Source organism: Pelecanus crispus, chromosome Z, assembly GCF_030463565.1.
Source record: "Pelecanus crispus isolate bPelCri1 chromosome Z, bPelCri1.pri, whole genome shotgun sequence".
Lineage (NCBI taxonomy): Eukaryota > Metazoa > Chordata > Aves > Pelecaniformes > Pelecanidae > Pelecanus > Pelecanus crispus.
This window is the reverse complement of record NC_134676.1, coordinates 71,833,777-71,977,955: the sequence shown is the minus strand read 5'-3', so window position 1 is coordinate 71,977,955 and position 144,179 is coordinate 71,833,777.

Genomic DNA, 144,179 nt, shown 5'->3' with positions numbered 1-144,179 from the left:
TCTAAAAATAACCCTGCCACTCCCAAATATTTGGTATAGAAACAGTAAAACCAGTGTCTTTGATCTACCTGACCTTCCTGTTCCTACTGTTATCTTCTCCTGGTCTCAACCCTCTGTACTATTTTACTGCCTTTGACAGTCATTCATATAGGCAGCAGAAAGTGCTTGTCCTATCAAGGCAGCTGCAGGGATAGCAATTTCACATTTGAAACAGAATTATTAATTTTCATTTATTATTTCCTGATATCAATATTAATATTTCTTAATTTTGCATTTGATTTTTTTTTTCTCTCAGAAAACAAATTAAGATAGCATAATGGGATTATGTGAAAAAGATTGGAGAACTCTCTTTTCCTCCTGCCTCTTGGTAGATCATCACATCTGATTGATCACAGTATGAAGATTTATGCAAGAATGACTTTCCTAAATGAGATGTGCAGGAGAGCTAGGTTTTCATGATTCTAGTTACATGAGGTAAATTAGTGCCAAGGCAGGTCAATGAACTCATAATTGGCTCAAATTAACACTACTATTAGCTGTGAAATTCTTTATCAGCAACTGAGTGACACTCACAAGAGTGAAGAATTCTACTTTATCTTTGAAAACATCAAAACAAAAGAAAATAAGTATTTCTAATCTAACCAGATGCAAGCTCAGATGTACACTATAAACAAAGGATAATACCAATCACAACAGTGGCAACTGGATTAAGCAAACTAAGAGTACTTTCATAGAAACACAGATAATTTCATTAAAAAGTCATTCCTGTTTCCAACAGGAAACAGACCATAATTATTAGTTTAGTAATGCACTGATGACTGTAATTTTGCTGTTCTTTGAGTATTCTAGATTGCAAATGTACATGCACTCAGGAGGACATTCTCTAAAACCATATGTATACCATTGCCTAATACTATATGAGCGGTCTTTTTAACTACCGCAAAAATGTTTGAAATGTTGTACAGATATGAACTATATCTCACAATAAATGTAAAGATATTGAAATATATGCCACAGAAGGTATCAAAACTAAAGCAAAAGAGACAACTCAGGAATCCCAATTTCCAAAAATAATGACTTCTTATCTCTCAGAAAAATGTCCCATTGTTATCATGAGTTGATAGATAAAGAAGAGTGAGAAAATAGAAACGTAACACCTAGTGCTAGTTCAGTAACATTTTCAGTGTTATTTCATCTTATTTCATATACCAGAGTTCTGAACTGTTATGAGTTAACAGCGTTTTTCAAACATTTCCACAACGACTTTTTTCTGCTTCCAATGCCTTTCTTCCATTTTTGCTGTTTGTTTTTATAAAACGTTCCTTACTCCATGGATAAACCCCAGAAAGCTTCCATTCTTTCAATCTTAATTGTTTATTTATATGTAAATTATTTGAGGAGTGAACAAAATGTTAATGGCCCTGCTGGTACTTTAGTGCATAACACACTGTTTCATAAGTTTTATGTTATAGCCAACTTCCATCAATGTTTGTCACATGGAAAAATCTGCCACTAGATAAATTAAACTTATGCATCAAAATATATCAAGTGTCCAAACTAATTGCATTTATTTACTGGATGTGTTGGCCAGTTTATTTTTACATGTTTTGCAAAGTACTTTAAAAATGTTTATATTTTAATTAAGTGATTTTGCATTTTTAACTGGTATAATAGCTAAAGATAAAGCAGGAAAAGGAAAAGAAGAAAAGGAAGAAGAAGAAGGGAAGGAAAAGATTTTATGGCTTTCTAAGTATGAATTCCTCTTCCTGAGGTGGAGCCACATTTAGAATGGTTCTGAGGTAAAATTCAGGTTGTACAAGGATGAAAAACAAAGCAAGCTTAATGATAAATAACTAGAAAAATCCTAATTCAATGGAATGGCCACACTTTATTGCTCAAGATGAAGGCCCTAATCACTGTGCCTTTAACACATGATACTTATTAATTTCTGAACAAAGCATTCCAATAGAACCACAGATTCACTTTTCATTAGCATACAGTGTACCTCAAAACCAAAAAAAAAAACCAAACAAACCCCAGAAGACATTTCATATTATACAGAAGAAAAACATTGGTTAGAAAAGAGAAACTCTCACAAGAATTTTTTAATTACAGTTACAAGAGATACAAACTCAGGGAAAGAAAACTAAAGTTTGCAGCTACATATCTGAAAACTGTCCTTTCAAAAAGGTGTCAGATGGCTTAATTATTTTTTGTTTTTTTTTCCTTATTGGTTACTAACCTTTGCTGGAATTAAGCCCCTCCTCTAAAAAACCCCAGAGCACATCCCCCACCCCAAAAAATCCCAACCAAAAAAAAAAAAAAGAACCAAAACAGCAAAGAATGAATTGAAACCTTGTGCTCAAGATATATTCTCAAATTGCTCAAACTACATCCAACACAACATTATGGATCTGGGTTCTAGCAAGGCAAAGATAACATCATGGGCCACTGATGCTTATCACGAGGAGAAAGGGCACAAATTGGCCAGACATTGCAAATAGAAAGACTAGTCATCTGAAACAACTTTGTAATCTTCAGCTTTTATCATCAATGAAAGGTTGCAGAAGCAAAATGAAGCCAGTTCCCAAAGTTAATTGTGTTGAGCGTGCAGTATAGAGTCGAATCTGTAGAAAGTAAAGGAAAAAAAATGCAATTCCCCAAAGTAGATGTAAAGCTGTAATTTTGAACTATTTCCTTGACTGACAAGTTTTTCATTTACCAGGAGTTTCATTTTTGCTGAAACAAAAACACAGGTAAATGTATGATAATAGCAAAGAACAAAAGGCTTTATGTTAATTTGTAAACTACTACACACACATATGAAGAGTTTCCTTCAGTTACATATCTACAATGCTAAAAAAATTTATATTTGAAAATTGGAACTAAATTTACATCTTTAAAATGTGTATTTCTATAATAAATTTCCTAGGCATGCAAATAATGAAAAAATCAGCTTGACAGCAAAAGTCAACTCTATTCAATAAACCTACATAAAATGTTTCCAGCATGTCTTTTTAACATTGTAGAATAATTCTTTACATTTTATTTTTATTTATTTATTTTATTTATGAGAGAGCTACTAGATTGCACTTAATTCATAGAAGATTTAAAGAGGAAGCACCAAGAATACTAGAAAAAAAAAGATTTATCCAAAATTTATACTGTCATTATCATAGAAAAGGGGCTTCTTTCACCATGTCCTCACTTGGGGTAGTTATTCTGTGACTGTACATATGTGTAGGTTCCTATCTATCTCTTCTACCTCCATTTATGGAGTCCTAAGCTTTGAGGAAAATCTTTTATTAGTCACTTCTGTGTAAGAGTTTTCTTTTGAAGTAGCACCAGTAAATGGAATATAATATAGATGACAAAATATTCTAATTCTTTTTCTGTTTGATGTCGTCTCCTTTGGTACGTCACAAATCTACCAAAGCTTTGTATCATTATAGATTTTAGTAACATCAGATTCAATGAAAGCATTAAAAAGGGTCATTTTTAATAACCACTCCCCTGACAACTGTTAACCTTCCTGCATCCTGACAAATTCCCTTTCATTTTAACCCATTGTAAACTCTCACTTTACAGTTCTCAAACTAAGAGCTACAGAATAATTTTTTGTGGGACCACTGGAAGGCAATTTCATCTGCTGTATTAACTTTGACTAAGAATTCAGTTACCTTTTTTTGAAGAACATCACCTTTTTCTGTTGTGACTTGATTTACACAAAATCTAGATTTGTTTTTGCCCACTTTCTCTTTTCTCCACCTATGTAATTACTTTTGTCTTTTAACATCCATCTTACAACTTTCCAGAATCCTATGTCAAATTAAGATTGTTGTGGTCACCTTGACTATCATTTTTCCAATAAAGGCACTACGTACATTGTATAAGCACATAACTCCTGCACTTCCTTTCCCCTTGAATTTAGAGCTTCACCTTTTGTATTGGACTAACTGTTTTATGTGACTTTTATCATGAAATAACACAATGTGGATCTCTAACTGATTCTTGACCATATCACAGATTGTAATAGCAAACATGGAAGCTGCTGTAATGTGTTATCATGCTAAGTAGGCCAGATACTATATGAGTTTTCATTATGATACCACTTACATAAACCTTCTTAAACATACAAAACATAAATCCACAAAACTGGGAAGAGGATGTAAATAAAATCTCTTCCCAAAGAAACAACAACAACAAAAAAAAGAGTTGTGGCATCTTTAGCTCTGCACAATGCATTTGAAACTGATTCCATGATTCTATGATCTGTAAAAAAGAAAAAGGCAGTGGTTGCTGAGGAAGAAAGACATCTGCACCTCTTCCAGATCCAGAAGCATTCGGTTCACAGAGTGAAAGGGATTGTGTCACCAATCATTAGAAGTCAGGACAAATTAGAAGGAGAAGGCAAGATGAACAACTGATTTCTTAATTCTGAATACCTTTTGAGTTTTATATAAACAACAGAAAAATAGACTGCCAGTCAGGCAGATAGACAAATATATCCAGATAGAGTTATTACTCAGGAGACCACCAGTTCTGTTCGGGACATGGTGCAGTAGTTCTGATGCGTGACATCATGGGCAAGCCAGACTCTGTCAGATGGTCAGAGAAAACAATCGCTGCTCCACTAAGCAAGACTAACTTTACATTTGTAATCAATGAGGCAAAGTGGAGTCTTCAGAAGTGGTTTTCTGTACTGAAAGTCCAACAGCAGCTGGAGTGAATAAAACAAATTCCTCCAGTTTGGTTAAAAGGACTGCAGTGTGTGCTCACCAGGACCATTCCATGACATGACCCGCAGCAAAGCAGGTGGGATGACCAGATTCACTTAAAAAAGCACTCTTGATCCAAACTGGGCATTAGGCCATTGCTTAGATTACGTGAAGGATGTTGTTGATTCTATTCCTTTGCCCAAGAGATACTTTTCAGACAAGCACTCCAGCAGAATTGTGATTGCATCTGTATTTTTATAAACATAAGACACACATTATTGTGTCTTTTCATAGAGTACTTAGTGTCAGATCTTAAATGCCATATTAAGAAGTTATACATTACATATATAAAGTAGGATTGTAATAGTGATGCTACATGATGAGATACTATATCCACAAATAAAGGGAATATGATCTTTCAGTTGTATACCCAGGATGTATTTGCAGTCTTTGCTATCAGTCATCATTACATGATTCATCCATTCCCACTGTAGTTTGCCAGAATACAAAGCAGCTTATTCACATCAGATGTCAATAACCATGTGGTTTCAACTGGATTAATGCTAAACAGACATAAGGCACATTATTTGGTCTTGGAAACCAGCTTATGCAGGGAAATAAAGGAGAAGATAGCTCATGATATGACTATAAGAAAACTGCCATTTCCTTATCCAAATATTAATTCTCATGAAGAATGCCCCTTACTTCACATAATTATTTAAGTAATTTAAATTCCAAGTTTAAAATTTCCAAGTTTTTATTTCTAGTCCAGGCCCTATTTATCTGCTTTTTCCCTAAAGAGCTTGAATTCGGTGTTAAATCTTCCAGTTTGACGAAATTCTGTTAAAAAAAAAAAAAAAGAAAAAAGGAAGAATAGAATATTACGGAGGAAGATGAAATTCTTTGAGGACCAAAATATGAATGCAGTACTATTTCATTCAGTCTTCTGTTCTACTACTTGCAATCTTCTCTCAGAGCTGGAAAATTACAGGTTTGGTTAATTTCTTTGGAACAGAGATCACAGATAACAGTTTGGTGGGAGATGCTGTTTACTTTCTCTGTAACAAAGCTTTAGAAGTTTATATTTAATATTTACTGAAAGAACTGTATTTTGGAGTATTTCAGAATGAAGAGAACTATGAGGAAAGGAAGCTGTGCTATTTCTCTCTTTTGGCTACTTTATGGTAAATATATGGTATTTAAGATACAGTGAAATTGTTCTGCATTATTCAATAAAAAAACTTTGTATCACTCTTTTTTTTTTTTGCATAGAAAAAATGACCATTTTCTCCATATAATACACTAACTGAAACTTCTTTCCCCGCTATCTCATTACCACTCTTTGATATTGTTGTGGTTTAGCCCCAGCCAGCAACTAAGCACCACGCAGCCGCTCGCTCACTCCCCCTACCCCGATGGGATGGGGGAGAGAATCGGAGCAGTAAGAGTGAGAAACACTCCTGACTTGAGATAAGAACAGTTTAATAATTGAAATAAAGTAAAATAGTAGTAATAATAATAACAATATAATAATGATAATAATAATAATGATACACGAAGCAAGTGATGCACAATGCAATTGCTCACCACCTGCCAACCGATACCCAGACAGTTCCCAAGCAGCAATCGCTGCCCCTCGGCCAACCCCCCCCCAGTTTCTATACTGAGCATGACGTCAGATGGTATGGAATAGCCCTTTGGTCAGTTTGGATCAACTATTCTGGCTGTGCCCCCTCCCAGTTTCTTGTGCACCTGGCAGAGCATGGGAAGCTGAAAAGTCCTTGACTAGCATAAGCAGTACTTAGCAGCAACTAAAACATCAGCGTGTTATCAACATTCTTCTCCTACTAAATCCAAAACACAGCACTGTGCCTGCTGCTAGGAAGAAAATCAACTCTATCCCAGCCAAAACCAGGACAGATATTTAAAATTACATTTTAGCTTTCTGCTTAAACAAACAGATGGTAAATCTGATAATCTGAACGGTACTTGCTGCTTTTGTGAAACAGATTTACAGAGTACAATCTATGTAAATCTGTGCAGCTTGTCTTCTCAGGTCCCGTTCCGTAACTATATAACATAGTGACTTTGTAATCACACCTGTGTAATTTTAGCAAGTATTTTAACCTATTGGTTACATTGGTAATTTGAAGAAAATTCATTAATACCATCAGCATATTCTTTGTTAAAATTTGAAACGGGTACATTTGAAATGGGACAAGAAATCCAATTTAAAATGTAAGGTTTCTTTGTACTCAAATAATTCTGAGACTATACTGCTGGGCAACTAATGATTCCATTTATCTGTTGTAAACATCTACTCCCTAACTCCATAATAACCTCATAATGATGTGTATGCTAGGCTTATATGGACACACATTAAATTTTGTGATGGCATATTTCTCTAAAGCTTGTTGAACAACAGAAGTCTTGAGCGCTGGTGTTTTAGCAGCTCATGACAATGAGTCCCACAGCTTCACCATCCAAAATGAGTGAGCCACAAGATGTTACTAAACAGGACCAATAATTACAATAAATATTTTTCTAAATGATTTCAGTTTTAACCTAAAAGATTACTAGCAATCCAAGTAATATGTGACATCCTGAAAATTTCTGCATGTTAACACGATGGAAACATTAGTACAAAGATAAGGAAACCATAACTAATGACTAATTGAAATATTACTAAATTAAGTATAGGGGCAAATGAAGAAAGAGGAGGATTTTACACTTAATTTACAATACAGACCTCTTCTGGGAACTGTGAGTAGTCATACAACAAGGTAAATCAGAGAAACATGATGAAAGGTACTAATACCCAGCCTGAAACCTACGTGTGTGTTCCACTTTCAAATCACACATATTTACTTAAAGCAAGCCTCACTGCACATGGTCCCTTAATACCAAACTCCTTCAAGTAACAATGATTTAGTGCTTGTAATTACATGTGTTCATTAAAAGAGACATTTGAAATAAGCAACTGTTTACAGCTTGTGTTGCTTCAGTTCCAATGCAAGAAAATAAGTTGAATTTCTTTTCACTCTCCCCGCCCCGACTGCTGCCAATTCATTTTGCATTTACCAGGACATCAATTTCAAATACCACAAGTAGATATAAAAAGAAGTTGTCACTCACCATACACTTCCCAATAACTCTGTACTGTCCAATTTCCACCTTTAAAGGTTTCTTTTATACCTGCAAAGAGATATAGGTCATGTACTGATAGATGAAAAGAAGCAACATGTTTGCTTCCCACTTAGTCATAGATGGAATTAATATTGATTTCTATGTTCTTTTACAAAGTGTCAAAGATTAGAGGAAAGCTTTTGAAACAGAAGGCTGGCCCTACTAAATGAATGACTAAGCATACCTCAAATGTGTGTTTTGTACAGTTATCACAGTTACTGGTAAATATTTATTGTTGAAAGTTTCTTTCTTATATAATTTTATAACTACCATCATCATGCTGTAATGATTTTGTCATTACTAAGTTGGATAAATTATAAAAAAAGAATTTTCAATTTTATTTTACAATGAAAAACTCAGTAGAATCTGCAGGTAAGTATTCCCTATTCCCTCAATTCCAGAAGAGCTGAGCATCCAAGGAGAAACCAAGAAAGGAATGGAAGGAAAAGGTAAAATGATAAAAAAGATTAGTTATTGAGCTGTTTCCTCCTTAATTACTGAGTTTTGATTTTTATGATACCTTACTACCGCATTGCTTTGTATATGAAGGTTGTTGCTGATACACCTCCTAATGATTTCATCTAAGTAATTAGGGAAAATAAATAGATTGCACTTTAATTAAAACAACTTTTTCAGTAGTCTTCACCTTACAATTATTTCATGATGATTTATTCCATGAAGAAGTGTTGAATTTTTTTCTTTTAGCAGACTAATTTAAATGCTTTCCTTTCAAATATTTGCAAATACCAAATAGCTTTGAACAAGGTGTTTCATGCAACTCAAAAACCTGTGAGTAGCTGGAAACTACAAATCTTAAAACAAATGTTCACAATTTTTTTGTAGAGTAGAAGAGCAAACACACACAAACACATATATATATATCAGTCAAAAAAAGCTGAAAAATCCACCGATTAATTTCTCTGATTTTGTAGGTAGGTATAGCAATTTCTCTATGATGCCCTGTGAAATTAAATGTCTGAATAGGTGGAAACAGAAAAGAAAAGAACAAAAACAAAAGGTATTTGGGTCAGTGTTTGCTCTACCCAATAGCAATCTGGCTGTTATGTACAGCCAGTTTGCTATGATGCCTGACAGTACCAGTTAGTGAGGAAAAAAAGAGGTAGTCCTCAGGGGATGCTGCATTTCAGTTGAAATGGCTTCAAGTTAGTTTGGCAATTGTTTTGTCATGAATCACAACTAGTAAGTGTCAAGTTATGCTAAACATTCTTCCATATCTAGCATCTGATTTTTATATTTCTTTTCCAGTACTAAATGCTTAGGCCAGAAGGTGCATGAGTCACGTTAATGAAAAACTAGGTTTTTTAGTTTGTGTGATGTGTGATGTTTTTGACTGTGGCATCTGCTAAAAAGTAGTCAGATGTGATATGACTGTATGTAAAAGACCAAACTTCACTTTTAGCTGACAACATATTAGGCATCAGAAGATCTTGTTCTGTAATAAAATCACTGGGTCTTTTCAGAGTAGCTGAAGATGCAGTATTGGTTCTGCTGGCAGAAGTGCTGCAGACATCAGAAATGGGTGGGTGTTACAATCGATTTGGATGAGAGGAGGGTCCCCTTGCATTCTAACTGACCTCAGATGAGTCTGGGGGGCTAGGGATGGCTAGACCAACCTCTCATTTTAGGTTTGAACCCATCAAGTGAGATTAAGACACAAGCGAGGTCAGGTGTTGTAAGTCCACCTGTTTATTAACCACTCGGAGAAGAGAGAAAAATAGCGATAGAGAAAGAAGGAAAACAAGAGAGGAAAATTAGGCAAGAGTTTGGCATAGAAAAGCACAAAGAGTCACCACCATGGATCCGTGGCATCCTGGGGGTCCGTGCTTCTGGGGTCTTCGGTGGCGGGTGAATCACACTAGGGTCTTTGGTCGCAGGTGATCGCATGGGGATTTGGGGTGGGGGTCTTTTAGAGGCTGCATGCCTGAGATAACAACTTCATGCTTGCTCAGAACTCCCTTGTGTCCTGCTTGCCCAGGGTGATGGCACATAGCCCGCATCTCCAAGCCCCCCTATGCCTGGGGTCTCACACACCGACCACGTGCACATGCCCACAGCCGATCATCTGCTTCAAGCAAGCTGTTACCAGGGCCTCGCTGGCGTCCTTGTGACCGTGCGAGCAGGCAACACCCCACACACTTTCCTGCAAGGTCCTGCTAGCTTCATGTGGGCAAGCCGTGAGACAAATGTCCAGCCATTTTGTCCCTCACAGTAGGTTTATCCAGAAACTCCACATAAAGATGAGAAAGGGTCCCCTCTCTGAACACACAGTCCACACTTTTTCAGGAGAGACAATCACATGGTTGTGCCTCAAGTATTTTTGGACAGCATTTTTATATATCCAGTGAGTTAAAAGTGGTATAAATGTTGGACTTCATGCAGAAATATTTCATATTCATGCTTTCAACCTTATTAAAAATGACTGGATGTTGCATGGCAGCCTTCACAGTGTTTACTTAGAGCAAAGAATTCTGTAGAGTAGTTTCAAAAAACCTGTGCCATGACAAACTCTTCTACATCACTACTGCCAGTCTACCCTTATACTACTGATGGTTTGTGTGCTTTATTTTTAGCCACTATGGAAGTAGGAGACATAATACTCTATCCTTACTAGTATGTCCTCTGTGTTGATCAATAAAAATCTCTTGTACTCTTGCTCATCAGAAGACAAAAGAAGAAATAGGAGGCAGTCCATGAAACTATCAGTCAGAGAAAACACTGATAAGTATGTTTTCTCATAATGCATAAATACACTGTAAAACTAATTGTCATACAATGCCATGGAAACCAAAAGTATATAAGGATGTCAGAAAAGAGATTAGGCAAGTTCATGAAGGAAAGAATTATTAGACACAACAGCCTCATGAAGTTGGAGGGAGTGAGTCACTAAACTTTAGGTTGCCAAAAACAGGTAGGGGATGGCAAAGGCAAAATCACTCTATACACACCCCAATTTTTATAATTTTTCTCTAAATATTCATTGCTACCTACTACCAGAAACAGAGCAGATGAACATCTGATCTCATTCAGTATAGCTTATATTTACACTCTTAGGCTTTTTCACAGGAGTAATCCTAACATATCACAGCTAACTGATGATCCCCTTCTCCAGACATCCTTGAAAAAAAGCCTCTCCTGTTAACCTTTCCAAACATCTTTCTACAAAAATATTTGGTAGATTTCTGTTTCTGCCTGAACTGTAAAACCAAACAGAAAACCTGTTATCTCTACAGGGATGATTACACTGGTTTCTGTAACTCAGATAAATGCTAGATTATCACAGCAAAATTACACCGAAATACTGGCTCATTACTCCTTGCATTTATATGGCACTGATGAGCATCATTTTGTCTTTCCAGTTCTATCCGCCACAAAGGTTAATGATCAGAGGCATCACTTCAGATCAAGAGGATATTCTTACTAATGCTGACCATGAAAAACAGTAGAACTCTTCAAAAGTTCTAGTCACCGTCATACGGATGATGAAAAATTAACTGGAAATAGAACATACTGGAAAGCAGAGATACCAGTTGTGAAGTTACAGACAAGTCAGAAGAAGTCAGAGATTATTTCCTTTATGAATACTTAATGAATAAATGCATTTTGCCATAATTTCTTTGGAGTTTATCTGCAAGGTAATGCCTAAGTATAACATATATTTTTACCCTGGTTTATTTCACCTGAAACACAAATTACTCTTTCTATCTAGGGTGCTCAAGCAATCTCATATTACATTGTCATAAATAGTTTCCAAACTTTACCTTAAGAACAAGCCTGTTCATATAAAATTTCATGACTTGCAGAAGAAAAAATGTACATGCCAGATAAATATTTAACACATTTTGTTTATGTTGCAGCTTTGAATTTAAAGAGCTGTGTCCAGTAATATTTAGTGCATGAGATATAGACCCTTGTAATAGCTTTCTCATCTTGCATTGAAAAGCTGAGTATTTCAAGGATTTGCAAGCACATTGCTCAAAAAGTCTGGAATACTGAACATAGCCCAAAGAGGTGTGAAAATTCTTCTTTTATCATGCTCTTTTAATACACAGAAAAACTGTGTATTTGTTTTGGAAAATAACAGTTTTTGCTGGAAATTCTTGCACTAGAGAGATGTAGTTGGTTGGTTCCCATGGGAACAAACTGTGTTGCTCTCCTAGATAAGCAACTGTAAAAAGTTTAAAAGGGTGGGAGAGGGGGGACGGGGAATGAATGGTGATCAAAGTTCTAATTCCTTTGCATTAATATCTTTAAAGAATCAGAGATAAATAAACAGAAACTTACTTAGGAAACAAATATCCGTGTCACATTTCAGTTAATAATTTATTTTCAATTCTTTTTATTTTCTTGTTTCTACAAGATCTTGTGTTTCTACAGCCAGGGAGTGCACAGAACAGTATCAATAGTGAAACCACATGTGTCAGAAAGGGAAGTAAGAGACTTTTTCCACTTGAAGTATTTTTAAGATATTTTGATAAATTAATAAAGTACATAAATAATAAAAGCAAAAATTATTTAATTAGATTGTCAATTTTCTTGAAATATGAACCTATACATATACAAAATATGTAAGAATTACTTTTCTTTGCAAACTGCATTTATAAAACTCTCAGATTAATTTGTTTGTAGGGAATGAGTCAAAATGCTCCACAGAAATCACACCTGTTCTTTGAAAAAGTTCTTCTGTTTATGGCTTTCATTTCTAAGGAGTGGGAGAAAACATTCAAATACTGTATTCTGTGGTGTTCTCGAACTACGTGCCTTCTTGACACATTTGTGACAAGTAAAATGGAGTGAACTGAAGTCATGGTTTTGTAAAGCCATTAATTCATCATGAGGTACTGCCACCCTCTCCCTCACAGTTGCTTGCTCATGCTCCAAGATAGAATCTCTTTCACCTCCACTAAGGATTTATGTGACTGCGTAATGAAACAAGTCAGGGAAATGCAGTCAAAAATTCCCTTTTTGAAGTTCTGTTCAGCATATTGTCCTCAGACTCATTGAGTCCTAAGTTAGTGACTATGCAACACAGCTTGGCACACAGGTTCATCTCCACAGCCCTTGGTTCCACCACCATTTTTAAAATGGTTACCAATACAATGGAGCTAAAACATTCTAGTTAGTTCCAGACAATTCAACATGAAGCAAGAGCAAAAAGTTACATCTTGGGAAGCTCAGGTTGAACATTAGAAAAGATGTTTTCATTATGAAGATTGTACAGTGCAATGAGACAGCCAAAGAAGTTATGACACCCTTGAGAAGTTTTCAAGTGTCAGTTGTATAAATTCATGGCTGACTTAAAACAGTATTGGTAATAGCAGTTGGGATTGAAGAGGTGGGCTAGATGACCTCCTGGAGTCCTTTTCAACCAACATTCCTATGATTCGTTGATTCTGTGTGTAGGGTAATTTTTTCCACAAATTTTACTTGGTATATCTTAGCCTTTTGCAGACAGCTGGTGTGGAAATTCAACAGTTAAAAAACCCTCAGTTTTTTAGAAAGTGATAGTAAATTGCCCAGTTCCTGAAAATCACTTATGTAGTAATTTTTTTTTTTTTTGCATAAAATAATATGTTTATATACACATTAATATAACATCAGTGCTAAGGATCGTAATATGAAGGGCATTACATCAAAGACCGGTAATCTTGACCCCATGTTTGGAATATCACTAAGACAAAAATCACTCTTAAATTTACAGAGCATGGAACTGTAAAACAGACAATTAAATTGCTACAAAGAAAATAAAAATAAACTCATTATTACATTCATAAAGTCCTCACTCAACTTCTAAATGACAGGCCTCATCATCTAGTTTCTGTGTTGTTTTTTTTTTTTCTTTAACATGTAACTGTAATTTAGACTTCAATTTGTATACAATTTCTCAATCACCTAGAATTTTCCCTCTGATCTCAAAGTTAAAAATATTCTTTCCACTGCTCTTCTTTAAAACTTTGCACCGTCTCCATATAAAAAGGGTATGACTGCTATGTAGATAGAGTATACATGAGCAAAGGACTACACTGCAAAAATGTTTCAGTCTGAAGCCTATTTGTATAGCTGCACTATACAATGTTTGATTTTTTGTTGCTCTCCTCTGCTGCTGCCTTGCCTTTTCTGACAGCAACTTCAGTTTTCTTTATAGGTCCCTTTACCTAACTCACAGCATAATGATTTAAACATAAGTTATTTAAAAATGAAAATTAGTTCTTTTATCATTCAAAAGTAATCTCAGTAGAGACATACGGTGAACTATGTTAAATTAAATAGGATAACATCTTTTGAACCTTTCAGAAAGATATTTGTGTTTTCTGTGCACATACATGCCCTCTCTAGCTGCCCCTGGAAAAGCGGAACAAAAAATACGAATCCTCCAACTTTACTCAAAGACAGTTAATAAAGAGTTTTAAAAAATGAGACTACAGATTGTTTTTAAAAAGGGAAGAGAGAAACCAAGCTACTACCAGTTGGAACACCTCAACTCTTGGGAAAAAAAAAAAGAAATAAAATATTTACCTGTATTCATTAAAGAATAAAATAACTATTCAATGAAGTGAAAAGTTTAAACTGGAAGATGTAATTTCTCATGGTTGTAAACCTACATCTGAATCACATGAATAAGTGCCCCCAATAATGTTCCAGAGTTTCAATTCAATTAAAGATAGCAGATATGGAAGCAACTGACAAGATTTCTTTACAGTCACCCAGATGAAAATATTTCTATTTTTAAGTAACTTTGACAGTGATAGTAAAACAAATCCTTACTGAGTAATGTATTTGTAAGAGCTTCTTGATTTAAACAGAATTTAGAATTTAGATGATTGTCAAGTTTCTTGATCAATTTTCTTTTACATTTTATCGTCAGATGTATCACTCTGATATAAAGCAGGTAGTTCAGTAGGTAGCACAGGTTTGAAAGCAAATCCTGTGCCTCCTTATTCACACAGAAGGGCTTGTGTGAGTTTTTTCTTCTAAATCTTTGTACAATTTTTGTTTGATCTCCTAATCATTATCACCAGGGCATGGAAAGTGTTTTTTGTTAGTCTTCAAAATGTGCTAAGTATGCATATAAAAATAACATGAGACAAATACAGAAGAAAATAATACAAAGCCAAATGAATGAGAAGGAACACAATGCAAATCTCTAACAAAGGCTTTAAAGGACCACAATTATCCTTTAATAGGTGGTCAGTTACCCCCATAGGTATTATTATGTTGATTTGACTATATTAGAATAGGGCTTCTAACTTACTATAGCTGTCATTACCAATTATCAGTTTCATAGTAAGAACTATTCCTAGTTATTTGCACATTATTATTTATCTGACTAGTTGCGAACCTCATCAAAAGCCCAGTGCAGCTGATTCAGATTTGGGGGGACTTTAACACAGACCCACTGTTAAATTCAACATTTTTGTCATGTTAATGTTTTGTCTTCAAAACCTAATTTAACTACTATTAGTAGTTTCTAACAATTTCTGCAAAGCAGTTCTGAAAGGCACCTGGGAATAACACTGCACACAGACTCTGACACTTTGCTCTGGTTGTCTTAGGTGGAAAGTGTATAAAGCTTGCTTTCATTTTATAGTTTCTCAGTTGTGTTTCTAATACCGTGTACAAGTCAGATACAAAAGAAACACTCCCTCAGAAATGAGACAGCTGTTCAACTCAAGTTCATCTTTTATATAGGAGACAGTATGTGAATGTGTGGGCTGCCAATTGACTTTCCAAATGCAATAAATAAATATGAGCTCACATCAGAGTAATTTGGTCCATAAGTATAATACAAAGAAAAGCATGAGTTCACTGACCAGCGAAGAACCTCTTCTTTTCCAAGAATAATCCAACTTGTCTGCACTTGGCTCCAGAATTGCCTGCTTAAGATGTAGCACCAGTGGTATAGCAGGGAGGGGGAAAAGTAAAGGGAAAACCAAGCAAACAAAACATGCAATGGGTAATTAAGGAAAGGGCGGGGGGGGACACACCATCCTTCACTAAATATCAGAAATATAGTTAAAATACAAATTTCTAGATATATCTGTATAAAATAGTGGTAAAACACCCTGCAGGTCATGACTTCTTTATATCATCAGTGTTACCAGTTCATCTGCAGAAACATGGTAGTTTCAAAGTTGAAAACAGAAGACTAATAGTCTTTTGACATTCTGTATTGCCTGATGACCATAAAAGCACAAACAAATAACCTCTAGCAAACATACATGTGTGATATGCATACATGATTGTTTAATCTATATTAAGGCACAGGTTCAGATAGCTCATTAGCATCCATTTCTCCTGATATTTGCTTACTCTCCTAAAGTCTTTTGCAACACAGGATGAGTTTAATTCACTTCCAGAGAATATTTTAGAAGCAGTCAGGGTGTTACAAAGTGACATGTGGAAGCAAAATAGTTAATGCCTTCCTGGTTAAAAAAACATTTGCAGCTTATGGTCTTACCAGTTAGCATGATTCAATTAACAAATAAATGGATTCTTTCTAATAAAGGAATGGAGTCTGGAGCCTTCTTATCTGAAGGATTTGAATTGCTGTTGTTATTTACCATATCCTACTGTCTAAAAGAGTTTGGTGAAGAACTGATTGTGCACCCTAAATTTATATAAACACTATAAGTGCCCCATTTGTGCAGAGCTCACATCAGCAGAGGCTGTCATGCTGCTGCTTTGTGATGTCTCCTATAGCTATTGGAATAAACTGCTCCTGTTCTCATCTGATCTAAGTTATATTCTGGTTACTCCCATGAAAGACACAATATAACAGACTGCTTTCTATATTTCCACAGGAAAGTCAAGGATGCAATGCTTCAGCATAAAATAAAACAAAACAGAAAAATAACCCATAAATAGATTTGCAAAAATAGATTAGTATAACCATGAAGTTTTGGAGAGATTCACCCTGAAACTTTATCTTTATTTGCCTCTCTCATATTTTCTTTTTTTTTTAAGTAGTTGGTTTTGCTGATCCAAAATTTGTCCTTTGGCTGGTCAAAGGTTTGTATTTTAAGGTTTCATATGAGTCATACGTAATCATTTTGAAAATTAGTTTTTTCTTTATACAGTGAGAATCAAGTGAGAAGTAACAAGTTGCATCTCCCTTATTCACAAAGAGTTGTCATCCTTTGTACTTGCCAAATTTACCTTAATGTCACCATCTTCCTGAAGTTCTACATTCTCTGCAAATGTAGGGTCTGCAACAGTCTGCAAAGGAAATATAACAAGGTCCATTATAGCTGGCTTGTAGTTTGACATTCTGCCTTTACTTTCCCTTTTATTCAACAATTAATAGAACTTTGCAAGTTACCACAAATCTCAACTTTTCCTGTAGACTACTTCAATTATCATGCCAATATTACTAAGCTCTCCCTGTCAGATGCTGGTGTGGAACCTTTGGTGCAGGAGGCAAACCATAAACCCCATGCACCTTCCTTCCCAAGAGCTAAAATCCACGCAAAAGTCCCATGAAATGTCAACAGCTTTCTGAAGGGCACAGATCTCATCACTCAGTGGGGAAGGATGTGAAATAACAAAATAGTTTTCTTGGGAATCAGAACGTCTACGGACACGTCAGTCTGGTGTTATATCAAGCCTACCAGGACCCTATTTGACATAGGCTGGTTCTCTGTGTTGTGTTTTATGTACCACATGGATGAATTAATTCAGGTTGGTGCTGCATCGGTAATCTGCCTGGTGTTCCACAACACGGCAAATGTAGTCCCTAAATAATCTGACTGGAAGCCAAAGCAGACTTCTAACTTATCCACTCTTGCATGGGTCTTATATGGGCTTTTCTATATAGACTGTGGTTGGGACATCCAGTTAACACAGCATAAACTAATTAATTTAAATTATTTAAAGTCAGTTAAGAAGCTATTTAAGTATTACAGATTTGACAGTGTGGGGGAAAAAGTCATAGACATCGTCGACAGACAAAGGTATGTGATCCCAACACAGGCAGCTTAGGTCTCATCATCTTTCTGTATCAGATACCTATCCTGAAGACTGAAGTTGCCTTATTACCATAGTCATGGCTAACATATTCCCTACTGCTACCAGGTACATTTACACCTGGATCAGATCACCACCTTCTTACTGATGCTCATGAAGACCAAGTGCAAGGAATCACTGTGTTGTGCTCACCATAACATTTTACTCACTTTTTTGCAGGTATTCAGATGATCGCAGAAAATAAAAGGTACAAATTTTTTGTTCTGATTTTGCTGACAAACAGTCTAGAAGAAGAAGTGACTTTCCCTCTCCACAGTATAGTAGATTCAGAAATTACCATTTTCTGAACATGGAAATACCTAATCTATTTGTCAAGTACATTTGTATATAATGATATTCAACTGAAAAACCTTAAGTTTATACAGTCAACACAATATCAGATGTTCTAGCCAAAGGGAATTTTCATAGGATATACCACGGACAGATTGATGTAATACATTCTTTTAAATAATTTCACATGCCCACATTCTACAGAGAAATTTTTTAAGGTAAAAGATTTTTAAAAATTATTAACTAAAGAAAAAAGTACTTTTTTCCCTACTATTCTGTTTTTCCACTTGTTGTGGTTTAGCCCCAGCCAGCAACTAAGCACCACGCAGCTGCTCACTCAATCCCCTTACCCCAATAGGATGGGGGAGAGAATCAGAGGAGTAAGAGTGAGAAACACTCCTGGGTTCAGGTAAGAACAGTTTAATAATTGAAATAAAGTTAAATGGTCATGATAATAATAACAATAGAATAATGATAATAATAATAATATACAAAGCAAGTGATGCACAATGCAACTGCTCACCACCCACCGACCGATACCCAGACAGTTCCCGAGCAGCAATCGCTGCCCCCCGGCCAACCCCCCCCCAGTTTATATACTGAGCATGACGTCAGATGGTATGGAATAGCCCTTTGGTCAGTTTGGATCAACTATTCTGGCTGTGCCCCCTCCCAGTTTCTTGTGCACCTGGCAGAGCATGGGAAGCTGAAAAGTCCTTGACTAGCATAAGCAGTACTTAGCAACAACTAAAACATCAGTGTATTATCAACATTCTTCTCATCCTAAATCCAAAACACAGCACTATGCCCACTACTACAAAGAAAATCAACCCTATTCCAGCCAAAACCAGGACACCATTCTGAAGTATATCTTTTCTCACACACAGAGTCTGCACTGTGCATTCTCTGCTATTACATCTTCCTGAGACACTGTCCATTATTCACATTAAGATACAATTTCATCAGAATTTTTTAATAGCTGTAGCACAGTGCAAGTACTCATAAAACTAAGGATGCCATTAATGTATGTCCTTAGGATTACACACTGTATTATGCAGTCCTGAACTACTGTATTAATGTGTTTTAACCTGTGGTGGTATTAGTCTAGAGAGGAATGTTAACATTTCACATGAAGGATGGTATATTGACTTTTACAAAAGATGGACTGTGATATTTGTTAGCAGTTCTGCTGCAAATGGCCTCAGCTCAACTACAGACCACCCTCTTCTACATCTGTAAGCCTTTCCAAGATGTACTGTAGCAGAAGTTTGCAAGTGTTTTTACATTGCAACTATCTCCTTAAAAGGGATTTCTTTTCAAGAGCCATCATTTCTCCTCCACAGTTCTCTGACTTCCAGTTCTGACTTCAGCTTCACTAACAATAAGAATAGGTTCCAAATAATTTAATTGAAAATATTCATCAAAGTTTTGAAAAAAAAAAGAAGATACTAAGTAATTTTCAAGAAGCAGTCTGGAAAATTAGTAAAAGAAGACTAAATGAGTGGAAGATATCATTGCAATAAAAAAAAATACATACCTCACCTGCTCATTTTTAAGCATATGCATACATAGGGATGTGCACACAAACAATATGTGCTGAAAAACATGAAACAGATATTTTGAGGGACTCAGTTTACCACATCTGTGTTTGGAGTTCCCTTTGAAATCACCTGAATATTCTTGTGGGCTAATCTTAAACCTGTAATATGTACTGTATTAAAACTGGAGTCACTTCCCAGTGTCCTGAGTCAAAGACTTTGAAATAAGTGAATGTTTTAGGTTTGAGTAAGTAACCTTGAAAAAAACCCCAACCTTTCATGTTGTAACATGCAACTTACAACATTCATGTTGTAAGTTAACACAGACCCCACAGCAATCTGCTACCCAGAGAGAGTTTCATAATAAATTTACACTTCGTTGTAGTCTCAGAGTAATTTGAACTAATTTTCTTAGTATGTTTAGAACTTTTTTATTCTTCCCTTAATCATGTTTTATGAACTATGCATTCTAACTTCTGCTTCTAACAGGACATGACTCATGCTATTAAGAAATACTAAAAAAGGTTCTATTTGTTTTACTTATTTCTTCCAGGAAGACACAAAGCACTATATTCAAACTGAATTTAGAACCTCCTGAAAAAATAAATTAAGCACAATATTTGGTAGCTAGAAAAAATCTTTTCTGCAACAAGTCAAATGATCAGTAATACTACCTGAACATGTGAGATTTAAAATATAGATGCTCCAAAAAGAATGCACTGCAAAGGCCTATAGAAATAATGGAAAACATATTTTCTCAGTTTCCACAGGTGTATTTTTTTCTTGTTCTTTTTTTTTCACATAGTGCCTTTCACCCTCCAAGTAAAGATTTCAGTACCATGATGACCAAAAAGAATTCAAACCAATTTAATGAAATACCATCTATGGATGTGTTACAAGTTTACAGAAAACACACAAGTATAACACCATGTAAAATTTCTCAGATACATGGGATTACTGATATTTCTATGCAATCCTAGCAGGAAAGTTTGTAGAGGTCAGAAGGGACCTCTTAGCTATGTAGGCTTTTCTTCAGACTGTAGAACTTCAGCCATCCATTTCTACATGAAGTTCAATGACATATATGCTACCCAATTCTGATCTAACGCATTAATTTGTGTTTAAAGGCTTCAGATGACACAAAATTAGGCATCAGTATGGGTAGTTATTTCAGACTAGTTCATCTAAACTACTGGAATCACTAATTCCACATATTTTCAACTTTTATGTCAGGTAAGTACAAAAAAAATAAGTCCTTTGAACCATATGTCTAAGCAGGGCAAGAACAGCTTTGCCAGCCTGGTGAGGCCTTTAAATTGGTTTCTCAGGAGACAGCAGCCCAAGTCAGAGGAGAAGTGGAGATACTGGGGACACTGAGGAAGTGTCCAGACTGAGGAAGCTCTTGCACTTCTTTGTGAAAGGGGTATCACTGGGAGTCCACTTCAAATGCTTGTGCATAAGCTCACGCAGAGTAGAAAACAAAGTGGAAGAATCAGTTTGCTGTTGCATTTGCAGGTGCAGTTTTTTTGGAATTGCAGCGATTCAGTGGGATTGCTCACATGACTGGAGTTCTGCTGGTGATGTACAAATGCTTTTCAGATAAGAAAGGCCAGGAAGGAAAGAAGGGACTTGAATTCATGAAGCTTTCCCTTGAAAGAGGTGACAAGCCAGTCAAGAGCTTGTGGGAAAGTGTCACAAAACAGGTGTCTGTTACAGACCACTTGATTGTTGAGAGAAAGAAATGAAGCATTCTTTAGACAGCTGGAAGAAACCTCATGATCTTATGTCCTGCCTTGTAGTTATGGGAATTCTGACTGCTTGAAGCCTCCTGGAACAGCATAAGGCTAACTGCAAGCAGTCCAGGAAGTCTGTGGATGTGTTGGAGATAATTTCTTGACATAAGTGATCAAAGAGCCAGATGGTTTGCTGCTTGACAGAGAAGGAAGAAGTGGCTGATGATGTGAATGTCTAGGGTAGCCTCAGCAGCAGTGACCATGAGACTGCAGAGTTTAAGATCCCATGGGAAATGAGCAAAGAAAACAGCAAAATCTCAGTTGAGGATGTCAGAAGAGGAGATTTCTTCTTGCTGAGGAATTTGGTTTGCAGCTTCTCACAAAAGTTTGCCTTGTATGACAAAATGGCACAGGGTAGCTGGTCATCTTCACAGACAGGCTCCTCAAACCACACATATGGAAAGTTGAGCACTCATGGCAGGGGCTGCCATGGATAAACTGTACTGTGCAAAGATTTACACAGAGGTGCAAAGAACAATGCGCTAATATCACATGAATGCACAAATATCACTTGAGTTTACAGGGCTGGAGTTAGGAAAGCCAAAGCACAACGGGAGCTGAAAGTAATGAGGGATGTGAAGAGCAATGAGAAAGACTTCTGTAAGTACATTAGCAGAAAACAAAAAGCTGAGGAAAATGGACAATGCTGCTTAGTGGGGTGGGAGACCTTGTGACCAAGCATACAGAAAATGCTAAAATAATTTGTGGGTTTATTCCAGTTTCTCTTGGTGAAGACTGCCCTCTGGCCTTCCAGGTCCCTGAGCCCAGTGACAGGTTCTGTGGTAGTGTCATGGGTGAGACTGAGAACAGCCCAGCCTGTAGTAAATCCAGATGCTGGGGTCTATTTAAGCACTGATGAGAATTGAGCTTGTACCTCACCTGATGATCCCCCAACTCACTTTCGCTGTCCCCAGCACAACAGTTGCAAGGCCCTGTCTGCCCGTCCCCTCAGCGATGTCACTGCTGGCACAGGAAGGCTGGGCAGGAAATCATGGGGTTCGCGGTGTGCAGCTGCCCGCAGACACCACCTCAAGTGTCAGCAGCCACCATTTTTGCTCAGTCCAGGTGTTATCAAAATTCACCACCAGTTCATACTGGTTGTAGCTAGTAAGCAGCAGGCTTCTACTTTGAGACTTCAAACTGAATTTCAGATACTCAGTGCCCATCCTCCTCACCCTCAATTATCCGCCACCTCTCACTGTTCACAGTTTAAAACTATTTCTCACCTTTGACAGCTAGCAAAGCATTATCCAGAGTACAGGAAGGTTGAGATAGGGACCACATAATTAAAATCATGGAATCATAGAATAGTTTGGGTTGGGAGGGACCTTTAGAGTTCATCTGGCCCAACCCCCCTGCACTGAGCAGGGACAGCTTCAACTAGATCAGGTTGCTTAGAGCCCCGTCCAACCTGACCTTGAATGTTTCTAGGGATGGGGCCTCCACTGCCTCTCTGGGCAACCTGTTCTGGTGCTTCACCACCCTTATTGTAAAAAACTTATTTCTTATATCTAATCTAAATCTACCCTCTTTCAGTTTAAAACTTATCCCTTGTCCTATCGCAAGAGGCCCTGTTAAAAAGTTTGTTCCTATCTTTCTTACAAGCCCCCTTTAACTACTGAAAGGCTGCAACAAGGTCTCCCCAGAGCCTTGCCTTCTCTTTTTCAGAAATGAACAACCCCAACTCTCTCAGCCTGGCCTCATAGGAGAAGTGTTCTATCCCTCCGAACATTTCTGTCGCCCTCCTCTGGACCCATTCCAGAAGTTCCATGTCCTTCTTGTGCTGAGGGCCCCAGAGCTGGATGCAGTGCTCCAGGTGAGCTCTGACCAGAGCAGAGTAGAGGGGCAGAATCACCTCCCTCGACCTGCTGGCCACGCTTCTTTTGATGCAGCCCAGGATAAGGTTGGCATTCTGGGCTGCGAGCGCATATTGCCAGGTCATGTCCAGTTTTTCATCCACCACATCATCATGATGAAACGTATTTACTGTTCATTCTGAACTCTTCTTGCCAATGCCCCATACATACATTATGACTAATAACCCATTACTTAGAATTACAACTGAAATAGAAGAGTAAATGGAAAATTTTAAATTCGGAAGCAAAAGATAATTTTAAACAGTAGCTTTGTTGAAATGATATTTCTTAATTGATGGTTTCCTAACTATGTATATTTTACTTTTTTCTTTTTTTTTTTCCAACATTGTAAGAAAATACATTTTTTCCAGGTTCTTTTTTTTTCCCAAAAAAGGCCCGTTCAGGACTAACCATAAAAAATTTTACTCTCCTTATTAAGACTTTTATATGTCAACCTATATCAAAGGCTGACAAAAAAAAAAAACAAAACAAAAACCCCAAACCACCAAAAAAATTCCAAACCAACCAAACAAAAACCATGTTTCATCTGAGAACACGGTATGACCTGAATAAATAGAAAACTTCTGTGTGTTATTTTAGTAGGTTCTAAAATTATATAATGAAGAAAGCATCAGAGAGTAGTTGGTAATGAGGATGCCTCTACTGACTTATTACATAAATGTATAGAACATAAGCCATGTCCAAAACCAAGCAAAAATCAAAATAACTGCTTCATTTCACAGTCTGTCTCAATATGTATTTATTTATAACAAGCTCATGTTCTTATCACAAACACAGCTATTGTCTAGATAGCTGGCACAAATAATACCAAAGTGAAACTTCAACAACAGATACTTATTTCTGAAAGGTTTTGCAGAAGAAGATTTTCCTTTTTACTCACCAAACTTACAGCAGATTGGAATCTGAGATCAGCTGCAATTTTCAGACAAAAAGGAAGAAAATCATGGAAGTCTTCTCCCTGACACTCACTTGCCCTTCTTTATCCAAAGATTTTTGAAGTGAAGTATGTCTCAAAGTGAGTCACACAAACTATGAGGGAACCTGGAACAGGCTCTTGGGAAGGATGGTGTTGCTTTGTCTCTTAAGTAAACAGTTGCAATGGCAAACAAATAGCGGTAATTTTTAGACAGATTTTTTATCCTTACATGTAACCACAACTTTCAACTGCCCTTTAGATTTTCAGCCTGTACTATGTCACCCAAAGGGCACCACATACAATTTTCATATCTTACTGAGGATGATTATTTCCTTCACACAGCTTTATTTCATGCACATAGATTAGGATGCTTGTCATTCAGAATGGCTGGAATATATTTTTTTCCTGCTAGAAAATGGTCATGAATCAAAACTGCACAGAATTAACAGCTCTCTAAACATCTGTAGAAATGTATGGTACTTCTGTGGAACCAAACACAGTCAATGCTCTTTTATAATTGCTCCCAAAGTAAAAGTTTGTCAGAGTAAAGCTCCCATTAACTAAAATGAGAGAAAATAAATCATTCCTAGTTCTCTTTTCTTCTGTGAAAATATTTTAAAAACCCGTATTATTTAATGATATTTATTTTAGCAATATCTATTTCTCTTCCAAACTGAAAAGCTGCTTACCTCTGAAATAACTTATGTTTAAGCAGTGTGGTTCTTCCTGTTCAGTGAATAAGCTTTATAAAGGTTTAACTGCTGTTTAGTACTTTATTTCTTGCATCATCCATGTGAGCTAGTACAAAGATAGTTGCACTTTTACAACTGAGGTCCCAAATTACAAAGGTCTGCTTTTTTTCAGCCATCCATGATATATTTGACAATTGTTCTCTCATCACCAGACTTAAGTAAGCTCAGTGTTTAACTTTCAGTATTTTCTCTGGTTCCCCTACAATTATTTAGCACCTTCCTTAAATTGGAAAGCCCAAAACTTTGTGCATTACATTAGCTTAAACCACAGCAATAGTAAAAGGTGAAAAAATAGCTTGCTATGTCTTAGAGACAGTATTCATCCCTATAAATCCCTAAGTGCAACCAGCTGCTCTGCAACAGTGTATCACCTCTGATTCAGACTGTGATTATGTTTTGTTTAAATCCCTTAGATACTCTCTGTGAAATGGCTATTACCAACTTTTTCCCCATCCTATGTCTGTGTTCACTTAAGTAACTAGCACTTTGTAATTTGACAATGGTTGGAGCCTGAAACTTTGCCTAGGCTTGTAAGCTTCTGCAGTATAGCTTGATCTGTGAATTTAATAAACAGTTTGCATTCCATCTTTCAGAGTACTAATGAAAAATATTGAATATCAGTACTCACTACACATTTCTGTTTTGATTATGAACCACTGATAATTTATCTCTGCAAACAGGATTCTAGCCAGTGTTATCCATAATGTATTCTGCAGTGTGCTCTCCAAGGTCATCTGTCAGAATGTAAAGTCTGAATCTATTAAAACCCTGACAAGAAGTCAAGATATCACATCTACTGCTGCTCCCCTACCCACAAAGCATGTTACCTTGTCACAGAAAGAAATCAGACTCATCTCATACAATGTGTTCTTTGCAGCACCATGTTACCTGTCATTCTTCATTTTCCCACCCTTATTGGATGCATTTCAACATGTTTTTATTTGCAGATTAGCAAATAAGTTCCAGCATCATTCTGGGAACTGGAATTAGGAAGACAAGCCTACAGTTTCCCAGTTCCTCGTTTTCACAGATACTTTTATCTTTCACTGTTTTGTTGATATTTACTCTTCTAACCATGACTCTCAATAATGACCACTGAAGTTTTGAAGCTTATGTTTCGCTAGCTATGTGTGAGTTATGACAACCCAGATACAGATTTATCTGTGATAAAGGGAAAGATAGAAATAGTTTGTAGCCATATAACTCTCTTCCTCTCACAAAATTCAGACTAGCACTGTAGATGGGCTGCCTTCTCTCCAATGTTTTCTGTTATTGGAGAATGGAGGTGGGGAATTGAAAAAAAGAGCTGAATAAAAGCCTTCAGAGAAAAAAAAAAATGTACATTTTCACTGCAAACCCACTGAGAATTTTATAACAATATTTTATGAAAATATTTCTCTGAACTGAAAAGCCATTTTGTCTTGGTAAAATCATTGAATGAAAATGTCAACCAAAAAAAGACAGGGAAACAATGAGTAAAATGAAACATCATCAAGCATCTCTACAGGAAGGATGAGGAGAATCTTTTTAGCAAGGCCTGTTGTGACAGGAAAAGGAATAATGGATTTAAACCAAAGAAGAATAGATTTAGACTACACATAGGAAAGAAATTTTTTACAATGAGGGTGGTCAAGCACTGGAACGAGTTGCCCAGAGAGGTGGTAGAGGCCCCATCCCTAGAAACATTCCAGGTCAGGTTGGATGGGGCTCTGAGCAATCTGATGTAGTTAAAGCTGTCCCTGCTCACTGCAGGGGGGTTGGGCTAGATGACCTCTAAAGGTCCCTTCCAACCCAAAGCATTCTATGATTCTATGGTCTCTCATCTTTATACTTACAGTGACCTGAAAAAGAGAAATCCAGTGACTTGCCAAAGGTTGTTTCACATCACTGACAGACATTACTGCTACTGGATCATTCTGCCTCATAGAGAGGTGGATATGATTTCTAGCGCTCAGTTACCTTATGCAAAGTACATCAATCAAAACCAATAAATATTTACGTGCAAGCTTAAGTCCTTTTAAAGATTTCCTATGTAAGGTCTATTTTAAAACTTTGAAAAGAGCAGTTAAAAAGGAAATGTTCTTAGCAACTCAAACACTTACTTTGAAGTACCAAGAACCTGATTAATTTTCTTCCAACTATTGCTGAATAGTTAGTAAAAGAAAAAGATCTTTACAGGATTTCTCTACTGCTGCTATGAGCTTGTGCAATTTTCTTCATTCACTCTTAGTAGAGCAGCATAGAATGAATGACCTGCTTTGCTTGTCTTCTCAAGACATGAAATGAAATTTAAACAATGAAAAAAAGAACTCTTTCTTGATAAGGAAAACATACAGAAAACATTTGTCATGATTCATATTTAGTATCCTGCCTAATTTCAGAAGGTACTGCAATTAAAAGTGCATTAATGGAAATGATTTCTAATTCATGGTATGAGCCTAACAGAGCATAACAACTGTTAGAATTTATAGACAATAGTTAACTGTCAGAAGATAACATTCTCTTCAATGAGATAAGCTTTGCAATATCAAAACTGAAGTTAGATGAATGTAAAACAGCTTCCAAATATTACTGAAGCAACTAAACTTTTATGACTTTAATTCTGGGGCATATAATTGTAAAATAACACAGAAAAAACCCAGGAGTTACACATGACATGGAAAATGCCCTTTATTGGTTACCCATTGCAATGGCAAATTGATAAATGAAGTTTTGAAGTACTTTAAATAATGGATATAGATCCCTCTTCTTTAAACCAGCCTTTGTGTTAAAAATAAAAAAAAAGTACAAAAAAGTGAACTACCCTAGAGAGGTGGAAGTTGAAATGAATAAGGCGGGTAAACTTGAACCTGGGAACATGCCTGTGGAGGGAGACATACAGATGACAAAATGGACTTGTATAGGAGTGTAGCAGAAAAGTCAGGATGAAGAGCTGAAAGACTATGCTAGCATAAGAGAAAGGTTGTCCTGGTTTCAGCTGGGATAGAGTTAATTTTCTTCCTAGCAGCAGGCATAGTGCCGTGTTTTGGATTTAGTAGGAGAAGAATGTTGATAACACACTGATGTTTTAGTTGTTGCTAAGTACTGCTTATGCTAGTCAAGGACTTTTCAGCTTCCCATGCTCTGCCAGTTACACAAGAAACTGGGAGGGGGCACAGCCAGAAGAGTTGATCCAAAGTGACCAAAGGGCTATTCCATACCATATGACATCATGCTCAGTATAGAAGCTGGGGGTGGGGGGTGGGGGGTGTTGGCCAGGGAGCAATGATCGCTGCTCGGGAACTGTCTGGGTATCAGTCAGCAGGTGGTGAGCAATTGCATTGTGCATCACTTGCTTTGTATACTATTATTGTTATTATCGTTATTATATTGTTATTATTATAATTAATATTCTACTTTATTTCAATTATTAAACTGTTCTTATCTGAACCCAAGAGTGTGTCTCACTCTTATTCTTCTGATTCTCTCCCATCGGGGTAAAGGGAGTGAGTGCGTGGCTGCGTGGTGCTTAGTTGCTGGCTGGGCCTAAACCGCGACAGAGGTAGATATCAAACTCCTCTGGATTTTTTTTCCCAAAACCAAAGAACTAGCACAGTAGTCTTCTAAACAGGGGTTACAAAGGAAAAACAAACAAAATCCCAATAGGATTACCATAAGGTGTCACAAACTCACAAAACTGCAAGTATCACATTACTGTCTGTGTATAGAGCTTCCTACTTGTATACTAAAACTCTTGAAGAGAAACTTTGGACAAAGACAATGACCATCCTACAGCCTCAGATAAAGATACAGAACTCTTCAAACTAGCTGTAAACAAGTATATTATTATTACTCTGTGTTCATGAAGAGCACCTTGTCTTGAGGTGCAAGAGAGAAAATGAATGGAGAAAGCAAAGGAGGTGAGTTAGACTGGAAGGACACACTCGGTTTCGTGTTCTACTTCATTCCAAAGAGAGCAATGTATCCCTCACACTTCACATGTGTGGCCTGTGAGAGGGATCAATATCAATATGAAAGCAAATGTTTCATACGCTCCAGAACAGAAGGATTTATTCAACAGAAACTTTAAAAGGAATCCGTATTATAAGGATTCTATTGCAGGTCTCAGAAATAATGAGTGAAGTCCCTAGTTATAATGAAATATATTTGGAAGGAAAAGGGGTTCCAGGATAATACAAGTGTTGTTACGCTTTATAGGTTTTAACCATGAGACTTGATACAAACCATGGTCCTCAAAGGAGAGATTCACAGGGTGTGTTCCTCTCCACCAGTCCTGCACAGTATAGACACATCCTCTGAGTTTATAAGAGCAGGGGTATTGATGGTTATATACCCTGCCTGTTCAAGGTACTCTCCAACTCCTTCCTTGTCAGCATTGCAGAGAAACAAATTAATAGTCATAAGACTGACACTCAGTTTCATATTCAAATTTACCCCAGTTATTTGGTGTTGGAAGAGTTTATGGACCAGCCAACAGTTTAACTAGATCTGAGCTTACAACTGAGCTGCTTATCTGCCTTCATTGACTTTTTAAATAAACAATTATGAATGATAATTACACAGGAATTTAAAAATAAGCATCTTCACAATATTTCATTAATATTTATTTTAGTATTTACCAAAAAAACCCTTCTGCATTTAGCTAACAACTAAAAAGTTGCTTGTGAACTTCTGAATCTTATTGATACAACATCCATTTAAATAGTTGTAGAATAAAGATCACCAGGAAAACTATGAAAATATTCACTACAAGAGACTTTTTGAGACACAATTCCTTCCTTGCTTCTATATCTTTGGTTTTTGCTTTTCTCTTTCCCCTCCATTTGCACATACACACATTTTCCTCCCCTACTTAATTAAGCAATGCAGTAAGTACAGCTTATGCTGCAGCCAATAATTAGTAAAAAAACCAGTAACTGGCCAGTCTTTTGGGGTGTAACAAGAAAGAAATATTAAAAAAAGAAAAAACTACATATATTACTACAATTTGTAAAAAGCAATAATGAAAAAGGAAAATGTAAACCAAACAAACTGGCCTGTAAAAAGAAATCACAGATATCCTCATTTATGGTTGTTTGAACAAAGTTGCTGACTAGCAATGCTCAAAGTGAGACTAGAATCAGATTCTGACTGCTGTGAAAAAGGCAACTTCAGCAAAGGATCATGCAGCATTTTTTCCCAGACAGTCCTTCTAGGCAAAAGAGAACAATGGCTGAGAGTGGATTAAGGTTTCACAAAAGTACATCATTTACATTCAGGAATGTTTCTGATCTCACACTTCTTCTGCCATGTTACCTCTAGGGCTTTGGTTCAGGAGGAGGACCCATAGTGAGATCAAAACATATTTTCCCACATGGGGCAAATTGCTACTGAAATAAAACAAAAAACACCTCTTAGTTATAAAAGCCATCCTTGTTCCCTTATAGACAAATGAAATACAGATAAAGAAAAGCATAACATAAAGTGTATTTTAGATCCGTGGATGATAATTTAAAAAGCCATACTTACGCTAAATGGCAGGTTTTATACAAGCTTTAACATTTACGCAATGGTCTTATTAAATGTATCATTACTTAAAGCTGTTGTGCCAACAAGAGAATTAATATTGTATTTGCCTACTCTGTTGATATACAGACAAAAGCTGGACATGATTTGGGTAACAGATTAGTACAGAGTTATCTTGCAAAGGATATTCTCAATTTGCAAAACAGTCAAGATATCACAAGTGTATCTTTCTGTCTAAATGAAGAACATGATTCTGAAAAGTAGCTCATACATATAAGCAAGCATCCTGTGGTCAGTGACTCAGACTTTGTGATTTAAAAATCAGATACAGTAATGAAGAAGAATCACATGACCAACATTTCATAATCAGTACCGTGTTGTTATTACTGACTTGGTGTACTAGCAACCAAGCATATTCTATAGAAACAACATTGACAGTTCAGAGCTTTTAAGCTAATGACTTTCAGGTATATCCTATAATGAGTAGATAATAAGCAGCACCCAGCAAGCAAGAGACCTCATTTTTAAAACACTCCAGCACTAACCCATGAAAAATCCAAAACTAATTACATATTAATAAGTAAAGACAAGAAGTTTATTGTCATCCAGTGGGTAGTAGGTCCATGCACCTCCTTGATGAAGTATGTTCAGGATGCAAAATGTTCATGTGTTCAAAAGAAGACTGAACACATGTTTAGAAATGACTGTTAAGTCATTAAGAGTTACTAAACTGAGCTAGGAACAGTTGAACTTGGAGGAAGTATCATATGTGCTTGTATTGTTTTTACTCATCTGTAGATGCCTGACTATGTGTACTATTTCACATCTCCCCTCAACACCTCCCAGAAATGCAAATATTCCCTCCTTCCACAAATCCTGCAGTTGAGATTAAGCCTGGTAAAAGCACCTTCCCAGATGTGAAGTATCTACCTTACCAAGGAGATACACAATTTCTGTGTAAAATAAGGCTATAATTTCAAGGCAGGATTTGGACACAAGTTGGAAGAATGAGGACCACTTCATATATGTGAGACAAGACTTCTGACAAACATGCCAGAGAAGACCCCAAACGCAGTCCTGCACAAGTGATGCAACCAGGATTCCTGTATTTAAGGAAATTCCAGAGATCAGCATACTTAGAAAGTGAGGATTGAACATTACTAGGGAAAACTACAATCCTGATCTTGGAGTGCCCCTTCACAGCTGAAGGCAGGACACAGGACAAGAGAGATCCTTAGTCTGAACTCACTCAGAGGTCCCATTCTTTAACAGCACGCTATTACACCAAGCACAGAATTGTGAAGATGCAAGATTGTAGGTACATAAACAAGTATATAAGAAAGAACATCAGGCAAATGTGGTTGGTTGACCCTGGCTGGCTGCCAGGTGCCCGCCAAAGCCTCTCTACCACTCCCCTTGTCAACTGGCCAGGGGAGAGAAAATAAAAGAAAAAGCTCATGGGTCAAGATAAGGACAGGGAGATATCACTCACTAATTACCATCATAAGCAAAACAGACTTGACTTTGGGAAATTAGTTTAATTTATGACCAGTCAAATCAGAGTAGGGTAATGAGAAATAAAACTAAATATTAAAACACCTTCTGCACACACCTCCCTTCTTCCCGGGCTCAACCTCCTTCCTAATTTTCTCTACCTCCTCTCCCCAGGTGGTGCAGGTGGACAGGGAATGGGGATTGCAGTCAGTTCATCACAGGTTCTCTCTGCCACTCCTTCCTCCTCAGAGGGAGGGCACCTCACACTCTTCTTCTCCAGCATGGGGTCTCACCCACAGGAGACGGTCCTCCACAAACTTCTTCAACATGGGTCTTTCCTGCAGACTGCAGATCTTCATGAACTGCTCCAGCATGGGTCCCTTCCACAGGGTGCAGTCCTTCACGAAGAGGCTACTCCAGCATGGGTCCCCCATGGGGTCACAAGTCCTGCCAACAGACCTGTTCTAGCATAGGCTTCTCTCCACAGGGGCACAGGTCCTACCAGGACCCTGTTCCAGCTTGGGCTTCCCACGGGGTCATAGCCTCCTTCAGGCACATCCACCTGTTCCCACATGGGGTCCTCCCTGGGCTGCAGGTGGATATCTGCTCCACCCTGGACCTCCACAGGCTGCAGGGGGGCAGCCTGCCTCACCATGGTCTTCACCAGGGGTTTTAGGGGAATCTCTGCTCCTGCATCTGGAGCATCTCATTCTGCTCCTTCTTTACTGACCTTGGTGTCTGCAGAGTCGTTCCTCTCACATATTCTCACTCCTCACTCCAGCTGCAGGTTCTGTTCTGTTGTTCATTCCCCCTCCCCCCCGCCTTCTTAAACATATCACAGGCACTACCGTCATCGCTGATGGGCTTGACCTTGGCCAGTGGCAGGTGTGTCTTGGAGTCAGCTGTCACTGGCTTTATTGGTCATAGGGGAAGCTTCTAGCAGCTTCTCACAGAAGCCATCCCTGTAGCCCTCCCACTCCCAAAACCTTGCCACGCAACCCAATACAGCAAAACAATGAGCTTAGAGTTTCTGAACCTAAGGACTTTGATTCAAAACAATAATACTACTACTACTGGGGGCAGTAGCAGCTTCTTCCACTAATCTGTGTTCTCTGTAACTACTACAGCTATTAACTGTAAGGTATTAGCATCTTCTTCCATTATTTTCAGTGTTCTTTTATAAGGACCACCAATTACTGTCCTTCTTTCTGTAGGAAAAGCAGGGCTTATGAAAGAGGCAGAAAGACTTACTCCTCTTTTTCTCTGTATACTTCTGAAAAATATACACTCTTCTATGCAAAGAGCTTCAAGGGCTCCTTCAAAGAAAAGGAATCAACATTAGAAAGCTCTCTAACATCTGCAGCGGTCCATGGACTGCAGTATCAGAAATGTAGCCCTGCAGTCTTTTACAGGGGATCTCACTGCAAGCCTTAGTCAAGGAGGCTCTGAAACAATATTTAAGACTTCTAGCTGCAGATAGACCCCAGAAGCGAAAGTGAGAACTTCCCCATACATGTATGTGTAACGTATAAAAATTGAACTAAACTTGTGACATAGAAGTGGAATAAATTTTATTGGCCTACTTTCTCACCTCATATAATATATAAAACTGTGTATTAGAAGTATATGTCTTAGTAGCTAAAGTTTTTAAAACATAGCCAGTCTTCTCCGGTGGAACAGTACTTACACTACAGAACACAGTAACTGCTCTTAGCCCTACTCAAACTTACACTACAGTACAATTTCTGACTGATCATGTATTATCCCAAATCATAGTACTGCAGCATGCAAAAAAAACACATCAGATGTGAAATGGTCTGTCAGAGAGCTCTTTCTGTTAAAAAATGTATTTCTTTACGAGATTAGTTTTGCTTTTAAACATCATCCTTCTCTTAAATTTGTCTCTCTGCAAATGTTAAATTTCACGATAGTAATTCTGTCATCTTGAAAAAGACAGCTGAAAAGCAGGGCCAGTTCAGATCTTATAAAAAAATTCCATAGAAAGCAATTTTTATCAAAAAAAGAAACATTAGAGAATTACCTAGAGGAAGTAACTGATCCTCTGAGCTGATCATGGACTAAACTTAAACAGGTAAAAAAATCCTTCCATTTTGGCAGAGAAAGTAACATAACCAGTATTTAAACAACAGATGAAGTATTCCTTGATGCTTTTCATATGAACACAAGGTCTTTTACTTTCACTTTGGAAAGCTTGAACTAAATCTGTGATGCAAAAAGAGAGAGCAAGAGAGATGTGTGATTACAAAGGTGCAAGCAGAGAGTTATACTGAAATTACTACACCAGCAATAGCCCTGCAGCAGGAAGAAATGTTGCAATGCATTTGCAGACAATTATTCTTTAAATATATACATCAAACACAGCAAGAGCAATTTGTTTGCAAAGACAAGGTACTGAAGCATAAGGAAAACTTCTTAGACTTGGCATCAATACATGATTTCACAGCCTTCCAGCAGAATGTAAAAGGCACAGGACAGGGACATCATTCCAAACCCATAATGAATTTTCTTGTTGCTTATGCCCACAGTTAACTGAAAACTACAGAAGTACAAGGATTTTGTAAAAGCTTCCAGTAACCTTCCTTGTCTCTTTCTGATGTGGAAGGTTACTTTTACAATGAGATAATCAGGTCTCCTAGAACAAACATAATTTTACAGTCCCTGTAAAGTTATAAGCTATGCATCTATCCACTGAATCCTAAACCTCTTAATCCTTTTACTCATCAGTCTCTTGCTGATACAAATTTAAATAAAAAAAAATTAATTTCCTTGTAAGTTCCCTGCTTTGAGCTTCTTCAGCAGCACACTAAAACTCAAGGGGATCAGCAGAGCATTCCCTGAGCATGTCTTGGTCTCACCCCTGTCTCGGTTCAAGCAGGCAGAGGCAAGAAGGAGTATGCCCAGCTTTCCACCACTCCACAGCTAGCAAGTGTACTTTGGAGGAAAACTGTTAATTAGCAGAGACCCCCAGGTGACAGCAGTCTGTGCCAAAGAATTGTGGAAGTGTGAGGAGCTCCCTCACAGGTTGCTTTTATCTTTTTTTTCTGTCCACAGGCTGAGTCTTGGCAAAACAGAGTTTGGGCAATGAAGTTTCACAAACAGCTGAATATTTCTAGAAGTTCCTCAGTTTTAGCAATCAATGACAGGAAGCAAAGAAAATGAGTAAATTGGGACACAAGTAGCTCTAGATAATACATTGAACACAAAGTAGCGCAGGAGTTATAGTGTTTATTTTGACTCAAAACACTCCTTTTCAATTCTTTCATACCCTTTATACATGTGAATCTACATGACCATAGGATGGTCTCTTTTTGCAGGTCAACTTTCTTTACTAAAGGGAGCATATAACTACCTTGGCTCATGGAAATATTTATTGTCAGGTTTCTGCTGTAACGGTGGCCATACAGTACAGTATGAAGGTTAAAATAAATATAAAACTAAACTAGGATTTCACAAGTAACAGAAGCTTTACACTGAAATACTGCTGTGAACTAAACAACAGCATAAAGACAATAAAAACAGTTGTTTTAGCAAACACAATCAAGTTGTAATTATTTAGTACACCACTGAAGGTTAAGTTAACTTTTTATGCTTAATTAGGAGAAACTTTGCCAGCTTTAGGTTAAATCAAATGGATTTTCACAAATATGTCTGTAGCACACAAAATATTTTGTGTTTTAAATATATTCCTTAACAGTAGCCTCCTTAGTGTAACAAACCCTTAACATTTGCTAATTTACTCACTGCAGTGCTCCCTATCATATAGAACAGGGAAAGAGAGGCATGTTGCGGAACTAATAGGAGAAGAATGAAGGAGCATTAAAAAGTAATTGGCAGTATGTTTTATGCTAGAAAAATACAATTTACCAAAAGATGTTATTTTAGTTTATAATACATCACTGGAATTAACTGTCTCTTTCGCAATAATAAACATAAGACAGAGCTAACAAAGTGTTTACCAGATATGTAGGAAAAACTCAGCAAAGAATTCTGCTTGTAAAAATTTTTATATTAGAGGAACACATAGGTGGTTTTTGAAACTTGGAGACCTGTTTCCCTAAAATATGGCAAATGAGATATGCCTGTCCTCATTGAATGTGTGAGGACTACTTATTAACTCTAAGGCAAACACAACTACTTCTCAGGCAAATGCAGTTACTGAAGTTGTGAATAAGATAGTCATTAAAAGAAAAAAAGTTCTTCTTTCCTTGCAGTTGATTAGATTTTATGTTGTTTTGTTAAAAGGAGGCAATAAGACAGTTGAACAATGACATTTCTCCCAATTTGCCCATGTAAGCATGTCCTTTTGTAGACATTTGTGGTCATATGTCCTGACTTTTTGTTTTACAATACGTGTGCTTAAGTGCCAATGTAACGAACAGTATGAGTAACTATGCAGACAAAACTAGTATTCAACTATAATGACATTCTGACATTTTGTCAAAGATTCAAGTGATTTGAGATAGATTTATCTTGTTCAATAGGACAATTTTCAATCCCTTTTACAGTTGTGGAAATCTTCCCATAATATATCATAATACAATGTGTGCTGACTGTCAAAGCTCAGATAGCTGTGACATGTATGTGCTTTCCTCAGAATACTTGTGAAATCAAATCTTCCTCCTAAATTTGGCCATTTATTATAAACCAACAGTAAGAGAGTAAACTCTCTTTTTCTCTCTCTCATTTTCACTCAGGCAAGTTCTTCTGCCATCTAAGACAAATAACTGGAGCTATTGCTTGGTCATGTGCTGTGTTTATAGTTCTCATAGTCTCCTGAATGGTGGGGAAGTGAGCATTTAACCATCTCAGGCAGCCAAAGCATTGTCTCATGGGCAATTTCCTTGTTGTCACAAAAGATTCACTATGGTTCAAAAGAAAGGAGAAAGCTGTGTTCTGCTTACATGTGAAAAAAACGTATCTGTCTCCATTGGGAGAGCTTTTGAGTTTGAAATGTCCTGAGCTTCCTGCATCAGAGGGGTGTCCAGGATGCCAGAACAGAACAGCTGAAGGCACAGTTTCATCCTCAGCAATTTTCATTGCTGATGCAAGCAGATGCCCACCAAGCTTACAAGTTTGTTTAGGGTCTTGCCCTGAGGTGCCTAATACTTTTCAAGCATGATCTAGATACTTAACACAGGAAGCTGATTTTCACTCCCAGCATCAGATCCATTTGCATATAAATTTCTCCTATACAGAATGATGTTTCAAAATTAGAGAAAATTTTTGCCTTCTACAGGAGTACAAACCTTTCTTTGGTGGGACAATACAGCTCCTGGTTAAAAACCAGGAAGGTCTTCTTTCCAGTCCCTATGGATATGTACCCAGTAAGTCCACTGAAGAATGTAAATCATCTAGCAAAACTTAAATATTCCTTGGTAGTTTTGCAGCATTCTTTCATTAGCAAAAAATTAAGTGGAAAAGATGTGGGGTTGTAGAAATGTGTGGGTTTTTTCTGTGTTATTATTTGTAACCTGATAACAAGATGTCTCTTTTCTTCTTCATCCAACTTTATGAAATATCATATTCTGCTTATTCACATTCTAAATATGGAAGAAGGTCATGGTACTAACATCTCTGGAGCTCCTTAGCTTTTACTCATAGATGAAGAAAAATAACATATCCTTTTATATATTTATATGAGCATGCAAAAAAGGGGTAGAGGGAATACAATGCCTTATGATTTAACAATCACAATATATCTGCTGAACTGAATATACTTGTTTTCCCTAACAGTAATACAAACACAAACCAATGAAGTTGATCCTGAATTAGGGTTATGTTACTGAAGAACAATGGTGACTGAAATAACATTTAATTTGCATCTGTACTCGTACATTGAATGTCAAGGGATGCTTTGCTATGTACTTTTTAAAAGATAAAGCTGTTTGCATGTGCATACGTTTCAAAGACACAAGTCTTGAAAAATGTAGGTCTATATGATAAGCATCAAAAGAAGGGGGTAGCCAGTGTCATAGAAAAAATAGAAAGACTCAAGCTAACACATACATAAACCTAGCATCTCCCACAATGTTTGGATTTTTTTTTTGAGGCTTTCATTGGTTTTGGTTTTAGAGTGAATGAGCAGTTGCTGAGGTTCAAATCCTATATATCATCCAAGAGAATGATACTAAAGCAAGTTCTTTAATAAATTTCTTTCCCAAAGTAGGATTTTTCTCCAGATTTTCCTTCTTAAAACATCTGCACAAATGTACTGTTGTCATTAGGACAGGACCTTAGAAACCCAACTTCAGGCTGTCTACTCTGAAGGTTTCAAACCAGAATGGATGATTCAGACCACTTCTCACTACGGTAAGTTAGTGAAGTTCATTGAGTTTTGTAGGTATAAAACAGCAGGAACAGAAGAAGTCCCAACATTTCTTAATTGGGATATTAATAATTTGTCTCTTTTCTCTTCTGTACTGACTCCCTTTTTTGTCTGTTGCTCATTTGACAGGTGTCAGAAAACACTCACCCACACTGTTCATCACACATCTTATCTTTCAGTCCAACACTGATAAAATCATTCTATGCCAAACATCAACCTAACTGGCCATTTTTAATAAAATTCCAGTTGTGTGTATATGTGTGATATTTTTTTTTAAAAAGAATTATTACAGACATTTTCACTCTACTACAAGGTTTATATCAGAAAGAGTTATTGATTTATTGATTTACTGTCAATGTATCCAATCCCATGTTGACAGTTTCTGTAAACACTTTCTTCCCTTTCTAACATGCCCAACCTGGAAATAATGAGCAATCCACATCATCCTCAAGGCACTTTTGAGCTGAAGTAGGATACAATAATATCTGGGTGGACAACTTACAATATTGAGCTCTCTTTATTGCTAGGGGTCTTCTTTTATATACTACACACTCTATGGCCTGTTCCTGAAGTTCTCTTCAACCAACCGTTTCATTATTCACAGATGAGAGGACAGCTCTGGGTCCATTCTTTCTATGCCTATCTAAATCAATATGGTTAACATGACATGCTAAAATTACACTTGGACTGCCTTTGGTCCCTTTCAAACTTCAATAAATAAAATCTTCTAAAAGTTCAAAACTAGACAAAAAAAGGCCATTGAAATTCAAGCTGAAACTTCCTGAAGGCCTCAAGTAATTCTAGAGGCCCAAAATCACCAAAATAAGTCAAGACCCATACACAGGCTCTTTTAGGGAGATTTTATTGTTACAGTTAAGTGAGTGGGATTATAGCTGAAAATGTATGCAAGCAGTTATTTAGCCTAGATGGCTAATGCTACTTAAGAATTCCAGTGCCAAATTTATTCAGTCTTTAATTGCACTCCATTGACAGATAAAAGGCAAAAAAATCCCCCTTCCCTTTTGCTTCTTCTATCCTTCACTCCTATCACTCCTTCTTCCTGACCCACCTACGCCAGAAAATTTGCAAGAGTATTTGTAAAAGATGCAAAAAGAATAGATCTCTTTAGATTCCTAACAAGCTTTACCAAGTTCCTTATTATTTTTGAAACTTAGGAATGCTAAGCACCTAATTTACGAATATACTTAATGAAAGATCTATGAGTGCCTAAACATCTTTTGAACAACTGACACTAAGCTACCTTTGAAAAGACAAAAATAGTCTTAATAGGTCTTAAAAAAAAAAAGTTATGCTTCACTTATTATTAGCCCATTAATTAGCTGTTTATTATGATTGAGCTGTCAGAAATTAAAGATATTCAATCTAATTAACGAATTTGAAACCAATGGGAACCTTCATATAACTTATGTGGATCAGCTTAATGTGTTTAAAATTCTTTAAAACATCATCATATATGGCTGCATAGCTGTGTGCAACCATTTAATTTTGTTTACACAGTGTAAACTAAAGCCTTTGAAAAATAATTGGGGAAGAGAGAATTAGGTGAGTTCCAGCTGATTACTTCAGGATGGGTCTTAAATTCTCTGTCTTTCTTATCTTAAAATAACAAAAAAAACTTTCTTTTTTCCCCTTCCCTTCCCTTCCCTTCCCTTCCCTTCCCTTCCCTTCCCTTCCCTTCCCTTCCCTTCCCTTCCCTTCCCTTCCCTTCCCTTCCCTTCCCTTCCCTTCCCTTCCCTTCCCTTCCCTTCCCTTCCCTTCCCTTCCCTTCCCTTCCCTTCCCTTCCCTTCCCTTCCCTTCCCTTCCCTTCCCTTCCCTTCCCTTCCCTTCCCTTCCCTTCCCTTCCCTTCCCTTCCCTGTCTTTTAACTTTCTTTTCCTTTTCTTGATCCTTTTCTACCCCCCACCCCCAGTTCTGTTGTGGTCAGAATTGCAAAAGCTTGAACACTTAGAGATTTGGGTTTTTTTACTAAACTGGCTTAGGTATCTGCAAAAATTCTTGATCAGCTTTGAGTCATGTATCTATGTAAGCCAGCATTTCGATATATTCACAATAGCTAAAGCCCAGAAAAACCTTGTGAAACCTGTGGTAATTGTGGTTTTCTTTCAGTAATTCTAAGTGGGGATGAGGAAGTAGAAAAGACTATACTATAATTCTGAAGTATGTCTGTTTTCTCATGTTAACTTTCATAGCACTGTATGGTCATATAACATAAATCATTAGGAGAAAGAAGAAAATCAGAAACATGAATTTTTCAGTTACTCAGATGGTAATGTCAGGTTTGACTTTTTTTAGAATTCAAGTAAATTTCTAGAGCTGAGAATGAAAAAAGAAATATCTTTGCTAAAGGAAAAGCCAGATGAATGCATATGTTTGATGCTTGCATAGGACTGTCAGCGGAATGCATAGCTCAAGTCATTTATGGTGTCTGAGAGATACTGTCTAAAAATGAGAAGCAGCAGCATAGGAGAAACATCAGTGACCTTTAACTCGCCTATCTAATAACTATACATTTTTAAACACTTATTCTTCCTGGTTAAGCCACATGATTCTGACAGCTGAGAGTTCAAGGCAAGCATGTATCAGAGACAACATCAAAAAGCAGCAGTTACAGCCTACCAAAGTTACCTCATTGTCATGAAGAGCCTAATTAGAAGATTAGACTTAGCAAAAGGCATCCAAGGTGCACTTACAAAAAGGCCAGCTCTGTGTGAAATTGCTTTTATTTGCACAGGTGTTTGTCTAAGTGTGGAGCTGGTAACACTCTGAAAACCAGCAGGTAGCTGTAGAGGGACTTTTTCCAATGGCAGAACAAAAGATGTGTTCTTTACCTGCAGTGTCTTTCCTTGGTAATATTGCAATTTAATTCTCTCTTTAGAGTGATGACTAAATTTAAACTCCCCAACTATAATTAGGAAAACTTAGAGTAATGAAGAAGTTAGGCCTTGTAAGTTTTCCACAGTGAGACTTTCTTCCTGAAAGAGAGTACAGAGAAAAAAAATGTCCCATTGCAGAGTGCCAGTGTTACAACTGCAGTTTACTTTTAAATAGCCAGGGTAAAGGCAAGTTAGACTCATGCATTAGGTTTTAAGAAGCTGTAGACCTGAGTCATCCTGCTCCTGTGTGAAAAACTCTAGGGGAAAATTTGATGAGCATGGTTGGGTCACAATGTTTGCTATGTACTGTAACTGGAGATGATTTTCACTACAGAAAGAAGCATGGCTTTAAATCAAAGAATTAAATCAATGTATACACTTAATAATTTCGAGGATGTGCTTTGGAAAAATTGCTAGTCATGTTTAGTGCACTCCCATTCCATTCTCAAGTATAGGGCTCCTGCTGAGGTTGTATATCCTGTTACACCCTCTCAGGGGGTGTTCAATTGCTGTTTGGAACAAGAAAGAACATGGCAGCATTTTTAAACAGCAAACAGCTAAACCAGAAGTATTCAGCATTTTGAATGACTAGTTTAAAAAAGCAATAATCGTCAGCGTATGTTCAAATACAATGTTTTTCCAGTAAAAAGTTAACAATATGCATCTTTTATGTGTCACAAGAGCATTTTACTCAAAGTTTTTCATCCAGCATTGGAGGCATGCTAGAGAAAACAAATAGCTAATGATTTCCTGAACAGTGGTAGGAGCATGTCAAATCCAAATGTGGGCTGGAATATGAGCCAAAACAGGTATGAGTGAGACTGTTTTCCCTGGGAAATACATGTGCATTGCCATGTAATGAAGCAGCCAAAATGGTTATGATTTACCATGAACAGAGTTTTGCCACTGCACCTCCAAGCAGACAACATCTCCAGAGAGAGTGAGATACACGTAAGAGAGAGTATCATGCAGTGTATGAGGAGCAAAGAGGAGAAAGCAGTGGTGGGAAAGAGGAGACAATAAGGTTTGGTGGAAGAGTAGGTAGATGATTATTGCTATGAAACCTACAAGCAGTGCTGTACTTGGCTGGTTTGAAACTGGTATAAACAAAACCAAGCAACTATTCAGAATATGAAAGTTAACCATCAGAAATTATTACATTATTACAAATGTCTGATAGTACAGGAGACTAATCAAACAGGAATAGTTAGCATAAAAATACGATTAACATAAGTGAAGGACACTAAGAAGTTTCATAGAGTTACATGTAGAAGGTTTCCCTATCAAGTAAGGTACTCCCTATCAAGAACTCAGTACTCAAGAATTAATGATGGGAAAAACTTATCACAAACATTTGACATTTATAGTAGTCCCAATAATACTGGTGTAAACAGGCTTTAAAAGGTTTCAGCACTGACTAAGAAAAAAATCAGTCTGATCCCTTATTTGAAGTTGATATTAAATTTACTTTTAAATACAAATTTCTCACTCAGAACGTGACCAGTGTCATAGATATTTAGTATTTTTTCTATCAAAGTCAAACATATACTAATATGTCTTCTGTGCTATGTGTCACCATTTGACTCCACTAGAGTTAGAAATAACTTGAAATAAAGATATATTTTCTCAATCCGTAAGTACAGCATATAGATGTAATGTTTTGAAATGTTCATCTTCATAATTAAATTATTTTTATTATACAACAAGATATTTGCTTTAAATTGTAGGGATTGCTAACTCCTGTAGGTGTGCTATTACCATATTAACCTAATTAACACATCATTTGGTTTATTAACACATCAATTAACACATAAGAAAAAAGCCTCTGTACAAATATTTTGTCTAGAATATCTAAATTTACTATTACTAGCTATGAAGACAGAGGATGGTGTCATATACATTAGTATGATAGAATTAAAGATTTTCATGCTTTGGAGTGCAGCACTAATGTATGGTCAGTGAAACCATTAGGAAATTCCTGACAAAATTTTCTAAGGGCTAATAAAACGATGTACTTTAATAGTTTATACTTTAAAGAGTAGAAATGTACCACAAAAGTCACTAGCATAGACACTTTGCAGGTTTATACAGAATGAGATTCTGAAAAATCTTAGCATGGATACAAATTCTTTTAGTGGAGTGTTCAAATGAGCCACAAGGTCATAAAGCTAGCCTGTGAAGTACTTGTAAAAGGATCACAGTCTTTGTGTTCAGTTTTATGTTGTAACCATTTAAAAAAAACAAAAACAAAAACAAAAACAAAAACAAAAACAAAAAAAACCCCAAACCTGTTAGAAAGATGGGATTTCAAATATAGGTATCTTAGTTAAGGAAATTCAGGATGCTTTTCATAAGCGAATGTCCCCTCTATGACAAAATGGTTTAAACAGTACTGTTAAGTTACTTTTTCAAGTAACTTGTATTACATCATAAGAGAATAAAAGAGGGAAAATCGTCAGAGCTGGCCCATCAGCCTAATCCTATTGAACTAAAAAAACCTAATTACATCAAGCTAATTATACTGAACAGAACAAGCAGGTCCAAAAGGTTTTTAAAAGTTTATTTTTGCAAAGACAAACTATAGAGAGGCAACTCCTAATTTTCATTCTTCTTCTTACCCTGAAGGTCTATGTGAATCTCACATTTGCAATTATAACTGAGAAAAGGAAGTGAATTCTAGGAGAAACATTTCACTTTCCTATCAGTCTTAAGGGGTATATTTTATTTCTGAAGACTGAAGTTGAATTAGTCATTTGAGATTCTGCAATTTTTACATAATGAGCAATTAATTAGCATAATAAGAAAGGCAGAGCTTGGGAAAATACATATTGCCATCTCATATCATATTGATGATACATCTAATCCAGTATTGTACCTCTGACATTAGACAGTGTGTTGGATGTGATTTAAGAAAGTGCAGGACTGTTTATGGGATTACTGGTTACAGCTGCATGGATACCCCAGCTCTGCTGGAAGTTATCCCCCTGAAGTAAAACAGTTCTGAACTTCTCTGATCTCCTCTGTCACCCCTTCAAGCTAATGCAACTGCTGATGTTTTCATTTTTAAAAATATTTGTACTCCTTGATTTTCATCCCAATAAGCCCCTAGCCACAGTGATCACTAGTGTTAATGTATTAGGTCCACTAGCTGATTTCATACTTGTGTAAGAAGATATTTCCTTTTCCCTGCTTTAAAGGTTTAGACTTTCACTTCCACAGTGTACCCCTTTCTTGACTTAAAATGTCATTTAGAAGAAACAGCTAATGTAGTGCTTGTCTGACTGACTACCAGACTTAAGTGATATGAGACAGATACTATCTTTCTCATCCATGATCCCTTTCCCTATTTCCTCAAGCTGTTCAAGGGGACACTCCCCAAAAAAATCATCTGCATTAGGGATTGCCTGCAAGTCATCCTTGGGCACACATGCACTATCCTCCTCTTGAAGGGGTCAAATGAACTTTTACAATTCCTACACCTTGAACTGGTGGAAAAATTCTCTTCAACTAGAGAAGGCAGCTAAAGTGTCACCAATGATGTTGTGACAGATGTACATTTGGTTTAGTTCCCAGCTTGCTTCATGTTTATTTAAAAGAAGCAAGTCAGGTCCTTGTGGATGGAAGGTAAGAATCTTTTTCTTGGGTAGCTTGTTCAGTGGAGAGAAGTTTGCAGAGGCTTTAATGCATGACAAAGAGGGGAACAAAAGCATATAGCTTGGAACTTACAACTTAGTCAGGAGATGGAGACTTCTGAGAAAGAAGCAGAACCAGGAATCACACTAGTATAAAGGGCAACTTCTGAAGGAATCAGAAATTTCTACTGCTTAGGAATTGACTAAGTTTATTGGGAAAAAAAAAAAAAACAAACCAACAAAAAAACAGTAGCAAAGATGATAATTGACAGGTGGAAGTTGCATATAAATGTTCGTGTTATGCCTTTCCCAAGTATTTAGATTTTTCTTCATTTAAAAGTTGGTGTCAGTAATTCAGAGTATTGTTAAAATGTAGCACCTTTTTTCCATTTAAAAACCTCTCAGCCCATTGAGTGAATGTCATTGTATGTTATAACAGAAGAAGGTGTAGGAATATCTACTTGAAAGTTCTGAGTAATTTGACATCCCACCACAGGTGCAAAAATCCCAAATTAAACTACATTCTTTTCTTCTTGTATCCAACAGATTTACTGGATGACCTTACAAAGCAATATCAACATAAATCCTTTTCTCCATCTTCTAAAACAGCTGTTGTATACGGTCTTCTTGTCATGGGTGAGGTTCTGTGTCTTTAAGAAAAGAAATTATGTGAGTGAAAAGTTTGAGCTTTACTTGTCTTTCTGCTTTTTGCCCTCAAAGTCAGAATGGAAGTGGACAGACATGCCAGGGGTGGTCTTCTCTTCTGCTGACAAATGATGATTGACATAACGCTTCAGTGATGTGTACAACAAGTTCCCATTGCTACTTATCTCCACAGGGTATCTTAATTGCTTTCTTCTTGTAAAAGCAAGTGTTTTCAAAACTTTATTTTTTTTTTCATTTAAATCTACCAAACAGCTGAAAGAGATTATTTTGTTATAGCAAATATCCCCAAACAATGATGAAGTAGGAACTTTTCAAAAGCAAGCCATGCATTTATGGTTTTTTTCTAGCACCTGCTGAAGTCAAACTAGTCTAAATCACCTGAGTGGGACAGAATTGGAGTCCAGATATTCAATATGAGAACAAATGCTGAAATTAGGTCATCTGTATTTTGAAAATTGTAAACTTGAGGGTTTTTTTTTTAGGAATATACATTAACATTACTTCTTTGTGGTATTTCCATCTGAAAAGACAGGAATCAGTTCAAGAGGATTTAATTCAATTCCCTGTCACTTCACCTCTGAACAGATATATTAACTTGAAAAAGAAGGTACTTATCAGAACCCACAGTACTGATCAGGTCTAATCAGGTGTTATTTTTAAAGATTTCAAGAGGCAAAGTGCTATCAGAGTACAGAAAGTGTAAAAATGATGTGGAGTATTTAAATAAAACAGCTTTTTTCTTGTTAGTTAAATTCAGTTGTTCTCTGGCAACCTAGAGTCTGATCTATCATAAATGTACAAACATTTATTTTCAGAACAGGAATTTACTGTTAACTAGCATCTTACTATTTCTTACAGACATAAATCCTAGAAACAGGTAAGCAAAAATGAACTGCTGAAGACTGTTCTAGCTGTTTTCAGAATTTTTGAAAACACAACATTGTAAATACAAAGTATTGCAAATTTCTTCACTTTAGCTAAGAGAAGTGAAAAAAGAAAAATCTGTTGAAGCTTCCTTTATGCACATATGAGGTATTTGTAAACCAAGCAAAATAAATGTTTCTCCATAATGACCAAGTGTATGAAAAATGCAATAGAAAATTTAGCCGTCTGTTCATTTTCCTAAAGATAAAAAAATCATCACTCACAGTGTGTTTCCTTTTCTGCTTGTTTTGTATGTTTTCTTTTGAGAGTGAGGCACATACTGAAGATTGCTCACAATCTTGTTAAGACAGTATATTCCTGTTGCACATTAATTTAATTTTGTAACATTCCTAATATGTCTTGATCAGAGCTTGCAAGCCACACAAAATTTTATATCCCAAAGCACACATATTCATTCTTAAACTATTTATCACCTAGGTAGTTCTTCAGATCCTGCTTCATATACCTGAATGCTTTTCAGAGTTTTCACATTTAGACTGAGAGCATCATTTTAAATGCAAATGAATAAATAAACAAACACACTTCTAAAGCTAATTACTTTATTAGGGATACAGCATCAGAGTTGGGCATGAAATCCAGAGCAGCTGAGCCCCAGGCCAATACATTAACTATAAGACATACCTGTAAGAGAAAAAAAAAAAAATTGGTGAGTAATGTTAGCTCTATTATAATACTCTTAATTGACTTAAATTGAGATTACATCATCAGAGGTTAGATGGAAATGCATATATTTTATTTTATAAAATAATGCAAGTATTAGTACTCATAAGTAATAGAATTTACTGTTTTAAAATTCAGTAGCTCAAACCTGGGAACAAATCCAAAGAACATTAAAAAAAAAAAAAGTCAGGGAAGAAAAGCGTGCTTTAATACATAGTACCCATATAAAAAATTACCCAGACAGCTGAGCAGAAAACTAGTAAGAAACCATAGATTTGTATGTGTGGCACAAATCAAATGATAGATGGATTGTTTTCAGGTTTGTTTCTTGTTGTCTATAAAAAGAAAACAAGTGTCACACTTAAAAAGGAACAGAAAACTGGTCATGCTGTCAAGGTACCAGTCCATTAGGGTTGGTAACCTGTATTTGAAATTGTCCAGCAGAAGAGTTCTCTGGAAAACAGAGCTGTTAACACTTCCTCAGAAAACTTGCCCACCCTCCAACAATTTGAGTTTCAAGAACATCCCTGACATTGCATGTTTATCAGCACTAACTTTTCTGTTCTTGCCATAAGGCCTGCTACCATACACACATGAAGTATTTCTGACAAAACGGCTTGTGAATAATACAGTCTCCTGATATTTTCTTCATTTTGAAAAGAAGTACATTTAGAACGGGATACAAATCCAGGCAAGTAACTTTGGCAGTGTTTTCATCATGTGAAAGAAACTAGGATTAGTGTAGAAAACTGCATATCTGTTTTCCTGTTTGCTTTAGATGTGATAGCCATAAACAACAAATGTCCAATAAGGAAATAGAAACTTACCTTTAAATAGGAAGAATGCAGGGTCAATCTTTGTTTCAGTGTCAGGCTTGAAACATAGGATCAAATCCAGTGATATTTCAGTGGAATTATGTTAATTTACACTATAGAAGAATCTGACCTACAGATAGCAAAACCTTCCACCATGTTATATGCTATTGTGAAAAGAACGTTGAAGCTGATATCCTGAAAAGCCTTCTTTACCTGAAGTTTTGGGGATTTCAAAACATTTTAACAAGATTTTTTTTTTTTTTTTTTTTTAATGTCCTGTGGACTTTTCCTCAGCAAACTGAACATTTTCACAAGAATATATCATTTAGCTTCTCTGGAATTTTTGCAGCTCCTCCCACCACCCCAGCTTTCTCCTTCTTTTGTTAGAAAGCCTCATTTTTCTCTGCCCTATAATGGCTCACTTAACACAGAAAAAAAGAAGCAGATTCTCTAACTTTTTCTTTTTTTTTTTTTTAAAAAAAAGATACTTTTGAAGGTGCAACCCTTAATGAAACACTTTTTTTTACTCTCTGTGTCATTAGTATTTCTAAGACTATCTAAGGACCAGGTATACTGCCATCAAAAAAACTCTGAAGTACTGAACCATTCAAGCAAGTGTGAGTTTTGTTTTCACTCTGTAGCGCTGTAGTCCTTGAGGAAAAGGAATCAAAGAGAGAAACAGAATGGCTTTAGCAATAAATTATGTTTTCCTAGTTTCTTGTTCTTTGGTAGAAAAACATGAGTTTGGGATTACTGACCACTGCCAAGGGGCGTGCCCGTGTCCATTCCATCATTCTCTGTACTCATGGTATTGCAGAAATCTGCACTAGACTTCCCCAGGAACAAGAAATTAAACAGGAAAGAACCTCAAGCAAATGTGTTCATTTAACAAATCAGATTGATGTGAAAAGAAAGCTCTGGTCATAATGATTAACATGGGCTTGACCAACAGACACGCTACCAAGTGTATGTGGTGTGGGGAGAGGAAAGGGGAAGAAAGATCCAGTTAGTCTGCAGGTACCTCAGATAGATATGCCCTAGATGAACAGTTAGTTGCTTATTATACATATACGATGCCACATTAAAACATGTAGCAGTTTTAAATGCCTGCTTCATCATGCTGCATGTATTACCCATTTTAAAGATGAGGCTTTAACTAAGTTACTTTTTTTTTCTATACTACTGAACAATGAGATGTGATGGGATTCCAGGGAACATAAAATTTTGTTGATAAACAAAAGTTAATTTAAAAAGTTTAAAAGTATGTCTCTGCTCCTCAATTTTTCTCATTTACATATTTTTTCTTAATTAGAAGTTGATGTGGTTTAGCCCCAGCCAGCAATATAATAATAATCTGCATAATTTTTCCTGATTTTAATAATATTTAGCATAGGAATAAATATTAATTAATTATATCTGCAAACATAATAAATGGTCAACTGTTTTTCTGTCTTGTACTAGTAGTGCTGAATCTCACAGAGAAGCAGAATAAAAGGTTTCTTTCTTTATAGGAGACTTCCATCACAAAGATCTCCAGTGGTATGGGATGACCAACACTCTCACATTTTTTACTTTCAGATTTTCTTCTCAGTATAACTTAGTTCTAGAAGAGCTAGACAAAAAAAGTGAAGAGTGAAAACAGGTATCCCCCACACCAGAAGTAAATAATTCCTATTTACTGCATTTATTGTTAGTCTTTCTAACTCCCAGGCTTGGTGGGAAAGAAGACTGCCAAGAAATTGAATGATCACAGAAAAGACAGTTCCAAGAGCTGAGCTTCTTTTGCAGTTGTAATGGTTATATGTATACATGCATTTATACCTATAGAAAGGCATTTAGAAATTTTTAACATTCTCCCTCTTGACATAATATCTTTACAAAAAGGTAGAATCCTCTCTCCTACAATGTTTTGTCTTCCTATCATATTTAGGACAAGGAGATTCAATCCGTATTTTCATGATACTGTATGTGCAAACCTGACTAAGCCTGATAGTGCTAATAAGAAAGCCTTATTCCACATCTGCAAGGGTGATGTTGCTCTTGAGCTCATTTCTGAAACCTCAACTCATTTGGCAAGATGTATTGAAAGAAGACAAAAAAAAAAAAAAAAAAGAAAAAAATTGTTTATAAAACTTAGATTTCTTTTTTAATATAACAAATTGTTAAAGGAGTGTAGAAAGAATCGTGTACAGGAAATCCTGGTGATGGGGCAGCTGAATTTATTTAAAATTTCAGTTCCTTCTGCAAGAAATCATTTGCTGAAGACAAGCAAGGAATGAACAGGACAAGTGTCATGGTCAGAAGTCCACAAAATATGTTGTATGTGGCAGAATTCTGAAACCAAACGGGTAATTTACTTTGGATCAAAAGTAATGTTATCTGTGAAAGTAAAGAAAAAAACCCACTGTAGCACCCTGTTGAATAGAACAGTTGAATAAGAAGTTGCACATTGACCTTGCACAATGATCGCCAAAGAAAACAAGCATTATTATAACCAGACCTGTGACAATGGTACATATTGTGATTCAGCAGTCCCTTAGGAAACTGGCAATAAAGCAATTTATCCATGGTGCTGGGATGTTAAATGTCATCACTGGATTCAGCTGGTAGGATCATCGGAAGCACACAGTGATTAGGGTAGAATGTATAAGAGGCTGATTTTTTACCCTGTGGGTGGGTTTATCCCATGGGTGGAACAAACTGCAGGTCTGGTACAGTTTTTGTAGATTACAAGTGTAACCAGTAATTTCTATAATCAGTAATTGCAAATATTTTCCTTCAAAGAAAGTTAGTCAAAGGTCTGTAGTGGAATAAAAAAATTTACAGAATTTATATAAGTGAATGAAAAAATTATGAAATAAGTTGTGGCATAGGTCAGTTCTGGAAAAGTGGTGACTTGGTCTAGCTGAAATGAAATCGAACTTGAGATACTGAACATGAAGTACGGCGTTGAAAATCTGAAATGTTTCCATAACAGTGGAGAAAACAAAAAATTATCAGCCCCATCACCCTCAATCCCTTTGATATCCTAATTCAGTCTAAAATCTTTTAATCCAGTTAGCGTTATATGTCTACCATTCCCATTCTTGGGATAGATCTTGGTAGTTAATCAATGCATGACACAAAGAAAGCACTTACATAGCTTAATTTTTAAAGTTCTGCTGCTTGTGTATACATACAAGCCAGATTTCAGTACCTGAAGAAATGCTGTAGGAATCTTTTGTTCTATCATGTATTTTTCTTTAAGTAGAAATGCTTATCTACAGGAGTGTAACTTGTTTCATTCTTTAGATTTCCAGTACAAAAATATATAGGACAGAAAAAATTTCTATAAGCCAGGCACAGACAGGTCGGCTAAGATTTGGGAGTAGAGAATTTTCTTCATGGCATTTGTGGTTACTTCAGTAGTAGGGCTTATATAGAAATAGCAAAACAGCAAATTGCACATATGTAGAGGATATTTAGTCTGTGTGTCAACCTCCTCCTTGAGGATGAATTGTAAACTCCTGTTAATGTTCATTATACAGTCAGGGATAACATATATTGTATGTGGTGCCTCTTCTCATATTCTAGGCAAAGGATTGTTATGCAAATGAAGTTATGCTAAATCAAAGGCAAGTGTCCTATGGGACTCTTTTATGCAACAAAATTAGAGACTTGGAAAGTCTGGAGAACACCTAATGAAGATATTATGTATTCTAGTCATTTGAAAACCATGCAACATGTACAGCCCCAAAGGCAATCTGTCAATACAGAATAGAAAGCACTGAGATCTGAACTGAGTCATCCATTTTAATCAACACCATTCAGGATCACATGTGCCATTCCTCCAAGTGTTATTATGCCTTATCATTTGAATACTTAATGCATGTATGATCCTCAATTAGACAAAAATAGCTGTGTCTTACAGACACGGCATAAGCATAGAAATTAAAGACATGAACTGTTACTTTAAATTTAAATAAAGCTGAAGAATGTAATTAAAACAAACATTATTTACTTAAATTTACTTATTCACCAGAGTTTCCTTAAAGGAAAGGAAAGGGTGCCTCACTGTATACCCAGTATGCCTTTTCATGTACCATAGGACAGAATTCCTTATCAAAATAAATGAACAGGTATGTGCTACATGAATATGATATCACCAGCTTGCTGTATGGTTTAGCACTTGTTTTGACAAGATATGTGTTAAATGAACCTACTATGCACTTCTGATTGAAGGAGAGCGGGTGAAGCAACCAAACTGTCTTATTAAGGATACTCCTTTAGAGCTAAAATAACCTCAGCAGCTTCAGGCAGTTGTTTTATTAAAAAATAATCCTTCAGATAAAAATAAATTCCCAGAGTTTACTCATAAAAGCACAAAATCACAGAATTGCTGAGAGTGGAAGGCACCTCTGGAGGTCATCTAGTCCAACTCCCCTGCTCAACCAAGGACATGTAGACCAGATTGCTCAGTGCTGTGTCCAGTCAGTTTTTTAATATCTTGCAGGATGAAGACTTCACAGCCTCTCTGGGCAACCTCCTCCAGTGGTCAAACACCTCACATTAAAAAACTTATTTTTCTTATGCCTCAGTGGAATTTCTTCTATTTCACTTTGTGCCCATTACCTCTTGTCCTGTCACTGAGCACCACTCAGAAGACCCTGTCTCTGTCTTCTTGCACCCTCCCATGAGATATTTATACAAATGGTAAGATCCCCCTGAGCCTTCTTTTCTGCAGGCTGAACAATCCCAGCCTTTCCTCTAAGAGAGATGCTCCAGTCAGTTCACCATCTTTATGGCCCTTCAAGGGACTCTCTCTTGTAAGTTCATGTCTTTCTTTTACAGGGGAGCCCAGAACTGGGCCCAGCATTCCAGATGTGTCTCACCAGGGCTTAGTGAAGGATTGCTTCCCTCAACCTGCTGGTAACACTCCTCCTGATATAGCCCAAAGGGCTGTTGGCCTTCTCTACCACAAGTGTGCCTTGCCGTCCACCAGGACACCCAGGTCCTTCTCTGCAGAGCTGCTTTCCAGCTGATCAACCGCCAGCATGTACTGGTCCCAAGAGCCTTTCCTCTCCTATGGCAGGACTTGATATTTCCCTGTATTGAGTTTTATGAGGTTTCTGTCAGCCTGTTTCTCCAGTCTGTTGAGGTCCCTCTAAATGACAGCAGAAACGTCTGTGTCAACCACTCCTCCCAGTTTTGCATCTGTGCTGGTTTTGGCTGGGGTAGAGTTAATTTTCTTCATAGATGCTTGTATAGGGCTATGTTTTTGATTTGTGCTGAAAACAGTGTTGATAACACAAGGATGTTTTAGTAACTGCTGAGCAGTGCTTACACAGAGTCAAGGCCTTTTCTGCTCCTCATCCCACCCCACCAGCAAGTAGGCTGGGGTGCACAAGAAGCTGGGAGGGGACACAGCCAGGACAGCTGACCACAACTGACCAAAGGGATATTCCATACCATATGGCATCATGCTAAGCACATAAACCTAGGAGAAGAAGAAGGAAGGAGGGATGTTTGGAGTTATAGCATTTTGTCTTCCCAAGTAACAGTTATGCATGATGGAGCCCTCCTTTCCTGGAGATGGCTGAACACCTGCCTGCCACTGGGAAGTAGTGAATGAATTCCTTGTTTTGCTTTGCTTGCATGCATGGCTTTTGTTTTACTTGTTAAACTGTCTTTATCTCAACTGACAAGTTTTCTTACTTTTACTCTTCTGATTCTCTCCCCTGTTCCACCAGGGGGGAGTGAGCGAACAGCTGTGTGCTGCTTAGTTGCTGGCTGGGGCTAAACCGCGACAGTGTCATATGCAAATTTGTTGAAGGTGCACTCTGCCACATCATCCAGATCATTAACGAAGATGTTAAATAGTATCGGACCCGGTATCCACCCCTGGGGCACAACACCAGAAAACGACCTGCATGGACTTCATGCCACTCATCACAACCATTTCAGCCCATTGGTTCTGTCAGTTTCCAGGCCACCTCACTGTCCACTTATCTGTCACACACTTGAGTGATTTGTCTTTGGGGATGTTCAGGATACTGCCTGCTTTGAAAGCTTTGAAAAGACAAGGTAAATAACATCCACTGTTCTCTGCTCGTCCAGGAAGCTACTATCTCATCATCGAGAGCTGTCTGGCATGGTTTCATCTTCATAAATCCATGTTGACTACTCCTAATCACCTTCTTGTCCTTAATGTGCTTGGAAATGGATTCCAGGATTATTTGCTCCATTACCTGCACCACAGTTGAGGTGAGGCTGATGGGATTGTAATTTCCCAGGTACTTCTTGACCTTGAAGATAAAGATGACATTTGCTCTCTTTCAATTTTGAATAACCTCTACCGGTGTCCATGAACTTTCATAGATAATTGAGAGTGGCCTCATGATGACATCAGCCAGCTCCTTCAGCACTCATGGGTGCAACCTGTCTGCTCCCATGGGCTTGTATATCTCCAGTTTTTTTAAGTGTTCCCTAACTTTACCCTCTTCTACAGCTTAAACTGCAGATGGGCTTTGACTTTCCTAATACTGTCTGTACACATGTGAACAGGCCCTGAACTTTACAAGAAGAGGCAAAAATTGGAACTTTAATGAATTGTTTCAGAATACTTTAAATCTTTCAAAAGATCACTTGGTGGTGGTGAAGTTGTAAAATATGGCAGAGGTGTCAATTCTAGGTATCTGAATCTGCAGTAAAGAGAAAATCATACAAAATAACATTTTTGCACAATTCAGTTAACATGACAGCACTACTCACACATAACCTCATCACTGGTGAATAAAAAATGCCTTCTAGAAACAAGTCTTATGATTGGATTACAAAATCTTTCAGTGTTATTTTAATGTCTTTCCCTGAAGTCTATGACACAGCTAACATCCATGGCAACAGAATTAAAACAACAAAGAAAACTTTAAAAACATTTTTGTGTCTTACCATCATGTTTTATGTTGCTCTTGCACACCCTAAAAAATAAATAAGGTAGCCAAAAGGTTACTATTTTCTTCTTCTTTCTCTTCTGTGTCCTCTTTCTTTTAAAAATTGTAAACATGTCTGCAAAGTAAGAAATATAAATCTCATTAAGGCTGTTCCAATGCCAATGTAAAACCAATCAGCTAAACTAACAGACTGAGAAATAAAAATGAAATTTCTTCCAAAAATGTGATCTTTGAAAAAACCCAGGGAATTTATTGGGTGGACTTTACTCTCCTTATTAGTTCCATAATCTTTTATTTTTTAATGCTTTATCTGATTACACAACATTAATACAATTTTCCTGAAGTGACAAATCCCTCACATGATAGCCCACTTAATAAAAGACTTTTATGAATTCTTTTATTGTGGTTCTGCTGCTACTTCATTTTTTGTAGAAGAGCAAAGTCTCCCTAGTCCTCTGTAAATCACCAGTTACTTTCAATACTTACAGTCAGATCCCTACAAGCCATGAACAGCCTTTGAATTTGCCCCACACACACCCCTTTGGCTTTTTTAGTGTGTGTCACAATATGTGTAAGTGTATTGGAAGTAAGCTGAAAAATAAGGGCAAGGCTGAAGTGTAAGGGTTCAATGAGTGTAGCCTTTCTCCTCCTGAAGGAGAGTGAGACAGGCATTACCAGATGGATTTGCTGAATTTGTTTCCTGGTAACAGGGCTTTCTCATTAGCAGGGAGGTCAGCACCAGCGTTTGTTAGGGAAAGGATATGTACAACCTGGCAGTAATTGATCTGCTTCAAAAGCCTGTTGTGCTAAGGGTTGTCTACCTCTGTATTGGAAGCATGTTTCATACCATTTTGGGGAACAGAAAAGTCACAGGTACTGTACAAAACCACGTTGGGTAGCTGTCACTCTTCAGTACTCATTTTCAGTGATTGAGCAAGACCAAAATTACTTAGGTGAACAAGAACACTGGACAATATTATCCTACAATGTTTCATATATAAATTTGCCTACTAACGGTTCAGGAACACTGACTCCTGTCAAACACTCTTTTGTTTCGTGTCTCCATTCTGGACCCTGCATTGCCCATCACAAAATATTATTCAGCATCATGTTTCACATGAAGGCATTCAGTGTTTGAAGTGCTAATACCCAAATCATACTGCTCTGACAGCACTCTCTCCCCCTCCCTCCCTCCCTCTGAAACAATGTGCTCACAGGTATCAATGCTATCTCCTCTCTGTCTACACAAATGAAGATGTCAACAGATACAGATATTGTAAAGTATCTCTCAGATGGTTTCTAAATAATCAGTCATATCTACCTAATAAATTCTCCAGCTTTCCCTGTAGAAGATTGATTCCATGAGTTGGTTCACACGGTAAAAATCCTTTTTTTCAAACCATAACTTTTGTCCTTCAGCCATTTCATTTAAGGCTTTTGGATTAAGCTTCTACCTTTTCTCTTTTAGGCATCCTGATCAACAATGTGCGTAACATCAGCAGCAGTTATGGATGAACTTCAGCTTTACAAATTTTCTTTTATGTAAATCAAACACACTTGGTACCAGCATTTTCAGAGATGGATGTTCAAGTGATATTAAATCATTATAATTCCATTACAGTAAATGTAGCTACAGTGATTTACAGGAGTTGAAGCTCTGGGTGTAAATAACAGACAGGTCATTCCTCAGGTCTAGTGTTACATTAATATAAATTCAATACCTGCTTTGAAATAAGAAATTATAATAGCTTAAAATATACATACATTAGATTATCAAGTCCCTTAATTTACACCATTGCTGATCAGTGTTCTCTTGCACCTTCTGGGAAGAGGGAAGGAGAGGATCAAGATCTCTCTCTTTCACTCAAATTTGATTTGTTGTACTTTACAGAAAGTAATTAAATATTCACTGGCTTGTGTTGCAGTCAGTTAACTGTGGTGGAAGAGATTGTCTCTGTGTATATTCTTTCATTGACAAAAAGTCCTAGCAGTAGAAAGAGATCATTATCAGTAGAAGACCCAACAAGTTGTTGAATGCACTAAGTTCAGACAATAAAGAAGGGACCTAAATTTTAGTCTCCGTGTTATGGGTGCCTTCCTGGGGGAATGTCCCCTAGCTTCTTACTTACACAACTGAGAAGAACAATCAGCTCCACCAAAGCAAAACCAATTGGTGTAAAAAAAGTCTAAGCTCCTAATAATTAATTGTGGGGAACACAACGGTAGACTTGAGAACATAATGGCTATTTATTTTAATAAAGTCTACAATATCAGCCTGAAATTCTAAACTTAGAAGATATATCAGTTTACATCCATCCCTATGTGGAATAACACTTAAAGACATGCAGAGTGTTTCAACATAACTCATAGAACAGATATTTCCCTAAATCTGAGACTACAGAGTTAAGTTTCTCAAGTTATCTTTTTATAACTGAAAAATTAAATAAGCTGTTTTATAAGAACCTATAAAGAAGTAATTTTGAACTGAATTAAATGTGGCATCATGACTCTCTTTCTGATCTCCTGCACTGTTTTTACTTTTTTAATGCAGAAAGAGCAATCAGATGTGATAGATTTACTTGGGACTACAGGAATGAGGCAAAATGGAAATGGAAGAAGAAAAGCCATCTCTGAAAGAGATGGTAAAAAGAAGTTATTGTGTAACATTTTCCCTCTACTGTCTGACAAAATTGCCTCTGCTTATGCAATCAGACCCCAAACAACTCAGAAAACAGAGTGGCACACAAAACTATTATTTTTATATCACAGAGCTGTTTTGTTAGACTCTTTTTATTACATTTCAGGCTTTAAAATTGTTATGACCAGTGGCAAAACACTTTCTGCAGAGAGGACCAATACCTGACATCTGCTGGTTTTAACAGAATGTCAGATTGGCAATTATCAGGAAACAGTGAAAGACTTGTTTTAGGATTTCTCCTGAAACAGGTGATGAGAAAATTGTAATCACTGTACATTCCTCCCTGCCCCCACCTCCCCTTTTTTTTTTTTTTAAGCAGAGACTAAGACCTAACTGCCCACTTTATTTATATGGTATTTTTAAATTTTCAGATAAAAGAATAGACTTATTCCTTTAAGTTTTTAACCAGTGTTTCTTAGACACAGGTTTCTTATCTACAAACCCTTTAAGCTGAATTCTGAACCTTAACTCTGCACAAGTATCTTGCTTTGCCCGTTTTCCATTTTTCATGCAGGGATCTTTGGGAGGAATTTCCAGGAGATAGGATGCAAAGTTATGTGTCTGGGAGATGCACATTGCTCATCTCAGAGGTCCAGAGATATTTCCAGGAAAAATTCATACTACTCCTGGTTGCCTCTCACATGTTAGTAGATATTGAAAATATTACCAACTACTAAACTAAGTCTCAAAGATACTGCACTTTCTTGGGAAACACACTGGAATGGAGTAGTTCTTACTAAAACTATTTTTATGCAATCCTTTCATTAAACGGAGCCTTTAAGGCCATACTTCAGAAGAATATATATTTTAGTCTTAAAATCCTTAATAACATTTTGATAGGAACTATATTATCTCTCTGATCTTACAGGATAGAGGCCTAATTTATATTAGCTGGGTATTAGCAAACTAGGGGACATTGGTATCTCCCTGACTCCCTCTGTATTTTAGTTCTCCATATGTCTAGTCCATGATCTACCACAAAAAACTTGTTACTCTTCATTGAAGTTGAGTAAAAACTAAGAGCAATTTTAATAAGATTTATACTAGGGACACTAGAATTTTCTCTTACATTGCTATTATTTATTGCAAAACACTTCTTTCATCCAGCAGTTGTGCAGCCAAGGCTTTTAAAAAGATTTCCAAAACACAAAACAAATGTATACCGTTATTATACAGTTTCTTAGAAAGTTCAAATAAATCCTGCTTTGATGTATGTTTCCAATTAAGTCTGGAAAATATACAGCTTTATTTCAAAGAGTTCTAGCTTTCAATGAAAAAAAGAAAAACACCCAACAAAAAAAAAGAAGAAAAAAGGGATAACTCAGGTCTCCCTTTCTTAGGTGACAAATGATCACAATGCGTCATTTAGATACAAAGCAAAATATCACGTAAGCACCGTAACTGGAAGGCATTTTTCAGATTGTGCAATTATGAACTCACATTATAGAGGATATACTATCATTACAACTGGAAAAGTATCAGAGTGTGTTTGTTATCTCCCTGAAATTAAATTGCACCGGTTGGAAGCTGAGCTGCATATTACATAATGAAGATAAAGACTACAACTGAAGAGTGTTTTTTTGGAATTACAGCAATCTTATAATTGATTTTTAATGACTGTTTACAACTTGACCAAATAAAAATTGTTGAACAGGTGTTTATAAGAGCCAATTAATCAACTCTTTCTTGCTTTGGTTTCTTTTGTAGTGTTCTAGGCATCACTTTTTTTGAAAAATTTTAACACTTTGGTAACCTCAGCTTCCTCTTAAAATTGAATCTATTAATACCACTGAAATTAGAAAGGATTACCATTGAGTGAAACACAGAGTGATTTATAAAACAGAAGCTAGCATGCCAAGATAAAGAATTAGAAGATATTTTCTTTGTTTCTGTCTGTCTGTCTTTTGAAAGCCATTCCTGTAACTTATTTTTATTTTGTCTGATTCAGGAAATTAATCTCCAGCAACAGTATTATTGAGCTTGTTGGAAAGAAAACAAATCTTCTGCACTGTAGAAGATCATCATAATCCCCACTGAATTCTGTATGGTCAAATGTTTTACTGCAAATTTGCAAATACTATTAAAAGTTACTCCAGCTTTTTTTGGTTAATATCTCAAATACAGAAATGTCTATAGTGTCTACCCACCACTGAGGACCTACTACTGACAATACTCTAAAATATGTTTTGTTTCAAATGTAAGCATTAAAAAACATGATTCTGATTTTAATGCAACCCATCCTATGAAGAAAATTTCATTTTCCCTTATTTCCCTTCAAAATTCTGTTTTTTTCTCAAATTATTTTTCACAGACTGATGTATTTTCATTACTACACTGAACTGAAAAAAAAAAAGAAGCTAAAATAAAGTTTCAGTAAGTGCTAAGTATCAGCTGCCCTTTATCATGCTTAAAGTAAAATAAACTCCAAGTATTTCAAGGCCTAGATTGTGTCACATAATGTTGAAGTTAGCACTGTGAAAGGTACCAGGAAATACTATGAAATAACATACAATCTTACACTTCCAAAATGTTACTTTTTCTCTAGAACTTTTGGGTTTTTTATAGAAATTAAAATATTTGTAATTAATTTAGATTATATGAAATGTGGGCTTTCACTTATGGCTTTAAAAAAAATACGTGTTTTAAACCAGTGAAAAAACAGTCTCATTTATGATTTTAATTTATATAAGATAGGTCAAATCAATAGACATTTCAGTAAAACTGTAAAACTCTAAAGCAGAAGTCAAACATCTGAAGTTTTAATTCATAAGGTAATTTTAGATGCAGCATAATTTCTCTTGGTGAATTTTCTTTTTCACAAGAGACGTTGGCACAGCTTTGCTTCATTTGTTTTAATATCCTTGAAATATAGAATAGGGGGTGAAAATTAAACAAATTATTCTGAAGCAAAAAGAAAATACTTTATTTGAAGTGAGTGAGGTGAAGGGCTCCAGAGCAGAGGATCGCAATGAGGGATGCTTCCTAAAGTGGCAAGTCAGTGGCAAAACTGCAAAGATAAAAGCACAGGGAAATAGAGGGTACCCCAGTCCCATCCCATTCCCAGAGCGGGAAAGAGTGAGCTCCTGACAAGTGGTAGCTCTGACTCGGTGTGGGCGCGGACAAGAATGACAGCAGCAAAACCCCCTCAACATACAAGAGCATCCCCAGGGGAGCGCAGCAAGCATGGCGGGCAAACAGGGCATGCATGGCATGTCCGAAGGGTGCGGCACAGCAGTTTGCACAGGTGGGGCTTGTGGGCTCGGCGCAGTCCCCCTCTTGGCTCTAAAGAGTAACTCAAATAGTGGCCATCACCCTCACAGGAGAGGACTTAGCTATGGTTTCCACTCTCCTGAAAGCTGTCGCCAGAAAGAAAGTGGCAACCCAGACAGAGCTCCCGCACAAAAAACCCCAGCCATCCAGGTCTCTGGCTGCAGGGAGTGCCTGAGCCTGTCACTCATACCGGAGAGCAGCAGAGACAACAGCTGTTTTCGATGTGACCAGGTGAAGGATCAGCTCAGCCTGGTGGCAGAGGATCCCCTACCTTCTTGTCAGCAAGCAGAAGGAGGGGACCTAAGAGACAGCAGGGAATGGAAACAGGCTCCTGCTCACGGTGACAGGCAAATCCCCTCCTGGCCTCCCTCACCTTCCCAGTTGCACTTAGACAACAGACATAGGGCTCTGGAACTTGAAAGCCATGCAAATGAGGATGTAGGTGAAGATCCATCCAAGGGGCAGCCTAAAGTGAGTCAAAGAATCATAGAATCATAGAATCGTTTAGGTTGGAAAAGACATTTAAGATCATCCAGTCCAACCATTAACCTAACATTACCAAGCCCAACGCTAAACCACTTGAGGGTAGAGTAGCAATTTCATGTTTCCTGGCTTGGTGGCTGGATTATGTTTAATGAAATTAAAAACTAGGAATCATTAAGATTGGAAAGGACCTCTAAGATCATCAGTTCAACCATCAATCCAATACCACCATGCCCACTAAACCATGTCCCAAAGTGCCACGTCTACCCATTTTTTGAACACTTCCAGGGATGGTGACTCCATCACCTCTCTAGCAGCCTGTTCCAATGTTTGACGACCCTTTCCGTGAAGATATTTTTCCTAATATACAATCTAACCTTCCCTGATGCAGCTTGAGGTCATTTCCTCTCGTCCTATCCCAAAGCATTATGACTGCTTCTGTTAAGACAAAAAAGAGGGTAACTGGTGTAGACAATTCCCCTCTGTGGGGAACAGAAGGCCCAATATACTGTCCAGACCCATCCCACAGGGAAGTCTGCTGGGGCCCAGGTTGGAGACTTTACTAGGAAACTTCCTGGTCTTGTACGGCCCTCTGATTATTACCTATTGGTTATGCAGCTTGGCAGTGATGAGGCTGTGGAAAGAAGTCCAAAAGCAATCAAAAGAGTTTTCAGGGCACTGGGACAATTGGCTGAAGGATCAGGAGCACAGGTAGTGTTTTCCTCAATCCTGTCAGTGGCAGGGAAAAATACTGAAAGGAACACGAAAACTTACCTGATTAACATGTGGCTCAGAGGCTGGTACCATTGGTGGAATTTTGTTTTTCTCGATCATGGGGAGGTTTACTTGTCATTGGGTCTGTTGGCGACAGATGTCGTTCAGCTGTCTCCAAGGGGGAAAAGGATTCTCGCTCATCAGTTGCCAGGCCTCATTGAGAGGGCTTTAAACTAGGTTCGAAGGGGGAAGGGGATATAACCAGGCTCACTAGAGAAGAACCCAAGGGTGGCATGGCAATGCTGGGGGTGAAATCAGTAACCCATCTCAAGTGCATCTACACCAATGCACACAGCATGGGCAACAAACAGGAAGAGCTGGAAGCCATTGTGCAGCAAGATAGCTATTACTTAGTCGCCATCACAGAAATGTGGTGGGATGACTCTCATGACTGAAGTGCTGCAATGGACGCTTATAAGCTCTTTCTGAAGAGAAGGGATAGGTAAGGAAGGAGAGGCAGTGGAGTGGATCTCTATGTTAGGGAGTGTTTCCATGGTATCATTCTGTTTCCTCAACAATTGTGACGATAAGGTCGAGTGCTTATGGGTAAAGATGAGGGGGAAGGCCAACAAGGCAGATATCCTGTTGGGAGTCCATTATAGACCACTCAAGCAGGATGAATAGGTAGATTCTATGAAGCATTCTATAAGTGGCTGGCAGAAGTCTCGCAATTGTGAGCCCTTGTTCTCATGGGGGACTTCAACTTGCCAGGCATCTGCTGGAAATACAACACAACAGAAAAGAAGGAGTCTTAGAAGTTCCTGGAGTGTGTGGAAGATAACTTCCTGATGCAGCTGGTAAGTGAGCCTACCAGGGGAGGTACCTCACTTGACCTGCTGTTTACAAACAGAGAAGGACTCATGGGAGATTTCATGGTTGGAAGTTGTCTTGGGCATAACGACCATGACATGACAGAGTTCTCAATTCTTGGTGAAGTAAGGAGGAGGGCCAACAAAACCACTACCATGGGCTTCCGGAGGGCAGACTTTATGCTATTCAGGACACTGGTTGGGAAAGTCCCTTGGGAGGCAGTCCTGAAGGGCAAAGGGGTCCAGGAAGGCTGGGCATCTATGAAGAAAGAAGTTTTAAAGGTGCAGGAGTGGGCTGTCCCCATGTGCTGTAAGACGAACTGGTAGGGAAGACAACAGGCCTAGCTGAACAGGGAGCTTTTGCTGGGACTCAGCAACAAAAGGAGAGTTTACCACTTTTGGAAGAAGGGGCAGGCAACTCAGGAAGAGTACAGGGATCTCATTAGGTCATGCAGAGCGGTTGATCTTGACTGTGCTCAACAGGAATGTGCAGGTCAACCAGGGGATCGGGCCCAGCCAGCACGGGTTCATGAAAAGCAGGTGCTGCTTGACCTACCTGATGTCATTCTGTGACCTGGTGACCTGCCTGGTGGATGAGGGAAAGGCTGTGGATGACATCTACCTGGACTTAAACATACCCTTTGACACTGTCTCCCACAGCATTTTCCTAAGGAAGCTGGTGGCTCAATGGCCTAGGCAGGTGTACTCTTTGCTGGGTAAAAAACTGGTTGGGTGGCCAAGCCCAGAGAGTTGTGGTGAATGGAGTTAAATCTCGTTGGCGACCAGTGACAAGCGGTGTTCGCCAGGGCTCTGTTTTGGGGCCAGTCTTGTTTAATATCTTTATCAACAACCTGGATGAGGGGATTGAGTGTGCTCACAGTAAGCTTGCAAAAGACACCAGACTGAGTGGGAGTGTCAATCTCCTCAAGGGTAGGATGGCCCTGCAGAGGGATCTGGACAGGCTGCATTGATGGGCTGAGGCCAACTGCATGAGGTTCAACAAAGCCAAGTGCTAGGTCCTGCACTTTGGTCACAACAACCCCATGCAATGCTACAGGCTTGGGGAAGAGTGGCTGGAAAGCTGCCTGGCTGAAAAGGACCTGGGGGTGCTGGTAGACAGCCGGCTGAACATAAACCAGCAGTGTGCCCAGGTGGCCAAGAAGGCCAACAGCATCCTGGCTTGTATCAGGAATAGTGTGGCCAGCAGGAGCAGGGAGGTGATTGTCCCCCTGTACTCAGCACTGGTGAGGCTGCACCTGGAATACTGTGTCCAGTTTTGGGCCCCTCAATACAAGAAAGACATTGAGGTGCTGGAGCGTGTTCAGAGAAGGGCAACAAGGCTGGTGAAGGGTCTGGAGCACAGGCCTTATGAGGAGCAGCTGAGGGAACTGGGGTTGTTTAGCCTGGAGAAGAGGAGGCTGAGGGGAGACCTTATTTCTCTCTACAACTACCTGAAAGGAGGTTGTAGTGAGGTGGGTGTTGATCTCTCCTCCCAGGTAGCTAGCAATAAGACAGTAGGAAATGGCCTCAAGCTGCGCCAGGGGAGGTTTAGACTGGATATTAGGTAAAATTTCTTCATGGAAAGAGTGGTCAAGCATTGTAAGAGGCTGCCCAGAGAGGTGGTGGAGTCACCATCTGTGGAAGTGTTCAAAAAATGGGTAGACGTGGCATTTTGGGACATGGTTTAGTGTACATGGTGGTGTTGGGTTGCTGATTGGACTGATGATCTTAGAGGTCCTTTCCAAACTTAATGGTTCCTAGTTTTATTTTCATTAAAAAACAATTCAGCCACCAAGCCAGGAAACATGAAATTAATTCTTACCCTACCCTTAACTGGTTTAGTGGTGGGCTTGGTAGTGTTAGGTTAATGGTTGGACTGGATGATCTTAAAGGTCTTTTCCAACCTAAACTATTCTATGATTCTATGATTCTATATTTTTTTCTTCCAATAATAATTTTTGTTTTATTTGTATTTCCCAACAAAAAGCACATTATTCAGATGTTGTGGTATCATTAGTGTATGTGCATTACCTTTAGAAAGACACCAACGTGTTTAATGTGGCACTGAACAGAGAAAACATAGTGAGAAAACATATAAAGAACAGCTAGAAGTTTTTAATCCTTCAACTGGTAGTACAATGTCAGTGCCCTAACACTTTTAACAAAAAAACACTTTTTCCACATGTCGTGGTTTCCACTGAGATAGAGGTAATTTTCTTCTTAGTAGCTGGCATAGTGCTCTGTTTTGGATTTAGTATCAAAATAATGTTGATAGCACACTGATGTTTTAGCTGTTGCTAAGTACTGCTTATGCTAGTCAAGGACTCAGTATATAAGCTGGGGGCAGTTGGCCGGGGAGCAGCGATTGCTGCTCGGGAACTGTCTGGGTATCAGTCAGCGGGTGGTGAGCAATTGCATTATGCATCACTTGTTTTGTATATTACTATTACTATTATCATTATATTGTTATTATTACTACTACTATTGTACTTTATTTTATTTAAATTATTAAACTGTTCTTATCTCAGCCCAAGAATGTTCCTCACTCTTACTCCTCCGATTCTGTCCTCCATCCCATCGGGGCAGGGGGAGTGACTGAGCAGCTGCATGGTGCTTAGTTGCTGGCTGGGGTTAAAACACGACACCATAAAATCTCCTTTTTACAATGCCATACATTTCAGAGTATATGTGTTTTATATAATATACTAATCTCTGCCTGATTTAATATCTTTTCAGTTACAGAGTTCAGTCTTGTGTTCTGCACACTGTCAGAGCATCATCTGTCTGATAATGCACAAAATGTAAATGTAAAACTTGCATTCAGGCAATGGGTATTCAGGTACACATTCCACAATCTTACAGTGTCTTTTTCATTAATTCCTTCTTGGTCTTGAACACGTAAAGGTGAAGTAGAATTGGAAGACTAACATAAAGACCTTGCAAGAGAATCACCATTCACTTTATGACCTTAATTCTGATAGGTTTTTCCATATGCTTTTTCAAAGGCACTTTTAAAATCTGGAGTAATTTTTTGAGAATTCAACATTCTCCAAAGTATTTGATTTATTTTCCTTCCAAAGTCTTCTGGTGGGTTGAGCTTGACTGAATACCAGGTGCCCACCAAGCCACTCTATCACTCCCTCTCTTCAGCTGGACAGGAGGAGAAAAAAAATATAACAAAAGGCTCGTGAGTTGAGATAAGGACAGGAAGATCATTCAGCAATTACTGTCACAGGCAAAACAGACTTGGCTCAGGAAAATTAATTTAATTTATTAGCAATCAAATCAGAGCAGGATAATGAGAAATAAAACTATTAAAACACCTTCCCCCCAAGCCTCCTTTCTTTCCAGGCTCAACTTCACTCCTAATTTCTCTACCTCCTTCTGCTGAGTGGTGCAGGGGGACAGGGAATGGGGGTTACAGCCAGTTCTTCACGTTTACTTTGCTGCTCTTTCCTCCTCACACTCTTCTGCACCAGCATAGGGTCTCACCCATGGGAAACAGTCCTCCACAAACTTCTCCAACATGGGTCTTTCCTGCAGATTGCAGATCTTCATGAACTGCTCCAGCATGGGTCCCTTCCATGGGGTGCAGTCCTTCAGGAACAGACTGCTCCAGCATGGGTCCCCCATGGGGTCACAAGTCCTGCCAACAAATTTGTTCCAGCATGAGCTTCTCTCCACAGGGGCACAGGTCCTGCCAGGACCCTGTTCTAGCTTGGGTTTCCCATGGGGTCACAGCTTCCTTTGGGCATCCACCTGCTTCAGTGTGGGGTCCTCCATGGATGCACATGGATATCTGTTCCACCGTTAACCTCCACAGGCTGCAGGGGGGACAGCCTGCCTCACCGTGGTCTTCACCAGGGGCTGCAAGGGGATCTCTGCTCCAGCACCTGGAGCACCTCTTCCCCCTCCTTCTTCACTGAGTGGTGTCTGCAGGGCTGTTCCCCTCACATATTCTCACTCCTCTCTCCAGCTGCTGTTGCACAGCAACCTTTTCTCCTTAAATATCTTATCACAAAGGTGCTACCACTGTCACTGATGGGCTCAGCTTAGGCCAGTGGTGAGTCTGTCTTGCAGCGATCTGGCATTGGCTCTATTGGACATGGGGGCAGCTTCTGGCATCTTCTCACAGAAATCACCTCTGAAGCCCCCCTGCTACCAAAACTGCTATGCAAACCAAATACCAAATAAAATAAGTTTTAGCTTAGTCTGGGTGTCATCAAAATTTATAACCAGCCCATACCATTTGCAGTTATCTTCTACTTGACAGTCCAAATTTCAATTTTGGACCTTCAACCCCACAAACTCCCAATTATCTGTTACTTTTCACAATTCAGGCTGTTTTTCTCCTAAGGCACACTGATAGAGTACTTGGGGGTTTTTTTAAATAATATCACAGATAGTATTTTCTCTCTACTGAGACATAACTGTAGCTCATTTCTGTGCTCACAGTGTGCAAAAATAATCGAATTTTTCATCCACATGCTTTCTGTTTGATTGGGAACTCAGCTTACAGTATCGCGGGAGCAGGACTGAATTGCTTTCTTAGACTGAGTCTCATTATGAATAGCAGTTGCCAGATTACAGTCTGTGCCCCCAGACATAATAAGCAGCACCATCTGACTTTACCATCTGGACTCTGGACTCTTCTGATAAGTTCAGGAAGTGTCTGAGACAGGAGAGACGTTCCTCCATACCCAATCTCACCAAACTGATGAATCTAACATGCCTGATAAATTAATACCGTTGTTTATAGGCAATAGAACCCAGGAAAACATAATGCTACAGCCATTTACTTTAGTGCCTCAGAGGACTAAACTCTTGCAATCAGGAGAATTTAGCTCTGTCTTGCAGGAGAGAAAGAAGAAGAAAGCAAAAGAAATAGCTGGTAAAATATAGAGAAACACTTTTTCTCTCATGGATTTTTTCATAGAATTTCTGAATCTCAGGTTGGGCTTACAGGGTTGGTTGTTGAAGAGGCAGGAAGGAGAGAAAGAGAGAAGTAACAATTTTGTTAGTAAAATTGAACAAATCTGATAAAAATCTGATTAAAAGAAAAACAACTGTTCAATCTGAAAATGACATTGTTACAGTCACTCATCAGCATGATGGAGTTCCTCCTTAAAATGTATAAGTCTCCAAAAGCATTTTGCTAAAATGACAGATCCTTATTTCTTGCTATTATTGTTTTTAAGATTAAATAATAATAGTAAAAAAAGCCAGCAGTAAGTATACTAAGCAGCTTGCCAAATTACACTAGCTTTTAGAACCATGTAAACTACAAAGGCAGCCGTATGATGTTCTGATTCCTTTAAGGTAAGAAATTAATTTTACATGTAACTTCCTAGATGCAGCTCATGACAAACATGACGCCACTGCAAATTAACTCTGTGGAGATGTTCTGAGAAGGCTAGAAAATAAATTATCACCAAAATACATCATACTGCATGAAAACTTTCTCCTATTTTTGGTTGGGTCTTTCTTAGTCTATTCCCTGTGTCACTTCTCAGTCATGAAAGAGTGAGCAGTCTGGACTACACCAACCAGGAAACCTGCAGCAACTGAACACCTAAATCTGGTTTGCAGAAAATCAGAAACCAGAAAACAAAATAAAACAAAAGACTAGATAATCACACCCCAAAAACAACTTCTGGAGTAGAGGAAAAAGAAAAAGCATCACCTTTATCCCCTCCAAAATAAAATCCCCAAAACCTGCTTAAGTAAATATATCCATAAACACAAACATATAAGACCAAAAACAAAAACAGTGCAACAGCACCAACAGAAAGCTTCAAAGATACAAACAATTCTCTCAAAGACTGGATAGATGGAAAAAAAACCCACAGAAGATCATCATCAAAAAATATTATGTGACAAAACACAAGAAAAGTGGAAACCCCCTATAAACTACCAAGAAATGGAGGGTAAAAGAGAAAAATAAATCCAAACAAAACACTGGACACAGAAGAGAAAAAGACATTTCCAAAGGAAACACTGAAAAATGGAGAATAATCTACAGTCATTTTACAAAAAATCTATCATGATGGAAAACCTCAGCCAGAAAAGAAAGAAATAAAATAAAAAGAAAGAAAACCATGCAAGCAAACAGGTGTCTTGCTAACTGCCAAAATCCCTGTAAGTTACCTTCATTTGCTCCAGTGCTGCTTACCATCTGGGTAAATAGGTATTCCCACAGAAGCTGAATGGGAGCCATCTGCAGAACATCTGCAGTTACAAACATTTACAAGCTGAAGAAAAGTAGCTGTTGTTTCATGCTTCCACTGCAAATACGGGACTAAAGAAATAAATCTGATTTTCGTCAAGAAGCTTAATGCTTCAAGGTGTACCATTTGCAAAAGAACAAGGAAGTAAGTGACTTCTGTTCTGTCATTTTACTACTAGCCTCAAGTCCAACTAGGCTACTGAAATTTTGAGAACAAACATATTTTTCCTCAGTAGAGAATATTTTGATAATCAAAATTCTCCTGTGTCATATAGCTCTAATACAAAATCAGATACTGAGTTTCATTTCACTGGATGTCAGATTGCCTATTATCTGTACAGGAGCTGACTCATATGTCAGCTAATTCACTGACACCAAATCATGAAGATATCTGAAGACAAGGCAAACTGGATGGAAGAGCTGAAGAAACAGCGGAATTAAACTGTCTTAGCAAGTATATACATTGTAGCTCTTGCACTCTACCTGAGAATCGATGGGGCTTCTTTTCTATGATGTCAGTTACAATCATTTCCCAATGCTTGTTTTTAAGCTTTACTTTCAGGTATGGGGCCATCTTGGCATTGCTCTTGCTGGACAAATTTCTGTGCCTTCCTCTCCTTGGTGTCTATAGGAAAGCACATTTGACACCAGCTCTCCTCTGTTTCATCCCGTGGTACTTTCCAGAGGTAGCAGATTGCTGTGAGTAAAGCTGCAAGGAGCCAAGTTACAGTTCGTTCCCTCGTCTTTGTGAGAAAGAATTTGGCCCCTATGTTTTCCATACAGACCACTGATCTAATGGAGGAAGGAAAGGGACATCTTTGACATAGCAGAACATGAAGGAGCTGGAGAACTGGCTCTTTTTCTCTTCTTTTTGTTTTCCTAACCTGGAAATCACAGCACTAATAAACAGCTCCTTCCTTAAATTTAGAAAGACTTTGGCAGGGAAGAATTTGGGCTTGTCGTGGTTTAGCCTCAGCCAGCAACTAAGCACCATGCAGCCACGCGCTCACTCCCCCTTGACACAGCAGGATGGGGGAGAGAATCGGAGGAGTAAGAGTGAGAAACACTCCTGGGGTGAGATAAGAACAGTTTAATAATTGTAATGAAATAAAGTAAAATAACAACAACAACAACAACAACAACAACAATATAATAAAAATAGTAATAATAATATACAAAGCAAGTGATGCACAATGAAATTGCTCACCACCCACCGACTGATACCCAGACAGTTCCCGAGCAGCAATCGCTGCTCCCTGGCCAACCCCCCCCCAAGTTTCGATACTGAGCTGAGCATGACGTCATATGGTATGGAATAGCCCTTTGGTCAGTTTGGATCAAGTCTTCTGGCTGTGCCCCCTCCCAGTTTCTTGTGCACCTGGCAGAGCATGGGAAGCTGAAAAGTCCTTGACTAGCATAAGCAGTACTCAGCAACAACTAAACCATCAGTATGTTAGCAACATTCTTCTCATCCTAAATCCAAACCACAGCACTATGCCTGCTGCTAGGAAGAAAATTAACTCTGTCCCAGTGGAAATCAGGACAGGGCTGCAATATTTAACATAACAAAAATTTACCTAATCTTGATGCATTCTAAATATGATGTTAACAGTATCTACCTAGTTAAATTTTGAGCAGGGTATGCAGTGAGGAGTATTTATTCAGTTATTTCACATTGGAACCCCCTTTTTTTATCTATGGACATTCCTGCTAAAAGACACACTAAAATGGCTCTTCTGATGTTCACACTATACTGACATTTTCACACCTTTTTTGTTTTCAGAACAGAGAATAACCTCAGCTTTAGTAGGTTTTGGAGATCACATATCTGAAATTTCAGCAAGAGGACCATCATTTCTTAAAAGCCTACTTTCAATATATTACTTGTCAGTTTCTGTCTTGTAGCTGAATAGACTGGTGGTCCAATGCTGTACAAGTCTTTCCATGGTTCATCTGTTATCAGCCACAGGCACAGCACAGACATTACCTGTGAGTGGAATGGGTAGAAAAGAAAAACTAAAAAATTCTGCCATTGCTGTTCTGGAGTATTGGTGCAGACAAATAAAGTTATGTTTCTGATTAGCTTGGACAGTCTTAAAGAAGATGGGAGATGAGAAGACATAGATAGAAAATGTAGCCCTCTAGAAAGTAATTTTGTACTTGTTTTGATCTTCATTTATATTATTGCATCAAAGTGCTTACTCCAATGATGTGGTCTTGTTCAGCCACCTTGTTCAGGATTTCATTTTAAAGCATCATCTTCACAGCTTTAAGAGCTCGTAAAAGCCAGCTTGTAATATCCACAGTACTTCTGAATACTTTTATGTCATGAGTGGTTACAACAGTTATGGGAAAAAATACTTTCTTAATATATTTGCATTTTCAGAGAAAGTACTTGACCACTCATTGCTCTATTATCCACCATTTTCTGCACATGGAAATAGGAATGTATGTACTGAACTTCTAGTGAGGGAGGAGCAGGATGCAGGATGTACCTCAATTTGTGGGGTTTTGTTAAAAATACCTAGGGAAACACGATAATATTAACTATGAATTGTAAATGTTTTTTTAACTAGTGCAGTGTCTCAAGTAAAGAAAAATATTTTAGTGTTAATATGCTTCTTCATTCAACAACAGACAGGCCACAGTCTTTTCTTCTGCTCTTCACAAGGAACTGAACTGAGAATGCTTGGTGCACAGATAATATCAGTAACAGAAGATAAGAAATGGAAGTATTTATCTTTAAGTGCAGTCTTTCCTTTTTAGGATCTTGTTCTTCTAATACAAAGTCACTAGCAAGAACTATTAAAATTTATATGACAAGACCTGGCAGCCATGGTCACCACCCGCCCGAAAGCCGCCGCCAAAAGAAATGCGGTGACCCAGACGGAGCTCCCGCACAGACACGCGGCCGTCCAGGTCACTGGCTGCAGGGAGTGCCTGGGCCTGTTGCTTGTGCCAGACGGCAGCGGGGACGGCAAATGTCTTCGGTGTGAGCAGGTGGATGATCTGCTCAGCCTGGGGGCAGAGCTGAAGGAGGAGGTGGAAAGGCTGAGGAGCATCAGGGAGTGCGAGCAGGAGATAGACTGGTGGAGCCGCACCCTGCCGTCCCTGGGGCCAGGGCAGCAGGCGGAGGCCCCACAAGGAGCAGAGGATCCCCTACCCTCTTGCCGGCAAGCAGAAGGAGGGGATCCAAGAGATGGGGGGGAATGGAAACAGGTCCCTGCCCGGGGAGGCAGGCGAATCCCCTCCCGGCCTCCCTCACCTCCCCAGCTGCCCCTACACAACAGATATGGGGCTCTGGAGGTTGAGGGCCAGGCAAGCGGGGAGGGAGGTGAAGGGGAAGGTCCAGCCAGGGGGTTGCCGAGGGTCAGTCAGTCACCCCCACGGATTACGACTGCCCCTGTTAAGAAAAAAAGGAGGGTGATTGTGGTGGGGGATTCCCTCCTGCGGGGAACTGAGGGCCCGATCTGCCGCCCGGACCCATCCCACAGGGAAGTCTGCTGCCTCCCTGGGGCCCGGGTTAGGGATGTTACTAGGAAACTGCCTGACCTTGTGAGGCCCTCCGATTATTACCCACTGCTGGTTATACAGGTGGGCAGTGACGAGATTGCAGAGAGAAGTCCTAGGCCAATGAAGAGGGACTTCAGGGCACTGGGGCGATTGCTCGCAGGATCGGGAGCACAGGTTGTGTTTTCCTCTATCCTGTCAGTGGCAGCAAGGAACACTGAAAGGAATGGGGAAACTCACCTGATTAACAGGTGGCTCAGAGGCTGGTGCCATCGCTGGAATTTTGGGTTCTTCGATCACAGGGAGGTCTACACGGCACCGGGCCTGCTGACGGCTGATGGAGATCGGCTGTCTCCAAGGGGGAAAAGGATTCTCGCCCAAGAGTTGGCGGGACTCATTGAGAGGGCTTTAAACTAGGTTTGAAGGGGGAAGGGGATATAAACAGGCCCGCTAGTAAGGAGCCCAGGGGCGGCATGGCAACATTGGGGGCAAAATCGACAGCCCAGCTTAAGTGCATGTACAGCAATGCACGTAGCATGGGCAACAAACAGGAGGAGCTGGAGGCCCTTGTGCAGCAGGATGGCTATGACATAGTCGCCATCACGGAAACGTGGTGGGACGACTCTCATGACTGGAGTGCTGCACTGGAGGGCTATAAGCTCTTCAGAAGGGATAGGCAGGGTAGGAGAGGCGGTGGGGTGGCTCTGTATGTTAGGGAGTGTTTCGACTGCATAGAGCTTGACAGTGGTGATGACAAGGTGGAATGCTTATGGGTAAGGATGAGGGGGAAGGCTGGAAACGCAGATGTCCTGTTGGGAGTCTGCTATAGACCACCCAACCAGGAGGTAGAGGTAGATGAGGCATTCTATAAGCGGCTGGCAGAAGTGTCGCAATCGCTAGCCCTTGTTCTCATGGGGGACTTCAACTTGCCAGACATCTGCTGGAAATACCACACAGCAGAGAGGCAGCAGTCTTGGAAGTTCCTAGAGCATGTGGGGGATAACTTTCTAATGCAGCTGGTAAGCGAGCCTACCAGGGGAGGTGCCCCGCTTGACCTGCTGTTTACCAACAGAGAAGGGCTTGTGGGAAATGTCGAGGTCGGAGGCCGTCTCGGGCTTAGCGACCACGACATGATAAAGTTCTCAATTTTGGGTGATGCTAAGCGGAGGGGCACCAAAACTATTACCATGGACTTCCGGAGGGCAGACTTTGCCCTCTTCAGGACCCTGGTTGGGAAAGTCCCTTGGGAGGCGGTCCTGAAGGGCAAAGGGGTCCAGGAAGGCTGGGCCCTCTTCAAGAAGGAAGTCTTAAGGGCGCAGGAGCGGGCTGTCCCCGTGTGTCGTAAGACCAACCGGAGGGGAAATCGACCGGCCTGGCTGAATAGGGAGCTTTTGCGGGGACTCAGGGAAAAAAGGAGAGTCTACCGCCTTTGGCAGAAGGGGCGGGCAGCTCAGGAGGAGTACAGGGATCTTGTTAGGTCCTGCAGGGAGGAAATTAGAAAGGCAAAAGCCCAGCTAGAACTCAATCTGGCCAGTGCTGTAAAAGACAATAAAAAATGCTTTTATAAGTACATCAGCAATAAAAGGAGAGCCAAGGAGGATCTCCATTCTTTGCTGGATGTGGGGGGGAACATTGTCACCGAGGACAAGGAAAAGGCTGAAGTACTTAACGCCTTCTTTGCCTCTGTGTTCAACAGCCAGACCGGTCATCCCCAGGGTACTCAGGCCCTTGAGCAAGAGGATAGGGATAGGGACCAGAATGGAGCCCTCATAGTCCAGGAGGAAGCAGTTAATGACCTGCTATGCCACCTGGACGCTCACAAGTCTATGGGGCCGGATGGGATCCACCCAAGAGTATTGAGGGAGCTGGCAGAGGAGCTTGCCAAGCCACTTTCCATCATCTATCATCAGTCCTGGTTAACAGGGGAGGTCCCTGATGACTGGAGGCTTGCCAATGTGACGCCCATCTACAAGAAGGGCCGGAAGGAGGACCCGGGGAACTACAGGCCTGTCAGCCTGACCTCGGTGCCGGGGAAGATTATGGAGAGGTTCATCTTGAGCGAACTCCACAGGCAAGTACAGGTCAACCAGGGGATCAGGCCCAGCCAGCATGGGTTCACAAAAGGCAGGTCCTGCTTGACCAACCTGATCTCCTTCTATGACCTGGTGACCCGCCTGGTAGATGATGGAAGGGCTGTGGATGTCATCTACCTCGACTTTAGCAAAGCTTTTGACACCGTCTCGCATAATATCCTCCTCAGGAAGCTGGCAGCTCACGGCTTAGACAGGCATACTCTTCGCTGGGTAAAGAACTGGTTGGGTGGCCGAGCCCAGAGAGTAGTGATAAATGGTGTTAAGTCCAGTTGGCGGCCGGTCACGACCGGTGTTCCCCAGGGCTCTGTTTTAGGGGCAGCCTTGTTCAATATCTTTATCAATGATCTGGATGAGGGGATCGAGTGCACCCTCAGTAAGTTTGCAGACGACACCAAATTGGGTGGGAGTGTCGATCTGCTCGAGGGTAGGATGGCCCTGCAGAGGGACCTGGACAGACTGGATCGATGGGCCGTGGCCAACTGTATGAGGTTCAACAAGGCCAAGTGCCGGGTCCTGCACTTCGGTCACAACAACCCCATGCAACGCTACAGGCTTGGGGAAGAGTGGCTGGAAAGCTGCCTGGCCGAAAAGGACCTGGAGGTGTTAGTAGATAGCCAGCTGAACATGAGCCAGCAGTGTGCCCAGGTGGCCAAGAAGGCCAACAGCATCCTGGCTTGTATCAGGAATGGTGTGGCCAGCAGGAGCAGGGAGGTGATTGTCCCCCTGTACTCGGCGCTGGTGAGGCCGCACCTGGAATACTGTGTCCAGTTTTGGGCCCCTCAATACAAGAAAGACATTGAGGTGCTGGAGCGTGTTCAGAGGCGGGCAACGAAGCTGGTGAAGGGTCTGGAGAACAAGTCTTATGAGGAGCGGCTGAGGGAACTGGGGTTGTTTAGTGTGGAAAAGAGGAGTCTGAGGGGAGACCTTATCGCTCTCTACAACTACCTGAAATGATGTTGTAGTGAGGTGGGTGTTGGTCTCTTCTCCCAAGTAGCTAGCGATAGGACAAGAGGAAATGGGCTTAAGCTGCGCCAGGGGAGGTTTAGACTGGAAATTAGGAAAAATTTCTTTACGGAAAGGGTGGTCAGGCATTGGAACAGGCTGCCCAGAGAGGTGGTGGAGTCACCATCCCTGGAGGCGTTTAAAAAACGGGTAGATGTGGCACTTCGGGATATGGTTTAGTCTGGTCTACCCTTGATTAGTCTAGAGTGGGCTTGGTAGTGTAGGTTAATGGTTGGACTGGATGATCTTAAAGGTCTTTTCCAACCTAGATGATTCTATGATTCTATGATTCTAAGATGAAGTTGAAGTGCTGTATACCAGAATTATGGTTTGTTATAGATATTTATCGTATTTGTTTAAATCATGTTTACCTATGTACATATATATATATATATATATATGAAAAAATGATGAAAAAGGTACCATCAAGCTGTAGGAGCTGAAAGGTTGCCAAACGCACATACAATAATGCCAATATATTTATTTTGTAAGTATTATCTTAATAACAAAACATATACTATATATCATCAAATAATATTAAAGTATCTACAGCTGCATATACATATTTCCTCAGCTCATATTGTGTTCTTTTCAGTTGATTTTTCTCAGTGTAATTCCCTAGTGTAATTTTCCCACTTAAAGGGGAAAAATACTGTGTGGTCTCCTCTATTGGTAGATTTACATTTTCTGTATGTTTTTACTTCTACGTTATCCTAATCCATAAGTACAACTTGTGGGCTCTCAACAGTGGAGTAGATAGATAGGAAATTTTCAGTGAACGAAAGTCAACACTTTTGACTGTTCTTGACAACTCCAACAAATAAGTTCAGTAACACTGTAGTTATGGATATCCACTTCAAGCACAGAGTTGAAACAAAGTTATTTTACTTGTACAACAAATAAGTAAACTAAAGCTTAGTTAGCTTTGTTAAAAGAATTTTTCCAACAAACAAGTGAATATTTGTATATTATTGAATATAACAGCATCTTCAATATTAGGTTGACTATTTAATCAATAGGTTCATATTTAAGATGCATATTTTCAGAGCACCTGTTTTAGTCCACAACAGAAGGAGAAATCTTGTTATGCAGCTGTAAGGAAATGTGGTGCAAAGTGATAAAGTAACAGGATGAATGTTTTATTAGAATAGTGAACAACAACAGAAAATACTGTAAAAGCTATAACAGATTCAGGAATAAGAACCAACCCCAAACAATGTCAACAAGTTAGATGAAAGAACAGAATATCATTGCTGGCACAGAAAAATCCAAACTACTTTTTCAGTTTCCGGCCCAACAACTCTCAGGTAATTGTCGCATGTATTGATCTAGTATACAAACACCCCCAAGACATCTTTACAAATATCCACCCAGCCTATTTAAATAAACATACAAAAAATATTTTCCATTAGTTTTCTTAAATAGTCTTTACCAGGAAAAGACCAATAGTGCAAAAAGTTTGTTGCATTTATAGCAAAACATGCACATTCATGCTTAACTAAAGTTTTGATATTCACTGTTGAGTCTAGCATAAATCATCTCTGGATCTTACTGTCACCATCGATTAATGACTTGGTAAAGGGCACAGCATGGTAAGTAATTATTAGCAAATAACTTGGCCAATTACGTTAGCTGCTGGTGCTGCTTCTTTTTTTCTTTTTTTTTCTTTTCTTAATTTGTGAAGTATCTACAAATCCCTTATGATTTGCAGATCATTTAAGTCATTCTAATTTTACTGTTGTGTAATGATAACCATAAAATTAGAATGCCAGGACTGCCCCACATCTCATCAAGATCAACATAATTACCAGTGTTACTTGCTTCCTTTGGTGGGATTTATATTTTGCCCACTTAAATCACTAAAAATCCACTCTCACTGCTAGCAGACCAGAAAATTGGGCAATGTGAACAACTGTTAGTTATTTGAGAGCTTCATTCTACTACTTCAAATGCTGAGCTTCCACTAACATTTCCAGACTTTCAAGGTGAGACCTGCAGGTGACAAATAAGAGAAGGAGAGTGGCAGAGATCTCTGGTTGTCCCTGGGGTGCGGATGTGTAAAGCCAGTCACATAGTTTTGCCTCCTACAGGGCAGCTGTCTGGGGGCTGCAAAATGTCTCACCTCCTTCGCTGCCAGTCTGTCCTGCAGACTGCCTGACTTGCCCAACCGGCATCAGATGAAAAGTCTCCATGGCTCACCTCCTTTCTGATGCCATGTTTTCTCATGGGAAATTTACTGGCTTGGTGCAAGAGTCCTCTGGAAGCACACTGGGGATGAAGGAGTTCATGCATCCAGGAGCAAGCTATTCCAGAAAAACGATTGTAGGTCAGGCTTGGGGCAGACTGTTTAAAAGCCTCATAGCCTTTACAGTACAGTGCAGGCCCTTCCTGAAGGGCCATGGAATTCATGCTGTACCATATATGTGATTTTTAGAATTTAAGGCAGGACCCTGATTAATTTTCTATTTCAATTCTGTATTCATAGCATGCAGCACCAGTTCAATCACCTTCAGCAAGTTTGCAGATGACACCAAGCTGAGTGGTGCGGTTGACACACCAGAAGGATGAGATGTTATCCAGAGGGACCTGGACAAGCTGGAGAGGTGGGCCTCTGTGAACCTCATGAGGTTCCACAAGGCCAAGTGCAAGGTCCTGCACCTGCGATGGGGCAACCCCCGATATCAGTACAGGTTGGGGGATGAAGAGATTCATATCAGCCCTGTGGAGAAGGACTTGGGGGTTCTGGTGGATGAAAAGCTGGACATGAGCTGGCAATGTGCACTTGCAGCCCAGAAGGCCAACCTTATCCTGGGCTGCATCAAAAGAAGCGTGGCCAGCAGGTCGAGGGAGGTGATTCTGCCCCTCTGCTCTGCTCTGGTGAGACCTCACCTGGAGCACTGCGTCCAGCTCTGGGGCCCTCAGCACAAGAAGGACATGGACCTGCTGGAGCAGGTCCAGAGGAGGGCCACCAAAATGATCCGAGGGCTGGAGCACCTCTCCTATGAGGCCAGGCTGAGAGAGTTGGGGTTGTTCAGCCTGGAGAAGAGAAGGCTGCGAGGAAACCTCATTGCGACCTTCCAGTACTTAAAGGGGGCCTACAGGAAGGATGGCGAGAATCTTTTTAACAAGGCCTGTTGTGACAGGACAAGGAATAACGGATTTAAACTAAAGAAGAATAGATTTAAAGTAGATATAAGGAAGAAATTTTTTACAATGAGGGTGGTCAAGCACTGGAACAGGTTGCGCAGAGAGGCAGTGGAGGCCCCATCCCTGGCAACATCGAAGGTCAGGTTGGATGGGGCTCTGAGCAACCTGATCTGGTTAAAGCTGTCCCTGCTCACTGCAGGGGGGTTGGGCTAGATGACCTCTAAAGGTCCCTTCCAACCCAAAGCATTCTACGATTCTATGATTCTATGATAATCTGCAGTAGCAGTATAGTCTATATGACAAAATGGAAGATGCATGATACACACCAGAAGAATTCACTCAGGATAAAAAGTCACAACTTATAATTTCCACAAATCAGGCAAAATTAGAAGAACCTTTTCCTCATAAATGAATCATACTTTCTACACAGCTCTTTCTCTTGTTTAATAAAAATACCTTTCATTGTATGTTCTACAAATGAAAATGAAAGTCTTGTCCCCTTTTCCTCCTTGCTTGACCCTCTTCCAGGGTAACCCTGCGTGGGGTTGGAGGCCTGGGCTTTGCAGGGCTGTTTTCTGTGACACATAAACATTTTCATTCCATATATCATTTCCACTTACCACTCCTACAGTGTGCACCTATTCACAGCTTCAAATTAATTTATCCTAATGTGACTGCATATTCTGAAAATTACTATTCCAGAGATGAATGATAATTTAAAAAAAAAAAAACCTCCACTGTTCAAGCTTGCTTTTCCAGGTTTGCAATGAAAATCTGAGAGTGGCAGGGAAAGTTTTCCATATGGCATATTTATTTCCAGCATTCATTTTCATCTTAATTGTCCCTGCTTAGTTACACCACTGAAGTCTCTAGCATGATAAGAACAGATATTACCAACAGATGTTGAAAATAAGCACAAAAGCTCTTTTGGATATGTCACAATTTAGAAACACCATTTTATGGAAGGGGAAGACATAGCTGGAAGGAATATTCCTGTAGGAAGTACTGGCAATTTTTTTGATGAAAATAGATACTGTGTGGTTCAGAAATGAAAGGAAAAGAAGCTTCTGGGTTTTTTAAAGGCTGCACTCCATCTTGAGAATAAACATAGCAGGTAAAGATGTTTGACACAAACTTCGAATGGTAAGAAAAAAACCTGTGCACTGAGCAGTTTTGAAAGCCTTGTTTCCTATAGCATGACGCACAAGAAGTATTTGGCACAGAAAGTTCGTACTGGAATATAACACAATCTTATTTTAGGTAATACTTGACACCACTCCACCAAATCCCTTCTGCTTCTTTTTCCCAGTCTCTAGGGATTTTTGTAAGCAGCTCTTGCAGGAAAGTTAGGTAAGCAAGCAGGTATCAACTGAGCATCCTAAGCTCCCTTTTAAGTCTTAAAATAATAATGGGGCAATTATTCAATGAATGGTCAAAAATCTTACTAATTAGTTCATTACTTAATTATAGATTGTTTATAATGCAAACATAGCTAAGTTATTTCAAAATGTTTTATCTGATTTAGATTTTTTTTTAAACGTCCTATTACATGATTATAAGGACTAAGGATAATAATTTCAGAAACAAGAATTATGTGCCTTTCAAAGTTCACCACTTGGAACATTAGTTTAGGTATTTCAGAAGACCACCTTTTTGGTGAAAAATCACAGTAGGAAGTCTGTTAAGATGCCAAGATCTTAAGAGTGTATGGAAAGGCAAATGGTATCCTGCACTTACTTGCCAGCCAATGACCAACACAGGTGCCTTTAAGCCAGCTTGACCTGCAGCTCTCTTCACTAGTGGAAAGGTCTTAACTCAGGATAGCAGCCCAGTGATTTCTGACTGCTCTCTGAAAAACCTGCCAAGGTGAACTCTGACAGTACAGAACTCAGCATCTTCATTACAGAAGTTGGTCAGAAATTCCACCAGTGTCTCTTGCATTTTCTTTTATCACCTGCCCTAACCACTATATGACATTATGCCTCATGGCTTTCATCTTCACTCCAAGGAGTGCAGGAATGGTAGATGAAAATTAAAGGTAACAGGAGGCAATGCCAATAAACAGTAACAGACACCTGGAGATTCATCACTCCTGCTAGAAGGTGAGCTGAATTTTCAATTAATAAAAAAAAGTATTGTTAAAACATGGGTAGAATTCCAGAAAATCATGAATTGGTAATCTCTTCATAAATGATACAGTGCATGTGTTTTCTATATGAACAGTCTTATGAAAGATTTATGACTAATACCTGAACTTCAGAATTCTTGCTGCATTGACTAGCTATACAAATTGTACCCTTACTACCTTTTCCTCACTGGTATATGCATCTGTTACAATTAACAGCTGCAGCCCACAGCTCAGACTGGACTCCATTGAGGTAGTCATTATACACACTGAAAACTTCAAAGGCTTTACAAACTGATGATTTCAAAAGGAAAAGAGAGCACACTAAAACGAAAGCTTTTGCTTAAAATCAAACATGTTCATGATTGAAATCATGTTAGACCCCCTGTCCTGGTTTCGGCTGGCATAGAGTTAATTTTCTTCCTGGTAGCAGGCATAGTGCTGTGGTTTGGATTTAGTAGGAGAGGAATGTTGATAACACACTGATGTTTTTAGTTGTTGCTGAGTACTGCTTATGCTAGTCAAGGACTTTTCAGCTTCCCATGCTCTGCCAGGTGCACAAGAAACTGGGAGGGGGCACAGCCAGGACAGTTGATCCAAACTGACCAAAGGGCTATTCCATACCATATGCTGTCATGCTCAATATATAAACGGTGGGGGATTGGCCGGGGGGCAGCGATTGCTGCTTGGGAACTGTCTGGGTATCGGTCGGCAGGTGGTGAGCAATTGCATTGTGCAACACTTTGCATATTATTATTATTATTATTATTATTATTATTATTATTATTATTATTATTATTATTATTTTGTTATTATTATTATTTTACTTTATTTTATTTCAATTATTAAACTGTTCTTATCTCAACCCAGGAATGTTTCTCACTCTTACTCCTCTGATTCTCTACCCCATCCCATCGGGGTAGGGGGAGTGAGCGAGCGGCTGCGTGGTGCTTAGTTGCTGGCTGGGGCTAAACCACGACACCCCCCCATTCTGGCATCCTTTTACTGGAATATATTACATCTTTACCAGTACTGATATACTATTAAAATTATGCTTGTAGCTCTTTTTAGCTTTTTTCCCATTGAATATTAATCAATATTGCAATAAATTTTTCTTGCTTGTAAGCAAACAGACATGGAGCAATCATGAATTCCATTAAATTTAAACCTCATTAAGACTTGGACAGTGTACTCTTTGCTGGGTAAAAAACTGACTGGGTGGCTGAGCCATGAGAGTTGTCATGAATGGAGTTAAATCTCGTTGGCTACCAGTGGTGTTGCCCAGGGTTCTGTTTTTGGGGCCAGTCTTGTTTAATATCTTTATCAACGATCTGGATGAGTGTGCCCTCAGTAAGTTTGCAGATGACACCAAACTGGGTGGGAGTGTCAATCTCCTCAAGGGTAGGATGGCCCTGCAGAGGGATCTGGACAGGCTGCATTGATGGGCTGAGGCCAACTGCATGAGGTTCAACAAGGCCAAGTGCTAGGTCCTGCACTTTGGTCACAACAACCCCGTGCAATGCTACAGGCTTGGGGAAGAGTGGCTGGAAAGCTGCCTGGCCAAAAAGGACCTGGGGGTGTTGGTTGACAGCCAGCTGAACATGAGCCAGCAGTGTGCCCAGGTGGCCAAGAAGGCCAACAGCATCCTGGCTTGTATCAGGAATGCTGTGGCCAGCAGGAGCAGGGAAGTGATTGTCCCCCTGTACTCAGCACTGGTGAGGCTGCACCTGGAATACTGTGTCCAGTTGTGGGCCCCTCAATACAAGAAAGACATTGAGGTGCTGAGGCGTGTCCAGAGATGGGCAATGAAGCTGGTGAAGGGTCTGGAGCACAGGTCTTCTGAGGAGTGGCTGAGGGAACTGGGGTTGTTTAGCCTGGAGAAGAGGAGGCTGAGGGGAGACCTTATCGCTCTCTACAACTACCTGAAAGGAGGTTGTAGTGAGGTGGGTGTTGGTCTCTTCTCCCAAGTAGTTAGCAATAGGATGAGAGGAAATGGGCTCAAGCTGTGCCAGGGGATGTTTAGACTGGATATTAGGAAAAATTTCTTCATTAAAAGAATGGTCAAGCATTGTAAGAGGCTGCCCAGAGAGGTGGTGGAGTCACCATCCCTGGAAGTGTTCAAAAAGCCAGTAGACGTGGCACTTTGGGACATGGTTTAGTGTACATGGTGGTGTTGGGTTGATGATTGGACTGATGATCTTAGAGGTCCTTTCCAATCTTAATGATTCCTAGTTTTTAATTTCATTAAACATAATGCAGCCACCAAGCCAGGAAACATGGAGTTGCTACTCTCCCCTTAATTGGTTTAGAGGTGGACTTGGTAGCGTTAGGTTAATGGTTGGACTGGGTGATCTTAAAGGTCTTTTCCAACTTAAAAAATTCTACAATTATAAGACTCTATCAAAATTACTTATCACTGATTATCCACAAAGTTATATTTTATAGGAAGAGCCAGACCTGGAACATACATAATGGGTATCACAATGCTGATATATATTGATTGAAATGTTGACCTAATGTCTTTAAAGTAAGATGAGAAGTAAGTCTTGGTAAGTTAATGTTAGTATGTCTCTGTGAATGAACAATAGCTATGCTTTCTAATGCTCCCCACAGTTCTGTTTACCAAGACATCAAAACTGAAGACTTAGACCACACATCTTCTGCTCTGTCACCCTTCTTCTCTTTCCTCCCCAAGGAGATTTAGGCGTAGCAGGGTCAAAGTCAGTATGTATATCCAGGAGTCAAGCCTGCTCTCCTTAGTATGTAGCCTGTCTTTGCCTCCAAGCTTGTCTTGAGCAGCTAGCAATACTTCTGCATGAAAAACCATCACAATTGGCCCCTAAATCCTGAAATAATACATGAAGAGTCTATATGCTTTTCATCTCTTGCTTCCTTTATGTTCATCAAGCATACACCTTCTATCTTTGCTCTTATATACAAACAGTCTAAAACAAAGAGAAACCAACAAGGAAAGAATTGTTGGATATTAGCAATTTTTTCCCAGAATTTACAGTTTCTTTACTTAATACTGAACTAAACCATTCTTAAAATTTTTCTGTAAATTATCAGTTAGGCAGCAATGACAGATGGTATATCCACCTGCTTCTTGTTCCCTTAGTAACATCAATAATATTATACAACTCTATAAAACAGCTTACACTAAGGGAATGTTATCATCAGCCTTTCATTTACAGGGTCAGAATACTAATAAGGTCTTACTATGGTCACTAGAACACTCACTGGGTGCTTTAAGTAAAGGAGAAATCCTACTTATAAAAAAAGGTTGTAAGGTAAAGGGAGTATTTTACCCAGCTCTAATTTTCAGTGTCTAATAAGTGGATCTACAATATGTATGATGTATTCCAGTGGCCAGGCCTGTTTCACTTTAATTACAAACCAGAGACTTTGAACAATAATGTGTTCTCTTTCTGTTTGGCTTTCTCACTAAATTTTAATCTTAAATGCTTTCATGTTTATTTATTCTGATTACAAATACAGATTTATGTGCAGGGGTTGTCATGTAGAGATTATGTAACTGGCCAGCTAAACATGAAGAAATCAGTTTAACCATTTTGAAACATTATCTTCCCTGAGTCATTCTAGTTTGGCTCTCAATGAAGTGTCTAGGGTGTTGCACAGGTCAGCACATCATACAGTGACACCCTTCTGGGTTTCTCTGCAGCTAGTTTTCAAAACTGCAGTAGATTTTGGGGGTAAGATTTATAACAGGTTCCTTCTGCTTAAGTAGGTGAGTGTCTCTGTCATTGCACAAACTGTGCATCGGTGTTCCTGCACCCAATTCTCTGTCCTTCTGCAAGATAAGGCTGTTTCCCCATAGCTCTGTCCCAGGGGCCAGCATGTGTGGCCCCACCACCATACCATCATGCCGCACTATACCCTGCCACCACCTCCTCTTTTTCATCTTCCTAGCATACAGGTTCATAAAACACTGGGGTCTCTCTGCAGTGTGCTTCTACTTCGCAGACCACCATGTAGGTTTTACAAAATGACACAGCAGTGAACTGCAAAACAGCCTTCAGAGATTATTAGTCTGAATGTTGCATGGCTGTGTGTTTTAGTTAATTGGTGTGACTCCACCTTTGGGGGCAAGCAAATGTCCTCTGCAGGAGTCCCATTGGACCATGGTGGCTGAGGAATCTCACAATTTTTCTCATCTGCTGCAGCACTCCTGCTGCAAAGGGGACCTTCCTCTTTCAGTGTATTAATTCTGACCCTCTGGCCTCAGATGCAGTGTTTAGCTCACAGTTCTTTTGGACTGATGTTAGCAGTTTTTCTTTTGTAATCTGATGGTAAGGAGAACAAACATACCTTGCCCCCCAAAAAGCAGAACCAAAAAAATTCCAAACCTCAAACCCTCAGAAATACAACAAGAAAATCATCCTGTAATATGTCTGGAACAACAATCAGAAAATTGATTGTGTTCACTGTACCTATTTAATTAGAAGATTTCCATGATCAGCTGGACCCCTCTGCAGTTCAGTATGTATACCACCTCTAATGGTTGTCTCTAATTCCAGCATTTTTGTGCATAGAATATTAAAGAGACATAATTAAAAAAAAAAAAAAAAGGTAATTAGCTGTCTTCCCTATATCTACTTCAAAACTTAAGTGGCTACAACTGCTACCACTAAATTAATTACATTATAGCATGGCAAAACATCTGGAATACTATTGGTAATACAAATATTTTGGACTAAATCACAACTGAATCAAATTTTATAGGAAGAGTTTGGATGGATGGGGTTGTTTTTCTAAGACCATATTAATTGATACAGTTGGAGGAAAAAAAGTTTTTGAAAAAAGTTTTCTGTGCCCAAATTTATTCTAGAATAAAATTTTTTTCAATCAATGGCAAAAAAGTTCTTCCACTTTAAAGACTGATCCCTATTTAGAAAAATGTGATTATACATTTTGGAGAATAGTTTTCTTCTAGGCAAATTCATCGCCAGGCAGGTAACAGGGGAAATATCTGCAGAGTTCACATGCTTTCCTATAAAATTAGTGGGGACATATGAGTTTCTTGAAGAAAATATAAGGCAATTACTTAATTTAGAGACACCTCTTTTTTAGTAGTCAGTCAGAGAGACTATGTAAACACCAAAGATAAGAAATTAAACCTAGGTCATATAAGAGACTGGTGTCTACATCTGTCCTTGGGAACTGCAGATTTTTATGCAAAAGGAAAAGAATGGAAGAACATGGAGAAAACTACCCATTAAAGGAATTCTTTAGAAATAAAAATGTCATCAAATAGCTGTTACCTTTTTTTGGGGAGGTGTTTGTCAGACTCATTTTCAAATGGTAAAATCTGGGTTTATCAGTTACTCTCCATCACCACAACAAGGACTCCTATGAAGTATCACAGACAAAGATAAAGGATTTTTTTTCTTATTACATCAAGCAGCTGTAAGGAATGGTTTATATAGCATGTTGTCTCATAAGCACATTTATATCTTATTTCTCCAAAGGTTATTTGAAGAATATTTTTTTTAAAAAAGTTTTAGTCATCAAAAATAACAAAAAAGCACTCAGACATTGCCAGATATTTTCATAAGGTTAAATACAGTTTTCTTTTGTTAATATTTCTCCATTTGTGATTGAAGTTTAGTTATCATCAATAAAGGATAACAAGGCAACAGAGATTACAAGATTGACTGAAAAGATTTTTTTTTTTATTGTCTTGCATCTAACATTTTGGTTTGGACAGAAGAAGTCACGACAGAGTGACAGGAACAAAGAAATCATAGTAGGATTTGATCTTAGCACCCGTCTTTGCTCATGAAAAGATTATTTGCTTTTTTAATATATATATGTTTTTGCTTTAATGAAACTCAGCTGTCAGCTCCTGATCGCAACATCAGTACCACTACCTCTTCATGACAATCTGTTACAACGCATTACAGGCTTACCGTATTTCTATTTTAAATGACATACTGATTACAGCTAGTCAGAATTTTACAGCCCTGCAGAAAGTGTTAATTTCCGTCCCCTTCCTCTACAAAAATGTTCATTTTCTAACATTCAAAAACATTCCAGTTTTATTTAAACTATTTTTTCTTTCAAAATACCTCACAGCTGAGAGAAGGCAAAGCTGTCTTTGGAACTTCATTATACAAGCAGCATGTATATCATTAGAAAATAAGGCTGACACACAAAAAGTTGGAACTGTCCCATTGCAGCAAATGTTAACTATACTCTTTATTTAGTATATTCTGGCCATATATAAGCTTACCTTCCTGTGCTTTGAGCAACTTACCATCCATGTGATCATATCATGATGTTAAGCTGAACTAATAATGCTTTTACAGGCACATATTCTTGAGCTGAGCTCCTGATTATCTTGACTACAAGGCTTTTAGTTAGAGCAGAGACACGACAATCCATATACGCTGAGAATATCTATGAAGAGATCATTACTTCTGCAAGACAGCAAGGACAGTAAAATCAGTTGAAAAAAAGAATTTTTATCCTTGTCAGCTAACATGCTTAATGATAGAGGAAGCCATCATAGGAATAAAAAAAGTCAAAAGATTTGATCTCATATAGCTGAAATATTGACAATCGCACTTGACAGCACATAGCGTTGTCACCTGCCTGTAAACCTCATGAAAAATCTAGTCAGTGGCACAGCATGGCTCACAGGAGATGACCAAAGGAAGACCATTTCTTCCCACCACAATTTCATACTCATAAAAGGATAGCTTACACTTTGAGTTGCATTTTGGGGAGAAGAGAGCAATGATAAAAAGCTGCTTCTTAATTTCCTCATTGCTAAAAATATGAAATAGAAATAATAATAATTATTATTATTAATAATAATAGAATAGAAAAGGTCAAAGGAATACCAAACACTACAAATTATGCTCCCTTTTTTTTGTCCTTAGAACACTATTTACACACAACCACTCTTTCCATTAGCCTGAAAAATGAGTATAGCTAGAATCTCAAAAACCAATTGGGAAGCTAGTCTGCCATTATTTTTTCACAGGAAAACATTGCCCTGCATTTCAGAGATCCAATTAATAGTTATATTTTGAAGAAACACAAATAAAGTTATTTCCATCATCTTCGTTCCCCCTTCCAGTTTACTTAATACAACCAGTATGAAAATGCGATTAGGGATGAACATAGGATGAAGGAAAGAATTATTTAGTTTTCCCATATGTCTTGAAACTCACTGAAGTTATTTTTTCTTCCCACAAGGGGGTATCCTAAGAGTCCAAAAGGCATTGCTGAAACTGAACAATTCACCAAAATTCACCTTTCAGTTTTCATGTAACTAAATTGGTAATGTGGACAAAACCAAATTGTCTTTAGAGGACAGGGATGGAATGGGATGGGATGGGAAGGGATGGGGATGGGACAGGCAAGGGAGTAGCTTTCACTTTCCTTTTGTTTTCCAAAAGAATTAAATATTTCCACTTTTACCTAATTCAGTGTAGTTTCAGATCTTTCCCTCAAACCCCAATATTTTAGTAACTCTTCCGAATGGAAAGTAGGAGCTAAAGGTCAAAGAACAAATTAACGCTTGCAATTAAATGACCCAGATTAAATGTTGCTCATTCATTGTCATACATTTCAAAATGTTGAGAAAACGCCATGAGTCATTTCTCGAAACTCTTCCAATTAGATCATTAACTTAATCTTTTTTTGTTGACAGCTTCATAAACCAATGAACAGTGGACAGTTTTCCAAGTTTTTCAAGTTTGGTGAAGATTATTAAAATGCTAGTGAAAATGTGTTATTTCAGAAAAAAATAAGCAATAATTAAATTCATTTGGAAGAAAGAATATATTTACCAGAGTTCAGAACACAGCTGAAAAACATGTGCAAGAGGGGCTTGCCTGATCCTATGGCATTTGCTATTACAGCTGAGGAGAAGAAAAAAGATATATAGGGAAAAGGAGTTGGCTAAAGTAAACAATTCTGTAACACTATGGGGCAGGGGGGAAAGTGCATTTAACATAGTCTGTTAAACTTTCCTTGTACTTTTGCAGCAGTTTTGCTTTTGGCTCCAGTATTTCAACCTTTTGTATTTGATAAAGGTTTTCATTCTTCATGCCTCATGTATCCTTGTCTTAATTCCCTTGTAGCTAACCCTAAGAGTTGCTTGTCAGAAAAGAACAAACATTAACGTTCTGTTTGTTGTGCTGTACAGAAAATGGTTCACATTCCCTGTCCAATCCAGAAAATATCATTATTTCTACAGCATTTCTCTTTTTCCAGCTTTCTTGTCAGGGAACTACAAGTTCCTGAATGACAAAACAACAGAAACGATATGGGATGCGCTTGAGAATGACTCCACCACTCTGGCACAGGCTCCACTATTGTGTAGATGGTGCCAAGGGGGTCACTGGCCCACAGTGGTGGTGTGGGGACTTCCTCTCTGCCCTGGTCCCAATGGAAGACTTCTGCTCTGCTCCACCAGTTGCTGGGATCAACCAGAGTGTGGTCCATACCCATTTAAACTGTATTTCTCACTCCATAGTTTCAGAGAAAGGTTGATATAAATCATCATGTGTATCTGAGCGGACAATACCTAAAAACTTAAAAATAATTCTTCAGGACCTGACCATGAGCAGGTCTCCCAGACTGGAAATGCTCTAAGTAGTATAATACATCCTTAGAAGAGTCTCTATAGTTAAAGTGGAACCTAACACACAACAGAAAACCATTAGGTATTTTTAAAATTTTGATTCTCTTCCAAATTCAAAGACTCATTCCATTCATGTTATTTCTTTAGGTAACATATTTTCTTTTCAAGATGTCTGCTCTCCTGGACTTAAAGAGCCCAGTTGTGTCCCACAAAGCTCAAAAAGCAAGACCTGCAGACCTACCAACTCGGTCAAGCAACACAGCCCTCTTCTTAGACTTCAGCTGTATTATTGCCTTCCATCACAATCTCTGCAGGCAAAAGAACACTGTGAAGAACAGCAAAGAGGAGAAAGGTTTAGCAGTTTGCCATAGCAATGCCTTAGACCATTATTCTAAGCATGTTCTGCTCCACAAACTTTGCTGGTTAGACAGCAAGGCTTGTGGACCAGCTCACAGCACTCGTTGCTTCTGCAATTCATTTGAAAGATGAAAATTCCTATGACTTAGCATAAGTCACAGTTTATATTGCTCAGATCCCAGTCTGTCCATCAAGAACAATACTTCATTATGTCACGAGATTTTTTCATTAAAAAGTCACTTCTTATTTGCAGGAGCCTCAGTAGGTACAAATATAGCTGCTAAACAGGAAACCAGGCAACAGAGAATGCTGACTCCACCCACATACATGAAATACTGCCTCAGATTTGTACTTAAAATTCCATTTAAACAACAAAATAAGTAATGGTAAGTAAAAAAAAAAAAAAATCTGTGGCTCAACTGTGTGCTATATAGATTTTTGTTGATGTTAAGGTCTATCTTATCTCCTCAGCTAAGGTCAAACCATCTGAATTAAGAGAACTACAGCAATATGAACTTTACATTAGTTTTCAAAGAAAAAACAATACAAGCCCAAAAAAATACTGGCAATACTTTACCTGCTTAAACTTCTGTAATAGCTATGTTTAGTATTTTTCCAACATAAAATGATGGCAGGATGGATGCAGAGTATTATTGGAGAAGTCTGTCTGCAGTACAAAGCGTTTGGTAAAATAAATATTCCATTCTCCTGTCTGAAAGATTGGGGTAAAATAGAACAGGATCAGCTATTTGACCAGCTATACATTTTTTCTTATATAAAATACGACTGCAATAAATGGCAAAATAAGAAGATTGATGGACATCTGTGTGTACTGAAGACAGATCATTTATAGAGGAAAGCAAAAGTCTGCAGCAACCATAAAAGTACAGAATTGATTGCTATGTAGTATTACATTTTTGTTTCGTAAAATTTTTGCAGCATTCATTGCTTGGTCATTGCAATAGAAGCAGATGAATCGTTATTTTGAGGATCTCTGGCAGTGTAAGAAATGTGTCATGAACTGCATTTTTCAGAAGCAATTTAGACCTTTAAGTCAAAACCAGAAAAAGGCACAAGTATATATGTGAGTGCTGGCACAAGCTTCAGGAAAAATATTCTTGAAGTTTAGAAAGGTAATGGAACAAGATTTCAATGTGTTTTCTATGTAGCAGTAACAACTGAGTAAATTTCAGCTCAAGTAAAGGAGAGCTTTTGTGCCAAATATGAATTACTTTTTCCTTTCTTCTCTCCCTGTCCTTCTTTTGAAAATCATACATATTGTATGTGTCAGTTTTATTCTGCAAAGTATTGAAAGCCTCTGCTCCCACTTAACACCAGCAGACAAAAGGTTTATGACAGCTTTGAAAGAGGTACATTCCCATACTCCTTTTATATGCAGCACCTTGTTTGCAATTTAATATGGTCAACCTCTGGTTGTACTATGCAGCCCAGTGCTTCCTTTCTTTCTCAGCATCTCTGAAAAGTAAAATGCTTCTCAAGATGAGGGTGATATTTGTTCAGGTTGGGGTTGGGGTAGAGGGAGCAAAATGTGGATCTGGTTCTTGGTGTGCTGTCACAGCATGTCAGAAAGAACTTATAGCTCAAATAAACGTTTTAAAGATGAAAGAAGAAGGAAGGGAGGGAAAAGAAGAGCAACACATTCACAGTCAGACAAGATACATTTGGTGATCATGGAGCAGAAACAGATCTTGAGATTGAATTTAGTGCACAAGCAGTTAAACTAAAGTCTTAAGCAGTGCATGACCCAGACTTCATCCTCTAGGAATAACTAAATGTCTCCAATTACCAGGACTTAATAATCAGTGGAGCAGTCAGGCTTGTCTGGGAGTTGTTCATTACTTGATTTCATGACAGCACATGGAGACAAACAACAGGGGAGAAATGGATGTGTAGCCATTCTTACCAATCTGTGCTACATTGCATTTTACCCCAGGTTCCCAGGTGTTTTATGCCATGCACTGCCCTTGCCTACCTGATGAAACTTTCCTCTGATCATCCTAGAAAGGTAAATCTGCCAATGTTGAACAGGCTTGTTAAAAACCTAGCAACTGTGTTTCTGTCACATTCAACCAGATTCAGATGTGCATATGAGCTGGCTTTTGAGTGTTGAGGCTCCATGTTTCCCTACATCCCCAAGGTTTAAACTTGTCTAGGCAGCAGTACAAACTCTTGGAAAGCTAAAAGAGATAGGTCTCCGCATCCTCTGTATTGAAAGTATTCCTTTACCAAGCTCTTTGAGTGCATAGTATACATCCTGTAGTGGCTGTCTCTTCCCTGGCTTGACCTCATGGAACCACAGAGCCATTCTGTGGGATTGATGAAAGGTGAGCCAGAGGTTGACCATATTAGATTGCAAATTGCAAGCACAGAAAGCATCCCTACGTGGGCAGAAATCCAGCCCATAAGCACTTCAGCTACATTTATTTTCATTGCAGGGAAGCTGTCAAATAACAGTTTATTTGTTAGTTGTTTTGGTTTTAATCAAAAGCAGCAGAAACAAAGGCTAAAATAGAAGATATTGGTTTTGTCACATTACTTTCAGTAGCAAAGATACTATACACTCCTACTATCAAACTCACACCTGGCAGCCAACAAAACAGTGTTTTCAGGTATGACTTAACAAATCAGTAAAATCCCTCAGATAGTACTATCCCTGAAAAGAGACATTTTATTCTTATTTGCCCATCTTTGGGAGAATAAAGGTGAACTTATTTAAGAGCTATAATCACAGGAGTGAACAAAACATGGATTAGAAAAGGAGAGAAAGGGAGAACATAAAGCAAAATATTTAGCCTGTAAGAATGTTCGGACTCAATTCTTGAGACACTTTTCGTGGGGGAAAATTAAGTCCTTGTTTTGTTCTTCAAGTGTGGGTAGAAGCTGAGGAACTGGATCTTGATTTAGACTTGTGATTTGATTTCTGTCTGAAATCTACAAAGCTTTCAGAAAGTACTTCGGATTTACTGTCTTCCTTCCAGGAGATAACAAGTGTTTTTTTATTAATCATCTTTCATGTCTGGAAGTAAGAATTAAATAAATTGTCCATAGTTGGAGCTCTAGGCAGTAGGTGAATTAGTTGTCTAACAAATTAAGAAATAAAAGAATATCATGTTAAATATTAAATGAAGAGTGAAATTTCTTATATTTTCCACTTGGTAAAGTGAAACATTTTTCAGTTTCATTATTAAAAAGTAAAATTCTTTAATCTTAAACAGTTTCTTTTCACTGAAATGGTCCCAAATGCAGATTGAGACTAGCAAGCTGTATTCTGGAACCGCATAAAAGTAGCAGTGCCACCTGAGCACTTTTTCAGTAACATTAATGATTCTTTAAAATTAAATTGTAATAGTCTGGAAGTGGACGTTAGGAAAACCATGAGATTAGTTAGTTGCTTTTTCTAGAGAATTTTGCTTTCTGACTTTATTGTATATCATATATGTAAAGTAATACTAAAAGAAGAAAACCAGCAGCTAGAAAAAATTTCAGAGGAACATGGAGGATACCAAAGAACACTGCCATTGGTAGCCACATCAAACACATAGTTTTCCAATTTAAGAATTTATTTAAAAAAATAAAGATCAGCTTGATTCTGATTAAAAGACATCTTTGATCCTTGTCACCAAACAATGCACACATGTATCTGATAAACAAATATATAGCCATGCATCCACACAGTGCCTGTAACAGATGTGTAAAAGAGGTATTTACTTCACACAAAGAGCTGACTTTAGATCTACATGGACTCTGGTAGTCTCAAACAACTTCATCTTACAAAATAACTTCACTAGGAGTTAATATACAGGGTAAGACCAGCAGGCAAGTCCTTTTATATGCTACAGCCAGTACCTCCAAACAGTGCATTGATTCAATGAGGTCTCCTAGATAACTTGTTTCTATATGGAGCTGATCATCTCTGTTTTCACTGGCTGCCACCAAGAGCACACAACAACATGTGAAAGGGAGAAAACAGTAATTCAAAAACAAGGGAATCCACAAAGCAAAAGTGATGAAAACTGTAGATCTTGTTTCAGCTTATTTCGAACTGCAAAATAAGAAGACATACCACCTATGTATCAAATAGGAACTGTGAATCAAACATGAAGGGGACCAAAGACTCAAAAATTTGAGAAAAACTACTAAGAAAGGCACTAGAAGCTAGTGGAAACTGTGACAATAGGCATGTTTTCAGAAATTTGTATGGGAAGACACAGTAGTAGCTAACAGTTCCTTACCAGCATGAAGGCTGGAGAGAAGCAGCTAAAACAGCTGAAAAATTGTGTTTTGTGGTCCATAACTGATGTCTACAAAAACAATACGACAAGAATATAACAGCCCTGCAAAACGTGGTTTATAGAAGTTGGCAGTCAAAGAGCAAGGTGTAAGCCAGTTATCCCTACAGCTAAGCCAACTCTTTATGAAGGACTGTCTTCACCTCCTCTAGCCTTTTAGTTAAGTTTGCAGTGCTTGGGCACTTCTGAACACAAGGTGCCCTGCAACACTGAGCTCAAGGACCAAGGGACATTTCAGCCAGGATCTAGTCCAACCCCTTGCCCAGAGCAGGCTTAGCCATGGGTTCAGACCAGGTTGCTTAGGGTTTCATCCTGTGGAGGCTGGAAACCCTCCAAGGAGTAAGATGGCACCATCTCCCTGGGCCTCAGTTCTGTTCCCCAACTTTTCTAGCAGGAGAAAATCTTTCCCTTATCTCCAGCCTCTCTGGCCCTACCGTTTATTTTATTTTTCCTGGGTTTTTGTTTGTTTGTTTGTTTTTGGTTTGGGGTTTTTTTTTTTGTCTGGACTGAAGGTGTTTCGGTTACAACTTCAGCTGTTCTGGTGGATGTCCTAAACTACAGGAACACTCAGGCTAATTTGGCAATCCTGAACACTGCTGAATTTATCAGGACTCATGACTGCTGGGTAAATGCAGGGGTGATACTTATGCCTACTGTTTAACATCAATTCACTGGTCTTATCAGTGTTTCTAAGGTTAAACAAATATTTCTGAGTTTATACTGTGTTTATGTCAGCTGCAAAGCAAAAAGCCACAAAGCAAAAGTGATGAAAACTGTAGATCTCGTTTCAGCTTATTTCAAACTGCAAAATAAGAAGACATACCACCTATGTATCAAATAGGAACTGTGAATCAAACATGAAGGGGACCAAAGACTCAAAAATTTGAGAAAAACTACTAAGAAAGGCCTTACTGCCTGCCAGTAAAAAGTTGACCCATCAAAACTACTGGACAAATTTGAATGGACCCATGCTTTGAGCTGTGCAGCTGAAGAGCTCTAGACATCAATGTGTCAATAAACCACAACTGTCATAGTACAGAAACTGTAATTGTATTTTTTTTTGACCCTGGTGTAAAAGCATGGGGCAGGACACCAGGCAACACAGAGTTACACTAAGGCAGAGGTTTGTCCAACAGTTGCACTTGATGAACATAGCTCTGTGCTGAAGTTCATTACAGAAGATACAAGAATGATGAGCAGGCCATGGCAGCACCTTTGTGCATTCTGTTCCCTTGCTACACCCCATTATTTATAACACATGTAGGAATATCATGTGTAGTTCAGAAAATTGCCCCAGAGCCCATATTTTACCTTTTTTCTCCTTCCCTCAATTTTTACACACATTTCAAGCCCATTAATAATTCATTTCAGCCATTTAACTGCAATAGAATAGTGAAATCCATGTCTTAAATTGTATTGAGAAAAGAACTCATGGGAAAAGAATTACATTATTATTATCATTAGCAGTGTAGCATTTATGGCTGTCTTTGAATAGATTGAAGCTACTGTAGTCAAATGTTCAGGATCCACAGCTGTATTATTGTTGCTCTCAAATGCAATGCAGAGAGGTGGCACAGATAATTATTACCTTATTCACATTTAAAATACGGTAGAATGTGGTTACAACAGCCTGCTGTTTGCAATATACTGATCTGCCCACTGTCCTCAGCTTCTTTCTGCATACAAGATGACTCATGCTCTGGTCTCACTGATATTCCTTAGGTAAAAACTGATGTTGTTCCACAGATAACTTCAGATGGTGTTAATAACTAATTTTATGACATTATCTTTTTGAAAAACTAAGTAAGGAAGTTCTCATCAAGGATAATCTTCATGCTTTTAGGCAGAGAATGGTTTTGAAAACAGAAATTAGTACCTTCTTTGTACCATAAAAAAAAATCAAACTTGTCAGTGTTAAAGTTATTCAAACTGTACGGAGAGAATTTGAAGCCTTACTTGTCACAGCATAGCCCTCCATACCCAGTTTGCAATTTTAAGCAGTCAGTACCTGTGGCCACTGCCTAGCAGTTCCCTACCTCTGAGGAATAACATTTTTTCTTAGCACACTGAAATTTCATGTAGAGAGGTTACATGTTTATATCACAACCTCTGAGTTCTTTTATAAATTATATAAATGAAACCTAATCAGTATTAGCTCCTATAATTGTAGGTCCTGAAATGAAACATAATTACAATGAATAATTTAACATAATTTAATTGGATCTTGGGAATGCTTTTACATAAAGCAAGTATATATGACTATCTACCAAATTACATTTACATTCTGTCACTTGTTATTTACACAGAAGTATAACTTTTGCTTTGTCACAATTAAAGGCATAGTAGCAGAAATATAATTGTAGCCAACTCCGCCCCACTCCCCTGCCATGTTTCATATAAAGTAAAGACCCAAATCTACACTGGAATCTGGATGATCCAGAGAAAAATGAATGAAGCACTGAGTCAGTAACTTTGGTTTTCCTTGATTTTAATGGAAGAATCATTTGCTTAGATCTTCTGTTGAAACTCCTTATCATTCATCATGTCCAAGCTAAGTGGCTTTTTAAAGGAAATACTCTTCTGTGATAATTTCTTATTCATATCCCTTTGTAGCAGTTTTTTCTCTCTCTTCTCCACATGCCAGGGAAAAACAGAATTCCTGGGGGGAAAAAAAAATAATAAAAAATATCATGAGATTACCTAAAGCAAATTAAACAGAGCTGCTATCTTTGATAAGGTGATGTTCAGCTTGGGCATGGAGAATCTAGTCTACGTTCAGGACATTAGTGAAGTATTATGAATAATGTTGTGAATGACATAAACATGCACAGGAAATGTTGGGTGAACGTGGAGGTTAGTGAAGCAGGATACTGGTCAAGAGCTGGCTAAAGGAAACTAAGAACAGACAGCAGTAAAAGCAGAAGTACCAAATTAGAGGGAGGTTGCTGGGCAAGTTCCTTAAAAATTAGTTGAGATACTTTTTTTCAGCATTCACATGAATGGACACATTGGACACATAGTGTCAATTAGTGAAATGTTCTGATATTACAAGGCTGAGATGCATCACCAAGAAAAGTAAAATAGGAGGTTGAAGCAATAAGCATGAAACAAGTATCTTAAAATGAAAGGTCACTTTCTAAATAAATGTCTTTCTTACCAACAGTGTTTCTTTTTTAAAAAAATGTTCACCACTGTGTTTTATTTCCTTACAAGTACTAGAGAAGCCAAATGCCATGGAGGAAGGAGACTTTAGTCATGGATGGTGAGCAACTGATTTGACTCTGGGAACAAAGATTACAAAATCCACTGTGTCCCGTGAGCAAGAGAGACAGTGCAGGTCCAGAGCCTGCAACTCATGATGATTAAGACTGAGAGCAGTATGGCACAGACAACCCTACCTCAAAGGAGGGGAAAGAAGAACTCTATACAAGGACCATAGTAGAGTACAGAACTTGTTGAGCCTCAGAAAAAAATCACTGATTTTATTACAATGAAGGCTGGATATAAGAACTAGCTGCAAGGACACTATGTGAAGGTGGAGAGAGGCAAGTAAACATCTATTTCTATTACGTTTTCTTTCTTCACTTTGATCTTTATTCAAAAAGCTTAAACAATTTTTTGGGTTGTTTTTTTTTTTACTTCCAAGAAAGGACCAATTTACTTAGTTTAGTTCAAAACCACTTAAACCCAGGGGCAGGCCAAAGTGGGGAAAAGGCTTAGGTTGATCCTTATTAGTCAGTCAAAGCAGTGGTTGACTCAGACCTCTGTCAGAGGTTGAAGGGCAAACTAAAGAGAGAGAGGGAAAAAACCCACAAAAGTTATGCAATCAGAAAAATAATTATATTACACAAATGAGCAGGGTGTGCACCAACTAAAGTATTCCTTCTGAAGGGAACTATCACCCACACTCTGGAATCTGACAAAAGACAATTTAAGGCACTGTAGGACAAATAAACCTTCAGATGTTTCCATACATATTCTATACTCAATGGGTATACATAGTACTCACACTTTAATCTTTTATTGCACCTACCCAGTCCAAACTGTAGCTTAATATACCTTCAGGTTTTCCTACCTGTATATTTGTATTTCCTTCAGTATATACTTTCAGAGGGGAGATAAGTGTACGCTAATAATTGTAGTTATATACAAGTTAAATTAAAATTGGAAACCTTTTTAGTTAGGACTAAATATGTTTGTGCTCAATGATTTCAGAATGTTTGTAATTCCTAATAAAAGAAAATTTAAAAATTCTCATCTTTTCCTTTTGCTCTTTTCCCTGCCCTGGCAAACAGCCACTGAGTTATTCAATGTGTTGTGTTGCAACATCACCTGATCTGATAAAAACAGACCCAGATATAATACAATTCTGCTTTCTTCCTCAATTTTTCACATCAAGTTCTACTTCAGTGGAGATCACTGCACCTATCTATTGGCAGAAAAAATGACATTTTTGTTTCCTTTCTTGCTTTTTAGATAACAGATTTAACTTTTTAAAGGTTTTACTGTCAAACATGCCCAAAATAAGAGTAGTTTTACAAGGATTCTGCTTGTATTCCTGGACTAGCAAAGAATTCTTGTTAGAAATAGTTGAGAAGTTATATTAATTTGTTTGTTTGATTTGTCTTTTTTAATAATTTGAAACTACAGAAACTTTTACAATAATTGGGGAAACATCCAATTTTACTGGCAGCTTCAGCTACAGAAAAAGCCACTCATTTATTTAATGTCCATTAACTTTACTGATTTACAAGATATTTAGTTAGATAACATGACCAGTCTGTAAACAGGTTTGTGCATACATGATGCTCTAAACACATATTTACATGAGTAGGCTGTTGTGACAGATTTCAGATGAAGGAAGTAAGGCAGCACTGACAGCAAGCTGAATGTAATAAGGCTTCCTCCTCATACTTCCTCCCAGAGAAAATGTTAAAGATATTTCATCATGTTTAGTGGTGGACTTGGTAGTGTTAGGTTAATGGTTGAACTGGATGGTCTTAAAGGTCTTTTCCAACCTAAAAGATTCTATGATTCTATGATAATTTCTTCTTAAAGATTATTTGAGCACATCTTTCAAAAATTTAATAAAAATAAATATGAACCCTTAATTGGACATTATGAAGCCAATGAATAGACATTTCTCCCCAGCTTAACACAATGTTAATTTGTCTGACTAACTTTAAACTAAAATCAAAGTGTATATGGATCTTAGATAATTATAGGTCACTACTCTTACAAAAAAACCTTTGTCTCAGGGCAAACATTTAAGTAAACATCTGTAAGTACGGTTTGTGATACATCATCTGATAACTGGCAAAAAAGACCTAGAGTGATGTGCTGGTTTTGGTTAGGATAGATGTAATTTTCTTCATAGAAGCTTGCATAGGGCTATGTTTTGGATTTGTGCTGAAAACAGTGTTGATAATACAGGGATGTTTTAGTTACTGCTGAGCAGTGCCTACACAGACTCAAGGCCTTTTCTGCTTCAACAATGAAAAGAGAGCCAGGGAGAATCTCCATCCTTTGTTGGATGCGGGAAGCAACACTGTCACCAGGGATGAGGAAAAGGCTGAGGTACTTAATGCCTTCTTTGCCTCTGTCTTTAATAGCCAGACCAGTCATCCCCACGGTACTCAGCCCCCTGAGCTGGAAAACAGGGATGGGGAACAGAATGAAGCCCCCATAATCCAGGAAGAAGCAGTTAAGGACCTGCTACGCCACCTGGACACTCACAAGTCTATGGGGTCGGATGGGATCCACCCAAGAGTACTGAGGAAGCTGGCAGAGGAACTTATCAAGCCACTTTCTATCATCTATCAGCAGTCCTGGTTAACAGGGGAGGTCCCAGACAACTGGAGGCTTGCCAATGTGATGCCCATCTACAAGAAGGGCCAGAAGGAGGCTCCAGGGAACTAAAGGGCTGTTAGCCTGACCTCGGTGCTGAGGAAGATTATGGAGAGGTTCATCTTGAGTGAACTCAACAGACAAGTGCAGGTCAACCAGGGGATCAGGCCCAGCCAGCATGGGTTCATGAAAGGCAGGTCCTGCTTGACCAACCTGATCTCCTTCTATGACCTGGTGACCTCCCTCGGGGATGAAGGAAAGGCTGTGAACGTCATCTACCTGGACTTTAGCAAAGCCTTTGACACTGTCTCCCATAGCATTCTTCTTGGGAAGCTGGCAGCTCATGGCTTGGACTCATGGTGTACTCTTTGCTGGGTAAAAAACTGGTTGGGTGGCCAAGCCCAGAGAGTTGTGGTGAATGGAGTTAAATCTAGTTGGCGACTGGTTACAAAGCGGTGTTCCCCAGGGCTCTGTTTTGGGGCAAAGTCTTGTTTAATATATTTATCAACGATCTGGATGAGGGGATTGATTGCACCCTCAGTAAGTTTGCAAAAGACACCAGACTGAGTGGGAGTGTTGATCTGCTCAAGGGTAGGATGGCCCTGCAGAGGGACCTGGACAGGTAGGACCGATGGGCCAAGGCCAAGTGTATGAGGTTCAACAAGGCCAAGTGCCGGGTCCTGCACTTGGGTCACAACAACCCCATGCAACACTACAGGCTTGGGGAAGAGTGGCTGGAGAGCTGCCTGGCCAAAAAGGACCTGGGGGTGCTTGTTGACAGCCAGTTGAACATGAGCCAGCAGTGTGCCCAGGTGGCCAAGAAGGCCAACAGCATCCTGGCTTGTATCAGGACTAGTGTGGCCAGCAGGAGCAGGGAGGTGATTGTTCCCCTGTACTTGGCACTGGTGAGGCTGCACCTGGAATAGTGTGTTCAGTTTTGCGCTCCTCAAGAAAACCCCTTTCATAGAAGAAAGACTTTGAGAAGCTGGAGCATGTCCAGAGGAGGGCAACAAGGCTGGTGAAGGGTCTGGAGCACAGGCCTTATGAGGAGCAGCTGAGGGAACTGGGGTTGTTCAGCCTGGAGAAGAAGAGGCTGAGGGAAGACCGTATCGCTATCTACAACTACCTGAAAGGAGGTTGTAGTGAGGTGGGTGTTGGTCTCTTCTCCCAAGTAACAAGTGATAGAACAAGAGGAAATGGGCTCAAGGTGTGCCAGGGGAGGTTTAGATTGGATATTAGGAAAAATTTCTTTATAGAAAGAGTGCTCAAGCGTTGGAACAGACTGCCTAGAGAGGTGGTGGAGTCACCATCCCTGGAAGTGTTCAAAAAAATGGGTAGATGTGGCACTCTGGGACATGGTTTAGTGTACATGGTGGTGTTGGGTTGATGGTTGGACTGATGATCTTAGAGGTCCTTTCCAATCTTAATGATTCCTAGTTTTTATTTTCATTAAAAATAATGCAGTCACCAAGCCAGGAGGCGTGGGGTTGCTACTCTCCCCTTAACTGGTTTAGTGTTGGCCTTGGTAATATTAGGTTAATGGTTGGACCAGATGATCTTAAAGGTCTTTTCCAATGTAAATGATTGTATGATTCTATGATTCTCACACTACCCCACCAGTGAGTAGTCTGGGAGAAGGTAGGAGGGGACACAGCTGTGACAGCTCACCCCAGCTGACAAAAAGAGTATCCCATACTGTATGACATCATGCTCAGCAATAGAAGCTGGGGAAGAATGAGGAAAGGGGTATATTATACTTACAGTATTTGTCTTCCCAAGTAACCGTTACACATGATAGTGTCCTGCTTTCCTGGGGATGGCCTGCCAATGGGAAGCAGTGAATCAATTCTTTGTTTTTCTTTGCTTGCACGTGTAACTTTTCCTTTGCTTATAAAACTGTTTTTATCTCAAGCGTCAGTTTTTGCGCTTTTACCCTTCTGATACTCTCTCCCATCTGACCGGGAGGAGTGAACAAGCAGCTGTGCAGGTCTCACTGGGATTTAAACCACAACATAATGCAATCATGAAGGGTATGTAAAAAAGGTTTCAAAAATAATGTTCAGAAACTTAGCTGCTCAGAACCTGATGCTGAGTCACTGAGGCCACATGTGTAATAGCAATCTGAGGGCTTTGGAACACATACGGCAAATAGCACCATATTTCCATCCTGGCTGTAGCAGAGTTATTGATATTGATTAAACAGTGGGAGAGGTAACTGTTTGTTGCTAACATTAGATATTATGAAAATCACATTAAACAAGCTTTGGGAGGTAAACTACAATGATGAAACTTTTTCACAGCATGAATACCTCCAATAGCATTATTATCTATAAAGCCTGATGTATAATCTGTCCCAGATGCATAAAACAGAAACTTCTTTGAGTAAAGAGCTTCACCAAGTTCTTTCCTACCATTGCATTGTCCCGGTTTTGGCTGGAATAGAGTTAGTTTTCTTCCTAGTAGCAGCCATAGTACTGTGTTATGGATTTAGTAGGAGAAGAATGTTGATAACACACTGATGTTTTAGTTGTTGCTAAGTACTGCTTATGCTAGTCAAGGACTTTTCAGCTTCCCATGCTCTGCCAGATGCACAAGAAACTGGAGGGGACACAGCCAGGACAGTTGATCCAAACTGACCAAAGGGCTATTCCATACCATAGGACATCATGCTCAGTATATAAACTGGGGGGAGTTGGCCGGGGAGCAGCAATTGCTGCTTGGGAACTGTCTGGGTATCGGTCGGCAGGTGGTGAGCAATTGCATTGGGCATCACTTGCTTTGTATATTATTATTATTATATTGTTGTTATTATCATTACTATTTTACTTTATTTCAATTATTAAACTGTTCTTACCTCAACCCAGGAGTGTTTCTCACTCCTACTCCTCTGATTCTCTCCCCCATCCCACCAGGGCAGGGGGAGTGAGCAAGCAGCTGCATGGTGCTTAGTTGCTGGTTGGGGCTAAACCGCGACAGCATTCAGGATACATAATAGCTTATTTCACTTGTATCCGGAAATACGCAGTTTGGCAAAGGGAAAGCTTGCTTAGTCTTCAGTTTTGTCTGAACTGTAGTCTTCAATGACATCAGAGGATATCAGCAGGAGGAGGCCAAATCCAGTAGCCCAACAGTAGTGAGGCTGCCACAGTTCCATACCCACAGGTCCGACCAGCAGCAAAGCTGAACATGCATTTACCAGCAGGCACATGCATGCAAACACCTGTATGCACCACATATGCACATGTATACATTGCTGGCCACACAGTTCAGCACAAGCCAACACACAGAGCACTCACATGAATACAAACAGGACCTGTTCCTCTCTCTTGTTGCAGAGGGTGGAGGTCTGTAGTGGGGAAAATATATGTTTATACATAGATACACTGACCAACACTGTCCACACACAACCTGACCATTTTATCCCCTTTCCCCCTCTATTTTCCCATGTTTCTTCCTCTCTAAACAATATAGACCTTTCATTGTTCCCATCTTTGTTTCCTCCCTAAACTGTCCCATAATCAGCCCTGTGCAATCCTGAAATGCTCTTCCCCTGCATCCCACAATGTCACCCTGCCCGAGGCAGTGATCCCCTAGAGGACCTCTGGAGAGTCAGGGCCAGTGATTGTCCTGGCATAGGTGACCCCCTTCCCATGGGTCTGGGGCAATCCTAGGACAGTCCAGGGAGGATGGGACAGGAGCTCTTTCCCCTGCCTGGGTTATTGGGGTGCCCCCTCCTGCTGCGGTGCCTCTGGTCTCTCCCAAACGTGTGGAGATGGGCCTTTGTTGGGCTGATGGCTCTTGTGATGCCTGAAAGCAGCTGGGAAGAGAGTTATTTGGGCTTCCTAACCTGCCATTGTCTCACTGTGCTCCTCCATGGGATGCAGATGGGATTTTTATCACAGAACTTAAAAAGCATCGGTGGGATACTAGCAAGATTACAAAGCGTACAGCCTTATGGCTAGAATTCAGTGGTTGGGTTCCAGTTTGGTGCTGTCTAGAATAAAAACAAGAACAACAGTTCTACTGAGCTACTTGAAGGATGTTTTATTCTGAATTTCAACAAGTAAGTGATAACCTTAACCAGAACAGCCTATGTCAAGTCAAATAAAAGTAATTCTAAAAGCTTTGCAATGAAGCAAAGTATTTCTTCAATATTTCTCGGTTTTATTATGATTATTTTTTTTAAGTGATGTGTCAATTGTAAGATACAGCTAATGTTGTAAGGAGTATGCTAACCTAAGAACATCTTCATGGCTTCAGCCACAAGTAGTCTGCTAAAAAAATTCATTTTGGGGTTTAATTAATTTACCTTGACTTCCAGGTAACCTCAAAAATCCATGCCTTGCAAAACAAGAGTTTGCATAAATAAACATACAGTATTTCAAGGTAATATATTTAAATGATGTTTTCTCAACATACCACCTCACTGCTGATCGAGCTGTTTTCAGAGCCCTCAAAATCAAGGCCACAGTCAAGCTGACTAGCAATCGTTTTAGCAAATTGATTATCAATCTCTCTTATTAGCCACCTTATCTCATCAATAACTCTAGAAAGCTAGGCACTACAACAAACAATAAGTAAACAACATCCAGTCCAGGTCTTATAAAAAGCTCATTGATGACAGATGAAAGATTTGCTTGGACTTTGTGGGCTATGTATTTTAACTGAAAGACCCATCAACATAAAATATCCACCTGCAAGAACAGTGCAACCATCCTCATCCCTACATAAATTGACAGAACTGGTACCAAGAGTCTGCATTAACAGATTACTGTGACAGTTCATTGTCTATGGAACTCTCACTTGGCTTCTTGAAAACTCCTTTCTTTTCAAATCAGTCTCTATAAAGCAGTCTTTGACGAATCTTAAGGCCAAGGATCTCATCACTGCAACCTCACAGCTATTACTATGGAAGCATCTGGAAAGGCAGCTACACATGCAAGCACTGAACAGACTGCTATGATTCAAGTGACTTAGTATTCACATTGCTTCAGCTCCACAGTGTTTACTCATAGCAGGAGTCTCTCCTCAAGTGTGTGCAGGGTATTTTATTTGCTCTATTACTTCAACAGAAATATATCATCCATCTTTAAATAGAGACAATGTGTGGAAGGGTAATATACCCACTTCCATGTTCTGAAAATCAGATTATTCATTTGTACTGAAGTACATCAGGCTTTCCCAGAACTGCATATTAGGTGTACTTGGAACTCACGCCAGAAATAACTAGTACTCAATCTAAATCACTCAACATGGTGCTAGTAACTGTAGGAGGCAGAGAAAAAGCACAAAATTGAGCAAGAAGAGATGAAATGCAGAGAAATACTAATGGCAAGCAGATTGACTTGACAGTACACACTTGCACTTTTCACAACATCTAGTGAAGTTTACAAAGTAATATATATATATATCAGATACTATAGTGGGAAAAGCAAGTGTCTCATAGTCTAGTCTGAGACTTCTATTCCCCAAATTGTCCTAGAACTTAATCTTTCACAGTCGCTTTTCTCTGCATCTCAGTTTCCATACTTGTGACTTAGTTACTACTCAAATTCCACATCCCATTAGACTGTTAGAGGATGAAATAAACCAATCAAGTTCTTCAGTAAAGCAAACTGCACACAAGAGAGACAGAAGCCAAACAGCTAAGGGATAGGTGCTCTCCTGCCTATTCCTGACTGAAAACAGTCTCTTAACATCAGAGCTAAGGTGTTTACTGTAATCATTTTTGTTCACCTTCCATTTGTCTTCCCCTTTGGATGTTTGCAAAGGTCAATGAAAGGTATAACTCCTTCTTCCCTTCATAGACTCACAGGAGAGGAGAGGAAGATACTGAGAACAAGGGGAAAGAAATGGGGTAAAGTTTTTTCTCACCTGTTCTATGCCTGCTGCCATTTCATTTGGCTACATGAGCCACACACAGAGCTGGATATCACTGGCAGAAAATAACACAGAGCTGTTCTTCTCAGATCTGAAGAACAATGTTATGTGACAAAGAAACTAATCCACTCAAAATTTCCCCAGAATTTTCTTCTGCTACTTCAAGAAAAACTGCAGAGTTCCCTACAACTTCTTCTTATAGGAAGTAGTACCCAAATGAGCAACCAAACACAAGACAATCACATGATCATTACTGAAAATTGTATTTCATAGCCAATTCTGCAGACAGCATACTGGAATTGTGTTTTTCATTTTTAATATTTTTTTTTTAACCTCTTCCAGGATTCATAAAGATTTGATTTCTTTGCAGATGGAACATAATCCTTTCCAATACTAGAAGGCAGAGCATGCTGTACTTCATAACCTGAAAGAAGCCACAGTGTCATTCACCTTGTCGTCTTCTTTTTACCTGAGGGTCTAATACAGAGGAATTAACTCTGCTCTAGCATTACTGTTGAAACAAATGGGAGATTACAAAAGTGTAACATTAAAAAAAAAAAAGGTGCCTCCAGTATACATGCCAAATTGCAATTGTACTCCTTATATAAATTCATTAAACAGAAACTACTGTTGCAGACAAAGTCTTTCCAAGACTATGTCTTACAGAAAGTCACCTACTTAGCTTACAGTGAGAACTATTCAGTAAGGCTAACATAACTGCTTTTTCTATTGTTATACAGTATTTGTATCTATTCCTATGAGCTGAGCTTCAAAGAAGATACCACAGATCACTGTACCTACTTCAGTAAGGAGGCTACACCATAATGAATAAGTCTATATTTTCTGCAGCTGCAGGTGTAGTGTTCCCTTTGTGACTCCATAGATATCTGAAAAGAAAGTGAGCTGCATTTAAAAACTGACAGGAATGAAGAAACAAAAGCTGGAATGGGTTGTGATAAGTCCTTTGGGTTCTACTAAGTGAAATACGGAAGGAGTTTTCCATGTTATAAATTGTAATAGAGACAATGTCAACTAGAGTTTTGTGGCTATGTGCTCATACTTTCTCCTTACAGCAAGCTCCCCCAAAATATCTGAAAATATTTCTGAAAGAATAATAATAGAATAGTGATTATATTAAAAATATGCAGTGGGATACTTAACTTTTCAAACAGATAAAATTCAAAATTCCTAGTTCAAGCAACAGAAATAAAATTATTTACAGAAGCCATTTTATTCCTCATCACCTGCAATGTGAATCTGTCTGCTGTTTTCTCACTAGAATCCACTCCACATGAACTGCAAGCTCCCGTATCCTTGTTACCTTTCTCTTCACTCTCATTTCTCTTTGTCCTCTGTGGTCTCTGGGTCCTTCTTTTCCCTGAGTAGGCTTAGATGCATCCCACAAAATCACAGCTCCTCCATTCCTTCCAACACTGGAAACATATCTGTATGTTTTAAAATGGAAAAGGGTCTCCCTTTATAGAATCATAGAATCATAGACTCATCTAGGTTGGAAAAGACCTTTAAGATCATCTGGTCCAACCATTAACCTAACATTACCAACGCCAACACTAAACCAATTAAGAGGAGAGTAGCAACCCCACGCCTCCTGGCTTGGTGGCTGGATCATTTATAATGAAAGTTAAAACTAGGAATCATTAAGATTGGAAAGGATCTCTAAGATCATCAGTCCAACCATCAACCCAAACCCCCCATATCCACTAAACCATGTCCCAGAGTGCCACGTCTACTCGTTTTTTGAACACTTCCAGGAATGGTGACTCCACCGCCTCTCTAGGCAGTCTGTTCCAATGCTTGACTACCCTTTCTGTAAAGAAATTTTTCCTAATATCCAATCTAAACCTCCCCTCATGCAGCTTGAGCCCATTTCCTCCTGTCTTATTGCTAGCTACCTGGGAGAAGAGACCAACACCCACCTCACTACAACCTCCTTTCAGGTAGTTGTAGAGAGAAATAAGGTCTCCCCTCAGCCTCCTCTTCTCCAGGCTAAACAACCCCAGTTCCCTCAGCTGCTCCTCATAAGGCCTGTGCTCCAGACCCTTCACCAGCTTCGTTGCCCGCCTCTGAACACGCTCCAGCTTCTCAAAGTCTTTCTTGTATTGAGGGGCCCACAACTGGACACAGTATTCCAGGTGCAGCCTCACCAGTGCTGAGTACAGGGGAAAAATCACCTCCCTGCTCTGCTGGCCACACTATTCCTGATACAAGCCAGGATGCTGTTGGCCTTCTTGGCCACCTGGGCACACTGCTGGCTCATGTTCAGCCAGAGTAAGGAGTAAGGGCTCACTTTATCTATCCACTGTAGCAGATTAACAATCTTCAAGTCAGCTCCATCCCAAGAACTACACCTGCATGGCTCTTTCAGAAGAATACCAAATCACCCAGGTTATTTTCACAGCTCAAGGGTTAAGGTACCTTTGTGGAATATCAGAGTAACTGTAGATATAGGAAATTACATGATGTTTCAGGCTTCCCTCAGCTATATTTGACTGAAAGCCCACTTCTACTGTGAAGGAACGTCCCCTGGTTAGCAATGCAATTTCTATTCACTTCTTTCTTATTTGTTTTTGTGATGAAGCTATCAAGTATTAAAAACCCTTTTCTCCAGATAGGGATTCACTGCTCATGCATTAAACAGCAAAAAAAAAGTCTTGTTGCTGTTAACCCAAACTGGATCTATATTATTAACATTTATATCTGATCACTAGACACCCAAAACACTTTACCTCTCTCACTAAAAAATAAAACATTTTTATTTACAAAATACAAATCTGATAATAAAAATGTGTGATGGGTTAACCCTGGCTGCCAGACAACCACCAAGCCACTCTATCACTCCTCGCACCTCAAGAGGATAGGGGAGAGAGAATATAACAAAAAGCTCATGAGTCGAGATAAGGACAGGTTCATTCACCAATTACTATCATAGGCAAAACAGACTTGACTTGGGGAAATTAATTTAGTTTATTGCCAATCAAATCAGAGTAGGATAATGAGAAATAAAACCAAATCTTAAAATGCCTTCCCCCCATACCTCCCCTCTTCCCGGGCTCAGCTTTACTCCTAATTTTCTCTACTTCCTCTCCCCAAGCAGTGCAGGGGGACAGGGAATGGGTGTTGTGGTCCATTCGTCACATGCTTACTCTGCTGCTCTTTCCTCCTCAGGGGGAGAACACCTCATGCTCTTCCACTGCTCCAGTGTGGGGTTCCTCCCATGGGAGACAGTTCTCCACAAAATTCTCTATTATGGGTCCTTCCCATGGGCTGCAATTCTTCACAAACTGCTCCAGCATGGGTCCCTTCCACACGGTGGAGTCCTTCAGGAACAGACTCCTCTAGTGTGGGTTCCACACAGGGTGACATGTCCTGCCAGCAAATCTGCTCCAGCATGGGCTCCTCTCTCCACAGGTCCAAAGGTCCTGCCAGGAGCCTGCTCCAGCGTGGGCTTCCCACAGGGTCACAGCCTCCTTTGAGCACATGCACCTGCTCTGGCGTGGGGTCCTCCATGGGCTGCAGGTGGATATCTGCTCCACTGTTAAGTGTCTTGTATATCCAGAAAGAAAGAGAACAATACAGAAAGAAGCTTTGCCTTTGGAATCAAATGAGTACCAGGAAGTTTCAGACAGAAGAGTAAGTTCCACTTCCTTAGAAAAGCTGCAACAAACTTTAACCAAGAAGAAAAAAAACCCAAACAAACCAAAAAAACCCCCATCAGCTGAAAGATCCTGAGCTTCCCCAGAAGCTGGATCTTCAGCTTTTAGTTCACTCAAATATTTGTAAATGTTTTTGAGTGCAGTGGTGAGCTCTTGCTTTTAACAACCAGAATGTGTGTTTTCCAAGCTGTATGACATTTTTTCCATAAAGCAGAGTTCTTTAACAATGACCTTTTGTTTACCACTTTCTGCCTTCTCTGGAAGAAATTCATCCATGCAAGGAAGAACTTCATAAACACTGCTGTAGTACACACATTTGTATATAGCCTCTGTAAAGAAGTCTGGCAGAGCTAACCACCTGGAAAAATTATCTATGCACCAGCTGCATGTCTGCAGAGGAAAAGAAAAAGTGCAATGGTGCAGGCCACTGGATTTCAGTGACTGCTTGCCTGTTGCAGGGAAAGCCCCAGGCTGCAAGGGCAGAGCAGCCCCTTTGAACCAACACATCAAACACCTGCCTAGACCCAGCCACACAGTCTTTATAAAGGTTGAAGACACTGAAGGCACTTTCAGATACACTGAAAGTTGCAGTTTTTCTAAGGAAGTGGGCCTCATTCTTCTGTCTGAAACTTTCTAATACTCATTTGGTCCAAAAGATATTGTTTCTTTCTGGTTTGTTCTCTCTCTGAACGTACAAGATGCTCAATATACAAGGCACTTTACCTGCAGAATTAAGGCATTTAGTGAACATGCTGACACATTGAAAGTTTGCGCTGCAGAAAGGTAATCAGAAATCTACACAACCTACAAAATATCTAGAAGTTTACCAACACTAAAAATGTAAATTACATGCAAGCATTAAGAAGAAGGTTGCAAAGATGAAGCCAAACAGAGTACCTTAAAGAAAGGCCAAACAGTTCTCTGGCAGGGGAGACGCCATGATCAGAGACTTTATACTGCTGTATTGCAGATAGTGGTGAGGAGACAAAGAGAACTGAAGAAAGTCATTCTCTTCCCTCTATCGTCTTCTGATTCTTTCACTGCACCAGATCAATGATTTTTTTTCTTAATGTAATTTTCATTTATATATATGTAAATTGACATTTGGTGCCACCAACTATGAAGCTCTATATTCCGTAATTCCATTTATAGCTTTAACAACTTCACTGGAGTTATGCAAGCAAATAACGTTTTAAATCTATTTTATCCAATTTGATCAAGGAATTACCATAAAAGGATGAAATGGAATATTATCCCAGACCCAGTTTTCAAATCTCATTAAATCAGTGCACATCTGTGTCTACTTCTGGTTCTCCACAAAGCAGCTGAGTGATACAGATACAGAGCCAAGAATTTGAATGGGATTTATTTTCCCGAAGATAAAAGAAAGAGAATTTTGAAAAATCTCACTCAACACACTGATGTCTACCATCATGAGTACTTATAGTCAATAACTAAAAAGGAGTACTCACCAAAACTCTGGCCTACTAAAACCCCCTAAAAATGTGGCCATTAACATTTGGTTCCAAAAATGCAGACTTATGACGTCAACATCATTAAATATCAGTTTACTTTTTCCCAGCTTCAAGAAGACAGTGGTCCCTTCCTGATTTGTAGTTTATGGCCGAACCATTTTCCATCCCAATGGACACCCTTCACATGAGTGACCATGCTGATACTTCCATCCTATATATGGAATCATACAATCATAGAATCATCTAGGTTGGAAAAGACCTTTAAGATCATCTGGTCCAACCATTAACCTAATATTACCAAGGCCAACACTAAACCAGTTAAGGGGAGAGTAGCAACCCCACGCCTCCTGGCTTGGTGACTGCATTATTTTTAATGAAAATAAAAACTAGGAATCATTAAGATTGGAAAGGACCTCTAAGATCATCAGTCCAACCATCAACCCAACACCACCATGTACACTAAACCATGTCCCAGAGTGCCACATCTACCCATTTTTTTGAACACTTCCAGGGATGGTGACTCCACCACCTCTCTAGGCAGTCTGTTCCAACGCTTGAGCACTCTTTCTATAAAGAAATTTTTCCTAATATCCAATCTAAACCTCCCCTGGCACACCTTGAGCCCATTTCCTCTTGTCCTATCGCTAGCTACGTGGGAGAAGAGACCAACACCCACCTCACTACAACCTCCTTTCAGGTAGTTGCAGAGAGGAATAAGATCTTCCCTCAGCCTCCTCTTCTCCAGGCTGAACAACCCCAGTTCCCTCAGCCGCTCCTCATAAGGCCTGTACTCCAGACCCCTTCACCAGCTTTGTTGCCCTTCTCTGAACATGCTCTGGCACCTCAATGTCCTTCTTGTACTGAGGGGCCCACAACTGGACACAGTATTCCAGGTGCAGCCTCACCAGTTCCAACTGCAGGTGGACTATCACTTCCCTGCCTCCTGCTGGCCACACTAGTCCTGATACAAGCCAGGATGCTGTTGGCTTTCTTGGCCACCTAGGAAAACTGCTGGCTCATTTTCAGCTGGCTGTCAGCCAACACCTCCAGGTCCTTTTCCACCAGGCATCTTTCCAGCCACTCTTCCCCAAGCCTGTAGCGTTGCATGGGGTTGTTGTGACCCAAGTGCAGGAGCCGGCACTTGGCCTTGTTGAACCTCATACAGTTGGCCTCGGCCCATCAGTCCAGCCTGTCCAGATCCCTCTGCAGGGCCATCCTACCATCAAGCAGATCGACACTCCCACTCAGTCTGGTGTCTTTTGCAAACTTACTAAAGGTGCACTCAATCCCCTCATCCAGATTGTTGATAAAGATATTAAACAAGACTGGCTCCAAAACAGAGCCCTGGGGAACACGGCTCGTGACTGGCTACCAGCTGGACTTAACTCCATTCACCACTACTGTCGCGTGAAGAGAGGCTTTGGAAGGTACCCAATTTATTGTTATAAGTCCGGTCGCGTTCAGTACACTGAACTATCACGATTACAGATTCACAAATAACGTAGGCACCTTTCGTCTAGTCGTGCTGCATGAACTATCACGGCCACACTTAAAGTGTCTGGTCGCGTTCAATGACCACTATCACACTAGAGCAACAAATCAAAGCAATTTATTAAAGCAACAGACACACAGGTTCTTTGGATGACCGGTGATAAATTCACTGACTGCAAGGCACCTACGAGTACCAAAGTTTAGAATACCACAGATGCATCAAAAGACATAAAAGTGACTCTATAGAGGTTTCTAAGTTTCCCGCGGAGGCACTTGGTATAACCAAGTGTTAGATTCTTACCCAAAGGTGTCCTGATGGGGGGGAAGAGAGGCTCAGCCCGTCGACTGATCCCAGAGGTCAGAGTAGTACACGATGATGTCTTCCCTAACATCCCCTTTCCCTTGGGCCAATTTTATAGTATTTTACACATTAGGTGGAGCTTGAGGGACTCTAGTCATACATACTTTTGTTACGATTGGTGTAAAACTTTCTCGCTTCGTTTTAAAGGTACAGGCCCAGAAAAATTCAGAGCGCAGGCTCAGTGAGGGGGGGTCTTACCTTGGAGGCGGGTGGGTTTTGAGATGGGAGTGTGTTCTAGTATTATAATGATATTATAATGAGTAAAAGTTACTAAAGGACAGCATTTTCGTCAACATCATGATAGTTTGCTGACTTAGGGTATCACTTATGCAGCTTATCAGGACCATGGTGCCCCTCCGAGTTCCCTTATCACAGGGCTTGGCCGTGATGTCTCCAAACCACTCCACCCCCTGGGCAGCTCCTCTCAGAATCAGCACACCAGGCTCCCCTGGGTTGCGACATCCAAGGTTACAGGCTTAGGAACTTCTGTGGGATAGATTCCTTGCATCCAGCTGCATTCCATCCAGAAAGCTTCTTCAATGTTGTACCTTTCTTGTAATCATAAATCTACGTCTGGTGTCTAAGTCACCTCCAGCAATCACTCCACAACTACTCTCTGGGCTCAGCCACCCAACCAGTTTTTTACCCAGCAAAGACTACACCTGCCTAGCCCATGAACCACCAGCTTCCTTAGGAGAATGCTGTGGGAGATGGTATCAAAGGCTTTACTGAAGCCTAGGTAGATGACATCCACAGCCTTTCCCTCAACCACTAGGTGGGTCACCTGGTCATAGAAGGAGATCAGGTTGGTCAAGCAGCACCTGCCTTTCATGAACCCATGCTGGCTGGGCCTGATCCCCTGGTTGACCTGCACATGCCTGTTGAGCGTACTCGAGACAATCTGCTCCATAATCTTTCCTGGCACCAAGGGCAGACTGACAGGCCTGTAGTTCCCTAGATCCTCTTTCCAGCCCTTTTTGTAGACGGGCATCACGTTGGCAAGCCTCCAGTCATCTGGGACCTCCCCTGTTAACCAGGACTACTGATAGATCATGGGAAGTGGCTTGGTGAGCTCCTCTGCCAGCTCCCTCAATACTCTCGGGTGGATCCCATCTGGCCCCATAGACTTGTGAACATCCAGGTGGCATAGCAGGTCATTAACTGCTTCCTCCTGGACTATGAGGGCTCCATTCTGCTCCCCATCCTTGTCTTCCAGCTCAGGGAGCTGAATACCCTGGCAATAACTGGTCTGGTTATTAAAGACTGGACTAAAAAAGGCGTTAAGAACCTCAGCCTTTTCTTGATCGTTGGTGGCAATGTTCTCCCCCACATCCAACAAACGATGGAGATTCTCCCTCTCTTTTTTTTGTTAATGTATTTGTAGAAACATTTTTTATTATCTCCTACAACAGTGGTCAGATTAGGTTCTAGGTGGGCTTTTGCCTTTCTAGTTTTCTCCCTGCATGACCTAACAAGATCCCTGTACTCTTCCTGACTTCCTTCTTCCAAAGTTGGTAGACTCTCCTTTATTCCCTGAGTCCCAGCAAAAGTTCCCTGTTCAGCCAGGCTGGTCGTCTTCCCTGCCAGTTCGTGTTACGGCACATGGGGACAGCCTGCTCCTGGACCCTTAAGACTCCTTCCAGCCTTCCTGGACCCCTTTGCCTTTCAGGACTGCCTCCCAAGGGACTTTCCCAACCAGTGACCTGAATAGGCTAAAGTCTGCCCTCCAGAAGCCCATGGTAGTGGTTCTATTGGCCTTCCTCCTTACGTCACCAAGAATCAAAAACTATCACACCACGCTAGGCCCAAGACGGCCACTGACCATGATATCTCCCACGAGTGCTTCTCTATTTGTAAACAGCAGGTCAAGCGAGGCACCTCCCCTAGCAGGCTCACCTACCAGCTGCATCAGGAAGTTATCCTCCACACACTCTAGGAACTTTTGAGACTCTCTGCTGTGTTGCATTTTCAGCAGATGTCCAGCAAGTTGAAGTCCCCCATGAGAACAAGGGCTAGCTATTGCGAAACTTCTGCCAGCCGCTTATAGAATGCTTCATCTATCTCTACATCCTGGTTGGGTGGTCTATAGAAGACTCCCAACAGGATATCTGCCTTGTTGGCAATCTCCCTCATCCTTACCCATAAGCACTCAACATTATCATCACAATTGTTAAGCTCTATACAGTCAAAACACCCCCTAACATACAGAGCCACTCCACCACCTCTCCTTCCCTGCCTGTCCCTTCTTATAGAGCTTATAACCCTTCAGTGCAGCACTCCAGTCATGAGAGTCGTCCCACCATGTTTCTGTGATGGCGACTATGTCATAGCTATCCTGCTGCACAAGGGCTTCCAGCTCCTCCTGTTTGTTGCCCATGCTGCGTGCATTGGTGTACATGCACTTGAGATGGGCTATTGATTTTGCCCCCAGTGTTGCCATGCTGCTCCTGGGCTCCTCACTAGCGGGCCTGTTTATATCCCCTTCCCCCTTCAAAGCTAGTTTAAAGCCCTCTCAATGATTCCTGACAACTCATGGGCGAGAATCCTTTTCCCCTTTGGAGACAGCTGATCTCCATCAGCCACCAGCAGGCCCGGTGCCATGTAAACCTCCCCATGATTGAAAAAAACAAAATTCCACTGGTGGCACCAGCCTCCGAGCCACCTGTTAATCAGGTGAGTTTTCCCATTCCTTTCAGTATTCTTCCCTGCCATTGTTGGGACTGAGGAAAACACTACCAGTGCTCCCGATCCTGCAACCAATCGCCCCAGTGCCCTGAAGTGCCTCTTCATTGCTTTAGGACTTCTCTCTGCAATCTCATCACTGCCAACCTGGGCCCCAGGGAGGCAGCAGACTTCCCTGTGGGATGGGTCTGGATGGCAGATTGGGCCCTCAGTTCCCGCAGGAGGGAATCACCCACCACAATTACCCTCCTTTTTTTTCTTAACAGGGGCAGTCGTAATGCGTGGGGGTGACTGACTGGCCCTCGGCAACCCCCTGGCTGGACCTTCACCTTCATCTGCCTCCCCACTAGCCTGGCCCTCAGCTCCCAGAGCCCCGTATCTGTTGTGTAAGGGCAGCTGGGAAGATGAGGGAGGCCGGGAGGGGATTCGCCTGCCTCCCCGCGCAGGGACCTGTTTCCATTCCCCCCGTCTCTTGGATCCCCTCCTTCTGCTTGCCGGCAAGAGGGCAGGGGATCCTCCGCTCCTTGTGGGGCCTCCGCCTGCTGCCCTGGCCCCAGGGACGGCAGGGTGCGGCTCCCCCAATCTGTCTCCCTCTCGCACTCCCTGATCCTCCTCAGCCTTCCCACCTCCTCCTTCAGCTCTGCCCCCAGGCTGAGCAGATCATCTCCCTGCTCACACCGCAGACATTTGCCGTCTCCGCTGCCCTGCGGCACAAGCGACAGGCCCAGGCACTCCCTGCAGCCAGGCCCGGACGGCTGCGTGTTTGTGCGGGAGCTCCGGCTGGGTCGCCGCATTCCTTCTGGCGGCGGCTTTCGGGCGGGCGGTGCCCACAGCTGCCAGGTGTTCTCCTGGGAGGGCGATGACCACTGCCTGGGTTTGCCTTTGGAGCTAGGAATGGGGGCACTCGGCCCTCCCCGCACGCCCTGTCTGCACGAACTGCTGCACTGCGCCGCTCCCTTCTGATGCACGACGCCCTGTTTGCCCGTCCTGGTCGCCGCGCTCCCTGGGGGCTGCTTTTATAGGTGGGGGTTTGGCCGCCGTCACTCCTGTCCCCGCCCACTTTGCGTCAGAGCTGCCCCACATCAGCAGCTCGCCCTTTCCCGCTCCAGGCGGGGGCTGGGCTGCCCGCTCTCGCCCTGCGCTTTTGGCACCCTAGCAAGGGTGCCCAGCACGAGCCTCCGCTCTGGAGCCCTTCGCCTCGGTGACTTGTATTATAAGGTCACCTATATAATCCAAAGATTTTCAATCTTTCTGTACATCAAGACATAAAATAATCATAAAGGGGGTCCAAAACCAAATTTTGAAACATTCATATTTACACTGAAACAGCCCAATTTTGCACCCCTAATTAAAATGTATGTTCCACTTCCTTCAATGGGAAATTGATCTTAGCAGACACAGAAAGATAACGATCAGAGTTCTTAGGCAGAAGACAAGTGTAACAGTGTTCTTCCAACCAATAGGTTCAAAGTATGTAATTCATTTTGTTCCCTGCTCTCATTTGACTGTTAAATGCTAGTCAATAATTTATGAAGCGGTAGGTTTCACACTCAGACCCAGTAGGATTGTGATCTCCAGCTGTGGAACATCAGAAGGCAGCAAATAACCACAGAAAAAAAAAAGAAAAAAAAATAATGCCATAATCCTTTCCCTAAGTTTTTTGAAGCTTGGATTATAATGAAAAAAAAACCCTAAGAAATAATCCACAGAAAATGAATCCTTTTGTATTTAATAGATGACTGGATTTGATTAGTACTTACATATGTGTTATTTTAAACGCATTTCTAGAATGCATTTTAAAGCTATGTAGTTATAGCTGATATTTTAGAGAAGTATGGACTATAAAGTAAAATTCTCTGGTAGTTCTGTTTGAATTGTAGAGTATTGAGTTCTTCCTGTTACACAATGTAATTTGTTATTTCTATTGCTTCTACAGGTGCTCAAAGATCCAACCTTTTTTTAATTAAATTTCTTATATTGATTTAAAATATACTTAATATTGCTATACTACCCCAGAGCAGTATTAATACTTTCCACTGACCTTGACTACCAATTTCAGCAAAATACCATATCATAAACAGCCTTTCTACACACTTAATCATTCTGGTTTTGGTTGGTGAAAGGTAGTTAACAGACTTTATATATGCAATTCAGTAGGTAGCAAACTGCAGCATCTTGGTGTTTTTTTGTTGGTTTTCCTTATTTTTTTTATTATTATTGTCCACAGACTAGAAAAACATGCTATTTGTCTCCAAAATCCATTTCCACCAGAAAAGCTTGAAGAATACATGGAGATAATTTTAGCTGTGTCATATCGTTCTTTAAAACACTGATAAAACCAAGAAACACAACAAAAAAACCCAACCAAACAAAAAAGCAATGCTTTCTTAAACATAATCACCTGTCCAGTTCTTCTGGTACAGTCCAGTGTGTGATATCTGATGCACTAGGAGTACATCTGGATTGAAGAGCTCATTATCCATTCCCATGTATAATTAATAATGTGCTTTTATTGCTACAGTTTTATGTTGCTCAGCACAGAATCTCATAAAGATATAATTGTTTAGTAATCAGACTAATGAGTATAAAAATTCAATATTTTCTTGTCACTGTGTACTATGGTTTTCCTTTCATTGCCAATATTTCTCAGCTAATTATCTTCTCCAAACATTCTGGAGGAAAACATCTTTAGGCAGTTTTAAAGTGTATGAGTGTACAGATAAAATGCATTTTGCACATGTAGAAGAAAACTTATGGAAACAATATTTATTTGTAAGCAGGTGTAACTAGCAGTTTAAATCAGAGGATATACCCACAGTAAGCTAAGGCACAGCTACACACAAGTCTTACTATTCCACCTTGGCCTAAGACCCATGCTTTTTTGGATATGGCCAACATGGTACGTAAGACACTGCCAGAATGTTGAAAAAGTTTCTTTGCTGATCTACAATTTATTATGCCTATCACATGAGTCAAAGTACATAATGCAAAAACATTACTTGGATAAAATAGCCAAGACACTTAATTATAACTCAAAAGCCACAAACTTGGACAAAACCAGAAAGTAATACTCTGGTAGAGGTAAATGTAATGGAGGAATGGCTACTATTACTTTCAGCCACTGTGGCCTAAAGAAGAAGCAAAAGGTTCATTACAGAAAATTTTGATGGACAGGAACAACAAGCACAATGGATTGTTAACTGAATTTCAATATAGCGATATTCTTATTAGCAAACAATGAATTAGTGTGATATGCATATCTGGGAAGATACCTCTTTTCCAGAACTTGCAAATAAATATTTTTTTAAGAAGAAAGTTCAGAAAACTGAAGTTTCCTTTGTGTTTAGAAGTACTTGAAAGGCTGCGACTGGGGGAAAGAAAAAAAAAAGGGGGTGGAAGAGAATGATCTATATTGCTGTATTGTACCAAACTAGGGCAGAAATACCAAAAAAGGAATTCCACAGTAGTTACAAAAGTACTGTCTTAAAGGAGTACCTGTGAAAAAGGACAGATTAAATCTGTCCATTTCATATTCTATTTTGATCAATAAGAAGCAGAAAAATCTTAAATTGTCAATTTAAGAAACAAACACTTGTTTTTAATCCAACTACACTAATTGTTATTGTCATAAATATACTGATTCAGGAAATCTTTTCGAACCATCTTTGTTGCCTCTTTTTAAATAAATACTATTAAGATTTGATGCATCTTTTTTTCCCCCCTCTTAATGCTAACAATGTCTTCAAAGCAATACTGCCACTCATCAAAGCTATTTGATTTTAGCTTCAATTAATAGCTTTTATCTTTATTAATAGTTTTTCCATGAGAAATAGAGATATTTTGTTGCCATTTCAGAGATGAGGAATTGCAAGACGATGTAGATTATATGGGTTGTCATTCACTGTAAACAAAATCAATGGCTTGGTGGGAAATGCTTACCTGCCTTATTGTGCGGCATAACTCTCAATCACCTTTGCTTTCGTGTCCAGTCTCCTGAAATTGTTGAAGATGAAACATCGGGACTTCACTGGGAAGACATGTAAGATCATCAAAAAGCATGCCATGGAAAACTCAACACATCACGTTTTCTCTGAGCTATTGTGCTAATTTTGCCCCCAAAACTTATGTAAGTTATAGCTCTTCAAATGATCCGAGTTATAAACAAAGGACTGTACTAGGACTTCATCTTAAACTTAATTTTACTTACATAGGCACATAATCCTATAGAGATAACTCCTTTTATCAAGAATGAACCATTTTAAGAAGCTGAATAAGTAATCTACAGTTAATAACTACAAAACTTATCATGGCTAGTTCTTAGGACAGCACTTTCAGAGCCACCACAAACAGACATCATTGTCTTCACAATTATATTTTTCTAGCCTGAAGATTTCCACAGTTAATCTATGGAAGTAGGCTTGTGTGGTCACATTGTCCAAGTATTTCACAGTATTTAAAGTGTTTCTCCCATAAACATTCCTGCAGTTTAAAGAACTGTGCCAGGTGAAGGGCTAATGCATTCCTCTTTCTTCAGTTTTCCAAAATTTGCAAGCTTTATGTAGCTTTTTTGTGGAAACATACAAGTGTTAAATGGCAACATTTATGCCTCTCCATTCTATACTGAGCCTTGGTGTGGGAGTGTTTTGCTCAAGATTCTCTGGAGTCAAAGATTCTCCAGATCTGTAGTCCCCAAAAAATAAAAATTCGGTCCTTTCAGACTAAGCCATATTAAAAATTATGTCACTCAATACAGCAGTAAGAATTAAAAAATGTAAATATTTTTCTACTGATGGCTGGTTTGTATTAAGTTGGGATATGGTAAGAAGACTTCAGACCCTAGATTTTCTCAGAGAATTATTCTGAACTATTTTCTTCTAGAAAGCAATTTTATTTTGCAAAGGAATAATGTCTCCACTCACATGCTGTATCAGGTGACTATCTTCTTGAATAAGTATGTCATGTCAAACAGCAATTACAAGAGTTAGTCTATAACTTCTTGGTGAAGTAACTATCCAAATTACACAAAAATTGAATTATTTTGTTGGAGTACAACAGAATGAATAATTATGAATAATTCTAAACAGGTATGGCTGCTGTTTCATGCTTATATCATGTTTTTTTCTGATTGCTTTAAGTATTATGAGGAAAAAATCAAGCAGCACATAGCTATATAGAATGAGTCACTTCAGGATTAACATGTAAATTTTGAATTAAGAATTTGCCTGCTTATTCTTTCCACATCTGGTCTGATGGCCAATGACTTATATCTATTCCATACTTTTTAAACAGACGATGTAGAAACCTTGAGGCAGATGTTGAGCACATGTAATTAAGGATAACTCCACTGATTTACTCCCCACTGAGTCATACTTACTTGGACAAAACCTGAAACAGATCAACTTAACTTAAGATTTCATAGTTTTGAGCTCAGTATGTCATCTTGTTATTCATGCACTAGCCTGTACAGATTCAAAACTCCATTAGCTGTTCTCAAAACAGTTTTGAACCCTTTATCAGTCTCATTGTTTAAGCATAATCCAAATAATTTTGAATAGGATGGCAGTAAGATAAGCAGAAGATGGTTCATTAAACCATGATTAATTTTAAGAGGAAATTTTGAAAATTATTTAAGGCAAGTTTGAAATTAAAAAATGTTCTATTCTTCTCCTATCAATTTTAATCTAAGTATAGTGGCTTAACATTATTGTCATATGTCCCACCCTGACTTCTTTTTCTTGCAGAGGGTTGTTCTCATTATATTTCTTATAAAAAATAAAAATCACATGTAGTGATGGCTCTGGTCAAAGTGACATAGTTAAATAGTGGATTATGTATTTCTTAAGACGTAAAATAACTCTTTTATGTGTAGAAAGTGCAGTGTGAATAACAAACATCCATGAAATTAATTTAAAGATAATATGAAAGCAGAAGTATTCTTTAGTTTATGAGTTATGATCAGTTTAAACTAGACATTTTCAAGGGAGGGAAACAGGTTCTCTGAAATTGTCCATACAAACAAAAACACTAAATCTTTTTGTATAACAGATTTGGACCACAGATTAAATTTTTAACAGCCCTTTGTTTGACTTTTGCTTTGGGAATCTTCTGCATCACCTGTGTCTCAGCTAGGATGTAGACAAAATCATCTAGGTAACAATGACCCTCTTTCAACATTGGTAACCTCCCATCTAGGAAGGCAAAAAATCTTTACCCCAAAGACGTGTTAGCTGGAGACTAGTTTAAGTCCCTGTACTCAACCTGATTGATCATCAGTTTTAGAAGATGGTGTTTTTATTCCCCTCCAGCCTGATTGGAGAGCACCTTTTTCAACTTCATAGAATATAGAATCATAGAATTGTTTAGGTTGGAAAAGACCTTCAAGATCATCCAGTCCAACCAGTAACCTAACATTACCAAGTCCACACTGAAACAATTAAGGGTAGACTAGACTAAACCATGTCCCAAAGTGCCACGTCTACCTGTTTCTTGAACGCTTCCAGGGATGGTAACTCCACCACCTCTCTAGGCAGCCTGTTCTAATGCTTGGCCATTCTTTCTGTAAAGAAATTTTTCCTAATATCCAATCTAAACCTCCCCTGGAGCAGCTGGAGCCCATTTCCTCTTGTCCTATTGCTAACTATTTGGGAGAAGAGACCAACACCAGTGAGATATCTTAGGGCTTAAGAAAGACCTCCTTTTTAAACAGTTACAAGACTTTTTCCTCATCAAAGAAAATAACGTTTTCAGTCACCATAGCTGCAGTCTAAAGGATTTATTTATTTATATATTTATTTTTGAGCTACTGGAACAGAAGATATGGTTTGCAACAGTTTGCAGCAGATAGAGTTCCCTTGATGGCTTTCTACTATATGATGCACTCTGGTCACTCTGGCTTTGGATTTGGTACAGCTAATTCCTTAGTGCTATTACCCAGCCTACATGCCAGCCCATCCTCATATTGTGCAGCAGCAATAAGTAAACCCTCCATTAAAACATGTCAGCTTAAGGACCACACACCTGCCTGTAGACACTTAAAACCCCATGGAAAGGGGACACTGTCATGAAAGTGACAAGTTCAGCCTGGCACAGCTCCACAAAGAGTGTGGAACTGGCCCTTTTCAATGCTTACTTCTTACATGCTGAATTAGAGATGCTCCCACCAGATGAAAGGAGAAGCAGAGTTTAGAATCTCAGACCTCATGCCTGCAAACTTATACAAATGCTTCCCTTGGAGATGAAACATAGCCAGATCTTTTAATTGGGATCAACACATTCAACCAGTGAGGAGCACTAGTAATTAAATATGGGTTTAAGCCATAGAATTTGGATACAATTTTTGAATATCCTAAATGCCAGGGTTGTTTTAATTGGAAACCTCCGTTCAGGCACAGTTGGGCTTTTATACATTTTCTCAAGCATGGGCAATGTTAAATCTGCTGGCCTCTAGGGTAAAGTATAAACCAACTTCCCTTTTTCATGTTTTTGCATATATATAGGCCAACACAGAGAAAAAAACCTACCCTTTCCTTCTTCTAATAATTGTTATCAAAAATGAACACCATGCCTGAAATCAAATGCATTAAAAGTAGGCTTATATTGCTTTGATTATAAAATAAATAGTAAACTGAGAGAACAAAATCAATAGCTGTGTTCTCCCTCACAATATAAAATACAAAATAGACGTACAATATAAACATATTGTATTTTGGTCAACACAGAAGCTTTTGTTGTCTGCACTCTATCAAGCAAACCACTGATAATGGCAGGAGCAGTGGGAATAAAAAGCAAACCCCATGAGAACAGGAAAGGAAAAGATCCCTCCAAGGCCAAAAAGATCAATGTTCAATACAGGCAGCAACATTGTATAAGCCTTTCTCATAAAACTGATCTAGACCTACAACAGAAATAGCCACATTTCTTGGCTCAGTCATGTCTTATCTTGTGTTAGACAACCATACAAATCTGAAGTAAAATTTTCCATTCCTTTCAAGTGAATGTTCCTTTAATTTACACCTTATATTGCTTTTCTACATCATATATTCTTGACTGAAATGTTCTTCCAGCCAAAACTTTTCTTCACTGTCTATACTGACAGGTTTTACCTGTGGTCATAGCCAGGGATAGACTGGTATCAGACAAATTTAATTTACATTTTAGAAACTAAATATCTACACTTGAAAGACAAAAAGGCTTTGATACATCATTATTAGCACCATTTGAGCATCTGTTGGATTACCAAGCCTACCAATGTCTTTACACAGAGAAAAAAAAAAAAACCACATTGTTTTCTATTCCACACTATTTTCCTCTTTCAATTGCACACAAACATTCACACATCTCTCTATATCTTATAGAGATGTGAACCTCAGATTAAAAGATTTATCTGATAAGGGGTCCCCTAAGCTCAATGTTGCTTTGCTATGGCTTTCACTTTTTGGTATCCCTTCACACAACATTTCACAAGCAAGCCCAAAGCTCTCCCAGTTTTGAGGCACTCTCTCCTGCAGCTACTCTTGTCATCCAGGGGTGTCAGGGCAGAGGGAACTTGCCAGTTTTAAAACTGCCCTGTGGCTGGAGCATCTGGAAAGGGAACTACTTTCTGCTTTGCCTTGGGAATTAATTGTAATCGGAAAAATGCAAAACAATTTAATTTGCAAGATGTGGCTAGTTACACTGCAACACAGCCTAGGGAAATAAGAAAGGGTGGTGTGTACTGCCAACCTACTTACATTCACATCAATTAACATGTTTCTATGTGGGGTTTAGAACAATATTATGCTACACTAAGTTCTAAGCCGCTCCTGATAGTACTTTAATTAACATACCCTAACTAATACTTTTTCCTAACATTCCAATATAACCGATCTTAAAACAAGAGCTCAATAAATTAATTCTGTTGTCTCAGATGTTGAATCTTATACTTTTTCTGGTTCATCTATAAAAGCAAAACTGCATGAACTTTCTTGGTAAAGCTGAAAAAGCAAAAACATCCATAAATTGCATACATTTATAAGTGGCAGAAATGGTCAGGTTGAGCAAAGCAGCTCCTTCCTAAGAAATACTGTGGATGATGTCTTTATTCTGACATGATAATGCATAAACTGCACATTGTGTTAGCATAACTATACTATATAGTTATATATAGTCTGAAACTACAGTCTGAAACCAACAGATGAACAAAGTACAAAAATCCTTGGATCATGAAAAAGCACATACACAGATCTGAAAAAATTAACACAGGTTTCTTCACACAATTTCTGCTGCTGTCATGCATAATCCCAAGAATTCATGTGCTAAGATTAGGGTATTGGAAGGAACTTGGGATCATCTGCAGAGGATGTGGACGTATTCCTAACTGCTAGTAGGTTCTACTTTAACACTGGCTGTTTTTATGATCTTTGAAACTCATCGTAGCAGCCCCCAAAATTACATCTCTGATAATACAAACCATAAGATCTTACCAAATATATGCAATACAAAAAGTAATAAAACACCACCTGAAAATTAATTCTAGGGTTCTTTCCTCAAGGCCAGGATAATCCACCCCCAGTTCAAGTGTATCTTGGACTTAGGGAATTCAGAGTCTCAGAACTTTCTCTCAAAGTGTTTGCTTATTCCTAACACAGAACAAGCCTAAACCACATAATATTTTTCTTCAAAATCTTGCACCAATACACTCAAGGGCATACTGTTGTATTTCTGACTTAGGACAGCATTTGTTAAAAAGGTAGATTTCCTCTACAAATGGAATTCCACTTTTCCAGATTTTAAAAGGTGAGTCATATGAAGGCCCATAGACTAATTTATCTTTCTTTGGATTGAATATGATGTAGGTTCTGCTTATATTTTAGGGTTTCATTGGTGACATTTCTGAGCTACTAATGGCCTTCTAATTTCTATCAGGACTTATGAGTTCTCACAAAAAGTTTTTGCAGTGTCCTCTAGAAGCCAAACACTTGGTGACAAGCAGATCTGTAAATATATGCTAGTAATATGGTGTACTGGAATTTATAACATTCAGTTTATCAAAGCTATCTCTATGGGGGAAGAATCTATGTGGAAAAAGTCTTCTGAGCAACTTATTGTAGTAATTTATGGTGCCACTATTCAGATTTTCCATTTGTGCCTGCCCTAGGAGAGGAGACACTCCCCAGTTCACAGACTGTTTGAAGTTGGAAGGGACCTCTAGAGGTCATCTTGTCCAACTCCCCTGCTCAAGTAGGACTACCTCCAGTTGGCTTTTGGATATCTCCAAGGAGGGAGACTCCACAACCTCTCTGGGCAACTGTTCCAGTACGGTGAGATTCTGAGAAGAGATTAAACTTTATGTTCTCCTCAAATTTCTCTTGTACATATTCTTTAATTTGAAGAAATGGTTCAGAAAGATCAATTGATAGTTTTTACTTTATATACAAATTCTGAAAAGAAAATTAAACAAAAGAGAAAGGAGGATTGCATTGATACAGATCTCCATTAAAATACTGCAGTCCTACCCATATTAACTGATGCACTGGTTATAAGTCTTCAGTCATTTGGGGATTTTTTTCTGATACGGCAAATAAAATAATTATCAACGTATAATTCCTCTTATTTTAAATATCTCTATCTTTTTGATCCTTTCCTGTACCACTAGTGATTAGAGATTAAAAAGTACAAACTAGTTGCAGAGTACCTGTACAGCATGCATTCAGGAAGGACCAAACTGAGAGCTGCTACTAATTTATGGTGTAAACCTAATTTGTAGTTTGAGCAGAAGACACAGTGGTACAAGTTGAAATGAAAGTGGATCCATATATTGAAAATTTTCTAATTTAGAAATGCATAGTAAGGGAGAACTCTAAAACCACTCATAAAAGTATTAATAGGTTGCCTAAGGCCTACAGAGGCAGGATCATACCTATGCACATTCTATCCCACTGTCTCATATCTAGTCAGAGGAAAACATCAACTAGTAGCAAAATGAAAAGAGTTAACACAGATTTATATATGCATAGAATTTCTAGTACACAGAGCAGCATATAATCTGAACATATATAAGGTTTAACTATGTTAAAATACATTTTGTTACTTCTTGGTGCAAATTTCAGTTTAAAGAAAAACAATATAAAATTATGTTACAGTCTCCAGAAAAAGGAGATGTATAAAGAGATAAACACTTAAGTTTTGTACATTTGGATGGTTACAGTAAAGCCACTGTATGAGTTGGGCTTTTTCTTCAAAACTTAGTTTTGCACTGATGTGATAGTTCTGTGGAAATTTATTATTGTTTATGGATCAGTAAGTAAAAGCTCGGTGAAAACTGTATGTGGGAACCCAAGTTATGAGGAGAATGATCAACAGAATGCAAGAAGGAGGTTTTTGATTGTCCTTCCTCCTCTGAAAGACGTAGAATATTGCTTTAAGTGACAGCACAACTTGCTATGTTTTCTGTGTGTGAATACAAGAACTTCTTCATGAATTCAGTTAGAACAACTAATCTGTTAGATTTAATGGGGGTCATGCATCATGTTACTTTATGTATTTCCCACCTTTCCACTTCTTTTTAGCTCCTAACTAGCTTTTTTCCCTGTCTGTGCAATGTGAGGATATGTTCACAATCAAATAAACTCTCACTGTGTCTTATCATTCTTGTAAATCTCAACTGCTGTTTTTTCCCTCCTCCTAGGGCCTTCAAAAGTAAAATAATCTAAAAAACCCAACTCTATTCTGATCTGGATTTTTAAGTAACTGCTACTGATGTTTGATGTGGACTCATATTTAAAGAAGAATGATGACAGAAACTACTGAAAATAGTAAAAAATAGTAAACATAATTCTTTTTTTCCAGAAATGGGGATTTAATTGATCTGAAATTCTGTTTCAGGTGAGAAAAAACAGAAATCTCAAGGAACTTAAACTGTTGATTATGATGTCATTATGAACCACATATCCTCACAGTGAGAGTTTCAGCAACCCTCACAGCACAGGTTTGGAAGGTATGATAATATAAAATGAACAGTTATTATGCTATTGCAGAATGGCCAAGACTGGAAGACACCTCCCAAGATCATCTAATCCAATGCTCCCTGCCTAGAGCAGGAAGCACCCAGAGCAGGTTGCCCAGGACAGTGTCCAGTCAGGTTTAGAATATCGCCAGGGATGGAAACTCCACAACCTCTCTCAGCAACTTGTGACAGTGTTTGATCACTCTGTAAAAACTTTCCTCTATTTCAGCTTGTGCCCATTGCCTCTTGTCCTGTCACTGGGCACCACTGAGAAGGGTCTGAATCCATCTTTACTTCCCTTATCAGGTATTTATACACATGGATAAAAACCCTCTGAGCCTTCTTACCTGCAGGCTGAACAATCTCACCTCTCTTTGCCTCTCCTCATTTGTCTAAATGTTCCCTGACCTTTAAATACTCCTCCACCAAGGCCTTCCTTGCTCTAGATTACCCCTCTAGTTTCAGGGCCCTGGGACTGTTAAAGGCCAGTCTTGTGGCCAGGTTTATCAGCAAAGACAGAGGTAAAGAAGGCATTAAATTTATTCTGCTCTAGAAATTCTTGGTTTGAAGTAAAGTTGTGTTTCCTTTGCTGGAGAAATCTGTTTTCTATATGCTGCTTCCTCTCTCTTTCCCCATCTATTGATATGTCCCAGAAATAATTTACAAAATTATAAAATTAATGAGATCATGCATTTAACTAGTTAATGTTAAAGGAAACTGTACATTTTTGACATGAGGTGGTGCATCCCCCATCCCCCCTGCCCCTCCTCTTTCTCTTCAATGGCTTTACGAACTCAGGAATACCAGGCTGCTGTTTTTGTATAGCGAGTTGGTCAGTTAAGTGCCCCTTAATTGTACTAGAAACTCCTACATGGCTGAAGCAGAGAGCAGTCCTGTCCTTATCAAAATCTTTGTATTATGGCTAAGAAGGGGAGCAAAACAAACAGCTACCCCTGACAGCCTTGAAACAAAGCAGTATCATCGTTACTGGAATACCAGCGACTACTGATCCAAATTGTGGCTCGGATGGAAATTTGGTGTGATTAAAGTCAATCATCTCACAATCCTATGAACAGCAGTCCTAAGTGAGGCCCTTCGAGCTCTCCTGGACTGCCATGGGTTGTACCAGCATCTCCCCCTGAGCAAGACGCCTCTCAGAGCTAGCAAACTCTGAAAGTTTGCCACAGCCAGAAATCCATTGCTGAAGACTGACAGTGGAGCCTGGGCTGAAACCCTTCACTCCTCGAGGCTGAACCCTCGCCCGCTGAGAAATGCCAAGATATTAGACATATTTCACTGAACTCAAGGGAAATTTTTAACAGGTATACTATATATATATGCATTCATGTTTGTGTGTATGCATGTGTGATCAGTTTAAGCGGTCTGTAGATGTACGATTTAATTTCAAAGTGAGTCTTATACTGCTGCATTATCCTTATTCCTATTAAACCATTGACCAAGTCTGAGACTAAAAGTGGACCTAGCTGCACCTAGACTCCTCTCTGAAAAGGAGTTTAGAAAGCAAGGGGGTCGGTCCATTCTGAACCTCATGACTCAATGGGAGGGTCCTCCTTATCCCGTGCATCCACAATCTCTCTCACCTGAGTGTAACCTAATTTTCTTTTATGCACTTCTTCTAGGTACTAGATATACATATACATATATATTATCCTTATGCACATAAATCATTGACCAAGTCTGAGACTAAGAGTGGGCCCAGCCGCACCTAGACTCCTCTCTGAGAAAGAGTTTAGAAAGCAAGGCGGTCTATTCTGAACCTTGTGACTCTACAGGAGGGTACTCCTTATCCCCTACATAAGTGATCCCTTTGTGAATCATTCCAACTCAGTGTAACTTAATTTTCCTTTATGCACTTCCATGTAGTAATAGAGTGAACCTTGCCATCTTCAAATCTGTAACTAAGTCACTGTTTTGATCAATTTTGTCTAATCACTTGTTAATCATTGATGATTGAATGCTATTAAAAATATTACAATCAAATTCTGTGATTTGCTACAAGTAAATTCTAAACTGCTACTAAATCAAACTGTGTAAAGCCACTCATTCATAATAAATTGACATAATCAGCAGAATGCACAAACCTGCACTCGTGACATGACAGTTCAGTATTCATGGTGGGTAGCAGAGATAAACAAGGAACAGAAATATAAAATCAAAGAGGCTTCTTGCTGTTTAAATTAGATATCCTCAATTTAGAAAGTTTTCTTTTGACTGGGCAAATCATATTTGTTGAACCACAGCAAACAGTAGTTGAGCATTCAGATCATGCCTATGATTTGAGAAGGATCATGATCAGGGTGTCCATGCAGTTCATGTTTATGTGAATGCTGGTAAATGCACTGTTCTCCACCTGTACTGATTTTGTGGCTGGCCATGTGTGTGTTTTTTACATGTGTAGGTCTGCTTTTGGGAACCAGCCTCACTACTGCCTCACTGGGGACAAGGAGCTGCAGCAGCCCCATATATATCAGGCCAGGACAGCAGGAATCTATCTGGATCCTGAAGCCAAACATATGCAGCTACAACTAACAAAGCTTACTTATTTTCACAAATTTCAAATGCCTTTAGGATGCACCCTGAAGACATTCTGTAGGGTACAGAGAGCAAAGTAACCCTGATGATTTTAATGTTCGGGTTTTTTTTTTAAATGGAACTTGATGTTAGAAGCAAGAAAGAATGTCTGTTCTGCCTTCATTCTTCCTATATGGAGAAGCATGAGAGGAGACCAAGGATGCTAGTTTGGTGATAAAAATAACTTTGTTTGTCTGTCTACTAAGGCTCCTATTTCCTTTCCATTCAAATCACCTACAGATGTGATGACTAGGATCTATTTGCTTTTTCAGTCAGAATGCACTGATTTGCACAGGGTTTGTGTGCTCTGTAACCCACAAAACACTGTATGTGCACAGGTCAGTCTGTAGTTCTGTACTGTCTGAGCCTGTCTGGCTGGTCCATCCTCCCCAGTGCACTGTCTCAGGCCCTACACATGCTCTAATCTCATGCTCTAACTCTTTCCCAATCAGATCCCATGATTTCCAGAACATTTTCTCCCACCTGAGTATCCATGGCTTCCCCAGGGCAGGAGCGACCTTTCTGCTGCTTTGAGATCTATCTGTGTCATGGTTTAACCCCAGCCAGCAACTAAGCATCACACAGCCACTCACTCACTCCACCTGCCCCGGTGCGATGAGGGAGAGAATCGGAAGAGTAAGAGTGAGAAAACTCATGGGCTGTGATAAGAACAGTTTAATAATTGAAATAAAATAAAGTAAAATAGTAATAATAATAATAATATAAAACTAGTAATAATAATATACAAAGCAAGTGATAAACAATGCAATTGCTCACCACCCACTGACCAATACCCAGACAGTTCCCAAGCAGCAATTGCAGCCTCCCGGCCCACTCCCCCCAGTTTATACACTGAGCATGACATCATATGGTATGGAATAGCCCTTTGGTCAGTTTGGATCAAGTGTCCTGGCTGTGCCACCTCCCAGTTTCTTGTGCACCTGGCAGAGCATGGGAAGCTGAAAAGTCCTTGACTAGCATAAGCAGTACTTAGCAACAACTAAAACATCAGCGTGTTATCAGCATTATTTTGATACTAAATCCAGAACAGAGCACTATGCCTGCTACTAGGAAGAAAATTAACTCTATGCCAGCTGAAACCAGGACAGTCTGATATCGTCCTCTTAAAGCACTTTACCAAGTGTAAACAGATGATGCTGGAGGCCTTGGTAAAGTCAAGGTACATGATATCTGCTGTTCCTCCTATATCTGCACAGTCATCTCATCACAGGGAACAATCAGGTTGGTCAGGTAAGATTCACCCTTGATAAAACCAGGCTGGCTGTTCCTAGCAGTTTCTTCATGGAGCATGAAATGGCTTTCAAGAGGATTTGTTCCATTCCTTCCCTGGGTGCCAAGGTGAGGTTGACACACTTGTAGTTACCAAGATCCTCCTCCTTGCCCTTCTTGGGGATGAGTGGAATGGTTGACTTTTTCCAGAAAACAGGAAACTTCACCAATTGCCACTAAAGTCCTCATAGTCCAGGAGGAAGCAGTTAATGACCTGCTATGACACCTGGATGCTCACAAGTCTATGGGGCCAGATGGGATCCACCTGAGAGTATTGAGGGAGCTGGCACAGGAGCTTTCCAAATCACTTTCCATCATCTATCAACAATCCAGGTTAACAGGGGAGGTCCCTGATGACTGGAGGCTTGCCAATGTGATGCCCATCTACAAGAAGGGCTGGAAGGAGGCTCCAGGGATCTACAGGCCTGTCAGCCTGACCTCGGTACTGGGGAAGATTATGGAGCTGTTCATCTTGAGTGTGCTCAACAGGCATGTGCAGGCCAGCCAGGGAATCAGGCCCAGCCAGCATATGTTCATGAAAGGCAAATCCTGCTTGACCTACCTGATCTCCTTCTATGACCTGGTGACCTCCCTGGTGGATGAAGGAAAGGCTGTGGACGTCATCTACCTGGATTTTAGCAAAGCCTTGTGACACAGTGTCCCACAGCATTCTCCTTGGGAAGCTGGCAGCTCATGGCTTGGACTCATGGTGTACTCTTTGCTGGGTAAAAAACTGTTTGGGTGGCCAAGCCCAGAGAGTTGTGGTGAATGGAGTTAAATCTAGTTGGCGTCTGGTTACAAAGTGGTGTTCCCCAGGGCTCTGTTTTAGGGCCAGCCTTGTTTAATATCTTTTTCAATGATCTAGATGAGGGGATTGATTGCACCCTCAGTAAGTTTGCAGATGACACCAAGCTGGGTGGGAGTGTCGATCTGCTCAAGGGTAGGATGGCCCTGCAGAGGGACCTGGACAGGCTGGATCGATGGGCCAAGGCCAACTGTATGACGTTTAACAAGGCCAAGTGCCGGGTCCTGCACTTGGGTCACAACAACCCCATGCAATGCTACAGGCTTGGGGAAGAGTGGCTGGAAAGCTGCCTGGCTGAAAAGGACCTGGGGGTGCTGGTTGACAGCCAGCTGAACATGAGCCAGCAATGTGCCCAGGTGGCCAAGAAGGCCAACAGCATCCTGGCTTGTATCAGGAATGCTGTGGCCAGCAGGAGCAGGGAAGTGATAGTCCACCTGCAGTTGGAACTGGTGAGGCCGCACCTGGAATACTGTGTCCAGTTTTGGGCCCCTCAATACAGGAAAGACATTGAGGTGCTGGAGCATGTCCAGAGGCGGGCAACGAAGCTGGTGAAGGGTCTGGGGCACAGGCCTTATGAGGAGTGGCTGAGGGAACTGGGGTTGTTTAGCCTGGAGAAGAGGAGTCTGAGGGGAGACCTCATCACTCTCTACTACTACCTGAAAGGAGGTTGTAGTGAGGTGGGTGTTGGTCTCTTCTCCTAAGTAGCTAGCCATAGGACAGGAGAAATGGTCTGAAGCTGCATGAGGGGAGGTTTATATTGGATATTAGGAAAAATTTCTTTACAGAAAGGGTAGTCAAGCATTGGACCAGGCTGCCCAGAGAGGTGGTGGAGTCACCATCCCTGGAAGTGTTCAAAAATCGGGTAGATGTGGCACTCTGGGACATGGTTTAGTCTAGTCTACCCTTTTTGCTTTAGTGGTGGACTTGGTAATGTTACGTTAATGGTTGGACTGGAAGAGCTTAAAGGTCTTTTCCAACCTAAACAATTCTATGATTCTATGATTCTAAATTTCAAAGGCACCCTCACAGTTACACCAGACACTTTGCTCAGCAGCCTTGGGTGCATCCTGTGTGGTGTCATGGACTTGCATCTGTGTCACTGGGTGAAATGATCTACTTCTGTCCCCCTTTCCTGTAGGTACTGTCTCACTCCCACAGATTCTGCTAGGAGTCTCAGAGACCCAGGTGTCCTGAGGGCAGCTCTTATCACTGAAAAAGACTTTGAGTACCTCAGCCTCCTCCAAGTCCCTTGTCAGTAGGGCCTCTGTCCCAGTGAGTAACATTTTCCTCAGCCTTACCTTTGCTACTTACGGAAACCAGTCGTCTTGACCTGCCTTGCTAGTTTCAGCTCCAGCTGAGCTTTGAATTTTTGGCAGTGGTAGATGCAGAAGGCATTGCTTTCTTAGGCCAGTCAGAGGACTATAGAGACATTTCCCATCTACACTTCCACATCTGTACTCTTTTTTTCTGTCTGAGCTCATGGCCTTCTTCCACTTTTTACTGATTTTTCTGCCCACTGGAATGGATTATCCTTATGTTGTAATGGTTGACCTTCTCTGCCTGCCACAATAGTTTCCACAGGATCCTGTCAAACAGATTCCCAAACAAGGTGAAGCCCTCTGCCCCTTCCCACATACCTCTCTTCCTACACCAAACTTCTTGCTGGGTGGTGGAATTCCTACAGCAGACATAAGGGGTTTCAGGGCAATTAGTAGAAGAAATCTCCAAGGTGAGTTCATAGTAACGTCTGACAGTGAGACACCATCACATTTTTGTTTTAAGCTATAAACCTTCAAAACTCTAAAACCACGTGGTTTTTTTGCTTCTAACTTCAAACTCATGTACTTGTAGAAAATTTAACTAGATAAAAAACGCCTGTGGTTGGCAAAAATTACTCCTGATGCAACTGACAAAAGTGAGAGCTTATTGCTGGAGATAATACTACAGTATTTTCTAAAAATGTAAATTATGTGGAAGTTTCACTTCAAATTTTAGAAATAACAAAAGATATCATAGGTATGATTTTCAAATATTAGCTGTTCAAAAGGGCAGTTCCAGCTCCAAGGTTAATCTCATTACTTAGAAACCAAATGAACAATAAGATCAAGGTTCATCCCTACAATTTTAATAAGAGGTCAATGGAGGGCCAACTTAATTTCCTACAGCCTCTGCTCAATGGCATTAGTTAGTGAAATCAGCCCTTGCTTAAGCTTGAATTCAGTTATTTCAAGCATTAATGTTTTTTTTCTGACAGGAATGACTAAATCTGTCCAAGTACTTTAGTTGCTCTAAGATAATTTTATAATTCAGAGATATACGAAATTCCCAAGTTAGATGGCTCCAAATTCACAGTATCTGAACTGATACTGAAATATTCTCTTTGCTATTTTCAACCTCAAGCAGTGCAAGAAAATAAACTTTTCTGATAATTTTAATGGTTCCATGTACATGACAAATAATATGTGTCAGGTCCTTAAAAAGATTTAAGTGACAAAAAGTGGAAGGTAGCTCTGGGAATTAATACATATCAATCCCAGTCATGTAGTCTGAATTTCTTGACAAAAACTGAACTAAATGATCTGCTTCATTGTATTGTCAGCAATGTGGCATCTATTCCCTTAATGTTCCTCAAGCCAGATGTTTCATTGTCTGTGTCCTCTGAGAGTCAAATTTTGGGAGGTACTGTTTTGCCTGAAGAAGATGTCAAAACTAGCAGTGAGCTTCCCACCTTCAGTTTTAGACAATGGCCTTCTAATTTGTCTAATCAAAGGTGGCAAGACACCAAACCCAAAAGTACTGAAGGAGACTCTTAACTTATTGTCTGTCTACTAACACATTGTCTTAAACTATTAGTCTTTCTGTCCTGGTTTTGGCTGGGATAGAGTTAATTTTCTTCCTAGTAGCAGGCATAGTGCTCTGTTCTGGATTTAGTAGGAGAAGAATGTTGATAGCACACTGATATTTTAGTTGTTGCTAAGCAGTGCTTATGCTAGTCAAGGACTTTTCAGCTTCCCATGCTCTGCCAGGTGCACAAGAAACTGGGAGGTGGCACAGCCAGGACACTTGATCCAAACTGACCAAAGGGCTATTCCATACCATATGATGTCATGCTCAGCATATAAGCTGTGGGGGGTTAGCCAGGGAGCAGCAATCGCTGCTCGGGAACTGTCTGGGTATCAGTTGGTGGGTGGTGAGCAATTGCATTGTGCATCACTTGCTTTGTATATTATTATTGTTATTATCATTATTATATTTTTATTCTTATCATTACTATTTTACTTTATTTCAATTATTAAACTGTTCTTACCTGAACCCAGGAGTGTTTCTCACTCTTACTCCTCAAATTCTCTCCCCATCCCATCGGGGTAGGGAGAGTGAGTGAGAGGCTGCGTGGTGCTTAGCTGCTGGCTAGGGCTAAACCACGACACTTTCTCAGAAGCAATGGTCTTTGAAGTTGCCCCACACCATAGATCTATCTCTATGTTCACCTGATTGTTTTTCAAAGCAGTGTTCTCACACTTCCACAATTTTGTGCAAATTGCATGGCAAGTAGCCAGACAGCAAGAAATCTGTATAGAAGGTTACAAGGAGAGACAGAAATGGAAAGAAAGGATATTGTAAGAAAATACAACAGCTGCACAGATAGGAAGAAACAAAAGATTTCAGCTAAGAAGAAAAAAATGGTAAAAGGAACAAGAAATAGAAGCAAGAGGTGAAACAAAGGAGAAATGAGAAAAGAGAGAGAAGAGATAAACATTGCTTGTTATGACTGGCACTAAATACAAAAAATATTGTGTCTGTAACAGAAGAAGAGCAAAAGAAGAATATGGTGGTAAGGAAATAAGCCAGGAGGACTGTGCTAATAAAGACAACCACTAAATGCAAGTACAGTAGAATAAGCCACAGTAACATAATTTCCAGTTAAAGCCAACATTTTTGTGAATAACAAATTCATTTTTCATAAAACATTCATAATGTAATTCTCTTCCATTACCTTTGGAGTAGGCGAAATTCCTGTCGCACCAAAATGTCAGCTAGAAGAAGATATCTGCAGTAAAACACCTAATGCCTTTTAACACACAAATGAAATCTGCAACTCCTGAACCACAGAGGCTTATAAAGGTACCTCAAAGGATTTCATAGTTTTCTGCACTTATGAATGTTTCCGTTGGCACTGATTTTATGGTTACTAGAGTGTCAAAACCCAGGATGAAGCAGAGATGGAAAACTGTTCACTTCTCTTTAACTTGTCTGTCCAGGAGCACTGCTGGAAACAAAAGAAAAGGCTGTGTTTTCCTAGAGGCAACACTTGAAACTGACACCAGTGAATGATGGTTGGTGCTCGCTCTTGGAAGAACATCTCTGAGATATACAATACCTTTTTAATGATCGGGTTCAAATACTGCTGTCCTCAGGGTTCAAAATAAAGCAGTATTTCCTTGTGTGTTTTCATATTAAAGTTGTTAGCCTTGAATTCCAGAAGCCTGAATTTGGTTTCTCTGAATCACAATAAAAGATTTATTTAAACTTTCTGGTCCTCAATTCCTAATCTATAAAATGATTTGTTCCTTCCTTTCTTTCTTCCCTCCCTCCCCCTTAGTTTTTCTTAGACTTTGTTTATTAGCTTCCATTGGTGTTTCCTTTTCTGAATCTAAAGTTTCTGCTGTTCTGTAACTTTATCACCCCAGCAGAGGCCTCAGCTGTGTAACTGGACAAATAATAATAATGACATGGGGCCATTTCCCTCTCTATCTGAAAATAAATGGTGGCAGGTGCATCTGTCTGCCTTAAAGTGTGTCTTCTCTGAGCTGCAAGGGTCAAAGCTCTATCAGCTTGGGGTCATCAGCCCATTATAACTGATTAATGGAGCACTCACCAGAACAAGGACATTGTGAATGCTGTTACAGAGTTATTGTATTAACTTTCTGAAAGCCTTCCAAGCTGTGCATTAAAAGTTGACTAGTAAACAACAAATGACAAGTTTACAGGAAAAGAAACTTTTCTCCATTAAGCCAAAATGAAAAGCAGGTATCAAAAAGCAAGAAGAAAGAAAAAATACCCTACCATATTATACCTTTCAGAGCATACCCATTTCACAGTGCCTGAAGCCTGGCAAGCAGCTGAGATAGGTGGTCAAAATCATAATGGAAAGCAAGAGGGAAGATGCTTGCAATGTCTTTCCCTAATCTACTTCCTTTAAATCAAAGCACAAGGAGCATTTAAAGGAAACTGAGGAACAGACAGAACAGGCGGAAGAACAACAATGTACTGGGAGATATACTCCTCTTCTGCTATCCAGATTTACCATCTCCCTACTTCACACAGACAGTGAAGAAAAATATTGGTTCTTGTTGTCCCTGGGGTAGACTGTCATTTTAGTCTCGGCTCTGAAGGGACAGAAAAACAAGGGTGTGCACTCCAAGAGAAACTGTAAGCCAGGCCACAGGAGTATGTGCTGTTCTACTGGTAGCCAAGCTTAGATAGGAAACTACCATCCCTTGACCGGCATCCTCCCATCATCACTTTGACAGCACAACCATCATAATCCTTTTCACTGGCTTACTTCTGCCAGACTGATTGAGGCTGCCTGAATTTGGGAAGAGCTGCACATGTGGCTGCTCCAGCAGGTCTGGGAAGGTAGCAATCTTGGTTGTCACCTGTGTTAAACTCTTTCCTGGCTCAGGACCACTGGTATTTGCACCCACTGTTGGGTCCAAGTTCCTGAATCACAGTTCCTCTTCTGTTTCCTCTTTGTTCTCAGAAAGGCAAGTACAAGTTTACAATTATGACAGCCACAAAGAACAACACTGTCCTAATATGCTCAGTTAAGTTAGCCAGCAAGCAGGGAGATGATGAGGCAAAGCCTCTCTCCCTGCATTACTTTGTGTACATCTTAAAGGCTGAGAACATATCTGCTCTAGATTTAACCTCTAAGTATCCAACATGTCAAAGTAGAAAGCAGATTTACTTTTTTAAATTCACAGGCAGACACAATAAAAAATAATAATAGATTCCTAGCCCTTAATTTGATATCAGTTTTATTTATCTTGCACTTCACTTCAGGAAGTTCCTTTGGTGTTATTCTGTGAAAAACAGAAGAGGGTATGTTCTTCATATCCCTAATATGTCATAGTACAGAATGATCTTGATAACCTGGTCCCTGCCTAATCTTACCAACATGTTAGATAAAGTCCACATAATGCCTGTTTGAGAACCTCTTAACATTTTGCATTCAGTAGAACTCTTTAGAAGAAATAAAGTAATACATATGACATAATTAAAACAAACAAAAAAAGGAAATAAAAAAGAAAAAATCAGAGGTCCTCAGTGCTTTCAGTTACTCCTCCTGACAATGTTCACTGGTAATTCACATCAACTGTCTGGGACTTGAGTTTGTGAAATCAGTTCAAAACCCACAGCAAACTACAGATAAGTGTTAACTCCCAGATATCCCAAACCAGATCAAGAGCTAGCACTGACCTCGTCTGCACCTTTGCAGCTCTACAATGATAGGTGAGAAATTGGTGATACACAGTTCTGCAGAGCTGTGCAAAATAAGGAATTACTATTAATTGCATGCAATAACACAGCAGGAAGAATATTGCCTGAGCTTAGGGGTTCCAACCTGAGCTTATCGGGATTAAATGACTAAATGGATGGTATGTGAGCAGAATCAGGATTTTTCTATTATCATGCTTCCTTGTTGATTTTCAAGTTGATAGTGCCATCTTCCCTATTCTGAAAAATATTTGTAGGTCTGTGTAGTGGATTTGAATGTAACTGAAAAAAATATCCTGCAGTCACACATAGGTCAGAGCACCAGGGAAACACAGATAGGTCTAGTTTATCTTTTACGACATGCATGTGGTTTTTTTCTTTCTTTTAGGAGAATTCATTAAATATTGAATACAGTCTTTTTCCATTTGCTGCTCACTAACGACAGAGGACTATGTAGCTCTGTTTTTTTGTACTATGCAATTTCTTTCCTTGTTCATTTTAGTTTGCAAACAGCTATGATTTTCAGGAAGTTGTTAAAAACAGGAAAAGAATTTCATTGCCAGCTTTTACTTGTTTTGTTCCTTTTTTTCCTGATTCAGAGACAGAAGAGAAAAAATGTCAGTTTCACCAGCCAACTGATTTGACCTCATCTTTAATTACATAAACTATAATGGTCATTCATTGCACTGTAGTCATTTCTGTGGCAGGTGTATGTTGTATTTGCCCTTAAGGTCATCCCACCACAAAAGGAGTCTAACTCATTTTTCAAAAGAATACAAAATGGAGTGTTCATATTCATTCTTCTCCTTACAATACACACTTAATGGTTATCTCTGAGGTCACTCCAAGGTGTCTTACAACTTGCATGTCATAGACTGCCTGAAACACCCTTGCATCTACAGAACAACAAGGAGCATTTTTAATAAAACTCATGAGCTCTTGATTCCAGCGCATGGAAAATCTACTGAGGCTCACATAAGATATGAGAGATGCACAAACCTGTCAAAGTTCTAGAAAGAACAGAGACTGGTATGATACAAAGACTGTTTTAGGTGGTAATGAATATCTCTTTCATTATTTTTTTCATAAGTTTTGACCATCGGTATCTCTCAGTAGTTTTCTACTTCTGCTAAAACCCCTGAAAATGTCAAAAGAAGGTTTGCTTACCATAGGATGTAAGCAGAAGAAAATTTGTCTCAATTATCACTTTTGTCTCCTAATAAAAAGAGGAAATACTAGGAGAAAGTTGTGGAAAGAGAGAATAGCTTTACAGGAGATTTCATTCCTTAGAAATCCTTAGCTACTTCTTAAGATACACTATCTGTGGGATGGGAAATTACCTATGGATATTAACATCCAGCTGTTCCTTTAAAAATGTTAAATGACTGGGCATTTAAAAACTTTCTGTATCAATGCAATATGCTAAAAAGTACTTGTGAAACAAATTCTGTGGCAAATTTCTCTCTAAAATTTACCACTTTCTCAGAAGTCTATCCATTGAGATTAACTGCAAGAATATGTATTCCTTGTTCCTTATTTACCTAAATGCCCTATGCCGCTTCAAATATAATACAGTGTGAAAGCTACTGGTGAACAATGAGCAAAACTACAGGATTAAAGCCAACCTTTCAAGAACCGGTCAGGAAAAAGGGGAGAGCGGAGAAATCCTGTTAACGTCATGGTAAACATACAAGGACTGAGTTACAGTGTGAAAAAAGATCTTGTGAAACTCGTTCCTCTAGGATGCTATGAATGCCAAAAAGTTTCTTTTCTGTACTCAGTGCAACCCTACATCAACTGCTGCTTGGGTGAAAGTATGTTGTAGTGGCATGATCTGGTTTTGATGGTTGAGGGGTAAGTAGGAACTCTGATCTTTGACATTATAGATTTTATTTCAAGAGGCTTTCTTTTCTATTAAGAAAATATCTTCTCTCTATGAGACAGAAGGTAAAAAATTGCTTACAGGATTAATTTTTGAAGTTCTGATTTATCAATATGTTCAAGATAAAATAATATTTTTCTTCTTCTCATAACATGAGCTGTTACCCATATTCTTCTAGGATTTCTGTTCTGGTCCTTTACACCAGTTTCTCCAGTTTCTTATTCACTGTTTTTTCTTTTCATTTATCACTATCTTCAAAGTATGTCGATGGTAACACAATTCTTTTCTTACTGTTTACTTGTAATTTCTTCATACTTGAGGCTTCTTTGAACCAATGTGCTAGAACACATTCTGTTTTCTGAGAGCATTTTGTGTTCCCCTTGTATATTTTGACCTTCAGGTGCTTTTCAACTTATTAGTTTTTCTGTCCTGTGAATAAATGAAAGACATGTCTGCAAAAGGATTCGGAAGTTTGCCAGTCAATGTTCTTGTGTCTTAGCTTCTTGGAAAACAATTTCACACAAAGAAGATTAAGAAATTTTTGCATACTTCTATGAAAAAATTATGTATGTAAATATACATTCATGTAACATTTCAGTACTTGGAATGTTGTCAAATTCTGTTGTCCTGTTTACATGGAAATTCCATATATGTATATATTTTTTAAAAAAATGCATAGAACAAGCACATTAGACTACAGCCTGTGTCCTCTCTTAGTTTCACCCAGCAACCACATTCTCAAAGTAGCTGTAGATATTTTATCTCAGGTGTATTTTGTGTTACAATGGCATTTGTCCACTGTACCATTATCAGGTTTTCTGCTCTCTGAATAAATAAAGAATATGTTTTCCAAGTTAGATCTAAGTGGTTTAGAACAAGGTAGAGATAAATAACTTGGAATGAGTAATTTATCTTTACAATTGTCACCTGTCTTTCCAAAATTTTGCTTTGCATGTCAACTACTGCACTCAAATGTTCATTATGCAAAATTCTTCACTAAATCATTTCTGCTAGTGACTCTGAATCTGCAACTTTTCAGAGATAAATTAATTGAAAATCTGTAAAATATTAACTGTGTTGCCTACTTCTGATTGGACAAAGAGAGTATGCAGGATTATATATATTACTTGAAACACAGGTAAGTTTTGAATGTAGAACTAGTCAAGTTTGCACTAAAAGCTCTTATCTGTCAGCTCTGCCATTTGTATGACCTGCCAACCACCCACCCCTTTTCCAGTTTTCTTGCTGATTTCTAACTGATATCACAAGTACTCAGATGAATTCCTCTCAAAGTTTTTCTGATGAGGCCAATTCCCACACTCATTCAAAGATATGTGGTCTGGGAGGACAGAAAATAACAAGGGAACTTTACTGAGCAGGGTGTCTCTCTGCAGCAGGAGGGTGCAGCCCCCTAGACAGCTGGTGGCCACAGCATTGGTATGGAATTATAGAGGAGAGGATCATAGCCCAGAGTGCACAGCCTCACAGCCAGCACTCTGCCCCTTTGAGCACGCTTACCACCAGCTACATTGCCCTTTGCATTCAAGCTCTGTCAACAAGACAGGGAGATCCAGCACCTGGGACAAGACTGTGAACCACCACACAGTGTAAATAGAAAGTCATGTTGTCTGCAACAGAGACAGCTGAATTACATCCTCTGTGGCAGCTTTTCTTTGCACTGCACAGCTGCAGTCCTAATAAAAGCCTGTTACGACAGACGCAGACCAGAAAAGAGCCACAGACTCCCAGGAACAAAGTGGCCTTTGGCTGTTCTTCTTGCTAGGCGTCAACCTTCAGTACCACAAGTTGATAAGACTGGAAGACTGGCCTGTCCAGGAATGAACCTACAAGGAATCATGGACTCAAGAGAAGATCTGGGATGTGACTCAAACCTCAGCCCATGTTTGGATACTGGGACTGCTGTTAGAACAAAAGGAGACTAATGGGTATCCTAGATTGTGTTTATTACTTAACACATTCTTTATGGTACCAGGCAAAATGATCCCTCACTTCAGGACAGACAGACCTGCCCAGCTTAGTGCTAGTTCCAGCAGAGTGAACATGACGTACTACTGACCCAGACACTGAGACTTTTCTACTTTTTTTCTTCAATGAGCTGGAAATAAAATTTAAAAACTCTTTACCACAAGCAACTTTAGTAGACTAATTTTATAAAGCCTTCATGATAACAAATCCCTTTTATCATTCAGAAAGAACATGTAATCCTTAATAAAATTCTGGGGGGTGAAGGGATTGAGAACAGCCCTGTGGAGAAGAACTATGGGGTACTGGCAGATGAAGCCAAGAATGTGTATTTGCAGCTCAGAAAACCAGCCATATCCTGGGCTGCTGTAGTGGTTTAGCCCCAGCCAGCAACTAAGCACCACGCAGCTGCTCACTCACTCCCTCTACCCCAATAGGATGGGGGAGAGAATCAGAGGAGTAAGAGTGAGAAACACTCCTGGGTTGAGATAAGAACAGTTTAATAATTGAAATAAAGTAAAATAGTAATAATAATAATAACAATACAATAATGATAATAATAATAGTATATAAAGCAAGTGATGCGCAATGCACTTGCTCACCACCCGCTGACCGATACCCAGACAGTTCCCGAACAGCGATCACTGCTGTTTACAAATAGAGAAGGGCTTGTGGGAAATGTCATGGTCGGAGGCCGTCTTGGACTTAGTAACCATGATATGATAGAGTATTCGATTCTTGGCGATATAAAGAGGAGGGGCACCAAAACTATTACCATGGACTTCCGGAGGGCAGACTTTGCCCTCTTCAGGACCCTGGTTGGGAAAGTCCCTTGGGAGGCGGTCCTGAAGGGCAAAGGGGTCCAGGAAGGCTGGGCCCTCTTCAAGAAGGAAGTCTTAAGGGCGCAGGAGCGGGCTGTCCCCGTGTGTCGTAAGACCAACCGGAGGGGAAATCGACCGGCCTGGCTGAATAGGGAGCTTTTGCGGGGACTCAGGGAAAAAAGGAGAGTCTACCGCCTTTGGCAGAAGGGGCGGGCAGCTCAGGAGGAGTACAGGGATCTTGTTAGGTCCTGCAGGGAGGAAATTAGAAAGGCAAAAGCCCAGCTAGAACTCAATCTGGCCAGTGCTGTAAAAGACAATAAAAAATGCTTTTATAAGTACATCAGCAATAAAAGGAGAGCCAAGGAGGATCTCCATTCTTTGCTGGATGTGGGGGGGAACATTGTCACCGAGGACAAGGAAAAGGCTGAAGTACTTAATGCCTTCTTTGCCTCTGTGTTCAACAGCCAGACCGGTCATCCCCAGGGTACTCAGGCCCTTGAGCAAGAGGATAGGGATA